Source organism: Polypterus senegalus, chromosome 18, assembly GCF_016835505.1.
Source record: "Polypterus senegalus isolate Bchr_013 chromosome 18, ASM1683550v1, whole genome shotgun sequence".
NCBI classification, from domain to species: Eukaryota; Metazoa; Chordata; class Cladistia; order Polypteriformes; family Polypteridae; genus Polypterus; species Polypterus senegalus.
Window position 1 is genome coordinate 34,564,692 of NC_053171.1, and position 144,179 is coordinate 34,708,870.

The following is a 144,179-nucleotide window of genomic DNA, read 5'->3' on the forward strand; positions in this document are numbered from 1 at the left end:
CTGGGTATGTGATTCCCATCAGTTGCTGCTGTGATGCCAGTGTTGTTACTCTTCCCTTTTGTACAATTCATTATGTTGGTCTCCTGGCTAGGTAAGGGAAGGTCATTCTTCTTGGCTGGGACACTGGCCCATCCATTACAATAAATAATATTGGAATCCAGGCTACTTTAAACCAGACAAAAGTAGGATCAGGAAACACAATCAGGCAGTCTCCTAACACTAGAGAAGTCAGCAGCCAATTTATATTTTAAGTTCTCATTTCTTGCTTCAATTCCCTTGGCCATTCTGGTTGGTATTTATTCCCTAAAGATCATCTGCCATTGAACAGGTGTGATCTGAAGGACGCTGCAGGGTGTAACATGAAACTAATTTTTCATTTGGATCCAAATGGATCAGCTGTAGGGTTTGAAACGGGAGCATACCTATAGATTGACTGATGACTTCCTTGAGCTGGATATTAATGAAAAATGAGAAAATGCTTTGAGAAAGACCCCAGGAATAAAACATGTGTTCTCAGTCACCAGCTCACAAGCAGTGGGTTAATATGGCAGGAACTTTTGTCTAAAAATGTGAATAAAATCCAGTTATCAGGACAAGTGCTAGACCTATCAGTTTCAATCAGATGCTTTAATCTTGTAATCATCTCTTCCCCACAAGCAGTGAAATGGGATAATTTCAGTCAGTGCCTCAATCACCAGATATGATGTGGTGGGAGTGCTGTACTTAGCACATACTTCCTTTAGAAGAAAAAAGAGAAAAAAAGGCCATGGGTCTCATCTAATTAATTGAGAGCTAAATCAATTCAAGCTCCTGATTTCCTTCTTCGGGGTTTATCTTGTCTGTAAATCTAAGCAGCATCCATTAAACGAAATCTGTCAGAGGGCTAGTCAAAAATACAATGATGGCAGATAAAGATCACTTACTGAGATGAAATGCTAATGGCAGCAGGTATGGTGGTTAAGAGCACTTGGAGTCATTGCCTTGACCTGTCTTTGCACTTTTGGCTGGGGGCTTATGTTCAAATGATGATCAGTGCTGATTATCTGACCCCACTCATATTGTATGAGGAAGTGAAAAGATGACAGCAGATCTTGGAGGACCAATTAATAACTTGCTTCACTAATCTTCTGACCCTTTGAGTAAGAAAAGCCTAATGGGCAACAAACATGCAGGCAAGAATGATTGTGGTGAGGTTGGGACACTGTCATGGTGTGGGGAAGAGTAATGCATCAGCATGATAGTCAGTTATCCATCTTGATTTTGTCAATGCCTGTAATTAATGAGACATTTTGAGAAGGTGCTCGCTCACTTTATCTTCCTTAGGTTTCATGGCCGTTAGACTTAACTCAAGGTAACTGAACCACACAAGTCTTAAGAAACTGAATACAATCTATTGATTCAAGCATGGATTACAGAAAGACGATATATTGACATGAACGTCAAAACGTGACACAGAAGAGACAGACAAATGCATAGTACAAAAGAGGTTATTTGTTCATTTAGTGTTTTTTTTTTTTTTAGAAATTCTTGCATTTACAAGAAGTTTTGTATGGCATTTTCCTTTTGGAATTTTAATGATAACCCCAGATGGATTCCAAAGTTTTCAGGGCCGATTTATACTTAAGGCTCAGAACGTGCATGCTCCATGCATTCCCCAGCGTTCATCAGAAATTAACAGTACCAGCAAAAATACGGGTGGTGTGTGCTCAAGGTTTGGAACGTGACGTCAACATTGTTGTTTACTATCAGCATGGGACGGCAAGCCGCATTGCAGCTCCTGCAGGATCCTTGTGTGTGCTTCAATGTTTGAAGAATGGTTTGATGCGGTGAAGCAAATCATCAAACTTAAATGCTGACATGCATCTTTATGGTGCTTTTCTTCTTCCATTTCTCTCATGAGCGATACAAATGTTGCATAGTGATACGATACATTTAAAGGTCTCATGTACCATCTTCTCTGTTGCTGTTGCCATCTTTTTTTTTGCACCTTTACAACAGCATCAGAATGCAAAGAATTTTTATTTTTTACATCTTTCGTGACTCAACTAACAACACAGTGAAACTGAACGTTGTTTTCTCATCATGATGATTTCTTGCACTGCCACCTGGTGGAATCCTCCACATTTACTCGAAGCACGCACACAAGTATAGCAGCAGCATCCTCTAGTGCATGCATTGTGTAGCATTAAGTATATCCCTGGCCTAAGGAGAGCAGAAAGACTTCAAGACTAAAGAGGTTTGGTGAGCTTTACTGGTCATCAAGAAGAGCGAAGAAGACAGCTTTCCGTCTCGAAGAAAACAAAGCAATTCATATAACTAGTTCATGCCACTGCTGATTGGATCAGAGTCTCCTTCCGGGTACTGATCACAAAAGGAATCAGAGATCTGTGGGTATATTGTATAACAGTCATCGAGACTAAAGCCTCCATGAGCCCCATCAGCACTAGGGAGAGAGGAGAAGGCAGTTAACTCAGTTGATCACAAATAAATTCAAATGTTGAGCATTGAATTGTGGAATAGATTAACACAGAAGTAAAAGCTTCAGAAAAAAATCATGCACAACGACCATGGCAGTGCAACAAATGAACTTAAAAATGACCACTAATTTATGGCAAGAAATGGTGGTTTCAGATCTGCCCTACAAATTAACTGCCTGCCTTATTTTTTTCTGATCCCACTCATATGCATCTCCTGTCGCTCCCTACCTTGGTCTGGAATGAGCTCCTTTAAGGCCATGGTCACATTACATGAATTATCCAGTGGTTTTCAGTTGTAGCCTTCATTTATGTACTCTTAGCAAGGCAATGGATGTCACGCTCCTGTGAAGCCGGTTGTCTAGTCGGACATGCCCAGCAACTTGTTTGAAACTCACTCGGATAGAATCAAATGGGTTTAATTTTGTCTTTAGTCCTCGGACCAGACCCTCAGAGCAGGAGAGCTGTCAACCAATGAATACTCATCCAGAAGTGCAATGCGTGGAATGCAGCGACAAGAAATATGAAACGCTGATGTTTTGTACCTGACAAACAGATGTGAAGCTCGTCTGTCCCATGTTTTACATATAACGGTAAAATGGAAAAAGGGAAAGAAAAGGCCAAGATTGTGGTTGAACTTGCCATATATACTAGCTCTGGTATATAATATAAACATACATTTATTTATCCATCCATCCATTATCCAACCCGCTATTTTCTGACTACAGGGTCACGGGGGTCTGCTGGAGCCAATCCCAGGGCACCAGGCAGAAATAAATCCCGGGCAGGGCGCCAGCCTGCCACAGGGCACACACACCAAGCACAATTTAGAATTGTCAATGTACCTAACCTGCACGTCTTTGGACTGTGGGAGGAAACCAGAGTACCCGGAGGAAACCCACGCAGACACGGGGACAACATGAAACTCCACGCAGGGAGGAGAACCCGGGTCTCCTAACTGTGAGGCAGCAGTGCTACCCACTGCACCACCGAGCCGGCCTACATTTATTTATGTATAATTAATTATATTTTAACATAATTCATTTGCCCTTGTCCAGTTTCCATACAGAAAGCATGATGGCACACTTAAGATGAGACTGGTTCTCGAGTAGTGCTTCGTTCGCAAAGCAAATTAACTTCAATCGTTTTCTGAATCTTGTGTAGCGACTCGTGCACGATTGAAATGAGTCAAGAGTTACAATTCAGGTGGTTCATGCACATGTGCTTTAAGCATTGTGACAGATTAGGGTTTTCTCGCACCCTTGTACCCTCAGACCACATGTCAGACACCAGATAAAAAGTCCAATTATTATTTATAGCAAAATACCCGCGCTTCGCAGCAGTGAAGTACTGCATTCAAATTTTTATTAAGAAGAAAATTAAACCTTTTTAAACTGTGGGACAATATGCCTATAATTATTTGTTAAGGATCTCTTTGTATACCATGTTGTCAGTTCGGCCCTCCGGTTGTAACATGACCAAGCTGTGCGCTGAGCTTACTCTTGAGCATGTAACTTACAGTTGGCCATGTGAACAGTAATCTTGTCTCAAATCTCACAGCTTGGATTGCTGCTGTCATAATCAGTTTGAGTTTCATGGTTTGTTTCAATTACGACAGTATTTGCAGGATTTGTTGTGTTGAAGTGACATTTGGCATCTGTCAAGCGTTGTAAGCACACAACCGGTTTCATCGATAAAATCACATCCAGCTTTTAAGAGTTTAAACATTCATAAACATCAAAGTGTCCACTACTGAAATCGTCACCTATGAATCTAAGATGTTTAAGAGGCATTGGCAGTTGTCGAAAGGTGTAAAATATTTGGCCATTTCGGTACACTTGAAAGCGACAACCGAACAATTCAGCGGCAGCCATCAACTCACATGCAGAACCATAGGTGAAGGGCTTAAGCATTTCACTCTTCTAGTGCTCCTGTGTAGTATAATTATCTCCTGTACCGTCATCAGTCCACACCTTGAACCTGTCCCAGTCATTCAATACATAAGACACAATGTTCCTCCAGATATCAAGAGTGAGCCTGATATTGCCGTGCAAGAGAATGGAAAAGGTAGGTGGTATCTCCGGGCATGGAAACCACTCGGTAAGTGACAGTTCTTTGATCGAAAGAATTTCTTGAAGATGGGCCCATAAGTAACAAAGACTGTTGAAAAGTTCAATATGGCGGCCGACAGTGGCATCATACTACCGAAATAAGTACATACATTGGTTTCAGTTAGTGGAGGGAAGCCGCCTACCAAATTTCGAGAAGATGGGGCCATAAATAAGAAAGTTCAACATGGCGGACGTTGTTGACCGTTATGACCATTAAGCGTAGAATTTCGAAATGAAACCTGCTTAACTTTTGTAAGTAAGCTGTAAGGAATGAGCCTTGCAAATTTCAGCCTTCTACCTATACGGGAAGTTGGAGAATTAGTGATGTTGGAAAATTCAATATGGCAGCTGACAGTGGCGTCATACCACGAAATAAGCACGCATACATTGGTTTGGTTAGCTAAGGGAAGCCACCTACCAAATTTCGTGAAGATGGGGCCGTAAATAAGAAAGTTCAACATGGCGGACGTTGTTGACTGTTATGACCGTTACGCGGACAATTTCGAAATGAAACCTGCTTAATTGTTGTAAGTAAGCGGTAAGGAATGAGCCTGCCAAATTTCAGCCTTCTACCTACACGGGAAGTTGGAGAATTAGTGACGTTAGAAAGTTCAATATGGCGGCCGACAGTGGCGTCATACCACCTAAATAAGTATGTACATTGGTTTCAGTTAGCGCAGGGAAGCCGCCTACCAAATTTCGTGAAGATAGGGCCATGAATAAGAAAGTTCAATATGGCGGACGTTGTCGACCGTTATGACCATTACGCGTAGAATTTCGAAATGAAACCTGCTTAACTTTTTAAGTAAGCTGTAAGGAATGGGCCTGCCAAATTTCAGCCTTCTACCTACACGGGCAGTTGGAGAATTAGTGACGTTTGGAAAATTCAATATGGCGGCCGACAATGGCGTCATACCACCGAAATAAGTACGTACATCAGTTTTGGTTAGCGCAGGGAAGCCGCCTATCAAATTTCGTGAAGATGGGGCCATGAATAAGAAAGTTCAATATGGCGGATGTTGTTGACCGTTATGACCGTTACGTGTAGAATTTCGAAATGAAACCTGCTTAATTGTTGTAAGTAAGCTGTAAGGAATGAGCCTGCCAAATTTCAGCCTTCTACCTACACGGGAAGTTGGAGAATTAGTGATGTTAAAAAGTTCAATATGGCGGCCGACAGTGGCGTCATACCACCGAAATAAGTATGTACATTGGTTTTGGTTAGCGCAGGGAAGCCGCCTACCAAATTTCGTGAAGATAGGGCCATGAATAAGAAAGTTCAATATGGCGGACGTTGTCGACCGTTATGACCGTTACGCATAGAATTTCGAAATGAAACCTGCTTAACTTTTGTAAGTAAGCTGTAAGGAATGGGCCTGCCAAATTTCAGCCTTCTACCTACACGGGCAGTTGGAGAATTAGTGACGTTTGGAAAATTCAATATGGCGGCCGACAATGGCGTCATACCACGAAATAAGTACGTACATCGGTTTTGGTTAGCGCAGGGAAGCCGCCTACCAAATTTCGTGAAGATGGGGCCATGAATAAGAAAGTTCAATATGGTGGACGTTGTTGACCGTTATGACCGTTACGCGTAGAATTTCGAAATGAAACCTGCTAAACTTTTGTAAGTAAGCTGTAAGGAATGGGCCTGCCATATTTCAGCCTTCTACCTACACGGGAAGTTGGAGAATTAGTGACGTGTGGAAAATTCAATATGGCGGCCGACAATGGCGTCATACCACCGAAATAAGTACCTACATCGGTTTTGGCTAGCGCCGGGAAGCCACCTACCAAAGTTCGTGAAGATGGGGTCAGCCTTCTACCTACACGGGAAGTTTGAAAATTGGTGACGTTGGAGAATTCAATATGGCGGCCGACAATGGCGTCATACCACCGAAATAAGTACGTACATCGGTTTGGTTAGAGCAGGGAAGCCACCTACCAAATTTCGTGAAGATGGGGCCATAAATAAGAAAGTTCAACATGGCGGACGTTGTCGACGGTTATCGTGTAGAATTTCGAAATGAAACCTGCTTAACTTTTGTAAGTAAGCTGTAAGGAATGAGCCTGCCAAATTTCAGCCTTCTAACTACACGGGAACTTGGAGAATTAGTGATAAGTGAGTCAGTGAGTGAGTGAGTCAGTCAGTCAGTGAGTCAGTGAGGGCTTTGCCTTTTATTAGTATAGATTATAATAATAATGTGCACAAAGCACGCTCCTCTCAACAATTCTCAAATAAACAAACAATACTCAAATAACCAATCCTCCACTCCCAGATGCTTAGCCACCCTGCCTCTCAACTCAGCTCATCCGTCTGGGATTTCCCACAGTCCTTGACCCGGAAGTGTTTGTCCCTCAGTCCATGTGACTTTCTATCACTTCCGGGTCAGGTAAAAACTTCTCTTTTCTTAAACTTGGAAGTACGTCATTCCTCCCGTTCACATGACCAGGACGCACTTCCCGGTTATAGGGCACATATGAGTCTACAAGCCTCGCTACAGCGACTCCTTGTGGTCCCCAAGGTATCCAGAAGGGCTGTGTATAAAAACTACAAAATCCATGAGGCCCTGCTGGAACTCGGGGCACGTCCATGCTGTCGGGAGAGCGCCTCCCGGTAAATAATGGTGATTCCTCAAAAATGCCAAAGTGCTAGTTGTCAGCATTTAAAGTTCCTATACTGTATTTATCATCTTGTTGGAGCCTCTGGCCGTTATTCTAAATGTTACTGTGAAGGTTTTTCTCATTCGCTTTCTCTTCTTTTTTCCTTGACTGGTACTTGGCATCACTGCTTTCATCAAGCCATTCTGCCTGATCTGGGAGTGGATGTCATCACCAATAATAAATCCATTATAACAACTTGTGTAGGGCTGACGTGTGATCACAGAGACTTTGACTTGACATTTTTTCGAGTAAAATCAGAAACTGGAGTTTTATTTCCTCTCTAGGCTGGATTTTTGTTTTACTCTTTGCTACTCACATGCCACCAAACCTCACACCATTCCACTCCATTTGAACTAGTGTGGTGCAGAGGTGTCACCAGTCGCAGTGTTCGGGTCCTAATTTGGGATCCTGAGGTGGTTCGTCGTGTGGTGGGTTAGTGCAGACTGCCAACCTCTCCTCTCCTTCTATTCCCATGTTATCTTAAGTAAATGCCAAATTTTAATAACTTACTAAAAAGTTATATTATTTTTGTGACTAAACTGAGTATTTAAAACTTTTAAAAAATAAAAAAACAGGTTGTGTTTAGGTTCTATAAAAGAAGGTAGTCTATATAGATATTGTATGTACAGCTTGTTTTTGGATACCCTATAGGAATTTGCCAGGCTAATACAGTGGAGCACTTCAAAAAACCACTGAAAACACATTATTTTAACATGGACTTCTCATAACCTCACTGTAATTTAATCCTGATACTCTGTATATCCAATTTGTTATAATAATTATTCATGGTGGCTCTAAAATCTGTACTAACCCCTACTCTCTCTTCTGTTTCTTTTTCTGGTGGTGGCGCATCTACTCAAAGCACCGTAATGTTCCAACAGTGATGGATTAAAAGCCAGAAGTCTGCATGACCATCATCATCAAGAGCGTCCGTGAGAACCCTAAATACAAAGAGGACTATTTTATTTATTTTAGGTAGAATGCCGAGAGGGGACTGGGTGGTCTCGGGGCCTGGAACCCCTGCAGATTTTATTTTTTTCTCCAGCCGTCTGGAGTTTTTTTTCTGTTTTTTCTGTCCTCCCTGGCCATCGGACCTTTTTCTATGTTAACTAATGTTGTCTTATTTTAATTTCCTATTTTGTCTTTTATTTTTCTTCATTATGTAAAGCACTTTGAGCTACTTTTTTGTATGAAAATGTGAGATATAAATAAATAATGTTGTTGTTGTTGTTGTTACCCATGCTTAGTGTTTTTGTATGCAGTGTGCTGTTTTTGTTTAAGTGCATATAAATTTTCTCTTTTAAAGAAAATGATTATTACAGATGCATAAAGAGGCCAGAATAAAAAACAAAATTGAAGTACACTATATAAAAATAAATTAAATAATATTGACTTGAACCCAATGTGACCCTATACTGGAATAAGTGGGTATGGCAAATGAATGAATTTCACAAGGTGGCCAAGGTGAAAACTGCATGAAAAATGGAATTGCGTTATGCATCAAAGTGTGATCAAATCTTTCAGTCTGTGCTTCACATAACAGAGCATGCGATAATCATAAGATGTTTTATAAAGCTGAAGTGCCTAGAATGCAAATCAGCCTACAAACAAAATAGGACCACTAGCAGTAGTGATAGACATTATAATGAAGTAAAACACATCAGTGGTAACAGTTGCATTTAGTGCCCCAATTAGAACATATGCACAGCCTGATTACTCACTAATTATCTTCCTAACTGCACTGTAACCAGGAATTATTACTCTGTGTAATAGAGTGAGTGTGCTGCTTGGGTAATGGTACACCTTAGTAGGCACACATACCTAAGTGAGCACTCGCCGTCATACGCTCAGTAATTATTCCTACTTTTACAATAGGTAGACCCTTCAGTGATTCATTATGGGTAATTCTGGTTGTTTTTCAAAGAATATTTTATTTGTGAGTATCCCTTTCAGATACTCATAATTTTGCTTCTGTCTTGGCTTTTGCCATTTTTGCATTTTTGATTAATTTAAAAGAAATCGCTTAAAAAAGATTCTTTGTGGACTGGTTTGAACTTTAACTCTTTCAGGGCGTAGGTCGACTTTTGTCGAAAGAAAGGATTGACGGTGATAATCAACTGGAGACGGTGACAAAAACCCACTGTTATGTTTTAGTCAGACTCTCTTTTTCTAGAACGAAAGTAAGCTTCATTGGTTTTGACCGAGATTCCCTGCGAGGAACAAACACCAGCAAAAATGGCATCGACATCTGGTGAGAGATCGAAGTGAATGCGTAAAGCGAAATACTCAATGGACGACGTTTTGCATATTGTCACTGAATGGGACTCTGAATTGTCGGACTCCAATTTTGTGATCAAAAACGAATGTGAAGTACCAGCATCAGCTAACTGGCCCCCAGATGATCATGCAGCCGACGTACCTACGGTAACAACAGCAAGAGGTACAAACCCGATTGCGATGCACTGTGACTGCGACCACCTTGCCTTGGGTGAACCCATAGCTTTGTGTGCTTTTCGGAAAACTGTTTTTTTTTTCTAAACAAAATATTCAGCTCTCAAAGAGTTAAAAAGCTTGTTTTCGCCTTCAGTCTGTCAGCAGAGTTTGAGGTCAGGCTGCCAGGGGTGAGGCCCATCTTAAGCAGGCCAATGAAGACTCTGTCCTGCTCTCCCTGGGTCTTTTGGAGGCCACACATTCTTTTGTTATCTTGATCCTATCAACGCTGTGAGTCTGGCCAGTGATTGGCTGGTGTCACATCCTGGGTTGACTCTTGCCTTGTTTGTACTGAAGATGGATGGATGTTGTTATCGTTAAACAGTATTGAAAGTATAAGACATCAGTCCTGTTGTTTTAGGATGTATGATGTTGCAATGTTTTTACACTAGAAGTTAATTGTTTACCCTGAAGTAATGTCGGCACAGGGTGCAAGGTAAGAAGCAGGCTTGCATGGTATACTTGTCTATTTCAGGCCCACTTATGCACACAGACCCACTGTTACACTCAACCACGAGGTACAACTTTCATCAATGCCAGCACTTAAATACAGATTTTTTGATCAATATTCATACTTTTTTTATAGAAATTTAAAAATATTGTCTTTATCGTAGGCAAGTTCCAGCAACTTGACATTCCTTTGAGGGCAAGAAGTCGTGGAATGGCCCTCAGTCTGCTTACCTTGATAAATAAATCGCAGCCTGAACTTGGTGGTTTCTCTCATGTGACTATTACTGGGTGATCCAAGCAATCAGATAAGCATCATGATTCAGACCCTGACCTTACCACGTGTTATTTTGCACTCCTTTTTGATGTTTTTCTCCTCGTTTTTTACCTCTTTGAATAGACTTTAAATTCTTTTGGGTGCCATTCACTCCTGTTTCTATGCTTTGCCTTGCCTGCCTTGTTTTTATTTGAAGGGTGTGGGCTGACACACTACAGAATACTGAAAAATGAGAAGATTACTTGCTGCTCATCTGAGACTCACTAGATACAATGTCAAAGAAATTATATGCATTTTTCTTCTAAGAACTTTGAGGTTACAGGAACTTTACAAATCCAAACCCTTTTCTTTCCTCCTCTATAGGGAATTAAAAGAGACACGACTCGCTGTGTTTAAATCCTATTACTAATGGTATGTACACAAATGAGCGACATAGCTGGACCTCTTCAGAACTCGGCATGCATAAGAAAATCAAATGTTCCAAAGCTACTTTTGCCTTTACATGTTTACAGTTTGGTAAACAAGTGATGAACAGGCTGGACAAAGCATTGGTTGTTTCAGTAAAGCCTTTGAAGGGTGAGAAACAGAGATCCAGCTGTCCCAAGCAGTAGGTAATAGGACTTTGGGGGCCACAAGTCCTGGCTCCGCAGAAACAGATGTATAATCTCACATCAATATATTGGTGGGGGAGCTGGAGTGGACCACTTGTAAAACCTGGAAGTGTAACGGCAGGTCTTTACAGCGAAAGCATACATTCCTAAAAATCTGGATTTTTCCTTTATCAGTTCAAACTCATCCTTTTAAGATACTGTACAGACAGTTATCACAAAATCCAAAAGTTTACAGAACAACAAAGCAAGATTCATGAAACAAATTGTCACAATAAGTAGAAACAAAAAAGTTAAAAAAAAGGTTTGGGGCAGCCACCCGTATGTTGTTCCCTGGCTGCAAAAGGGCATATGTTATGCCACTGATGTGCACAGGTTTGAGTTCAAAACCAAACAGATGGTATGGAGGTAAGGTCAGAACAGGAAATGAGGTCATCTTGGGCGGAACCGGTAGGGTCTTCCTCCATAGGGTTGGACCTGGACGTAATGTCACCAAAAGGGCCGGAGCTTAGGAAGGTTTCTGTCCATGGATTCGAGACCAGAAGTGACATCATCACAGGGGCTGTAACCAGAAGTGATGTCACCAGGCGGAATTCCCCGTGAACAGTCTGCAGAAAAGCGAGAAAAAGATTTAGTGCACTCTGCCACCCTCTGGTCTGGTGTGGAATTACTTTCGTTCAGGCCCTTCAGCTGCCTCCCAAGCGCATGTGTATGACAAAATGTATTTTGTGTAGTCTTTAACTCAATTAATTTCTCTTAATTCCTGGGCATAATTTATTCCCCATTTCACTTTCATATACAGTTTTGCAACGTGAATGTAAAAATTCTTTTTGCATTCAATTTTGAAATTCACCAATAAGATTTTTGTTAAAAGTTTTTTTTAGGGGTGGAAAACAAAATTATTGCTCCTTTAAAGCCTTGTTCAAACTTTTCTTTTTTTTTCCTGCAGTATATGAGTTACAACCCCTAGCGGGAGCAGCCGAAAGAAGAAGGAGATATGAGTTACATCAATTGTGTTTTCTAGCTCTCATTTGCATCACCACAGAGGAGCACAGCGTGCTTTTTTAAAAATGTGACATGCTGTATGCTTTCCACTTGGAGACAAAAGACATGCACGTTGGTGAGTTGACTGTGTTGGAGGAAGGCTCTGAGGCTAAGGATCTGCACTGGCAATTTGAAGGTTGCCGGTACGAATCCTGTAAATGCCAAAAGGGACTCTGCTTTGATGGGCCCTTGAGCAAGGCCCTTAACCTGCAATTCCTGAACGCTTTGAGTAGTGAGAAAAGCGCTATATAAATGCAAAGAATTGCTATTATTACCCCTTGACGTACCCTAACAACAACTCCTTCCTGACAGATGACGCTGAGCACATGCTTGTTCTTAGGAAACACCAAAGTGTGAACAATTGTGGTCTACTTGAATCCCCTTCTACTGTATATATTGTAAAAAGAAAAACAATTCTGAGAGTTAAACAGGTTGCACATCTATTTCTAGTAGGAAGAAATAAAAAACTTCAAAAAGATTTCAGTCACAAGCATGTGCAATAGTCATGCTAGCCCTAACCCCACCTTAACCACCCATTACCCACCACAGTGAGCCATTAATGATTAATCAGTGGCAGCCATCAGCTGGTCAACAGTAAGAAATGAGTGCCACTTACTGCACATTCCAGCTAATAACGCAGTTGTGTCAAGTGCCTTCCATATAATTATCTATAAATGGCATCTCTCTCCACAGTCAGTAGACGCTTTGCACTGTCTTGTAAAGGATGCACTTAACTAACTTTTAAGAAAGAATAGTGTGCATCAGCTGTGAAGTCAGTATATATAATACAGCATATGGACTTTCCAAGCAAACACAACACACAATTAGAATATATTTACAGATACATTCTGAAAAAAAACAGAGGAGCACTTAAGTGTCGGAGCCTGAGCTTGGCCAAACAAGTCACTGTTTCTAAAATGGAGAGTAGGTAGCAATCAGAACAAAGCAGAGGCAGAGGCATTTGCAGTACCAATCAAAGAAATGTATTCTTTGGGTAAAGAAATACATTTTGCCGTATTTTACAATATCAGCTGGTAGATTTGACTTTCAGATGAAATGAAGAAAATTACACAGCATTTAAAGGTCTGTGCCTGAAGACTCAGCAGTAGCAAAAAGTATTCATACAAAGAGGAATTTAGGACAAGGAGGGACTGAATGCCGCCACCTTGGTCAGTTAAATGTTGTGGACGTGGCCCGGACACAGACAGGCAGACATGTTATAATCCACCACCACACGTTTATTTTACAATATTTACAAAAGTCAGGTGCTCACACAAACCTCAAAAGTCCCCAAAGTCCTGGCCAGTAGCACACAATGCCTTCACTCTTCGGGCCGCCTCCACTCTCATCTCCTGCTTCGTCCTACTTCCACCCGACTCCAGCCTCGAATGAAGGGGCGGCCCCTTTTATCCGCACCCGGATGAGCTCCAGGTGCTCCCCGGCAATCTCCCGCTGACACGCCCCAGTGTGGCGGAAGTACCGGCTGTTCTCCCGGAAGCTCTCCGGGTGTCCCTGCTTCTCTTCCCCCCAGCACTTCCTGGTGTGACAGAAGTGCTGAGGTCCAGGGTTCCCAAGGCATTGGGGCGCCCCCTGGTGGTGACCACGGGCCCCTACAGGGTTGGGCTTCCAAGCCCTCTACCCGTGGCCCCCAAAGCAACCAGGGTGGTGGCCCCCACGTGATCCAGGGCGGGCATAGACCCTCTTCCGGTCCTTCAGGGCGTCCCAGCTGGGTTGTCACCCCTGGCATCCCTGACAATGTTTATTTTTTCTTATAAATTAAACCATGACCAATTGTCTTCCATAAATTCCTGCACACCAGCTGTAACATTTAGTAAACTGGGCAATGGAAAATATCTTGTGATTTGTATGTGTGTTACACAAGGCCTTCTGAACTTAAGTACTTTTGTGACAGAGAGTAAAATTTTATTGTCCAGGATGTTGACATAACTTATTATAAAATATTTTGTGTGGTGGAGTGACATCTAGCATATAAGTTGATAAATATTTTGCATGTCTTTATCTGTAAACTAGACAAAGCATGTGTACTATTAGATAGTGTTTCAGGAGATATGTTTTACTTTACTGATGAGAACAACAGTGCTTTGATGTTTACCTCACCAACCTCTGACCCTAAGTGTTTAGGACTGAATCAGGATGTGAAATTTATGGCAAGTGGGATGGAGCATCAGACAGGCATGGTAAGGATGAGTTTATTTAGGTTTATAAGCCATCACCTCCAGGAAGGCCATGAACTGACTAAACAGAGCAACTGGGGATGAGTTGTACCTGAGAGTTTTCATTGGTAACTGTCCTAGGATGGCACAAATAAACCAATTCTGTTGGTCTGAAGCAGTGGTTCTCAAACTGTGGGGCGGGCCTCCCTAGGGGGGCACGAAGTAACAAAAAGGGGGGTGCGAAGATGTGAAAAAAAGAAAACAAGAGTCAAAAATATGAAAAATACATCTTTTGAAACCAAAATAAATTAACTTAAACTACATTCTGATACTAGAAAAATAAATATAGAGTTAGATAAATGTTGATAAAGGTTAAGGAGGTATAATAAAATATCTATCTATGATATATCATTAATTAAAAAAGAACAAATTGGTATTAGTGGGCTCCTTTCAAAAAAACATTAGGGGGCCGCGATTAAAACTGCTATGAAAACTCGGGTCACAAATACTTAACACTGGTCTAAAGTATGACTGTTGTCACACACGTGCAAGTAGGAGTCAACTAAAGGGCCTGAATAATGGCAATTCCACGTCCGACCAGGGGGCGGTGGGGTGCGCTAAATATCTTTCGAGATCTCTTGCAGACCATTTTTGGGAAATCCCACAGCGTTCCGGCGCCTTTGATGACGCCACTTCCAGTTCCAGATAGGGAATCTATTCATGGACATTTTCATTCCCGCATTCCTGGGAATGGAACTGCTGTAATTCCTGGGAAACCGGGAACAGCCAAGCTTGCATATGTAGCATGTAAAAGTGTAAAAATTGATCAAGAAATAACAGTGTTATAACTGAAAATAATTAAGTGGCATGGTTTTTTGGCCCACGGTGTAGTGTGATTCAATCAACGAGCAGCAGTTGTCAGTCTCCCAGCTCCGACTAAGACCGAGTACAGTGGACTGGGAAGAGTCTGCACTCTGCAGCTCACGAATGCCGGGACAGGGCAGACTTCATTGACATCTGTCAGACAACAGCTTTGAACAGCAACTTGAAATTGCAATGCGTCAGTCTGTTGTTTCCGCATTATCTGTGCCAAAAAACTTGCCATCACAGAATGATGACAAGAAAATGGATGCATCAGTAAAAGCTGAAATGGCGGTGTTTCAGAGCAACGCAAGCACAGGCATTGTTTAGAACAAGTGTATCAGTATCTGATCAGGTAGATTGCGTTGCATTCAAAAAAAATTTTTTTAAACGTTAGTCTATCATATATCCTCCCAATGGCATTTGCCACTTGATTGACATAGAGGGCGGCCATTCTGAGATCTCTTTCCTTCTAACACACTGGTCATCCCACATGCACCCACACAATCAGATTGTGATTCAGACTACGAATGCCATGAATGTAATTACACCGATCTGCATGCTGTCAAATAAACGAACCACACGCCGTGGCTTCGCCTCTGATGCAGTGAGTTTGTACGACTGATGACCCAAGAATTAGGGTGAAACACGTGTCGCATACTCTTTGCATTATTTGACAGTAAAACTATGCAATATATATATATATATATGACAAGTGGTACCAGGAGTGGTTACACAGATGGATGCCACCGAAGACTTATTTCAGAGGTCTAAAACTTATGCACTTAAAGACTGGAAACTAAACATGGATGATCCAATCCGTGAGCAAATTCAAGATTTGATACATAAAGTGCACTGCTGGTTTGAAGGAGACGTGATGGAAACAGTTGTCGTGAATATATTATTGGCCGGCATACCTGAAGTTCTTCGAGATGAATTTCAACGTCATGATATTAAATCATTAACGATTATGTCCAGACGATTAGAGGGTTCACAGTCCGCTTGGAGAAAGAGCGGTGGATTTCGTGCTGCTTCGCAACCTGTGACCGAACGTCCAGGACATTCTCGTCGCTTCGAACGACAAGCTGCAGGACCTGAAAATCAAATGGGGTCAGGTAGGACCCCGGGAAATCCAGTCGTAGATGAGACGCCTGTTTCTGGGGAGACAGCGGCAACAGCGGGCCGAGGAAACCGTGGACACTACAGAGCACGTCGACATCTCAGAGGATATTTCGGAAGCGGAGCCGACCGTAGATGTTTCCGGTGTGATCAACTCGGCCATTTGGCAAGAGAATGTCGCTTGTCTCCAGCTCATTCAATGGAGATTGGACTGGCCAAGGTTTGTTGCTTAACTACTACACATCCTTCGGATGGAAAAGATGGCTTGTTGATCCCGGTGAAATTGGGGGGCAGAGAAATCTCAGCATTGTTGGACTCGGGAAGTGACCTTTGTATTGTGAGACGAGACTGTCTTAATGAACAATGCCTTAGAGACTGTGAGACTGTAAAATACGCTGTGTACATGGTGATGTTAAAGATTATCAGACTTTACTTCTTCCTTTAACTTATAGGGGTCACCACTTTAAGGTTTGGTCTGCCATTTCAGACTCGTGCCCTTGGCCATTACTCATAGGACGGAGAAATGCCCTTTTTCCGAAACTGATTAATAAATGTAAGGGACCAGTAGTCCAGTCCACTAATGAACTTAGTGGGGGGGGAGAAGAAGAAGAAACCAAGACGAAGAACTGGTAGCGGCCGGGGAAAATCTAGAGCCCAACTTAGATATTGAACCCGATCTCTCCAGCGAGACGGAGGAGGTCACCCCCGACAATCTTCCAGAATGGGCTGGTCCTTCTACATCTTCCCAGATTGCAAACGCCTCGAACACAAACCGAGCGTTAACGAACAATCAGATTTTGTGCGTTTGCAGCATACTGATAGCTCATTAGAATATGCATTTAAACAGGCTCGCCCTGCTAATGACTCTTATTACCAAGAGCGTAATTCCGGGGGTGTGAAAACCCCACACTTTATAGAAAAGGACGGTTGCCTTTTCAGAGTGATCTCAGATCATTTGGAGGGGAATTTATTGAACAACTGGTGGTACCTGAAGCACATAGGGAAACTGTTTTGCATCTGGCACATTCACACATCTTGGGGGGGCACCTCGGTGCCGACAAAACTAGAGACCGGTTATCAAAACGATTTTATTGGCTTAATATGGGAAAAGATGTTGAACGTTTTGTACTTCATGTCCAGACTGCCAGATCGTCTCTGCTTATAAGCCTCCTCGGGCTCCCCTTTGTCCTATGCCCATATTGGAAGTTCCCTTTCAGCGTGTGGGATTAGATATTGTGGGACCTTTACCTAAGACTAAGGATGGGTACCAATATTTGCTGGTGTTGGTTGATTATGCGACACGATATCCAGAAATGATTGCGCTGAAAAAGGCCAACTCTTCGACTGTAGCCAAAGCACTATGTGATACTTTTACTCGTATTGGTATCCCTAGATAAATCTTAACTGATCAAGGCACACCTTTCACTTCTCGCTTGATGAAACAATTGTGTGTCAGCTTTGCTATTAAGAAACTGAGTACTACTGTTTACCATCCTCAAACGAATGGTTTAACCGAGCGATTTAACAAAACATTGAAACAGATGATCAGGCGAGTTGCTCATAATGATCCCACAACATGGAACACTGTCCTACCTTTTGTTTTGTACGCAGTGCGAGAATCACCACAGGCGTCCACTGGCTTGAGTCCCTTCGAGTTGTTATTCGGCAGGCGGCCGCGAGGCATCCTGGATGTGGTACGTGAGGAATGGATAGGAAACGAGAGAGCAGCTCAAGGTCGAAGCTTTGCAGATCGACTAATTTCGAGAACAGGAAACTCAGAAGCGTCTTTACGATAGGCGCAGTAAGCTACGTGAATTCAAACCTGGCGAACGTGTTTTGGTACTGGTTCCCTCGGATCCACACAGATTCTTAGCTAAATGGCAGGGCCCCGCCATTATTGAGGAGCGTATGAGTCCGGTAAATTACAAGGTTAGAATACCAGGCCGGCGCAAACCATTCCAGATTTTACACATTAACCTCTTGAAGGAATGGCACAACCGACAAGAGGTTAACACTTCCTTGGCTGCTGTTTCTCAGACCGATGTTACCATTGGTAACGATCTTACTGACACGCAAAAGACAGAACTGTTATCTTTGATAGAACGGAACACTGATGTCTTTTCAGATTTACCAGGCAAGACTAACATTACAAAACATAAAATTACCACTGAACCTGATGTTCACAGACAGATGCGCCGTTCGGATACGGAAGCGAAATATTGTCGCAAGAGGTAAAAAGATGCTGACACTGGGTGTAATTCGTGAAAGTAAAGTGACTGGTGCAGCCCAGTCGTATTAGTCCCAAAGCAAGACAGTTCAGTTCGGTTCTGTATCGATTTCAGACGCTTGAATAAGGTCTCTAAATTCGATGCTTATCCCATGCCCCGTGTCGATGAACTGTTGAAAAAACTGGGTCAGGCGAGCTATATCTCTAAGCTAGATCTCACGAAAGGCTATTGGCAGGTGCCTTTAGAGGCTAGCAGTTGTGAGAAAATGGCATTTGCGACTCCTGACGGACTCTATGAATTTACAAGACTCCCGTTTGGTCTTCACGGGGCACCTCTAACTTTTCAGCGTATGATGGATCAGATCCTACGTCCTCATTCTGAATATTCCGGGGCATACCTTGACGATGTCGTGATTTTTAGCAATGATTGGAAAACACACTTAGAGCGGCTTCAAGCCGTTCTTGAAAGCTTGAGACAGGCTGGCCTTACTGCTAACCCTAAGAAATGTAAACTAGGCATGTCCGAGACTCATTACTTAGGCTATTCTATGGGCAAGGGTTTACTTAGGCCACAGTTAAGGAAAATAGAAGAAATGCTTGTTTACCGAGACCTGAGACACAGAAACAAGTACGCTTTCTGGGCTCGCTGGTTACTACAGAAAATTCATTCCAAATTTTGCACATAGAGCTGCTCCTCTTACAGAACTTACTAGAGGCAGAAAAAAACAACCTATCTTGTGGACAGAAAATTGCGAACGTTCTTTCAACGATTTAAAAAAAGCATTGTCTTCTTACCCGGTTCTAAGGAACCCGGATTTCACAAAAGATTTTATCTTGCAAACAGACGCAAGTGCATTTGGTGTGGGCGCAGTCCTGTCACAAATTTTTGATGGAGAAGAACATCCAATCACATATTTGAGTAGGAAATTACTTCCTAGGGAACATAATTATTCTACAATTGAGAAAGAATGCTTGGCAATTAGGTGGGCTGTGGAAGCGCTTCGCTATTACTTGTGGGGACGAAACTTCACTTTGGTAACTGATCATGCTCCACTTCAGTGGTTGTACCGACAGAAAGATACAAACTCTGTCTAATGAGATGGTTTCTGGGTTTACAACCTTATAGTTTCACAGTAAAGCACCGACCAGGTTCTGAACACGTCAACGCAGACGTATTATCCCGACTGCATGAACTTGGTACAGAGAGTCACTTGATTCACAGGAATGTGAATAAAGCTGAGGGGGAGGGTGTGAGCCGGAGGGCTGATCGCACCCCAAGTAGGACAGACGCCCCTGGGAAAACCACAAACCCTGAAACACTGACTACCCTCACATTGCTCCTTATCCTTGCACTATAACGCGTAATACAAGCCTCGCGCGGTACTCTGCCAACTTATAAGCCTTGCACAGCGCCTGTCAGTTTTGGAATTGATTGCTTTTATCTCTCTCTGCTCCTAGCGGAACTGTCATCTCTGACTTGTCATGGAGCACGTTTAAGCTCATGTGTTTGCAGTGTTTGAATAAAAATCCTTCTTGTTTCTACGACCTCCTGTGTCTCTCTGCAAATCTGTGACCCAATCGTGACAATATATATATATATGTATTGCATTTTTAATGTAGGTCTATCATTTCGACCTGGTCATTTTAAAACTATGTATTGTGAACCTCGCCCCGGACACAGACAGGCAGACACGTTAATGTCACCCACAAACACATCTTTATTCTTCATTTCACTTTTACAATGCGGCTCACCAACCCCAACTTCTTAGTCCAGGCCAATCCAATGCCTTCTCTTTTCTCCTTTTCTTTTCTTTCACTTTCTCTTTCTCTTTTCTTCCCACCGCCTCCTTCCTCCTCCAGACGTTGCCACTCTTCCACCCGACTCTTGTCAACTACTGGAGGGAGGCGGCCCCTTTTATAGGAACCCGGATGGGCTCCAGCTGCTTCCCGGCAATCTCCCGCGGACACACCCCCGTGTGGCGGAAATGCCGGCTGCGCACTGAAGCCGTCCGGTGTCCCCTGTCGCTTCCCCGGCCTTCCTGGTGTGGCGGAAGTGCCGGGCTCCCGGAATAAACAGGCACTGGGCGCCGCCTGGCGGTGGCCACGGGTCCCTACAGGGCTGGGCTTCCAAGCCCTGTACCCGAGGCCCCCTGCATAACCAGGACGGACGCCCACTCGGTCTGGAGGAGGCACTCGCCCTCCTCTGGTCCTCCAAAGCGTCCCGGCCAGGCTCCAGCCCCAGCCGAGGACCGTACGGGATAAACCGGCATTGGGGCTCCGCCTGGCGGTGACCACGGGCCCCTACAGGGTAGGGCTTCCATGCCCTCAACCCGTGGCTCCCAACAGAACCAGGACGGACGCCCTCACGGTCTGGAGGAGGCACAAGCCCTCCTCACATCCTCCTGGGCGTCCCGGCCGGGCTCCAGTCCCGGCCAGGGACCACAGTATATATATATATATATATATATATATAAACTGCTCAAAAAATTAAAGGAACACTTTGAAAACACATTAGATCTCATTGGGAAAAAGAAATCCTCCTGGATATCTATACTGATATAGACTGGGTAATGTGTTAGGAACAAAAGGATGCCACATCGTTTGATGGAAATGAAAATGATCAAGCTACAGAGCCCTGAATTCAAAGACGCCCCAAAAATCAGAGTGAAAAAATTATGTGGCAGGGTAGTCCATTTTGCTAAAATTTAATTGCAGCAACTCAAAATTGTATGCAGCACTTTGTATGGCCCCTGTGTTCTTGTATACATGCCTGACAACATCGGTGCATGCTTCTAATGAGATGACAGATGGTGTTGTGGGGATCTCCTCCCAGATCTGGACCAGGGCATCACTGAGCTCCTGGACAGTCTGAGGTGCAACCTGGTGGCATTGGATGGACCAAAACATAATGTCCCAGAGGTGTTCTATTGGATTTAGGTCAGGAAAGTGTGGTGGCCAGTCAATGGTATCAATTCCTTCATCCTCCAGGAACTGCCTGCATACTCCCACCACATGAGGCCAGGAATTGTCGTGCACCAGGAGCCACTGTCAGGGTCTGACAATGGGTCCAAGGATTTCATCCTGATACCTAATGGCAGCCAAGGTGCCTTTGTCAAGCCTGTAGCGGTCTGTGTGACCCTCCATGGATATGCCTCCGCAGACAATCATTAACCCACCACCAAACTGCTCATGCTGAATGATGTTACAGGCAGCATAATGTTCTCCATGGCTTCTCCAGATCCTTTCACTTCTGTCACGTGCTCAGGGTGAACCTGATCTCATCTGTAAAAAGCACAGGGCACCAGTGGTGCATCTGCCAATTCTGGTATTCTATGGCGAATGCCAATCGAGCTGCATGCTGCTGGGCAGTGAGCTCAGGGCCCATTAGAGGACATGGGGCCCTTGGGTCACCCTCATGAAGTCTTTCTGGTTGTTTGGTCAGAGACATTCACACCAGTGGCCTGCTGGAGGTCATTTTGTAGGGCTCTGGCAGTGCTCATCCTGTTCCTCCTTGCCCAACAGAGCAGATACTGGTCCTGCTGATGGGTTATGGACCTTCTATGGCCCTCTCCAGCTCTCCTAAAGTACTGCTTGTCTCCTAGAATATCCTCCATGCCCTTGAGACTGTGCAGGGAGACACAGCAAACCTTCTGGCAATGACACGTATTGATGTGCCATCCTGGAGAAGTTGGACTACCTGTGCAACCTCTGTAGGGTCCAGGTATCGCCTCATGCTACCAGTAGTGACACTGACTGTAGCCAAATGCAAAACTAGTGAAGAAACAGTCAGAAAAGATGAGGAGGGAAAATGTCAGTGGCCTCCACCTGTTAAACCATTCCTGTTTTGGGGGTCATCTCATTGTTGCCCCTCTAGTGCATCTGTTGTTAATTTCATTAACACCACAGCAGCTGAAACTGATTAACAACCCCCTCTGCTACTTAACTGACCAGATTAATATCCCATAAGTTTCATTGACTTTATGCTATACTCTGATTAAAAAGTGTTCCTTTAATTCTTTTGAGCAGTATATATATATATATATATATATATATATATATATATATATATATATCCTATTTAATAAAATATCTTCCTGTGCATTCCCTGGGCAGAGAGTGACAAAGACACACACACAGGCGCGCGCAAGACAGACACACACACAAAGACGCACACACAGGCGCGCGTGCGACAGACACACACACAGGCACGTGTGAGACAGACAGACAGACAGACACACAAAGGCTCGCGCAAGACAGACAGACAGACACACACACACAGGCGAGAGAGAGAGAGACACACACACACACACACACACAGGCACGCACGAGAGAGAGACAGACAGACACACACACAGAGACACAGAGACACAGAGGCGCGCGCTTAAGAGAGACACACACACGTGAGAGACAGACACACACGCAGGCCCGCGAGAGAGACACACACACACAGGCACGCGCGTGCATTGTTGCAATGTTACTGTTCTTGGTTGTTTATTAAATTACGGATTTTTCAAATGTTCATTTTTTTCCCTGTGGTTAAAACTCATTAAGAAAAAGTGTTTTTAGCCAGCAGTTTATAGCGCTGTAGCACGAATTATTGCAGTGTTAGTTTTCTCTGTTGTTCAAGGTTTTCTAAGTGTTATTCAGTGTTTTTACATTTAATTTACTATTACGCTGTGCATTCTATGGTTTAATTAACTATATTTGTGCATAATAATTTAAAATATATATATATTTACATACACTTCATACAGTCTGGAACAGATTAATTGTATTTACTTGCAATCCTATGGGGGAAATTACTTCGGTTCACGACCAAATCAGGTTGCAACCAGAGTTTTGGAATGAATTATGGTCGTGAATCGAGGTTCCACTGTATTACTGTCAGACAAAATTACAGGCATTTTATGGAGATGCAAACCAGTATTACTGAGAGAGAAAATTAAAGGCACACAATACAGTGACGAATATTACAGCCACATAGAAGGTCCCTTGCCATTTAATATACTGTAGACTGTTCCTACTAATGTTTATGCACTACTGTTCTAGCGCCCGTTATTGTAATTGTATATATATAGCATTTTTAGGTCGCTCTAAACAGTTCTAAAACTGTTCACATGTGAGATGCCCATGCACTGTGTCATCGCCATCGAATTCCCAGGATTGGATAAACCCCTTCGGGAATGGATTCCCTAGTTCCAGGACCTTTGATGACATCACAACCTCTGATGACGTCACTTCCTCCTCTGGCCCCAATGACATAATTTCCTACACTGGCCTTTAAAGCTGCCATCTTGACTATTTACACCAGTTCTGTTTTGGACCCAGTCTTGTGAACAACTCACTATGTTTAAAAATACCTTTTTGCAGCCAAGACACGTTATATGGGTGGCTGCCCCAAACCTTTATGATGTCTTATTGTCATTCTTGTGATGCTGTTTATGACTGGTTTGGAATCGGAGGTCATTCTGTGCTACGATGCCCCTTTGGTTTGTGCTTTGTGGTAAGAATGGTTTAAAGTTGGCCATGTTGACTTTACCTCTCTCTCTCTCTCTCTCACCATCTGGCCATGAAAAGAAGACCATGATGAAGACACCTCTGACACGGCAGCCATATTGATACAAACATGTGGCCTGTTTCAATACTCCATTCAAGGACCATGTGGCAGCAAAGCAAACTAGACTGAAGAGAATCCTAGAGATGCCTATGGATGCATGATGCACCGCTACTTAGGCTAGGTTGGCAATATTCACTTTGTATTCTGCTTCCTTAATATTTTTGTGCATTTTATCAATAATGCAAAATTAAATGTATAACATACAGTAACTCCTACCTGTTTCTTTACTTACTATACTGTTCTTTACTTCTATACTGTTTCTTTAATTACCTGAGCTTACAGACTTAGAAATGGAAGGGAGAGGGAGTCCTAAAGTACCTGACCATAGACTGATAAGTGTATGGGATTTTAGACATTTTATTAAGACCTACTACACACAATTAAGAGTATAAAAGGGGAAAATTGGGTCACCATAGAAAACAGACATAAATGAGCATCCATTCATGAGTTCAGTCAGCTGGTGTCTCTGTTGAGTTTATATCTCTGTGGGGTCTTCTGCTGCTACTTTGGATTTGCTTCCTTATCCCACAGCCATGCATGTTAGTCTGATGGTCCATTCCTGCAGTTGATGGGCAAACAAAGAGGCAACAACAGAGTTTGGTGCAAAGGAGTAAATGGTGCATATTTATTAAAAGGCAAAAAGAAACAATGTCAATTGTGCTGTGCTGTTGTATAAAACTCTTCAATAAAAATCATTCTATAAATAAATCCTTAAAATAGTGCAGTGGGGGGGAAAAATCAAATCCAACACACAATTGAAACTAGAATGATCCTTCTCACATATTCATTCTCCAGTGCCTCTCTTCCATCTCCTGTGCTTCATCTCCGAGTCTGTTCAGCAGGAATGAGACGTCCCTGAACCCGGTCTTCTCGACTCCCTGCACCCATTGAGAGTCCCTGGGATCCTGCTCTCGTTTACTCTCTCTGTCTCTCTCTGCCATCCCTAGTGATGTCTGCAGCGAGATCCTCAGAGCTCTTCATCACCTCTGCTCCTTCTCACTCAGCAGGGTTGCATCGCCTTGTCCCAGAATGGCACTCCTCACGTGTTTCCCAGAGATTCACCAGACTGTTCCACTTTCTCTGTCTGTCGATTCCACTCATCTCTGTCTTTCATTTCTTACCTTTAAATTTTGACTTCTCTCTTCTCTCTAATCTCAGAACTTTATACCCCGAGTGTCGGCGCTGCGCTAATCAACCTATGGAGCCACTAATGAGGGAAAGTTGCAATGACCTCTTGCCAGCCCCTGTTGAGTTAATTACCCCATAATTGCTCCGTGGCTGCACAGCTTTCCTAAGCACACACCTACACTCATGAACTTGCACGAGCTGCACTTTACAACTTCACCACACCATTTTGCCACAGCTCCTTGATACATTGTGTAAGAACTAAGTTGATCAGTAACTCTAAATTGTTATTTTGAATATGTCTTCCATATAATGGGGCTGGCACTCTGTATTCAGCATTTTCTTCACTGATGCTGGGAGAAGCTTTGATTTACACAGTTCTTATTAGAAAGATCTTACCATTCCCAGGCATACACTGTGGGATTTTTCGAAATCGTGGTCAAGCGACTACTGATGCTTCATATATAGGCTCAAACTATACGATGTGGATGCTCAGACTGTACATGGTCCTGTATTTAGCAGGTGGCACATGCACCCTGGGATTAGGTTCATTAGAGATTGTAGCCTTTACTGAACCAAAATTATATTTATATATAAATATATGAAATAAATATATCTTTCCCTAATGGTATGGCAGTGATTCTAAAAGGAACAATGAATTAGTAACATTACAGGAAGAATATACTTAACCTCTGTTTAATATCGGCTTAACACTCACAATATTATAATATTCGAAGGAGTGCTACTGGTGAAAGCATGATGCAGTCGGAGGTTCCTGCAGTCTGCGTTACCCAACTTCGAGAGGGAAAGAGTGCAGAAGGCATATTGTCCTAGGTACGGTCAGGAGTGATGTCTTCCATCTGTCCATATTTGACCCCTGAAGTTCAGTGCAGTTGTCCTTTTATATTGTATTGTACTCTTTATTGTGTAGACTTTATCAGAATGCCTCAAATCCAGTAGACTTACAACTGTTTTTAAGGAATTATACTTTATAACCTTTCCCCACCCTCCCTTCTACATTCATAAAGTCATGCAATTATTTAGAGTAAAAGGACATGCAAGAGTTACGTTACAACTTAATAATGTAATATTGATAATATTCATCAAATGAGAATAATAAGGAAGCAGAATACATGTGAATATAGACCACCATACAGCCTGATAATTGCTTGATATGTAGTTTCAGGCACACAGACTTGTAGTTACTTAAATGTCTCTGGTCAGGTCATCCTTTCTAGTCAGCTTTCTTCAGGAAAGGCCGCATGCCTGTCTCAATATAGCTACTAAGTTGTGCTCTTCATTGTGGTGTTCTCTTCATGGCCATTGTGTGTGAGAGAGAGAGAATTGGGGAGGGATAAAGCGACCAAATTTATACATTTTCTGAGTCAAATCCAATCCCAAATAGTCAACTTTACTCCAATTGAATTCTGGTACAATCCCCAGTTGCTGGCTTACAGGCTCTTGCCAGTCCAAACACTGTCACCCTTGCCAAGCTTGTCTGATGCTTCATCTCCCACGCTGCCTTCTCGCAGCTGCCCTCAAGTAATGGATATCATTTGTTTAGCTGAAGCTTGCCAGCTAGGTAGTTTATGGCCTTCCTGTGGTGAATGCCAAACCGATTTGATGCACCAATAAAATTCATATCCTGAAGACTCAAGCGGGTTGGTTATTTAGACACAAAACCATTGCTGTTCTCATCAATGAAATCCTGAACCACTAATATTATGTTTGCTTTGTCTAACTTACAAATAAAGACATACAAAATATTTATCAACCTTTATACAAAATATCACTGCACCACACCATGATAACTAACTTTATGCTCTATTTGGATGTGTCGCACATGGCTGGGGCGGCGACCCGGCTGGGATGCCTAGGAGGACCGGAAGAGGGCTTATGCCTCCCCCAGACCACGTGTGGGCGACCACCCTGGTGCATTTGGGGGCCATGGGTACAGAGCTTTGAAGCTCAACCCTTTTGGGGCCCGTGGTCACCATCAGTGGGTGCCCCAATGCCTTGGGAGGAGCCCTGGACCTCAGCACTTTCACCACACCCAGAAGTGCTGGGGGGAAGAGGAGCAGGGACACCCGGAGTGCTTCCGGGTATACAGCCGGCACTTCCGCTACATGGGGGGCCTGTCTATGGAAGAGAATTGGGGGGAACAGAACAGCCGGGAAGCACCTGGAGCATATCCAGGTGTGTATAAAAGGGGACGCCTCCCTTCATACAATGGCTGGAGTCGGGTGGAAGAGGACAAAGCTCGGGAGGAGAGGAAAGAGGTGGCCTGAAGAGAGGAAAAGGCATTGTGTAAGGGCCTGGTCTTTGGGGTGATTGGTGCTGCGGCACTGGGTTGTGTGTGTTTCCTACTTGTATATATTGTAAATAAACGTGTTGTGGTGCTTAACATCAAGTCTACCGGTCTGTGTCCGCGCTGTTCCCCACAGATGCTTCTTAGTAGAATGGACGGAGCAAATTGTCCGAGTTGAAAGAATAACAAATGGCCTACAGGTGGACCAGACATTAGTTCAAATTGAAGTTCAGAATTCTTGTCACGAGTTCATCTAAATAAAATGCATTACTATTACCATAGTACAATGAAATTCACACCTACACATCTCCTGCTTTCTCTTACATCCCCAAAGACGCATTGGCCTTGCTCAAGTGTGTGTGTGTGAGTGGACTTATGCCATGCCCAAGGCTGTTTTCTGTGTTATACCCGAGGCTGTCTGGCTAGGCTGTCATCCCCTGTAATTTCAATTGGATTAAGTAATCTGGAGAATGTTGTTCATGCTACGATTTCAGTGAACATCCTTTGTTATTCTCAAATTCTGACTAAGCTTATTCTTGAGGTGGAATTCATGAGTTCTGAAGGCAACGTCTTGACTAGAATGACTTAAATTATACTGCATTTTAAAGGGAGGACTATAGCATCCTCTGTTCAGCACATTTCATAGAATGTGTTTCACCTTGACATGTTTTACTCAGTGGATTTCCTTATCAGCATTCCCAACGTTGTCTGCCTTTAGCATTGTTCAGTGCAAGTTGGAAACCTTGACTAAACTATCATTTGACCAAGAAACTCCCTTTGTTATCATTGCTCAACATTCTTTTAGGGATAGCACTTTCTTCAAGTTTCATGGACTTCTGCAGGATAGTCCCAGCTTTAAACCAGGTCATTTATTGCACTCTAAAATCTTTGGTGTCATCATAAAGGTCAAGTGATGGCATTTTGTTATGTGATGAGCATGTGCAGTCAAACCCCCATATTGTCTTCTTCTCTTTTGGTTCAGTTACCTAAGACAGTTGATTTTAGGGACAGGAGCTTGAGTTTGCATTCTGGAAAAGTCTGAACAACTCTCAAGGAGGACACCAGCAGTGTGAGAAAAGAACTGGGTTATATCATTAAAAAGATTTAAGGCACGCACTTGATAATCGTCCATGCTGTCACCATATGAAACTTTTTTTTGTTTTGTTACTGTAAATTGTCTTTTAAAGATGTTCTGAAGATCATCTTATATCTTCACAATACCTTTTGAGATTCTGTGATCCCATTTAGGAGTGGTTACCATCCATTCATTGTTTTTTATGAACACCTTTTTACGTCTTTTCGCAAAAGCAGTGACCAGTCCTGTTATGATGTTGATTCAGAGCTAATAACACTCGGTTATTAGTCACTAGACAGCCTAACCAAGACATCTCAGACACATGAGGGGAACTTACAGACTTATCACCAATGGTGAAGAGGCACACTTAACTCTAACCAATGCACCAATATGCCAGCCATGGGTTTATCATCACTTCTTTAAGGTTGGAGAGGTTGATAATTGCAGAATTTCTATTAGATTCTAGGGGTACACATGTTTCTCTTCAAGCCCTCCTCCATTTTTTAACGTGTTTAGTCAAGTTCAGAGCTGCTATTGGTGCATACAGCATCTTGGCAGTATTGGTTATAAATCAGGACAAGGTGCAGTGACACATGGGCAAGAGAACATTTTAATCAGAATCTACAAGAAGACATGCATACAATACAGTGACTGTGTCTTCAATTTACTTTTAATTTTCAATAGCACTGAGAATCAACTTTAAGTTGCATATTTTAAAAGAAGAGACCACATTCCTGCAAAATTGCCAAAGCATCATTTTCTTATTAACTCCCAAAAAATAAAAAGTGAGACCTAATAGCATTACACATAGAACAATGAGCAGCCATGTACATATAGATCATTTTAAAATATTAATCATTCAAAATGCAGTTACAAAGTTACAAAATACAGAAGTCTCCACTGAAGCATACAGTACAGTACTTCTGTGAGTCACAATGGCGGTTCGATAGTAAACCACAAACATGCAGCCACTCATTTTAGACTTTGGCCTCCATTCCAGTCAGTACATCCACAATAAATGGTTTTGCAGTTCTTCAGCTCATTTTTATGGAGGCAACCGCATAATGGAACAGACGTAACATGAAGGACGAGACTGCAATGGGCCAACAGCAGTGCTGGTTCAAAGGTGACTTCAGATTTCTGAGGCAGGATGCTGGAGGGCTTTGGGAATTGGTGAGGCTAGTAAAGATCCCAAATCCAGCAGGGAACAGGGGCAGAGGCTGACACAACTGGGGAAAATACAGTTTAGAAAAAAAAGAGTCCTAAAATTGTATTAAGAAAAAAAAATCAGACTTTGAGAATAAGAAGGGGATCCCTCTTTCAGCACTGGAATTATTCTGGCTAAAAGCAGACCTCGGGCAATGTAAAGTAGGAAGGAAAACCTCAAAACCGGATCATTCTAGAAAAGACATCTTAGAAAAAATTAGGTTTACTAAATAGTGTCTGTTTTTTGTTTTAGTTTTATACATTATAAATATTATCTATTAACAAAACTCTTGTCTCAAAAATAAAGAAAATTAGCTGAACGCACTTTGAAATTTTGACCCACAAAAAATTTAGACTGTGGGACGCCCAGGAGGACCGGAGGAGAGCTTGTGCCTCCTCCAGACCGCGAGGGGGCGTCCTCCCTGGTTATGTTGGGGGCCTCGGGTAAAGGGCTTGGAAGCCCAGCCCTGTAGGGACCCGTGGCCACCGCCAGGCGGCGCCCCGGTGCCTGAATATCCCTGGAGCCCAGCACTTCCGCCACACCAGGAAGTGCTGGGGGGAAGACGACAGGGGACACCCGGACGGCTTCCGGGTGCGCAGCCGGCACTTCCGCCACACTGGGGCGTGGCTACGGAGGAGTGCCGGGAAGCAGCTGGAGCTATTTAAGGGGCCGCCTCCCTCCAGTCAGGGGCGAGAGTCGGGTGGAAGAGGACGGAGCTGGAGGGAGGACTAGAGGCAGCCAGGAGAGAGAGGCATTGTGAGGCCTGGACATTGGGGGAACTGTGCAAGAGGCACTGGGGTTTGTGGTGCACATAAATTGACTTGTAAATAGTTGTAAATAAAGGTTGTGTGGTGAACTTAAGATGTCCATCTGCCTGTGTCCGGGTTCAAGTCGACAACTGTCATGAAGTCTTGATGGCCGAGACCTGTAAGAGTTTAAGTCTTGTAACATGGCTACAGTCAAGACTAATGTCTTTGTGTGCATTATGGCTTGCTTATATATGTTTCCTGATTAATGGGATCCCCTGAATTAGTAGATAGATAGATAGATAGATAGATAGATAGATAGATAGATAGATAGATAGATAGATAGATAGATAGATAGATCATAACACTGTAAATTATTAATAGATTGTGACTGCACTGTATGATCACTGATGGAGGGCAATTCTGTGAGTCCTTCAGCCATTTTGTATGATGAAATCCTGCACTGCTCCAGAGCAGAACTGGGATGCTGGCTGTTAAACGAACCCAACAAACATCCTTTAATGTATATACTGAATCTCCATCCTGTGAGGTTTACTCCATACCATATGTAGTAGTATATCACAGTTTGTACACTTTTACAAGTGGAGCACAGCCGAGGTCACACAGTCGGGGACTGAAGCCCCAGCTTTCAGGTTAGAGTCCAGCAGTCTGTCCAGACTCTTGCCAGATGTAGGGCCGCTGCAGCACCCATCACTGCTGTGCCTCTTGCTCATGAACTTGCAGGAGGGTCACTGGAACTGTACGGCTGAGCCCCTGATTTCATGTGTGGTGTTTAAAGGAGCCCCACAGAAGTACACAGGTACTGCATACACAAGTCATTGTCATGTACAATACATCATTTTAATTTTCTTCAATAGTTATTTTCATTGCTGTTATTCAGATTAAGAATATCTCTCTCTATATAAAATCCAACGTCTGTCTGTCTGTCTCTCCACTTTTCATGAGAGATCGTTTTTTTTCTATTATTTGCTTGAACATTCCGGTTGATTTTGCGACTTTGCTCAACGTGCGAATAGTTCGCTTGCAGGAGCAATTTATTTGTGCGAATCCGAGAGAACGGCTGTAGGCCGGGGCTGGGCGGGGGGGAGCGTGATGTCAGGAGCGGGGAGCCAGGTGGGGTCCTCCTCACTCACGTGCCAGCTACCGTTTGAGCCGGAGTACCTCTCACCATGTTTTGGAGTGGACCTTGCCTCTGCTTAGCTAGTGATACCTGTTTGTTTATTAATTTTTAAAGTTTGTCCTTTATCATTACTACGTGGGCAGAGCCACGGGGGACAGCTAGTTAAATATTATCTGTTTCCCTGCTGTTTTCTTTTCAGTAGTGATAGACTTCACATTACAGGTTTATAACGCTGATGTCCTGACTCATCATGGCACTTGTGAGCTCTCACTTTGTGGCTTGTTATCAATTCTTTCATTAGCTTTTCTATTTGTATTTTCATTCTAATTTCAGCCATTTTTATTTATTTTTTGGGGGGGAGAGGTTAGGGTGCTAAATTTAAATACTTTTAAGTTTTCTTGAATAGTTTAATATTTTGAGTTAATTGCTTTAACATCTTTTCCCACCACTATATTTGTTTCCCAGTGCGCACTGCAATTTGTACCTTTTAGTTGTTTGTTTCAAACTCCATCGCTACAGAAGCTGCGACATGTGACATCCCACTGGCACCAGTATAAAGGTCAGCGTCTCGTGTCAGCTGAGTTTCCAGATATTCTAAAAGACTTTTGCAGTGTGAGATTTGTGTGTATCGTTCTTCTGGCAGTGACCTTTGGCTATCCAAGAGTAAGATTTCGGACTCTGGTCTTCCCAGTTTGACCTTTGTCTATAATTTTGATTCTGATTTTTGTCCTTAACCATCTCCTGGTCAGTTTGCCTCACTAGTTTTCCTTTTGTGCAATCAGCAGAACATAAATTCTGGTGGGTCTCAATGCAGCAACTGACTTAGCAACACACAATAAAAGCTACAAAATGGCAGCGTTCCTTGAGGTAACAAATATGGCAGTGCAAAAAACAAAAATTTGGATGTGAACGTCAGTAGGCTTTGCACCCTAGGAACCAAGTTACCTGAACTATTCCATAAAATTTCAGTAATTATTTACTGCTCTGATGCTGATATTTCTGATCTTAAAATAGGTCATTACGATAGCAATTGACGAAAAGAATGCATAATTAATTGCATAATTACCGTATTTGAGGGTTCCTCTAGAGTGCCTCTTTCTCTTGAATGATTTGGCTCAAAAACTAATCGTAATGCTTTATCATTTCATAACAAGCTTAAATTTCGAGTTTGGTATTTTTCCGTTTAGCCATTTTAGCTTTACACCGTCCTCAGTTACACACAGACATGCACACTTATCATCGAGATATCAGGGGGCCCTAAAATGGTGAGATCTGTTGAAAACCGGAGATCGAAATATTTGACGAATCTAAAACTTTCTCTCCTCTCACATAGATGATAAGTAATGGTGGGAGAGGGAGCGAAGCAAAAAAAAAACTTAAAACTATGTAAAAATACCAAAATATTAAAATTTAACATCGCAACAAAATGAAATTGGATAGAAAATCCATACAAAAAAGCTAATAAAAAATTAATGGTGAGCCAACTATAACAGGGCTTCACTTATGCTGGTTTCACATCCTGCATGGCTTTCCTCTGAAGACCAGTAGCATTCTGTTGAAAGATTGTGTAAAAGATAAAAAAATAAGTGTGTTATATATACAGTACATGGAGATGCCCTAAGTAACCCTCTAGACCCCCTAAAGCCTGGTGGGTTGTCTTGGTAAACACATTTTATAAAAATGTTGATTGGTTATAAATCAGTGACAAGGGTCTCTGGCTATGTGAGAAAGCAGACATGATTATATCTTCAGAAAATGTGAATTGTCGCTCTGTTTTGTTTTATTTTAGCCTGAGATGGCATGTTTCTGCCCTCCATTCCGCTAACTAACTAATGCTGGTTTATGGCAGAGTGGTGTTAATGACATTTTGTTTAGTCTAACTCACCAAACTCGTCTCTAAAAGAAAGAAAAAAAGATGTCCTCTACTCATAAACTTTGGTTTTACTTTTGAAAACTTTAAATAGAACTATAAAAATGTTCCAAATAAAGAAGTTTTAGCTAAAAAGTCTCTGCTGTTAAAGCGAGCATCACCATCGCCGGTCCTTCATGCAGAACATGTGTGTCACAGGAGAAGTGGCCATTCTGGGTGACACTGGCCACAAGTTGACGGTGTTTGCAGAAGGTGTATATGTGATGTCATTAGGCTGATGTGACAGCACTCTCTATAGCTCATGTATTGTGTATCTCACAGCACCAGTAAGATTTCAGTGTTCAGAGAACAATGGAGCACTAACTGGGTATTTTTCACAATAAGTAAAAGTTCTGAAGATTGCAAACCTGTGCATAATGCAGTTTATTTAATGAAGACTCATATATTCTAACTCAGGGGTGGGCAAAATTGGTCCTGAGGGGGCTGCAGTGGCTGCAGGTTTTTGTTCTTTGGTCACCTTTTCCACAGCTTGCAGTACAGATTACTGGATGTTGTGCAGTACTGGTAAATACCTGTCTGGGTTTTGTTAAATGAATCATTTTTTTGTAATTTTAAAAGAAAAGAAAATGAAAATATTGGCTACAAAGAATACATCATAGACACTGCTCTGGACTGTGCGTCCCCTTTTGATCCAGCCTGTCACTTTGAAGCCTGAATCTCTGCCTTGTTTGTATTGTGCCCTCTGTTTTAAGAAAATCCTTCATTTTGCCTTTCCTTGTGGATGTCCACTTTGCTGAAGACCTGGTGAGCCTACAATCATTGCACATAATGGAGTTGTCTTGCTTCCATACATTTAATTTCACTCACACTGCAGCTTAGCATCCATCTACACATCCATTTTGTACCCAACCTCAAGACCGTGTAGACCAGCAGCATTGGGCAGAAGGAAGGTAATGACCCTGGTTGGACTCCAGCTGCAGCAGGGCACACTCATACCCTACACCCATTCATTTATGGCTGCTATGACATCATAAACTCACCTAAGCTGCATGTCTTTGGAATAACAGAAAGACCCACACAGACATGGGGAGACCCTCAAATGCCTGCTCCGAAATACAGACTCATGAATTGTAAAAGCTCTTCCCTGAATGTGGTTTTATTTTGCTTGATGAAATAAAGTAATGCATTACCACATTAAGCAGGTGGTACTCAGGCACCTGAAACACCAAAATCACTTCTTAAAATTAAAAACTCTTGTCCAGCAGGGACACCTCTGTGGTGGTAGGACTAGGGGAGAGAATGTGAATGTTCAGGGCATTATCACCCCCAGAGCGATAGATGGCAGTCCCCCTGGGTTGCGGCAGTACCACGGTTGCCCACAGGGCTTCATGGTAATTGGAGTTCTGTAACTCAGTCCTGTCAGGCGCCGTTGGGTGCTACCGGGGAGTGCTGTGGGGACTGGGGCACCCTACTCACTGGGGCTCCAGCCTTACCCAGAAATGCTCCCGGGCCAAGCCAACAGGACACCAGAAGTACTTTGAGGGATCACTTAAAAGGAGCCATCTACCTTCATTCCCGGAGCCAGAGTCGGGAGGGAGAGGACGACGCTCAACGCTTGCTTGAGGAGAAGTGGAGGCGGAAGGTTAGAGATAAGAAGTGCTGTGTGCTTTGTTTATTGTGCTGTTCTTATTGTACTGTGCTGCTTGTGGGAACGGTTTGGGAAACGTTTCCCACCTGTAAATAAAACATGTGCTGCTGGACTTGTGCCTGTGTCTATTGTGTCGGGTGTTGGGGAACTGGCGCGCCCCCTGGTGGTCACAAATAAATGAGTGGTACGCATAGTGGACTGAAGAAAGAGCCATCTTCATCTTGACAGAAGACCTTAACTCTGAGTGAGAATGGCTGACCCCTTCATCTCCAAATACAGAACTTTCACTATATGAGCTTTTATTCTTTTATATTTATTTATATACAGTAATCATAATGCCTCCATTGCTACTACTCTACTGTATGTTCTTCTCATATTAAAAGCTGGCAGCAAAGAAAGCTTTAATGTGCTGCTAATGACACACAAGCATTCATACACCTGAAGCTAAATGGCTTATAACACAAAGTGCACCCTGACGTCCGTCTCCTTTCCCTGGGCATTAATAAAACATATCTCGTTATTTGCACATTTGCATCCCAGGCATACCTTTATGGAGAACTTCACATGTCTCAAAGCAAATCAGATGGCTGGCGGGGTCTCGTACGATGTAATAAAGTTGTCACATTTCTCGGCTAATTATTATTTGTCCACGTTCTGAGAAACCGCACAATGTCTGATGCTGAATGAAACTTTTGTTCCGCCAGCCACCCCTCCAGCCACCCTGCTTCTTATCCTATCAGTCACCATCTCCTCAACTCTCATTATCCCTTTAACTCTTTCACCTTCATCCATCAAACCTGACTCTTGCAAGATTGTCTGCATGTATTAGCGTTTGCTAAAACTGTGCATCATAATAAAAATTTCAGCAAATCAACCTTTGTTTTTATATAACACCTTTCGTCATGAACACCACCACAAAGCACATGCTCAGACTGCAAAATGCATGAAGAAGCTCGTTGACGGTCCATAAGAGAACCAGACAGAAAACTCAAATGTAAATACTTATTCCTCACAAGTAAGACTGCAGTAATGAAAGGCACTATATCAATGAAAGCTTCACTATTTTCAGCCTCTGATCAGGGAGCATTCATGCATAATAATTATGTGACAAAACGGATTCATCTCTAGCCATGCTGTGAAGTCCTCTATCATTCTGCTGAAGGAGAAGAGTTGTTGTCCTGGGACTCCTTTTTAAATTTTAGTGGCAAGAATAAGGTCTTTCCATCACCAACTGGTCAGTATTCACCATCGGGATGTCCACCAAAGTCGAGCAGGTGTGCAGCCGGGTCAGGCGGTGAGAGGTGATGGTGCTGCTGCTGCCAGTGTGCTGTTGGCGCCTTTGCAGGTGGCGTGGATAGAAGTACCTGCCCAGGTAAAAGCGAAACTTGTCATGAAGGGAAGCGTAGATGAAGGGGTTGTAGCAGGCAGAGCTCATGGCCACCAGATGGCAGGACACCTGCACCACATTGATGTAACTCTTGTCCAAGATGACAAAATCGACATCTAGATCCCGGATTAGGTTGACCACTTGCAGAGGTAGCCAGCAAAGGGCAAATGAGAGCACAGAGATCAGTAGTAGCCGGAAGGTCTTGCACTTTTTACGTGCCCATCTCTCACGGTTAGAGGATGCCGTGACAGCAGCGCCAGGCACGCTCCGTTTGCGTAGGTGGCGGGAAATGGCGCAGTAGGAGACAGAGACAGCCGACAGCGGAATGAGGTAAGAGAGAAGGAGGATACAGCAGGAGTAGATGAGTCGCTCCTGATCCTGCTCTGCCCAGAACTCCTCACATATGGTCATATTGTGGCCAGTGGGGCTGAGGTCAAGGTAACTTGTGTGGAGTGAGGTGGGAGATGAGAGCGCCAGTGAAGCCAGCCAAATGGCACATACCAGGTAAAGGCAACAGCGCCGACTGATTCTTCTGCGAATGGGATAGGCCACCACCACATAGCGGTCCACAGCAATAGCAGTGAGGGACAGGACGGCCACCAAAACAGTGGCGACCTGCATGAGCATGACAAAGTGGCACATGAAGCTGCCGAAAAGCCAACCACGTAGCTCAAAGGCATAGGAGGCAGTCAGGGGTACACAGAAGAGGCACATGATCAGGTCAGCTGCTGCCAGGTTACCAATCAGGAAGTTGGTGGTACTGTGCAGCTTCTTTGTCAGGGCAATGAGAAGAATCAGCAGCAGATTGCCAATGCAAGCCACGAGCACTAGGAGGGTGTACAGAGGGATAAAGAGAGGCTTGAGGAGGAAGAGGAGGTCCAGGCCAGCAAAGGAGGAGTAGGCGGTGGAGAAGGAGGCGTTCATCCAAGTCTCGTTGAGATCAGGACTCATGTCTGCCAATGAGCAAAGCACGTCGAGAGCTGCAAGAGAGGAGAACAGCCTTTAGCGCAAGGAAATCCACATTTTCACTTCATAATAACTGATGAAGGCAGCACAGTGACGCAGTAAGGAAACCGGAGTTTGTGTCCTGAGTCCTCCCTGCGTGGAGTGTTCATGTTCTCCCCGTGTCTGTGTGGGTTACCACCAGATACTCCTGGTTTCCTCCCATAGTCCAAAGACATGCAGGTTAGGTGGATTGGTGATATTAAATTGTGACCAACGTGTGTGTGTGTGTCCACCCTGAGATCTACTGGCATCCTATCCAGGATTTGTTCCTGCCTTGGGCCCTATGCTAGCTGGGGTAGGCACCAGCAGACCACTGTGACCCACTTCAGATCAAAGCAGGTCAGAATATAGAAAAATGAACTGATGATTCTTGGTTTGTTCTTTACTTCTACATCTCATCTTTATAGGAATATCTACTGCACTAGCTGACAGAAATGGATGCCAGGGTCTGTGTTTGTGTTGTGTTATATTTAACTTTACTAATGTTTTAAGCTAAAACATTTGTTGCAGTTTGAGTAATTGTTCACAAAAGTTTTGAACACTAGGAAATGTAACTATATTACTGTTTTCTTTGTTACTTTTTGGCTGAAACCTTTAGAATTGAAAGTATCATTATTTTTTTGAAATTTTCCATGCTGCCATTTAGTGTTTTGCAGGGCTGGTGCTACCACACCACAATTCACTGCTAGGGGACACGACCCCAGAAGAAGAGCCACGTGACGTCACCGGTGCATAAAACTATAAGCTGGGGCTGCGTGTTTCCTCATTGTCCAAGACTGTGGATAAACTTTAAAAGACATTTTTTGTGATTTACTTTGCTTAGAGATTTCAATTTGACAAAGACTTCATCCATGCATCCATCCATTAACCAACCCTCTATATCCTCACTACAGGGTCACAGGGGTCTTCTGGTGCCAATCCTAGCCAACACAGGGTGCAAGGCAGGAAACAAACCCCGGGCAGGGCGCCAGCCCACTGCAGGACAAAGACTTCTACGAGGGTAAATCAAAAAGTAAAGGCAATTTGAAAATGACCCTGTACGCACAATGGCTAGACGCTAATGCAACGAGACACGTTTTTTGGTGGCTTATGGGTAGTTCAACCACACACACAGTGCAGCGCTCTGCCATTAGTCCATTTGAAACCAAAGTTAAATGAACGGGGATGCTTTGCTGTGGGACTGCACCATTGATGAACAGCATGCAGTAGTGAGATTTCTTTGGGCAGATGGAAACCTGTTACTAAATGATGACTTGAACGGGGGGGAATACTTATGCAGTCAACTAATTTGTGTTTTATATTTGTGATTAATTTAGACCACTTTGCAGAGATCTGTTTTCACTTTGACATTAAAGAGCCTTTCTCTGTTTGATCAGCATCAAAAAAGCCAAATGAAACCCTCAGTGATTCGATGTTATATAACAATATAAATATGAAAGCTTCCGAGGGTATGTATACATTTTTAGGGCACTGTAGGTCTTGGCCATAATCAAAAAAGTCACAACAGTGTAGATAATGATCTTTGACTTTATGAAACCCAAAAGGAGCCAGCTTGATGTTTATTAGAGTCGCCATCATGAAGCCCAGGAGCGGTGTAACCTTTTCAGTTTTTCACGTTTAGAAGGGCTAGGGCTGTTGGTGAGTACTGTACTGACAGACTGACATTGCTGAATGTGTTTGCAGAAAACTGCTTACTGGCTACTATACTGGAAAATGAAAGGTAGCACACAACGAAGGGAACCGAGTATCTCATATGAGGCACATTCTGATTCTTATAAATGTCCTTCTGGTTTATATGAAACATATGCATTTCTCTCTCATGAGCTCCTGTAAAGTTTAAAGTATCTATCTATCTATCTATCTATCTATCTATCTATCTATCTATCTATCTATCTATCTATCTATCTATCTATCTATCTATCTATCTATCTATCTATCTATCTATCTATCTATCTATCTATCTATCTATCTATCAAACATATAAAACACAAAGTAATGGATCACAGAAGTGTTCACCTCCTTCAAGTCAGCATTTGGCAGCCATGACAGCCTTGAGTCTGGGTGCTCAGGTCCCTGCCAGCTTTGCACATTTTCACACGGGTGTTTTTCTTCATTCTTCTTTGCTAAACTGCTCAAACTCTTTCAGGTGTCATGCTGATTGTGAGTGAACAACCTTTTGCAAATTCAGTCACAAAATCTCATTTGGACTGAGATCTGGACTCTGACTCGGCCACGCCAGGCCATTCACATTGCTGTTTTGAAGCCACTCCTGTGAAGCTTTGGGTTTGTGCTCGGGGTTGTTATCTTGCTGGAAAACTAATCTTCTTGCAGTCTGCATCAGGTTTTCCTCCAAGATTTCCCTGGATTGTGCTGCATTCATTTTCCTTCACAAGTTTCATGGTCCTGCTGCTGAGAAGCATCCCCACATCCTGATGCTGTCACAACTCTGCTTCACAATGGAGATGGTATGATTTTAACAATGTGCGGTGTTCAAACATGGCATTTAGTATGACAGCCAAGAAGCTCGATTTTGGTCTCATCATACCATAGAACCTTTTTCAAGCTGACTTCATAGTCTACCAGGCACCCTTCTGCCATTTACCCCCTCATAAAACTTGCTTCTTTTTCTGGACGGCCTACTCTAGTTAGATTTCCTGCTGTGCCACACACACTCTTTCCATTTCTTAATGGCAGATTTAACTTGACTACAAGGGATATTCACTGAATTGGATATTTTCTGGTCTCCATTCGCTGACTTTGCTTGGAGTGTTTTTTTTTCTTCATTGTGTAGATTAGCCCACCATACTGATTGACCACAAGTTGGACCTTCCAGATAAGGTGCATTTATACTGCGATCAACTGAAATCCCACACAGATGATCTTCATTTCACTAATTCTGTGACTTCTAAAACCAACTGGCTGGAACCAATATTGATTTGCAGTTGTCTTATTAAATGGGGTGAATACTTATGTGATGAATTATTTTGTGTTTTATATTTGTAATTAATTTAGACTGCGGGCGGCATGGTGGCGCAGTGGGTAGCGCTGCTGCCTTGCAGTTAGGAGACCCGGGTTCGCTTCCCAGGTCCTCCCTGCGTGGAGTTTACATGTTCTCCCCGTGTCTGCATGATTCTTCGGTTTCCTCCCACAGTCCAAAGACATGCAGGTTAGGTGCATTGGCGATTCTAAATTGCCCTTGGTGTGTGGGTGTTTGTGTGCTGGCACCCATCCCAGGGTTTGTTTCCTGCCTTGTGCCCTGTGTTGGCTGGGATTGGCTCCAGCAGACCCCGGTGACCCTGTAGTTAGCATATAGCGGGTTGGATAATGGATGGATTGAGACTGCTTTGCAGAAATCTGTTTTAACTTGGAAATTAAAGTCTCTTTCTGTTGATCAGTGCCAAAAAGCAAAATTAAATCCATGACTCAATGTTTGTTAAAATTGAAATGTGGAAACTTCCAAGGTGTGAATACTTTTGTAGCTACTGTTTCTTGCATATTGTCCATAGTTGGTGATATAAGCTGCTATGGTTAATAGACCCCTCGCTGCCGAATGGTGTCTCATGGCATATTAAGCCAGAATTGTGTATCTGTTCCTCCAGGAGCAGCCATTCTAGAATTCTTCACCTTCTATTTTAGCCACAAGTCCATGAGTACAGCTGAGCAGTGATGAGACTTCACTTCACAAAGACTCACAAGCTATGGTCTTCAGTTTTGGAGTCAGTCCTTGACACGTTTCACTTCAAAATGCTGTCTATCATTATGTCCTGATTTCAGTTTTTGCAGCAGCAGCAGCCCATGAAAGGAGTCCCAGGGTAAGCCTGTCGACTTTTTCTATGGCAGCCACATGCATCTCTCTTCTTTTGAGGATTAGCATTTCAACAGGAGATGTTTTGGATGGGGTCCTCGGTTTCCATTTCTGTTCCTGATACTTAGGTCAAAACAGAATTGAAAGAAAGAAGGGTTTTGCAGATCAGTGACATCTGGCATTAGCAGCTGCAAGTTAAATCTGTTGAACCAGTCATGCAGGCCTAGTAAAGGTCACTGGCAAATTGCTTTCTTGGAGAAGAGTGCTTGTTTGTGCGACGAGAGCTGATGTCATACAAAATAAGGGAGTTGGCTGTACATTTAGGAAATAATAAATGTTTCAAACACCCAACTTCTAAGACTTCACTGAAAGTCACCTGATTCTCTCATCTTCAGGGATACTAGAAGACTAAACCTTGTGGGCTCCACGATTTTAGAACAATAAAAAAAATGAAAACCTGCAGCAAAACTATTCTGTTTCTGGTGGAAATCCATCCGTCTTTATTTGTTCAGGCAGTTTGACAAGCAGTCGAAGAAGAAAGCTGGCAGAGGCACACTGTCTGGGCCCATTGTACCTGTTGAGCTGATTATTACTACAAATTGTTTATATTTGCTATTTGCTCTCTCATGACCTGTCATTATCAGCTAAAGGCCACCAGTCATTTAGAAATGTTCTGACCAAAGGGCAGTGGATAAGCTAAGGCAGGAGCAAATGAGCCATGAATCACCCCTGGAAGACAGCTTATTTCCAATTAAGAAGTGGTGAGTCAGATGTCAGGAACCCTGGCGACTCCACTCAGACTCTAATTACTGAATGTGTTGAATCACTAGGTGTGATAATCTTTACACCATTCCCCCCTCGCCACTCAGTGAGTGTGTGTGTGTGTGTGGCCTACAGTGAAGATTCCCATCTGCGTTTGCGCGATTAGCCAAATCACAGCATTCTTGCAAAAAAAAAAGGAAAGTAAAACTGATCAAGAAGAGTGAAACACATGGCTATAACGGCTTAAAGAGGCTACAACGAGAATTTTAACAGAGCCATTTAATAGTAAAGTCACCAAGCAGTAAGCGAAGGTGTAACTCCTTGCATTGATATTAATTAAGAGTGGACTATCCTAGCCTCAGAGCCACCACTCCGCCATGTCCTACAACCTCATATAAGTGTGATGGTCAGGTGTCCACAAACTTTTAAAGGCCATTTAGTGTAGGTTTATATGTAGGTTACGCTGGTCGAAGCTAAAATATACATTATATGGTGTTTCAAAAATTTCATCAGGGTGGGGGGGTATAAGGGGGTTGGGGGGCAACCCAAAAACTGTGCATTATTCTGAAATGGCTGACTCAGTCTTTGTGAAACTTTGCATGTACAGTGTCACGTATGGGTGTCACAGGGTCACCCATCCTGGTACACAAGGGAAAGCTGTTGCTGCTGATGTTATCTGGTTTTCCACCCACAGCACAGAGAAAGAGTCCAGTGAGGGGCTGACTCCGCCCCTTCCGATCCAGTGACTATAAAGCCGAGACGCTCCTGACAGGGGTTGCTCATTGCAGGGCGAGTAGGATGACAGAAAGAGCTCCGGTTTGACCAGTGTGACCTACACTTTGCTTGATTTTTCAGCTGTACCATCTACATGGCATTTCCAAAATTTGAAAGCCTGATTGAAATAGTGGGCAACAAATGCATCACTCCAAAATGGCTGAGAACAAAGTTCTTGAAATTTTGTATGTGCATTACTGTAATCTAGAATTCAATGCCTTCTAAAAGTACCACCAAGACATGGGGTTGTAATATAAGAAGGAGGTGCAAAACCAATAGTGCACCATCACGCCAAGACGGTTCAGCCGATGGTGATGTATTCTTTAACTTCCAGCTGTTTTTCTCACATGGGCAACTGTATATGTCAGCAGCAGGAAGAATCTGTTTAAATGTGCCCCCAACAAAAATCAAAATGATTGTCTTTAAGGAAGCCTTAGTCATGTTCAAAATATCCCAACGTTAGGGGGAAAGTGTCATCCATACCACCATTCTAGCTCTCTCTTTGTATTTGTTATGAGGAAGCTTCATACAAGGATATAAGGAGGACAAGATGAAGTTATTATACCAGAATATATATATATTTTTTTTTAAAAAAGGGAGCAGGAAACATCTTAAGATGATAATGTGAGATAATGATGAGTAAGCAAGTAATTCTAGGAATGGTTACATGAAATCAGAGGCAATAGTCATCGTCAGAGACATGGTGCACATGTCGGACAGGACACTAGTGTTTCAGCCATCACTGACAACAGGGTCAACATCTATAAAAAACAGAAATATTTGCTTTCCTACCTTAACCCATTATACAAGTTTATCTGGGCAAGGCTGGGTGATTCAGTTAGTATGAAATGAAACATTTCAGGCGCCAGCACTCATTCAATGCACCACATGCTGTAGCTAACGATGTCAAACCCGCTTATCCAATTCAGCGGACGTCGGCTTCTTTTACAGCGTGTCTCTGATTTAGCACTTTCATTGTTCGAGAATAACACTTCAGAATACAGTAACATGGCCACATTCACAGAGAACTGGCTGCCAATAAACCTGAAATGGTTGTTGGAGAAAACCAGCTGAGCTGTAGGAAAGAGGCAGAGGGAGAATACACGATGGCGGCACAGGTGGTGACTGGGCTGAGATCTGGGAGGCAGCAGTAGTTCACTAAGCACTGCTTCACTATGCCACCCTGTGTGATTGGAAATGATATTACATTTTTTAAAGAAATTTGAATTATGAATGATGTTGCCACAGACCAAATAAGGAATTTTCACATTCGCTTAGAGATTAAAAGAAAATGAAAGTAAAGCGGGGAGCTCATGTTTACCTAATCAAAATTCATCTTCAATACTAGAAATGTCATCTTGCATTATTTCTTTTGTGAAAAGTGTATATTAATTTCAAAGAGATAGAAAAAAGTAATAGTTAAATATGTGCTATTGTGAATAAAGTGGTCTTTTAAAATCCTCTGATGTATATGAGGAGCAGCTGAAGTGAATGAAAACACTTTATCTGAGATCATATTTTACTAAAAATCCTCACCACTTAAGAGTGTGATCAAGGGTTCTCCAAAATCATCTACCTGCTTTTATGCTTCAATAACTAATCAATGAAATATTCATATTATTTTCGCAAATAATTATTAAAATCTATTCATGTTTTGAACAAACATCTTCTTCTACAGAGTCACAGAAAGGCAGAGCCTTCAGGAAAGAATCCAGGATAGATGTCACTCTTCAGCAGCCTCACACACAGCCGCTCACGCATGGCCAATAAGAATGTGAGAAAAATCGACAAACGAGAGAAGACCACTCAGTCCATTGAGCCCATTTGTTTAGCTGATAACTAAGCTGTCCCAATATCTCATCCAGAGGCTTCTTAAAGGTTGTCAGGGGTTCTGCTTCAGCTACATGGCTCAATATTTTGTTCCATTTCCTATAACTCTTTGAGTAAAGAAGTGCCTCCTGACACCATCAGTCCTCAATGCACTTCCCCTTAATTTACTCAAAGAGTCCTCAAATATGTGATTCACCATTGAGCTGAAATAATTGTATTGGATCTGCTTTACAAATGCTTTTGATTATTTACAAGACCTGGATTAGGTCCCCACACAGTCTCCTCCGCTTGAGTCTAAACAGTTTTAAATATCCGAGTCTGTCAGACTACGACATGTCCTGAAGTCATGGGACACACTTAGTTGCTCTCCTCTGCACAGCTTCAGGTTCTGCTATGTCTTTCAATACGCCACATGCCGTCTTACCAGAGCATTATATATTTTGAGCATAACATCCCTCAATTTATATTCGACAGATTTTACGATATAACCTCTAACATTTCATTTGCCTTTTTAATCGCTTCATAAGCCACAGAATCCTTTCCAGAGGTTGCTTTTTGTAGGACATGCTTTCCATTTTGTATTTGTAATTGATGTTCCTTGTGACCACATGTTGTAGTTTTCCTACGTTAAACTGCATTTTCCAAGTGTTCAACCAATCCAGTAGCTTGTCAAAGTCTTTCTGAATTGTTTTTGCTGCCTCCTCAGTGTCTGCCATTTCTCTGATTTTAGTACCATCTGTGAATTTGACAAGTTTACTAATGATCCCAGAATTAATGTAATTAATATAAATCAGAAAAAGTAATGGTCCAAGACCGGACCTCTGAGGGACTCCAGTGATGACCTTGCTGCACATGGAGCATTCTCCTCTTATCTGTACTCTTTGTGTGTCCTGCTAGGGACTTGTGTAGGTTACCTCTAATGCGTACGGCTTCAAGTTTAATAATTAATCTTTAGTGTGGGACTGTGTTGAAGGCTTTTTGAAAGTCTAAGTAAATGATGTTGTACGCTTCACGTTTTGTCAACTATTACAGTTGCCTGTTCAAAAAGTCTAAAAGTTTAGTTTGGCAAAATCCTCCTATTATAAAGCCATGCTGGCTGTTATTTTCATATAGGCACTTTTCTAATTGATATTTAGTATTATAGTTTTCATAATTTTGCTTGGACTGCAGTAAAATGTATTGATCTGTCATTACCAGGATCACATTTGCAACTTCCCAGTCCTCCAGTACGTGTCCATTCTAAAGTGACTCCTGAAATAAGAGTTTATAGACAACATCTGTCACTGCAATTGGTGAAATCCCACCAGGTCCAGGGGTCTGTAAGTCTTCAGCATTTTGAGGGCTTGAAGCACATCTGTCATTTCTGTTTTAAAATCTTGGAACTCAAAGTTTACTTTTACTTCTGTATGAGGCATTCTGTTGATATCTTCCTTTACAAATAATTGGGTGAAATATTTGTTAATTTTATTTACTATTTCCTTCTCAGTTACAACAATTTCTCCATTTGTATCCTGGGGGCACTTGTACTCAAAAAATTACTTGCTGCTTGTTTTGGCTTCACTATCAATTTTTTTTTGTTGCTTCTTTGGCCATCTCAATTGCTTTTTTAGACTTCTTGCTGTAGTATCCTATTGCTGCAAGTCAGAATTTTTTGTCTCTTTTTAAATTTTATTTTACAGTGAAAGTATCAGGTTTACTTTTTTTAATAATGTTCTTATTTATCCATTTGGGATGATTTTTTTGGTCTTTTTTCTTTATTACCTTTTAGAATATGTTTGTTTTCATGGTATTACATGTATTTATGTGTATTTTATATTTTACTGTCAATCTTAAATTATTATTTTTTGTATTTTTGTTTATTTTCCATTACGTTTGTAATTGTGTTCTATGGTTTGTACTTTATGGGTGGAGCCCTAGGAGGCGGGGCCACTGACTTCACTGCTGCCAAGTCCTCCGTCTGGCTTTATATTGTGGTAAGAAAGCTGCATTCTGCTTGTATTTAGAGTTAAGTGAGTATTTTTACTTCTTGATATTTCTGATATCTGGGATTTTTTTGTGCGTCTGGTTTTTGGATTGTGCTGATGGATTGTGTATTGGGATTTGTTGTCTTTTAGCCCTTTTGAATATTGTTTGTTATTTTCAATTTTGTTAACAAATGTTCTTCTTTAATATTGATACCTTGTTTGACTTGTCTTTACAAGCCATGACTCTCTCCCATTATGAGGCATTTTTGAGTTATACAGTATTTTGGGGCTTTCTTTGCATTTTGAACTTTTAAAACCAGCTCCCTATTTTCGGGGTCTGCACTGGATGAAGCCTTTAGGTAGCTGTTGAGACTTAGCTGGTTTAAAGTAAGCCTCATCTGGGCTGCTTTATGGTCATTTTGGAGTCCTGGGACCCCTTTTTGCTATATGTAGGCCTCCAACTTACAACATTTATTTTGAGCGTTGATCAGAAATTTTTTGAAGTGCTGCCATCTATCGTGGGGTAGTTGCTGAATTTTTACTTTTTAATTTTGTATTTTCTAGATACTTCATTAACCCCACTGATCTCTGCTTTCTGACAATTATCTTTGTTTTAGTAAGCAGTTTTGTGTTTTCAAAGATGATCTCAAATCTCACCATGTTCTAATCACATTAATTGTCATTAATGAATTTAACTTTCATTGCTTTGGATACATTCAGCAACTGGATAACGTGGAAAAAATATACATGGACACATGGAGAATGCATGTTCTCTGCAAAAGCAATGACTGGGCCAACAGTTGAAGCCACATCTTTGGAGCTTCAGATAGGCAGCACTGACCACATCAAACCACATGCATTATGAAAATGGCTGTGCTCAATGAGTCCCAGTTATTCACATGCTTTAAATATATTATCTTATAGTATGCTTCTTGTCAACTTTCCAATTAGGTTATCCACTCCAGCATAGCAGTAGATAGACAGACAGATAGAACTTTGTCGCAAGGAGGAGATTTACCTTTTTACAAAAATATTATGAAAAAACAACAACAAAAGCCCCCCTGAAATACACATAAGAATTATAAAAAAGTAGTAAAGGTAAGAAATTCTTGTTGTGTGCTTTCCTTTTAATCCATGCATGGTCTCTCACCATTAGATCTCCTCTGGCCTGTTCTTTCAAACGTATCCGACTATAAGACGAGGCAGTGCATCTTTGACTCTCATCACCTCTTGTGTGAACAGTGCTCCTGCTTTCTGTCTTGATTACACTTCCCTTTCATTTTCTTCTATTTCTTCGAGTTTCTGTCCCACTGCTTACATTTAGATTTATCTAGCTGGCTTGAATTTTACCCAAAACAACATTCTTAGTGAAACTACTACAATATTTCTGCAAATGGAGTACAGAGGAAGTGAGTCAGTGGCGGCTCCTTTGTGACTTATGTTCTCAACCCTTAGCCTTTAATCTGCTGTATTAATTTCACCATTCTGTGCCATGCAGAACTGACACATAACATCCACACAAAGTATGGAGTGAAAATGATGGCAAACAGTTGCCTGGTTTGAATGTCTACAAATGAGCTCTAAATGCCCCTGCTGTTGTTCTCATACTAAAATGTACATTAATTGCAATCAATTGCATAAAACTTTTATCTTTAGAAATAAAATGGCTCTCCTGAAGTGCTCTTGCATAAAAGGTGACTGAGAGCACGATGGAGCAATGGTTACACCTGCCGCCTTACAGCTTCCTAGTCCTAGGTTTGAATTCTGGGCCCATTTGTTGAGGGGTTTTCCTTCTGGCTTGTGTTTATTTTCTTCTTTATTGGGTTTTTGTTGTTTTTAAATGATTATTTTTCATATTTTATGTCATTTCTGTTTTTTGGCTTATTATTTAATATTTATAGCTGGGGTCTTTAAATGTGACTCCATTCCCTGTACTTTGTGGGTGGAGCCCCAGGAGGTGTGGCCACCCTGACATCACTGCTGCTGTGCCTTTATATTCGGTCAGACAGAGTAAGCCAGCAGTGGATCACTGAGTTTGTGTAGGAGTTCTTGTGTAGATTGCATTTCTTGTTATTTCCTTTCCTTCTGGTGTTCTGGGTATTTTGTCTCTGGTTTTGGATTGTTGTTGACTGCTTTTACCTATAGGGACTTGTTTGCCTTTGGATCACTTTTTTAGCCATATCTGATTTTTAGCCATAACTGATTTGTCTTTTCCTGTTTTTCCCCTTTCTTTTTGATTATTTAATAATTTGTTCATTTATGAAGATTCATCATTGCACTTATATTTCAGTAGTCAGATGTTTTATGGTCACCCTATACCTTTTAGGGACTTGTTGATATATTTGTGACTTTTATTGAATTTAGAACTTTACGTCATCAGGCCCAAACCTGTAGATAGTAGTTGGGGTCTGACAAACCTGAGGTAAGCATCTTCTGGACATGCTAATGAGAGTTTTGGCCTGCTTTTGGCACTTTTTGGAGGCCTCACCCCCCCTTTTGCCATGTCTGATGTTTTACAATACCATTCACTTTCTGTGTCAAGTTTGTGTGTTTTCCCTTTGCTGTGTGTTTTTTGGTTTGTGTGCTCTGATTTTCACTCTCATATTCTAAGGCTGTGCATGTTTGGTTATTTAGCGGATATAAAGGAGATTAAAAATGCTTAAAAATTAAGATATACAAAGGAAAAATTAATTGATTTAAGGGCTGCACAAAGTGCACTTGTGTTATTTTGATGTTGTGTAGCTGCAATGTCTAGCATAGTTATAATTGAATGTTTTATGTCTTTTAAGAATAGATTTGTAATAGTGACTTAAAGAAGGAATGAGATTCCTTTAATTAAGTCATTGTAAGTTCTTTCCCCTATCGTTTTAGAGAAGCCATTGTCTTTAGGAGCTGGCTCAGGATGTGAAATCTATGGTAGGGGAAGCAAGTGTGCATCACTCAGGTTTGGCACCATGTTAAGACAGACACGAGCATGTAAGCCAACCCTTAGCTGGCAGGGGCATGCTGCAAGTGAACAAAGCAACTGGGGGATAGGATGTAACGGAGCGCTTTCATTGGTAAATGGCCCAAGAAGGGACAGGTAAGTTAATTCTATTGGTCATTGGAGTTGGATTGTGGCTGAAATAGGATTGAATGGATCAAGGAAGCTGCCTGCACCCATTGGTCTAGGACTTGGATTGGAATGCTATAAAGAAGGTCACCTCACCTTTACCTCACTCTCTTACCATTTTGCTATCAAGAGAAGACCACATCTCTCTCTCTGACCATTCCCCCATGAAGAAAAGACATCTCAGCAGACAGATTTTACCTGCATTGTTATCTCTCTTTAATTTAATATTGTTTATTTTATCAGTATTCTGCTGCTGGAGTATGTGATCTTCCCCTTGGGATTAATAAAGTATCTATCTATCTATCTATCTATCTATCTATCTATCTATCTATCTATCTATCTATCTATCTATCTATCTATCTATCTATCTATCTATCTATCTCATATTGAGACAGGCAATGTGTCCTGTTTCAATACTCCATTTAAAGGCCACGTGGTAGCAAAAATCAAGCTAGACTGCAGATAAGCTGAGAGACGCCTCGTTTACTTTGTTAATTTGAGCATATTATCTGTAGTGTATGATTATTAAAGGTGTAGCTCTTACTACTGCTTGCTTCTTTCACTTTATCTAATTGATTAAGGTTTAGATGAAGTAGGGAAAGGGAAGGAAGTGCTGAACTGAAATAGTTTACCTGACCACAGAATGGTAAGTGAATGGGATTTCAGGTATTTTGGTAAAGTCTACACAGTAAAGAATATAAATGGCAAAATAGGGTCACATAGGACACAATATGACAAAACAGTGACTCTAAATTGGACTTCTGTAATGCATGCACGAGTGTCCTGTGAGACCGACTGGCACACTCATGCAGCACAGGGAAAACAAGCAAACATGTCTGATTGTTCACTCCCACACCTAACTGATTTGTCATCCTAAACCTTATCATTATAAAATCGATTGTGGCAAAGTCGTGTTCATTTAATCCATCCATTTTTGCCTTTATCTTACATCAAGTTTTAATTACGAAATACAATTTTGATCTGAAACTTAATTAAAAAAAAAACTTCCAATGTTCTGGATTTTTATTCTTCTTCTCAAAATATAACCAGCCATGATAAAATGACCCATCAAGCAGCTAATAATCAATGACGTTGACTAACTGTGCCCAGCTATAGGATACAGCAAACACGCGTCTGTTTCACCATCCCAGTGATTCACTTGTAAACAGACATTAATGGCTGCTCAGTCATTACTGGGAGGCTCTCAGTTGTTCTCGAACTCCATATAAAAAGCCAATGACTCTTCTTATGCTTGTGAGATCCTGCCCACCCTGAGTATTTTTGACTACAGAGGTCAAAGACGACTTGACAGCCTTCTAAACAGCACTGTCTGGACAACGACTCGTTCCAATGCTTTCCCAGGCCTGGATTCATGAAGACATTACTTTGTCTATTAACTGCTAAAAGTACCATTTAGCGTCATGCCAGAATGGAGATTAGCAGAGACCGCCCACATCTATGCAAGTCTTGTTTAATTTTTTCCATGCAGACGACGAAATTTTGTTGATATAGAACTTTATGTTTACTTGTGATGTTTACCCCGAGGTATTTAAACTGTTCTGCAATGATAAAAGGTAGGGTGTCTAATCTAATATTATATGCTTGAGAATTCACCGGAAAGAGTACACTTTTATTCAGATTAATTCTGAGACCAGAGAGCTTTTGAAATTCTGTGAGTGCTGCTAAGACTGCAGGCACAGAATTTTCTGGGTCCGATATATACAGTACCATGTCATCTGCATATAATGAGATTTTCTGTTCCAGTCCTTCTCTGCTAATCCCCTTTATCTGATCAGTATTTCGACAATGTATTGCCAGTGGTTCAATGGCAATTGCAAATAGCAGTGGTGACAAAGGGCATCCTTGTCTAGTGCCACGTTCTAGTTTAAAGTAGTCTGAGCAAATGTTATTGATGCAAACTGAAGCTTCTGGGTTAGTATACAGTAATTTAATCCATGCACAAATGTTCGGGCCAAACCCAAACTTCTCCAAAATAGTAAAAAGGTATTTCCATTTAATCATGTCGAATGCTTTTTCTGCATCCAATGATAATAATATTTCTGGGGTGTTTGATTTAGTTGGTGAGTATATTACATTAAACAGGCGTCGAAGACCTGATGACCTGATACTTACTGAAATTCCTCCTCCTTCCAAGAAGCAGAACACGTAATGTCAGAGTCTCTACTGAAACAAAATGAATGTGCACTGTGACACATTTTACACACTTTCATATTAGAATTGAGTGCCATGTCCTGGTTGTAGAAGAAGAAAACAAAGACATTGAGAATAATGTGGTGGTGCAGCTTTGACTGGACATTCCAGTTGGTGCGTATTCTAAAAATTGAAGCAATCCAGATGATTAGAGCATGACTGAAAATTCCAGATGTTCTGTGCTCCTACATTCCAACTTCTCTGACATTTGTGTCCAGACCATTATGATCCTTCAGATTCCAGGTGGTGTGAAATCTGAGATCAGAGCCTTCTGAGCCTTTACACCACTAGACGTTTTGAACTTTAATTATGTAGGAATCTTAGAGAAAGCACGATAAAGACTTTGAGATCAAAGTGTAGCACATTCATAGAAAGAACATGGTTGATGTGCAAAACTGGTTCCATTGCTCTCTGAGATGACATGTTTGAAAATTTTGTCTTCTAGTCATATACTTATGGTTTACCCAAGAGACTCTAACTGCAAACATTTACTAGAAAGTTGGGTTCAGAAAATAGATAGATGGGCAGTATGGGTGTTTTCCTCCAAGAACTTTAATTTTCTGAAGCTCTGAACACAAGTAATTGTACAATGGACCCACTAATTCCTGAATACCTGATAATGACTTTCTTCTGTGTTCTGACAAAGAAGCATTCTAAGTCTACAGCATATTAGAGACTTTAACGTGCCAAATGTTTCAAACAGAGTGCTGCATCTTATAAACTCAGTACATCAAACTGGGAGAGGTGAATACATAAGCCATTCTTGTTCTCCTGTTGCAATATCAGGTTTTTCAGATTCATTTCATTATTAATTTTCATTTTGGTAATGTTAATTTATTTTAACATTGTTTTGATTATTACATTTCACTGTCATTTTGTAGATCGTTTCTGGCCACAAACACCATCATTTTGGTACTGGCAGTGACACCCTAGTTGATACCATATTGTTTCTTAAAGTATGACATGTGACATCATCACACAATAATATAAAAAAAGACATAGCAGCACTCAAAGCCATGCAGAGGAGAGCAACCAGATGTATCGTGAACTTAAGGACATGTGCTACTCTGACAGACTCAGAAAATTAAACCTGTTAAGTCTCAAGCAGAGGAGACTGCATGGTGGCCTAATCTAGGTATTTAAAATCCTCAAAGGCATTTATAATGTCGATCCAGCAACATTAGTCTTAAGGGTGAATCACATACTCAAGGACATCAGTGGAAATTAAGGGGAAATGTGTGTAAGACTGTAGCCAGGAAACACATCTTTACGTATAGAGTTGCTGGAACAAATTACAGAGTCATGGATTGAAGCAGAAACCTTGAGAACCATTAATAAGAATCCAAATGAGGTATTGGGACAGCTTAGCTAATGTATTAGCGTAACAAATGGACTTGAAGGACTGAATGTTCTCCTCTCATTTGTCAAATTTCTTATGTTCTTATAAAAGATGCCAATGTCCCCTCTGTCCCATGTCCAGGTTTTTGGATATATTCTAACAGACTCGTATGCTGGTGACTTTTCCTTTGGTTCTGGGTTTTGACCTTTGACTGTGCTATTTAGTCAGTGTGTTGGGCTTTGTTAATGGATCATTTGATTTTTAGTTTTGGCGTTGGTCCATTATAACATTCTGATTTTTCTTGCATCATTCAGTCCTGTGATTTCGTGATCTGCCGGGCAGAACAACCTCCATTACAATATGCCCAAGAGAAAGACATGGCTCAGATGTGTTTATTTAATTAGGCCTTCAAATCATTTCATCTCTATGGCATTATCATTCGAGTCTGAATGTGTGGGTTGCACTGGCTCTCACCTAATTAAAATCTGCTCTTCTTCAGCCCTTAAGCACTACAGCAACAAAAGCAGGAAGGAGAAGAAGAAGAAGAAGCTCCATTATGATGCTTGGGGCTTAGAGTGAGATGCACCCCCGATTAAGGACGCTGATTTCCACCTTTATGAAGGGTACTTCTTTAAATTACCTGTATTAACAATTCACCTGTTCATTAGGAAAAGTCATCAGGAGTAAAAGCATTTTAAATTGTATGATAGAAAGCATGAATGGTTTTTGCCACCTAGGATGTTTACATGAGAAAAGTGTAGCTGCGATTCATTAATTAAATGGGAGATTTTAATCTGTGACTCACCTGGGAAAGGCAACAGCAGGACTGAGAGTGAAGCCGAAAGTTAAGCTCTGTGATATTACATTTAGAAAGATCATATGCAGCGCATACCTGGCCAGTTTTGTAGTCACTGCCCTCCACGTGCTTGAGCATTCAGCACTGACTGCACATCGCAGCTTCGCGGCCTGCTACACTTTTAGAACTTTGGCAATAGATAAATGCAGATGGGATTCTGATAATTACACTTCACCATGATTCCTTAAAAAGGACTTCTCACATTCTACAATGATGGCATTACAACCAGGAGACAGATAAAGAGACATAAATGAATGATTTGGGCTGAACAGAATATTCTCAATAGCCGCAGCCTTAGTTTACGTGTCTGTTAGGGAATTTATCAACAGGTCGTCAGTAAGCAGAACTGTAGAATTCGCACATGTAGCCAAATTTAGAGCCTATGTTCTGGAAATCAATTGGGTGGTGGGCCATGACTCCCCCAAGTGCAATTCCACTACTTCCACGTGAGTTGTATTTTGAATAAAATCCATACTGTAGTCATCGCACACAAAATGCTTTGCAAATGACAAATGACCTGCTTGAAAAAAATGAAACCTGCCCTGCATTACTTTATAAACAGTGACGCTTTTTGACTCGAGGGTTTGGTTTATGTGCTTGGCTTTTTAATTGCAGCTAGGTAATATTCTGAGAAAAAAAAATCGTTAATTTTCCACTCACTGAGTAATGAATCAGCCTTATACTGTATATGAAAACCATTGCAATCTGGGAGGCATCAGACTTCACTTAGGACTCTGGCCCTCTTCTCTCCATGTATGTGTTACCTGCTACAAGCTGTCAGGTCCAACACACTGTTGAGTGTCCTTTTTGTATCTGCACGTTTGTGAAATATTTGCATTTTTTTTTTTTGGATGGTCTTGGCATCATCATGTCACTAACACAGTGAAAGAGCCCAGCTGTTATGGTCATTGTGTCTTTGTACGAAAACCAGGCCTGTAAATTGGTGTCAGTCTTACTGAACAGGTAGAAAATTCACTATACTGTATATATATATATATATTCAGGTTTGAAAATCCAAACACAATAACACAATTCTGTCACTCTTATGATACTATTTTCAAGCATCAGATATTCAAAACATATTGAAAAAATGGAGCAAGAAAACGTGCAAAGGACCATCAAAACCCGCTAGTATTAAAAAGTTAAAAAGACAAGGATGTCTGACATCTTGAGAAGGTCTCACTGGTTTAAGATTCAAATGAAAGTATTTGAGCTGTTAATACTTTATGACCAAAATAAAGTGCACCTGATAGAGAAGCAAAATGCACTCCCTGCTAGTGTTAAGCAAGAAAAAACAGCAAATTACACCAAAGTTGTGTGTGAACTCATTTGTCCTTATGACTTTGTGCCTGCTAATGGATTGACAAAGCTGTGAAATATTGCAGATTTAACATCCACATATGACTAATGCTTCAAAATGCAATGCACATCAAATAAAAGTAGGCACATTTTGTTGTTTTATAATCGTGAGCAGCCCTGAAGTGTGTGTATCCAATTCTGTTTGTAATTTGTAGTTGTAATGATGGGCATTAAGCAAACTCCTGTCAATCATGAAGAATCCACAGCATCCACTGAACAGTGTCATCTCCAGGCAGAGGAGTAGCTTCAGTGACACACTTTTGTCACCGTCCTGCTCCACTGACAGATTGAGGAGATCGTTCCTCCCCCACACTATGCGACTCTTCAATTCCACCCGGGGGAGTAAATGCGAACATTAATTTTATTTTAATTCTTTTCATTTTTATTACTATTTAATTTAATATTGTTTCTTTGTATCAGAATACTGCTGCTGAATTATGTGAATTTCCCCTTGGGATTAATAAAGTATCTATCTATCTATCTATCTATCTATCTATCTATCTATCTATCTATCTATCTATCTATCTATCTATCTATCTATCTATCTATCTAATTTGTCAACAAATCATTTCTACTTGCTAGAAAAACCAAAGAAGAACCAGGTACACTCCACTTCTATAGGAACATTGGACAAGGCCATTAGGTCGATTCACGTGTCGGAGTGTCAAAGGGTGGATTGTAGTAATAGGTTTGACATGCACATGCACTGTGATGTGTGAGGTTTATTTCAAATACATTATTTTATAGCTCAAACCACAAAAATACGCTAACAGAGAGAAGCTGACAGGGAGATGAGACTAGTTGTCCTATTTGGTCCATGGCCAGGAATCCCCTGTCTGCTTTTTCCAGCTTTCTCTGAGAACGTCTTCCATGGGCAGGGATTTTGGTTAATTGAAAGCAGGCCTGACCCATTACTATCAGGCACAGGCCATGAGTGTGATTAGAGTTCGTGTAAAAAGGTGCTATATTGGTCTGGGAAGAGCACAGCCAAAGATGGCAGTTGCCCATATCTGGCAGACTCATAAAAACTTGAGTATATAAAATGAGGAGAAATCACTGAGAAGCCAGAAGTTGTCTCCTTGCCACTGAACCCCCTGCCAGACTGGGCTCGTATAGCTGTCAGCATTCACCATTGAAGAAAGTGAACAATGACTGTCTGTTCTATTGGCTTCTCTCCAGCCTGGATACGCATGTATAAATAACTATGCATTGTTTTTTGGGGGGTAGAAATTACATCTTGAAGCATGTATCTCTTTTTGTACCATATTACTTTCGTCTGATTATTTCCATGACATAGTTACTAAAGAGCGGCACGGTGGCGCAGTGGTAGTGCTGCTGCCTCGCAGTTAGGAGACCCAGGTTCGCTGCCCGGGTCCTCCCTGCATAGAGTTTGCATGCTCTCCCCATGTCTGCGTGGGTTTCCTCCGGGCGCTCCGGTTTCCTCCCACTGTTCAAAGACATGCAGGTTAGGTGGATTGGCGATTCTAAATTGGCCTTGGTGCGTTTGTGTGTGTCCTACGGTGGGGTGGCACCCTGCCCGGCATTGGTTCCTGCCTTGTGCCCTGTGTTGGCTGGGATTGGCTCCAGCAGACCCCCATGACCCTGTGTTCGGATTCAGCAGGTTGGAAGATAAATGGATGGTTACTAAAGGGATGTGTATGGCTCAAGTCCGTTCTCCATCAATAAAGAACACAATCCTTGGGAGCAAGCACCCCCTGCTGGATACAAGATGTTACCGTAGAAGGGACGCATTGAGTGTATTTACATGCACAATAAGGTGAGTAACCCGGTAAAGGTAGAAACCTGGATTCATAAACCCCCTGTTTACATGTGTGAGTCCACCTGTGGAGTTCTCCCTTGACAAAATGCTCTGATGTCAAAAAAGTGTGAGAAAGAACAACTAAACATCAATGGCTGCCGTGAATTCAAAAACAAGCATGGAGTCTGTGTGTCCTGAGCACCGTGTACTCATTACTTTCAAAAGTAACTTTGGTTCCATTACTTACTACTTACAAAAAAGGTAACTTAACATGTTGTATAGTTATGTATAAAAAAATGTAATGTGTTACAAACTGTGCATCACTTTTATGTTATTTTTTTTCTTCTTCTGTATGAACTTTTGAGTGGCCAGCATTTGTTATTAATACCAAAGCTTATATATGAACCTTCATGAAACTGACCAGAAATATGGCTAAACATGATCACTTTCTTGTGTTGTGTTATATAAATATGTTTAGTTCTTCTAAACAGGGCCATGTCTGCCAGCGGGGCATTTTGGGTATGTGCTCAGGGACGTGTGATAGCAAGGGGCCTTTTCACCAATCCAAGCTTGATGCAACGATGCTGTGCTCCTGCTCCAAAAGGAGGACTGTCCTCCTGCTCATTAAAGATTAAGAGACTTTGCGAGTTGAAACCATCAAAGGGGGTCACCCCTGCTAAATGAAACGATCGAGAGTCAGCTCGATATGAAGCTCAATGAAGAGCCTGGGTATCACAGTGAGATCAAGTGTGGGTGCAATGCGCTCTTTGTTAGGGAAATAAAGTTACCCAGGGGCTTATGGGGTTAGAGTTGCATGGGCTCTCAGGTTCACAACATCACTTTCTTTACACGTCTTGCTTGTGCTGTGTAGTTTAAATCACATACCATCCCATGTGCAAGCATTGAAGCTCTGCTTTATGCAGGTGTCAAAAGTCTTGGATTACGTTTGAACCAAATTATATTTGAATTTGGCAAATCACTTTGTCTTTATTAGTATGCGAGCCATTAAAAACAGATAAATGTCACAGCTGGAGTTTTATTTTTACAGCAGAACATCTAATTATTAAAGCACTTATTATTCAAGTCCCGGAGTTGGTGTCAAATTAACATGAGATTCCAACACCATGACTCCGACCCCAACTCCAGCTTCACGGCCCTGCTACAAACAAACAATTGTTGGACTCTCTGGCATTACTTCAAGAACAAAGCACCTCTTCCTGTTAAAAACAGCTGGTAGACAAGTCGTAATACTCATAAAGAGGACAAGGCCGAACCGCTTTATGCTGGGTCATCATAATGAAGGAGCAATGGGAGGCGGCTTATGCCAATAAAGTAAGAAGGTGCACACAGTCTTTGTGATTCTGTGCTATGAGGGAATACAAGTTTTGCATCATCACGATGAACCCAGATTCGGTACCCAGGGAAGGTGAAGATGGTAGCCATGACAAGTATAGAGGCCTGGAGTCAGGCAGGCAGAAGTGGCACGACTTTCAAGAATATTTCACTTTCTTGTCCATGTAATCTTGAGGAGCAGGATGCAGGATTTGAGGGGCAAATACAGCAGTGAGAACAAATGGGAGACGTTATCAAAGTGCAACTGTGCTTAAGGATGCCATATCAGGGTTACGATATTTCCTGAGCCAAAAAACAGGACACTAAAATAAACGTGCAGTTTTTCTCCATGTTGGAGTGGGGTGGGTGGTTGGTGTCCTACTTTAAGAGTAGCAAGCAGGGGTTGGTGTCCCCTCCCAGTTGAAATGTAAGTGTGGTTGGGGGTCCCATGTAGTTTTCCTCCGTATAAGCCCCTATAGCAGGGTGTTTGTAAATACTTCCATATGTGTGGCTCATCTTTTGAGAACCACTCATTTACTGCATCGCTGTTGTTGGTTCATCTGATGTTTGCTAAGAATTATACAGTAGGTTATTGCTGCAGCAGAACATCTCATTATTAAAGAATGTGAGTTAAAGAAAAGGAGATACCGCAGAGAACGCACAGAATGATGGGCTGCAGTGTGAAGAACCTGGACAAACTGACAGTGTTGAAATCTACCCAGATAGACGTCTAATAAGAGGACTTTTCTGGATATTTATAGTAACCCTACATCATATGTTTCATTCATCTATTTATTTATTTATTTATTTATTACTAGCAGGAGTACCCGGCGTCGCTCAGGAATCTATAACCGGTGAATTTCCTAAATGAAAGAAACAGAACATAGAAATACAACAAACAGTTTTCTGATTCACATTTTATTATAAGTTCCTCCACTTTGGATTGTGTCTGGTGTGGCGTTTGAGACGCCCTTGAAATAGACTTTTCTCTGGTATCTGAAGTGGACCGTGGAATTGTACGCCTTTTTTTTTGGTGGCATGGGTATATTCGCGTAAAGCAAAAGAATTATAATGTGTTACATGGTATTACGTACGGAATACGCTCCACAGTGAGATGAATTTACCTTATTTACACTACGTCGGAAAGTGAACAAATCATAGACATATATAGGTAGACGCCGCATTCACTGTGTTGCCCAATCGACACGATACGTCAGTGTGTCCGCCCTATTGCGCGTGGCAAAATATGCCACTAACTAATACAGGTAGACGTGGAATCCGGGTTTTCTGATGAAAAAACAATAACGTTTAAAACAGTATCGTTTATATACAACAGATTTTGGCGTATTGTTTAAATGTAATTATTTATATCCATTTATACACTAATAATGGCAATTATTAAATAATACTACTACTACTACTAATTATTATTACTAGCCAACCCTCCGCCGCATAATCAGGCCAGTTTTTTAATGATTTTTAAGCACAGGGAGAAAATGAACATTTGAAAAATCGGTAATTTAATAAATCAGCAAGAAAAGCAACGTTAAAACAATGCACGGAACGAACCAACACACAATCGTCTGTGACTGAAAACTGGCGGACCGCCATCGCGCCTTCTCCTGCCAGATGGAGGGATGGGGTGCACGGCACTCAGTTGCAGAGTGTGGAACGGGAGGAGAGAAGGACGTTCATTCAGCTTCCTCTGTCATGCTAGTCTGCTGATTTCTCGTTCAGTATGCACTGCCCGCTCATGTGCCCACCTCCAACTCGTCTTTGCACAGTCCAGAAGCACCTGTGACTCACGTAGACGTTTCATTGCTCTGTGCGGTTTTGGCTACTTTTTTATATATAATCCACCAAGACACCCGACAACGGTAGTAGCGATTTGGGAGGGGGGTGTGCACAAAGGGTAGGGACGCAACCAGTGGGAGCGTATGAGTTGCACTTAGTGGGAATTCCACGGTTTTCAGCCTAAATGGGGTTCAACGGCTTACCCACGCCTCTCTGCGCCGGGTAGACACATGGTCAATCTCATGCATAATTATTTATTGAATGCTAAACACTTCTGGAAAGACACGGTTGTCTAAAACAGGTTGGTGTGAGAATAAAACAGTAAGTGAATGAAAAGATGGAACTCTGGAGAGAGCAAAATACAACACAATAGTGAACCCGCGGCATAACAAACGCTGCACAATTATTTATTGATGGTTGAACACTTCTGGAAAGACACAGTTGTCTAAAAAGGGAGGGTTTGAGGATACAACAGAAAGTGAATGAAAAGATGGAACTCTGGAGAGAGCAACATATAATTGTCTGTGAGTGAAGAAGACGCATGTTTGTCGCGGATTTGAATTGCTGTATGTAGCGTGTAAAACAGTTTGCTATGGTGCACGAGGTCGTGCGTCGTAACCGAAAAGTCGGTTTTTAAAGACTGCTTACTTCATTGTGTTTTAGCCTCAGTTGTAAAGGATTGTTTTAAGGATTCCATGGGATACCCCTCGCAAACCGTTTCACACGCTGCATATGGCGACTCACCTCCACGAGAAATATGCCTCTATGAACAGTCAAGGTGGCTCGGAAGTACATGAGGCCTCCGAATATAAATGACGCTGTTCTTTCTGTGTCGTCGCGTCCGAATTCATGGGCATGGCTCTGCGAGTTGTCGTCGTATCCAATGGTCTTGGAGTTGGTGGGCGTGGCTCCTCCCTGTGTGCGCCATAGGTGTCTTACTTGTTGGCAGCTTAGTGAATCCACGTCTCTTCCGGCGTGTTTTCCATGGGTTTCTTGCCTTAGTGAATTATATATATAGACTATTATTAAATAATTCCTCCCATATAAGTAACATTTCTCGGACTGCTTTCTTCCATCTCTGAAACATTTCTAGACTTCGTCCTGTTCTTACGCAACACAGAACTAAAGTATTGGTTAATGCCCGAGTCACCTCACGTATAGATAATTTTACTAATGTTGTTTAATTTTATTGCAAGATGACCTTGAGTGCTAAGATTATAAAATGGGATTTTCTAATGGCGAAATATAACCAAAACAATTGTTCAGCCTCACCTATGAAATGTAATCCCCCGAGATCTGGTTTGGAGCATACAGCAGTTTGTACAATCCCAAGCAGCACATGCGTGAGTCATCTTTATCTATTATGTCACTCCACAGCAGTGCCACTCGCAATGTGGCGGCGATGTTGACGTACGATGGTGCTGGTCATGCGCCGTCTATTAATTCTATGTCTATGGTCGGCCTTCTCATACTTGGACACTTCCGCCATCTCTTAGCAATTTGAAGAAACAGGGGTAAAGAGTGATGCACAGAGACCAAAGCTGGTGCTAGATGGCGCCGCGATAAACTTCCGTTGCAACGTGCGTCCATCTTAAGTTCGGAGACGTGTGCCGAACGTTGTGTCCATGACAAGGTGCCCTGCGGTTCACCACGAACATTTTTCCGAACAAAATATACCCCATGACCTTCTCCTGGCCACAAAGGAGCCCCATGCCCAGTTTGGTGGCGATCAGATGCCCAGTGCAGATTTGTATGGGGGACAAACAAACATACTGTATATACACACATACATCGACTCTGCTTTATATATTAGATTTAGTTTAATTTTTGAAAGTGAGGTGGACAAAAAATGAAAAGTCTGAAAGTACGGCAGAATGTCCCCAACATTTTCAGCAGACTTCAGGCTCCGGTAACGGCTGTAAATGTCATGGTGGTTATTTCCGTGAAGAGCGGTCCAAGAAAAGCCAAGCCACCGTACAGGTAAAAGCAGGTAGTAAAGCAAGCTTGGTGTATGTTTGTGCTAAGCTGAGGGTCTTAGACCACCTTATATTTGATTACAGTTTTAATGTGATCCCTACAGCAATGTTACAGGTTTCATTGCTCTGAACATCCATTGAGAAAGGCACTATATAAAGTCAAATTGAATTCACAAATTGATGGCACTGACCCGTGAATAGCTGTGTTTGCTGCAGCTTCTTTTTTTGTTGTTTTTGTGCTAATCGCTTTATTCAATTAAAACAGATTAGTTTTTTTTTTCTATCCTGGTAGTGAGCTCTGATGGCACCAACAGCTATGATCAGGTTTGTCCTCAAGTGACTGGCATCCCAACAACACGCTGCAAGGGTGTACTGAGGTATGTGGGATGCTGACACAGTCCACCTGCCTAATTGGGATGAATCAGGCGGTAAGGATGCATCTTTTGGCATCCAGTGTTTTGAGTAAATTATTTGTTTACCTCTAGGGGTGATATATTTACTGCCCTTTTTTTTAAAGAAAACTGTGCTTACATGCGTCCATCCGCCCTTCTTCTTATCTAGCGGACGCATCATTATAGTGGCAGCATCAGGTCACAGGAAGGGGAAGCCTCCCCGGATGGGATGCCAGTCGTTCACAGTGCATGCCTGCTTATTCATGCCAGGCTGATTTTGTAATGCTTTTGTAATTATAAAGTTCCTTTTAAATGGTCTGAGCAAAAAAAAAAAGAGGTAAATGTATCAATAAGATATAAATGGACAACGATCTAAGTAATGAACTTGATCAAATAAATCTGTCTTTTTGAGGGAATCACACTTTATATATTTATTTCCTTTGGAGGATGAAAGGGATCAAATATGAATTATGGAAGTGCAGCCTTGATGGCCCCCTTCACTTTGTTCTCAAGTCGCCACTGCCATTCGAGGTGGATGTGCCTGCAAATTGCACGGCGGCAGCCTTTGTGCTTTCCTCTTGCTTTCTAATGTTTGGCCAATAGTAATAACAGCGATGCTATCTGAGTCGCTTTTGTTCTTGTTAAAAGCAGCCTTTCAAACAGCTAGTCCACTGCTCAGGGGCTTCCTGCCGCAAACCGACACGTTGGATCTCTCTTTTTGGGCTTGCATGCCAGTCGGGGCTGTGTAACCGGCCTGGCATGTCGATGGCAGGCAGGCTGCCATGCAGCTGTTCCATAATGGATCGATGATTGCACGCTGCGGAGCCCCCTTCAGCTCCGTACCTGCCGCCTTCACTTTTAGACTGCTTTCAAGTCTATGATTACATCCTAATGGATTTGGAACAGGCCACTTGTTCATTGTGGAGAAGAACAGTATGGCTTATTATATTATTGACAGAGCAATGGGTGGCTCCTCCATTGCACAGTGGGGTCCTGCCACTCAGTGTATAAAATGAAAATGGGTGTTTTACGCCCTTTCTGTTTATTTACAATGGTTTCTGCCTTAATTAAGAGACCCAAGGCTTGAAGGAAGAGCAGGCAGGATTAGGGACTATGTGAACATGCCTGGGACATTATAGCATTTTATCTTCACTATTAAAAGATTCTGTTTAATTTAAGTAAACCTATGAGACTATCTGGCAGGACAGCTGAGGTGTTGCTTGGTAGCATGACTACCTGATCATAAATCATCCATATGGCCTGGTTGCTCACATCCCTGTGTAGCTAAGGGGTTCAAATGCACGTGTCTTTCAGTTTGTTATCCCGCGTCCCCACACTACAGAAACCCAACCGTGCTGACTGTTTACTTTAATCTCCTTCTTAGTGATCTATAGCCTTCAAAAGGGCTGCAGGGGCACGGCCCTTTGTCTCAGTGCCCTTCTCATACTCTTGGTGTGGTGTTCATTAATTGTATTTTTCCAGAGGCTAACTCATTTCCTTTAATCCTTAGTCCTTCATTTATTTCATTGTCATTGAAAGCTTGCTCCTTATTGAAAAGGTACGCAGTCCATTACTTCACAATAGGTGATAATTTTGACTCGAGCTGCCCCGTACAATTAGGGCAATTAGCCAGTATTTTCCTCCTTGGCCCAGATGATTAAAGAACTAAATGGGGGAAAAAAAACAAGGTGAGCTGCTCTTTGTCAAGTCATTCTGGATAAACTGAACTCACGTGTTTTAAAATGATGAACTTCTTTATTAGGAAAGTCCAAAACATCGCTCTCATTCTTATGTTAAAAAGATGCCCGTAGTAGTTCTGCTTACTGTGCTCTGCATACTTACCGCCTGTTCTGTCCCAATCACTCTTTCATGATCAACAAAATGCATGAAAGGCTCCTCTTAATGTGACCAGTTAAAGGCGTTTGGAGTGTCACCTGAATCAAAGACCGGTGCCCATATTTATCAAGCGTCTCACAAATATAGACCTTCTATTAGGAGATCAAGTTAAAGCATTTTATCAGTTTTTCTAATTTAGGAGAATTCTCCTAAATTCACCAAGATTAGGAGAGTTTATGAGGCATCCTAACTCGCCAGAAGGTGGCATTCAGATTAGAGATCGGCACGCATCTTCCCAGGAAAGGCTCAGTGTTTTAAGAAATGCTGGGCAACGATGAACTTGTAAAACAGATACTGCATTAATCTGGCAGAGATTTAATAGTACTTGTAACATCGTTTATGCCCATCTATGCAAAGAAGCCACATGCTGTCAGACAAAATAAAGCGTTGGTAATGTTCCATTTTTTTGACCAAAGGGGAAAATGCAGTTTTGCAATGTCACAACCCACCATTTCTCAAATTTTGCACCAAACTTTAAATGCCAATCTGGTCTGGATTAAGTGGGTTAGAAGATGACAAGAGATGACTTTAAACACCTTTATAACACCTATACTGCTCACCACCATTCCATGTATGGTCATGTTAAAGCAGCGCTACATTCATGCAAATCCCTGGTTTACCTGGAGTTGTTGGCGTGACTGATGACGCGTACATAAAGATTATTGCCCTGAGTGTGGATGAGCACATATAAGTGAATGAGGTATCCCAGTGTTAACATACAGGTGGTCATGCAAACTGTAACTGTAGGAGCCAGAATACTACCCTGAAGATAGGCAGAGCTGGATGGGTGATTGACAGCAAACTCTCACACAGGTATGCTGACCTCTGCAGTCCACCAGGAACATTCATGTTACACTTTACAAGCCTAGGAAGGTTCAAGAAACCAGGCAGAAGATAAGGGGGGTGGTCCATGGGGAGAAGCACAGCATATGAGTCTGGAAGATGATTAGGAACAGTGCAAGAGTGACTTTAGGAACAATGCTGGAATAGCCATGGATAGTTTCAGTATAACTCTTATTTTATGAGGCGATAGCAACAGAAAGGTGGTTCTTCTGGAACTATGGCCGCGGATCATCCATTGTTAAATAAACATGCCTGTTATCTGGCTTTACTATCATTTGGTGTGCATGGCATGGTTTTTTCATCTTGGTACTCATTACAGTTTTATTCCTGAGGTTGTTTCAAAATGGCAACAATTATGTGCAGTCTTGTGCAATATCTCACTCTTCTTCTTCTTCTTCTTCTTCATCATCATCATCATTATCATGGGGGGCAGAGTGGTGGCTCTGAGGATTGGGATCTGTGCTGGCAATCAGAAGGTTGCCGGTTCAAATCCCATAAATGCCAGAAATTATTCCACTTAACCTGTCGTTGCTCCATTCTGGGTATGATGTCAATCTGCATCCAGCTGTGAAGCAGTTCCTCCAACTTACAGGGAAAACTTGGGAGTTGGTGGCAGGATTTACAATTCAGCCACTGTAAGAAAACCTCTCACTGTTCCACTCCATCTGATCGAGTGTGGTGCGGAGGTGTCACCCGTTGCACAGATGCCCTTGGGTCCTTATTTGGGATCCTGAGGTGGTTCATCATGATGTGATTATGGCAGCACACTGTTTCAGTATATGCTCCCAATCTCTCTCTCCTCCTATCTTTGTGGTGAAGCCTTAACATTAGAGTCATTATGATTTCCCAATAAACTGCAAAATGTCATCATGAGTGCTATTTTGTGGTCCTGGCTGGGAGTAGGAGTAAGATGCTTCAAAAGTTCTTCTCGTGTTGTACTCTGGGTTAGGACATAGTCATACCTTCTAATAATAATAATAATAAATAAAAATGATGTAGTGCTTTTCTCATTACATAGTCAGTGGGGAGCCACTTCAACCACTTGGATGATGGAATGGCAGCCATTTTGTGCCAGGACGCTCACCACACATTAGCTGTTAGGTGGTGAAGTGGTGAGATAGTTAGCCAGTTACACAGAGGGGATTATTAGGGGCCATAATGACCAGGCTGTGGTTGGGCAATTTAGCTTGGATATCAGGATACACTCAGGACCTCAGTTTTACATGTCATCCAAAGGACTGCGCCATTTTTACAGCATTGTGTCCCCATCACTGCACTGGGACCTTAGGATCCACATTTAGACCACAGGGTAAGCACCCCCTTTTGGCCTCACCAACACCTCTTCTAGCAGTAACCCAAATGTTTCCTGGTTGGTACTGGCCGAGTCCGAACATTTTTAGCTCCAGGTGGATTGCCTGTTCTGAAGGGCATGTGGTGTGGCTGCTGGTACAATTCCTAGGAGTAATTTTGAGGTGCTTGATAAATACGGGCAATGGTCTAGTGATGAAGGTCTTTTGATCTTCTGCATTATTGTTTGTTCTTGTGACATCTTTGCAAATGAGGAGATGGCTAAAATGTGTGAATTGTAGGGCTTCGGAATCAGGGCATGGATTCAACAAACTGCAGATTCATTATTATTTCCAAATGAGCAAAAAACTTCAAAGATCTTCTACAACCTGCCATCTGTCTTCTAACAAAAGTAAGCCAAGAATCAATCCTGGCTTACACAGAAGGTGGGTATGGGGTTAGCTTGCTATAGTGCCAGCATGACTGGGCACAAGTCACAGCGCTGAACCAAATGATATCCTGGTGCAAAAAGAAAATGTGATCCTTAAGTAGGAATAAGTCAGTCTGGAATTAACAAAAAGTGTTCAGGGGAGCCCAAACGTTCTCCTTGATTTAATCCCATTAGCTGCCATATTCACCCCAATGATTGTTGGTCGAGGGTCTAACATTTGATACTGTTCACAGTGTATTTGACTAGAACGTTCAGAACTATGAGCTCAGAAGCTGTGGTTCTGTGTGATTTGTATTGTACATTATTATGTTTTTGTATTATTTTTTAAATAAGTGGAAAACCTTATTAAAAGTATATTTCATTAGGCAAATTGAGATGTGAGAGAAAAAAGAAAATGAATAGGCTAGGCTTTGTCATTAGGTTAGAAATGAAGTAGGCAAGTGTGTTTTAATAAATGAAAGTCAGAACGAGCTTATAAATAAACGACCTGTGCTACAATGCAGCAGTTAAAACAGAATATTGGAAATTCCCAAATCGTATATGGACGCCTGTAGGCAACAAGGTAGAGTTAAGTGAGGAAGAAGAATTGGTGAGAATGTCGCTATTGGCCTGCACAGTAAATATGAGAAGAAGTAAGATGAAATCCTCCCACCTGTCATTAGTGCCTGTCAGCCAGTATGGATGTCAGATGTCAAAAATGACAAACTATATCTCCATATCCACAATGAACAGCTACATCACTGTCTGTCTAATAGGTGCATGTATTAATGGCTGCTGGGATTGAAAAATATGGAGAACAACAGCAGATAACAATAAGAGGGGTTTGATACATGGGACGGTCAAAGGCATAAGCTATTAAGTGGCATTTGATGGATCAGATGAGGTCATTCAGCCTTTATGTTTCAGTCTGACTTATGACTGAGGATGCAGGACTAGTTGACAAAATAAGACAGATAGTATGAACCATCACCAGACAAAATGGAGATACCTCCAGAAATCGACCAGAGGACAAACATCAAAACAAGGAGGAGAAAGTGACTGGGAAATGAGAAAAAATTAAGGATTTAGGCAGCAAAAGAGTCAAAAGATGAGCAGAGGCCACCCTTTACAAGAGAGCTAGACTGGATCAATCTCCAAAATCAAAGTCACTAACCGGAAACAAAGTCAGACAATAAAGCCAAAAGTAATGACGATTTTTTTCATTTTAAGTTTAATATGCCAATGCTAGGATGTCAAGTGTAAGGCATTTTTCTAGTAAATAAGGTTTGCGCTATTATGTAATGCATCATGGCGCTCTCTTAGCAGTGGGCTTCATTGTCGTAAATAATGCCACCACAGCCATGAGAAACAATCGTGTAACAATAAAGAAAAAAAAGATTACGCAAAATATACACAAAAATAAGGTTAAAAGGGTACAGCAAAGGTGCACTCAGAATTGCATAAATGAAGGTTTAAATTCATTAAAGAGCTCTGATTGACACCAAGTAATGACTTCAAGGGATTGCAGTTGTCACAAGAACGAGACATGGACAGATAAAGGTTTGGGGCAGCCACCCGTATAATGTGGCATCCTGGCTGCAAAAGTCGTTTTAACAAATAATCAGCACTGAAGTGCATTCAACTGAGTCCAAAACAAGACTGAGGAAACAAAGGAAAAGGGGCAGGTTTTAAAGGGGGAGACAGGAAGTGAGGTCATATGGATCCGGCACATGGTCTTCCACCATTGGTTCATAGCCGGACGTGACATCAGAGGGACTGGAGCTGGTGTGACCGACTTCCATTGGCTCAGTCCTGGAAGTGATGTCAAGAGAGCCAGGTGAAATCCCCTGGGAATGGTCTACAGGCAAGGGAGAAAAAGAGTCGGTGCACTCTGCCACACCCCGGCATGCCTCTGAACTGCCTTCACTCAAGCCCTTTAGCTGCCTCCCATGCGCACGTGTGTGACACAGTGTAATTGAAGCTGCCTGGCAACAGCAAAGAGGAGGCGTGGCCAGTGAGTTACCACACCTTCTGGGTGTGATGATGTAACCATTGTCATTACAGTCTAACATCAAACCTCCTTCCTAAACACAAGGAGTGCCAGACAGAGAGAATCTCTATATATAAAGTCTGTCCATCTGTCATGTGAAACCTCATGAACTACTAGGACTAGAACCTTAACCTTGGTCTTGATGGAAAGTTCAGGACCTGATACATTCTGGTAATTCAAAAACTTTAAAGTAGCAGCAACCTTGGCAAACTGATCTGATTTTGAGGGTTTTTCATTGTGGGTAGAAAAAGAAGACCAGCAGCATCTGCTGAACAGGAAGCAAATCACACTGATGACTGGGTGATGACGAGACAAAGAACACCATAATTAGAAGAAGAAGAAGAAGAACAGTGCCATCCACTGAGCGTCAAGTGTGGGATACATAAGGGAAGAATAACAAAGATGGAGAAATACATATGGCCAGGGGTCCACTTGCAACTACTCAGGCTAGACCAGGGGTGGGCAAAGTCAGTCCTGGAGAGCTGTAGTGGCCTCAGGTTTTTGTTCCAACCCAGTTGCTTAATCAGAAAACAATTCTTGCCAATAATTACATTTCATGGCTTGTCAGTGCTTTAACTCTGCTATGTCAGGTCATTCTCATATCCGAGATTTTTTTCTCCTTTCTAAGGATATCATCCAAAAATTTGAAGTGTAAAACAGATGGGTAATTCTCAATCCTTCACTTTTTTTTTAACTTTCCTTCCAAGTATTTAATTAAACCAAATAGTGCATGATAAATACACACAGGTGTAAATGGAAACAAGCTAAATTTATAACTGCTTGTTTCTTTTGTCATTTGCATATTAGTGCTATTAAGAAGCAATTAAAAACAGAGGAAACAGCTGTTTAAGACTAAAATAAGCAATAAGGGTTCAAAATCTTAATGAGCGAGACAATTAAAATGAAGCAGAAGTGTTACTTGAGCAATAAGTGCATCTTATTAAGCAATTGGGTTGGAACAAAAACCTGCAGCCACTGCGGCCCTCCAGGAATGACTTTGCCCACCCCTGGGCTAGACTGATGGGTGTCAGGAGGCGCATACAGAATGCAAGAACAACAAAGATGGGGAAATGCAAGCAGCCAAAGAGCTGCATATTTTACAAGTTTACATGTACTAGTAGTGTGTTATAGCGTGTTAGACATTATAGATGCAATGAGAAATCAAGCAAAATGACACCTTTGATTGGCCACAATATGCAAGCTTTCCAGGCAGTTAAGGCCCCTTTTTTAGGCAAGATCAAGTGGTTTGAACTGCCTCAGAAGCTTGAATATTGTAATCTGTTCAGTTAGCTAATAAAAGCTGTCATTTTGCTTCACTTCCCACTAGTTTAAATAAAATCATTGATAAAAAATATTCACAACCAGTAACGGCGCACTGCTTCAAGTTTTCCTCCTCTTTCTCTGTACGTTTAGCATTTGTTTGCTCAGAGGTTGATGCGCTTGCTGCTTCCTGAGCAGCTCTTGTTTTCTCCACCCAAGCAGCCCACTTCTTCTCTTATTTCGTCGGCATCTTTTCACATTAAAACTGATTAAGTCAGTGTTTGTGTTGCAGTTACTTAGTACGTTTTCCTTAATTTTTCACTTAACCTGGCACTTACTGTAAGTCTTCAATCTGCCTCAAGAATGATTTAAGATATGAAGAGGTAGGGGAAGTGATGGCGAAGGTGGTAGGGATGAGAATGGCGCCCGTACGCATGCACCGCATGGCCGCCCCTGAGAGTTGATTCTACAATAAAATAAAATAGAAATAAAAAGCGGAATAACCTTGGAGGTCAATCATCACCCCAAAAGCCGATAGTAGATGTCATGTAGTATATGTGTACCAAATTTCAGGTCAAACAGTTTGCAAAGCTACAGGTGATTTAAAATCCTGGTTAGAAAAATGGACAGCCATGGTAGCGTATTATATATAAAGATAAAGTTATAATTAAAAAGAAAATATTATTGTAATACATAAAACAGAATACTAGTAATAAAAAGCATTCAAAAGCAAAATTAACCAAACACCAAAGTTTCTAAGTATCTTGTCCTTATAGACCAAATACTGTATTCTAAAATACAAAAAAAAGAAAAAAAATAATAAATCAACAAAGGCAATGAGAGTGCTAGCAGCAGTGGCCAAGAGAGCTTCTTAATTTATCACTGTGTCTGAGAGTAATTTAGAAAAATTAAGCCCAATTGTTAAACACAAAAGACAGACATGAAGGTTAAGGATCAGAAACAAAGCACAAGCAAGGGAGAAAAACTAAATTACAAAAACATTAAATACTGAAAATGAGGAAACAAGGTCATGACAGTGGCCAACAAACACGTCAGGAATGTGTTTACAAATTTAATCTCCACATTTATTTGTCGGTTCACCATCTGCAAAGTGTATGAAGAGGCTCTCCTTATCTACGGCAGACCTAAAGCGCGGCCCATTACATCTCACTTGGGTGCACAGGCTACAGCAACTGCTGCAACAAATGAAGTCAACAAGTGCGGCTGCGTTAAAGAGTAGCCGGGCAAACAGCACTGACATTGGCTTTCCACTCAGCTCAGCACCACCCATCAACTGCTGCTCACCTTCTTGAAGTCTTCTCAGAGCAACACTCACTCTGGAGCTGAAGATCTCCATGCTGCTAGGCAACACATACAAGGTATTTATTATATTTGACATTTACTATTATATTGTGACATTTACTCATGACCAGTTTACAACTGAGTCCCTACACCCATGCTGATGCATTTAGTTTAAATTAACAGCAGGCTCAATTGTTGTCATTAGAACGTGTAGTTCTGTCACCTGTCATTGTCTTCTCTTTTTATGGCTGTAGTTACAAATAATAAACACACGGTGGTTGAAGTGGGCACTACTGTCGAGACCAACTCTGATTCTGGAGGGCTGCAGTGGCTGCAGGCTTTCATTCTAACCATGTTATTAATTAGTGATGAGTTTCTGCTGCTAATTAACTTCTTTTGCCTTATTTGTAATTGAGTTCCTATTTAAGATGCAGACCCCATAATTGTTTTTTTTTTTCTAATTAGCAATCAAACAACAATGAAATACAAAATGAGCCAACACATGCCCAGCTAACCTGTGTCCATCATACAATATCTAGAAATAAAGAAAGGTGAAGGTCTTGGTAAAGTCCATCTGCTCAGATCCATAAAACATTTTGATGGTTCTCTTAGAAAAAAGAAAATCAACTGTTCTGGAAATGTCTGCTGTGGCAGCACCACAGAAGTAAATAACAGGTTTATTTAACAACAGGAATCGTCTTCTAATTAAGACACTGGTTGGAGAGAAATAGGTTGGAGTTAGCTGGTCATCTGCTGGCTGACTTCACATTCCGGTTATGTTTGGCTGCCATTTAAGGAAAAAAAAAAATCAATGTAGAGGATGGAATCTTTAAAAACGTGGCAATTAAAACAAATGGGATAGAAGCAATTAACAGCAGGAACTGGTCCCTGATGAAGAAAGTGGCAGGAAGGAAAACCAGCAGCCACTGTGACCCTCCAGGATTGGAGCCGGACACCCCAGATCTAGATCATCCAAATGTGATGGATTACATGTAATACTTTTTCCCACAATTACATGCAGTATTAACGTGAGGTCGACAAGAGCGTATCATTCAGACAGTGATAGACTCCACGAAGGTATAAAGCAGGTACTCAGCATCTGGCAGGAAGAGTATGAAGCAGAACTGTGTGGTGACATCTCTTCAGAGGGCCACATTACCATAGCTTAGCATTACTTGTTGGATCAGCTCTCGCAGACAATTAACGGGTTGTTTAAGGACTGAAGCAAGATTATGGAGCCTTGAGCAGAGAATAAAGAACTGGAGCATCTAGCACCTTTTTGAAATGCAATGCCAATCAGTGGAAACAATCAGCATCATTGAGAGGATGCACTGAAAAGCAGCCATATTTCTAAATGTCTTTTTTCTGTTTAAGTCCCTAGATGAAGCATGTCAGCAAGAGGAAAAATTAAATAGAGCAGGCTGTTGGCTTTGAAAACCAATCATGACCGAAAAAAGATCCAGCATCCCAGTGGAAGCCAGAATAAAATAGCCTTCCAGTCAGCGGCAACACGCTTTTCTCCCCCTTTAGGCCCTGGGGAATGCATGTCCCTGACTCGGTGTGACTGAGACTTAATAACTCTGATTTGGTTTTAGTGGACTTGGAGGTAACGCTCCTAATTCTGATAACAGCTGACCCAGCAAGTGGCAGTGTTTATCTGCATCACACCAAGAGCAAACGGCAAAATAATTACTGTTGTGATTAGCATGCAAAGTGAGCGAGACAACAAAAGCAGTCATGAGTCAGCAAAGCACCCACTCACTGTCCTGTCTGGAAGACGATTGCATTCATCTTGTATTGTGGAGCCTCACCTGATGCTAAGCAGTGGACGACACTACTAGAATCTGAATGTCATTCACATTTCAAGCAGTGTTGATGTCTGGCTCACTAATACCTCAGGGGCACAGTATGGCACCCTGGAACCAGCTCTCAAAGCAGGCAAGTGTGGGCCAGAGGAACCCCCGAGCGCGGAGACATTCCATGCAGCACAGCTAATCAGGTGAACCCTAACCCTAACCCTAAGTCGAATTGCAGATCTCAGCAAGCATATTGATTAAAGAAGCGTTATTTACTGTATTTACCTACAGTACTTTTGTAATCCAAAAGAACATCCATAAAAAACACAGGAAAGGGAAAGAAGTAATGAAGAAGTCGAATATGGCTAAATAAAAAAAATAATCCAAAAACAGGCAAAAAGATTATTAGCAGGATTCAAGACCAGAACAAAACCAGTAAGCAAAAACTTAAAAAATATCTAAAGATAAATCAAAGGTCCAAAACATCAGAAGCATTCCTGAAACCAAAAAGGGGCTCAAAGACAAGTGACGTTGCATAGGTGATATGGCACCAGACTGTGCGCAAGTGTTTGGTGTGCTGTTTTATATTTTCATGTGTGTTTATAGTGACTGAAGCATGTGTTTGAAAAACATGCTGATACTCTAAACTTTCATTGTTATTAGGTAATTGTGACGGTCCTGGCTGGCTCCACGTTCTTTGGTAGCTTGGACCCGGAAACCGTCAATAGTAATAACCGAAGATGAGCCGGGCACACATAGTACCCCAAGTGTGCTCAAGTGCTTTTATTATGACAAAACAAACAGTCAGGGGTTCAAAAAAAAGCCAAGGTGCAAACGTGCAATGCTTAATAGTTGTAGATGCATATTTCATAAATTCATAGTGTCGGTGGACTGTGGTGGACTGGCGCCCTGCACGGGATTTATTTCCTGCCTTGTGCCCTATGTTGGCTGGGATTGGCTCCAGCAGACCCCCGTGACCCTGTAGTTAGGATATTAGCGGGGTGGATAATGGATGGATAGTGTGGGTGGAAGCTGGAGTCAATAAATAAACAATCTTTTTCTTTTTCTTCTTCTTCTTCTTTCGGCTGCTCCTGTTAAGGGATGCCACTGCGGATCATCTTTTTCCATATCTTCCTGTCCTCTACATCTTGTTTGTTACACCCATCACCTGCATGTCCTCTCTCACCACATCCATAAACCTTCTCTTAGGCCTTCCTCTTTTTCTCTTACCTGGCAGTTCTATCCTTAGCATCCTTCTCCCAGTATACCCAGCATCTCTCCTCTGCACATGTCCAAACCAATGCAATCTTGCCTCTCTGACTTTGTCTCCCAACCATCCAACTTGAGCTGACCCTCTAATGTCCTCATTACTGATCCTATCTATCCTCGTCACACCCAATGCAAACCTTAACATCTTCAACTCTGCCACCTTCAGCTCTGTCACCTAATCTATTAAAATAAGTTTAAAATCATGTCCTATGAAAGCTCATGAGCTCTGAAGCTTCCTTCTAAAAATGATCATCTCCTCTGCTTTCCTGCAGCCTGTGGAGACATCATCCTAATGGGTACAGCCAACCTTTAAAATCCAGTGTCAGGTGCCCCGCTGTTATTGTAAGCCCCCCGGCAGGGCAACATGCTGAACGTCACTCCGACTTCCACTGCCACTCCTCGGCCCTACTCAGGAGCCCTCTTGTGCAGCTGGAGTGACCCACTTTAGTGCCTTTGGAGTTTCAACCATACACTTCTCCTCGGTGCCCTTTACCTTGCTTCCTGCCACCACTCTACCACACGCTGGCTCCATCATTCTTCCTTTCACTTTAACCTCCATCTCTCTTTCTGTCTTTTTCACTGTTTCTCAATCTCTTTCTTTCTTTCTGCTCAAGTTTGTCTTCTTCTTGGGATGCAGGAGTGCTGGCGCTAATTAAAGAGAGCAAGTCTCAGTACCCCACAATCCCCACAGGACACCCCAAGGGATGCAGTTATATACTGATACACATTTTCCAAGTCCATAAAGCACATGTAGACAGGACATTCTAGACATACTCCCATGAGCCCCCCCAAGCTGGTCCAATGGTTCACACCCGGGACGAAATCCGCAACACATGTATGTATTCATTTCATTTATGATATTTCTGAATTCCACCATTCCAATAAGGACAAACACAGGAGCTAACTCTGCAAGGAGTTGTAGCCAACATTTGCAGTATGTTACTACAATCTGTAAAGTTTATTTCATCCATCCATTATCCAACCCTCTATATCCTAACTACTGGGTCACGGGGGTCTGCTGGAGCCAATTCCAGCCAACACAGGGTGCAGGCAGGAAACAAACCCTGGGCAGGGCGCACACACACACACCAAGCACACACTAGGGACAATTTAGAATCGCCAATGCACCTAACCTGCATGTCTACGGACTATGGGAGGAAACCAGAGCACCCGGAGGAAACCCATGCAGATACGGAAAGAACATGCAAACTCCACGCAGGGAGGACCTGGGATGCAAACCCGGGTCTCCTAACTGCGAGGCAGCAGCGCTACGCACTGCGCCACCGTGCCACCCTGTTTATTTCATTGTATCTGATTTTACTTATATGAGCAAAAACCATAGAGTGCAGAAACCAGACACATTTAGGAAAGCCAGCTGACAGAAAAGACGTGAGAGACAAGCTGATCGATGGTGGGAGATTCATGACACAAACAACTGGAAGACAGCATGGCAGGATAGCTGCCCTATTTGGAGTGTCGGTAATTCCATGGGGCAGGGATTTGTATTGATTAAAGCAGGCCTGACTCATTGTCTTGGAGTTTATTTCAGAGCCATGCAATTCAGTTGAGAGAGAGAAAGTGAATGTGCCGGAGAGGTGGACAAGTGACAACTGGAAGGCTGGTTGGACAGATGGACAGAAAACATGTGAAGAACACTCAAGCTAGCTGGCTATTTTAAAAGTGCTGATATCTGCTTAACCAATATGGTTAAAACCACAGTCAGTCAAACATGATGAGAACAGGTGAAGGTGTTGTTTGGGTTCAGCCTAGAAGCAGCCCATATCTGACCAGAATTCCATGAATATGAAAATATGTGAGTGGTTATAATGGCGAGGATCCAACACGAAGTCAAAAGTGCCTCCATGCCATGGATATTCCGCCAGGTGGGACACATGGTCATCAGCATTTTCCCTGCTTGAAGAACTGGCTGTGTGTCCCTTTGCTTCTCTCTGGCCTGAATGTGTATGTATACATAATTATGTATTATTGGGAATGGAAGTTATATTTTAAAGCAAGTTAAATATGTATGTATCTTTTAGTACCATATTTCTCTCGTTAAATTATTTCCACCATGTTTATAAAAGGGATGGGATTATCTCTAGTATGTTCTGCATCAAGAAACACATGCCAGGGGAGAAAGAGCACCCACTGGTGGATACAGGGGTGCCAGCCCATCTCTGGGCACATTTGCTAACACTGGGTTGGGATAAAGTTACCCGTTTATAGGGGATATGGAAAGAAAACTGGACAGCACGGCAAAAACTCAGACTTGCATTGAATGGGAAAGCATCAAACAAGCAGTTGTGAGTCAATCAACCTGCCTGTGCTCCAAGTGTAAAAAATAAATAAAAAAACAATTGCAATTCATCCTGATCTTTTAAAATGCCTTGGGTAAAGCTGTCTGCATAATGTGCAATAATAATAATAATTATAATAGCTTAGTACTAATGACCTTTAAGAGACTACGAAGAATTATTTGTTCCGATATTGGACAAGGGGCAAAAACCAATTTCCTCGCCTAGCCTGTTGTGACCTCTATATTTTTATGGGATCGATCCGTCTGCATGACGTCACTCTAGCACTGGGAAACAAACGGATTTTCTAAAGGGAAGAATCGTACTGCTGAGATGCCTTTATTTCCGTGAACCTTCTGCATGGCTGACAGATTCAAAAGAACTCATATTTGTTACGTTTCCTCAAAGATCCCATGCTGCATTTTCAGCTTTATGAATGTGAACAGGAAGACAGTTGTTTATTATTTGGTCTCAATCTCGCTTGCACACCTACTGTTATTAGATTTGACTTACGGCCTGAAGCTCTCACGCTCCTCAATGCAGCACTATTCGAGCAGAACCACCACCTGTTTTAATAATTTATTTTAAAGCCCTATTATGCATCTCTGCTCCTGAGCACACATTCTTAATTCTGATAAACTTTGCTTCAAGCCAGCCATTAGTAAAACTGGCAGATTTTGGTAGCTCAAGTGTGTGGGCGAATAGAAATCACTTTCACTCATTTATTTTCTAACCTGCTTAGTCCTGAACAGGGTCACAGGGGTCTGCTGGATCCTATCCCAGCTATAAATGGACACAAGGCAGGAACAAACTCTGGACAGGGTGCCAGTCCATCGCAGGGCAAATACACACATATACCAAGCATCCACACACATGGGCCAATTTCGGATCACCAGTTCACCTAACCTGCATGTCTGTGGACTGTAGGAGCAAACCCAAGCAGACTTGGGGAGAACATGAAAACTCAATGCAGGGAAGACCCGGGATGTGAACCCTGGTCTCCTTACTGTGAGTCAGCAGTGCTACCACTGTGCCACCATGTCGCCCGAAATAGGAACTGTTTATTTTTTATTGTTCAAATGAATAAAAAGTAGGACTCCGATATTAGTATATTTTTAATTTGACTTTGGGAAATTGCAATCTTACTATAGTGGACAACTTTTTAGCCTCAGTAATGCGGAAGCCTTGTGTTCCTTATAATGGGCCCTCAAAGCAAATTCAGCTCAGGAAAAAAGGCCTGGCATAGCAAGATTTAAAACATGAGTCCCATGATAGATCTCAGAAGATCAAATCAGACCTCACTTAGAGCAGATCACAATCCTGGAGCCAGGACTTTGGGTCATAACAAGTCTATAAGAAGACCCCACTACTCTTCATCATTAGGTCTACAACCTCAAAGGTTGTTAATATCTGATCCTGGATTTTCCCCAAAATAGAAAGCATGTCAGTACCCACAAGTGTAAAGCTGCAGCTGTACTTGTGGAGCTCATACAGCACAAGTGGGTCACCTCACTATGACCATGAGCTGCAGGGAGGAAATCATTGACTGTTGCTTGTATTTAAGCCCCCATCAAGTATTCATAGTATTCAGCCTTATTTCAGATGTTAGGTTTGATACTTGAAAGAGTCCCACTTAGTGATTCTGAAGTCAGCAGCGAACGACAGAGATAACTGACTTATACGGACGTGCTTTATCATTATATTTTAATGCGAGTTGTGAATTGTAAAGTAATCTCATTGCTAATCATTGACTGTCTTTAACACACATCACGTTCAAACAGAAGATCGTTCATAAATGTACCTGGTACTACAATACCTCAATTCAAATGACATCAATTAACTATTAAAAGTACCACCTGATCTGAAGCTGTATAATCTGGACATTTTGGAAAGACAGGAGCTGACCTGGGAACTGTTCACCACTTGGTGGTTAGCTGACTCAAAGAGAGGATCTTGGAAGAATCAAATAAGTATTGAGAGTGTGAACAGAATGTATGATAAGTTCAACTCTGACACCTGTAAGACTTATTCATGCATCATTAGGAAAGATGGAAATGTTGAACTCGTTGAGGACCTTCGTAATGGAGGACACTACTATGAGATATGATCTAAAGGTGGTCAATTCCTGTCACAGCACAAATCCTCAGAGCTATTGGTGGATGTCAGACTGGCAAAAACAAGGCTATTGCACACAAACTGTTTTGGTTAAAGGTACAGAGAGATATTTCAGAATGAATTGGGGCCAGATTATGAAACATAGTAGAAATAACAGGCCAAAGTTTTTAACCATAATGAAGAAATAACTAATAATGACGCCAAAACACCTAATCAGAATCAAAGTAGAGTAAATGAAGCAAAAAAGTCTTTAACCTGGAAAGTGTCTGAGTATAAACACGAGTGCAACGTCTTTGAATATCCGTAACTTTGGGCAAGTAAGAAGTGCATAGTGCCGAAATTTATACTTGTTATGGACTCACTGGATTGACTAAGGATTATTGTGCGCTCAATAAAACCAGGAAATGATTAAGAAGAAAAAGGAAATAGTCACTCAAGCAAAGGGTCAAAAACTGGGAGGGAAAACCATCCCAAAAAGCCTGACCGTAAAGGACAAGATGAAATTCAATATCAAAGACAAAATGAAATAATTTCCAAATACAGAACACTACGACTTGCTTGAATATAAAGTGAATTATTGCTAAAGTATTATATAGGTTGCTGAATCCACTGAGGGATGAAGTAGTGTGTGATCACTGCCATATTTATATGATCAGATGATCATTACCAGAACAATGATCAGGGTCATGTGGTGGGATTCAAAATGCATTTGTGTAAATGAAGAAAATTTGATGGTAAGGAAAATCAGCTTTGTAATATCAATCCAAACGAGATGCTAATATCAGACATGAAATCCTCTCATATAAAACAGACAAAATTATATTAATAAAACTGGTTACTACTACAAGAATGTTGTGATGGTGATGTCTGTTCAATTTTCCATACCAATGTTATGGCAGCCACATCACAAAATAGTGATGCCCGTAGAAAATAAAATGGCAAAATCTTTTCAGCTGTTGTAAAAGAAACTAAAAGTAAAACTAATGTCAGACATGAATGCAGTGCTCCCTGAAACCCTTATAAACATCAAAACATCATGAAAACCAGTTGCTCAAAGTAAACCAAAAAAAAAAGGAAAATGTTGTCCATTCATAACCAGAATGAGACTCAGTCAGGCAACTGCTCCTTGGGTGTCTAATTAATGTCACCAGTGAGGGATCACTAAGAGCTCTGCTTCTTTCTATTTCACATACTCTTGTGGAGAGGCTGGCCATAAATCCAGGACCTCCATGCCAGAAGGCGTCAGTTAAGCTAAAGGGACATTCCCTCTCTCTAGGTAATCAGAGGGCATCAAACTTCCATGACATCAGACTTTCTGTCCCTCTATGTGTGCCTTGATGCCAGCTCCCAAAGCAATGCCAGATAAGCCCCAGATGTCATCAGCAGGTTCCATTCAATCTGACTGGATAACCTCTGGTTTACTGTCTTGGAGTTCTAGGAATTGCAGCCATCTTATCTGTGTGTGGATGTAAAATGGGAGACAAGTGGAATCCTGAGTGATTCCTTGCTGTTGACAATTGGTCAGTCACATTGACAAGCAGGGACAGGCAGCTGCTGACCAGTTGGAACTTGGCTACATATTTACTAAGTGACAATCAGCTATCATTTAAGCAGACATACAGCATATTTAAAGAAAAATGAAACAAATTCAAACTAGTCGCCACCTTGTTGGATTAAACACCAAATAGAGATGAGAAAAACAGCCACCACCCTACTAAGCTAAAGGATTACAATCAACCAAAATCAACCTGAACATGGCGTGAGGCAGCTGGCTTAACAGGGCCAAGCAGCTGCTGTTCTGCAGGAATACATGCAACAACCAAAAGAATGCTACACTTGATTTTTGATGAAGTCCCCATTCAGTCCAGAGCCCGTGGTCCCTAATACTAGAAATTAAACACATCACTTTGAAACACAGAAAATCTAAAATAAACAGTCTGTTTCCCTCTAAAACAAAGTGTTCTCTCCCTTTTAGTTAATACTGTATTTTCTCTCTCTTCTACTTTGCTCCTCTCCTTTGACAAAACAAATAAACTTAGAATCCAAAAAGTTAAGCCTTGAGTCCATTGAATCGAGCCACTTGGGTGGCTTGGGAATTCATTGAGATTTTTATTAAAAATATAATATTGTTAGACATTAAAAAGACCATTATGAACCTATATGCTCTGTTTTCTTTCTTTTTTTCTTGTGCTCAAGAAATATTCTGTGAGGTTTTCTTATTTTTTGATTTTTTGACTTTATGATGGTGGCTAGGGTGCGTGGTCCCAGAAGTTGTGTCAGTATTATAGACAGACAGACAGACAGACAGACAGATAGATAGATAGATAGATAGATAGATAGATAGATAGATAGATAGATAGATAGATAGATAGATAGATAGATAGATGTTAGGTGCATTGGTGATTCTAAATTGTTGTGTGTGTGTGTGCCCTGCGGTGGGCTGGCCCCCTGCCCGGGGGTTTGTTTCCTGCCAGCTGGCTAGGATTGGCTCCAGCAGACCCCTGTAACCGTGTAGTTAGGATATAGTGGGATGGATAATGGATGGATAGATAGATAGATAGATAGATAGATAGATAGATAGATAGATAGATAGATAGATAGATAGATAGATAGATAGATAGATAGATAGATAGATAGATAGATAGATAGATAGATACTTTATTAATCCCAAGGGGAAATTCACAATATAATTGGGAGCCATGGGCAAATCATTGTTTAGGATGTGTGGATATTCTCAGATCCCTTTAACCAAGTGCTTAGTAGGATTTCCTAACAATAAAAATAAAAATTTTATTTCTGAGTTTTGTTTCAAGCATTAGCTTAAGTGTTAGATTGGTCTGATATTTGGTTTTGATAATTTCACTTGTTACTGGTTATGTTTCATCTCCTGTTAATCGTGCTCTTCAGCAGACTGACTGACTTGGACTTCTACCTGGAATTGAAGGGCTTCGACATTCTCACCTAGTCAAGTCAAGTTAAGTCAAGGGTCTTTATTGTCATACCAACCATACACCACAGTGCAGCAGACGCTGGCATGAAATAACATTCTCTAGAACTGTGGTGCAGCATACAGTATACAGAAATGCAGTGCCGTACAGTGTCTGTCTGGCCTAGAAGTGAAAGGTGAAGTTGGGGTTAAGGGCTTAGCCTCTGAGGAAACAGAAAACTAAACGTCTACGCGTGGAAGTGTGTGTGTCTGTTTGTCTGGGCCAGAAGTGCAAGGCTACTACAGCATGACGCTCAGAGAGCCGGCAAGGTGGCCCCAAGTTAACGAGTCGGAAGAAGAAAGCAACTCTGTTGCCAAAGTAAAACCGCTGAAAAAGGAGAAAATCACTTACGTAAGCGAGACAAGCACATCGGCAAAATGGTATCCCTTTTACTTATCCTCCTGCCATTAATACACAAGCAAGGTGAGCACGTCAGCATAACGAATCCTCCTAGGAGAGAGATGGCCAGAGTAGTTCCTTTCAATTACCTGATATCTCTACATTTCAATTTTTTTTTGATGATTTCAAAAGTTTCTAGAACGCCAGGCTTTATACAGCACGGGCTTACACAGCTAGTAATATATAATAGGCTACGAAATAGATAGTCATCATTTGAAATAGATAGTAATAAATAAATAACATCAACTAAAAATAAAAAACAACAGTAGTGTAACAAATGTACTGCACATAAATCCATCCATCCATCCATCCATCCATTTTCCAACCCGCTGAATCCGAATACAGGGTCACGGGGGTCTGCTGGAGCCAATCCCAGCCAACACAGGGCACAAGGCAGGAACCAATCCTGGGCAGGGTGCCAACCCACCGCAGGACACACACAAACACACCCACACACCAAGCACACACTAGGGACAATGTAGAATGGCCAATCCACCTAACCTGCATGTCTTTGGATTGTGGGAGGAAACCGGAGCGCCCGGAGGAAACCCACGCAGACACGGGGAGAACATGCAAACTCCACGCAGGGAGGACCCGGGAAGCGAACCCGTGTCCCCTAACTGCGAGGCAGCAGTGCTACCACTGCGCCACCGCTGCACATAAATGACCTGCATAAATATATACTGTATTTATATATTTATACTAGGGGTGTGTGAGTCCTGGCTGCCTACTGCGACCCAACCTGATAGTTAGTTCCATGGCAGAATTTTTTTGTTAAATGAGAGAAACAAAAATGGCCCTTTTTACAATATTTCAAACATGGAGGACCCAGGATGCAAACTCATGATCACCTTACAGAGAAACAGCCACACTACCATTACACCACATGCGTGGCTTGTCAACTCTTAACACACAACTCAACCACTACTGTTCTTATCGAAGCAGATGTATATTATGCATTTATTTTGACGTATTCATGTTAAATTAGTTGTATTGACATGAGAGTATCATTGTTGTATACTCTTAATGAAGATAAAAAATGATATATAGCTGTATACTATATGACGTACGGTTTTGAAGAAAAATAAGCACAGCTAATCTTTTTTACATAAAGAGTAGATTCTTTATATATCAGATGTCTTCATGTCGGGTCCCAGACATGGATTGTTGCTTTCCTCCCAGCATCTCAAAGATAAGCACATTTGATTAACTGGTGACTATAAATCTGTCCTGAATGAGCGAGTGTGAGTGTGTGTGTGGGAGTGTGGGAGTGTGACTTGCTATCATCACATCTGTGGCTGGCTTCTATATGACATCTGAGATTCAGCTTCAACTCCTGTGATGCTGACTTGGTTAGAAAATGGGAGAAATTCTGCGTTATTATTACTGAAAAGCAAAACGATCCCTGCCAAGCTGAATTTGCAGTGCAACTTGGTGTTTTGCTTCACAAAAAAAAAAATTGGCAAAATAAATTGCACTTCGTTTTTAGCAAAATGTGTGCCATTCACGCAAGAAGAAAGGCATTTAGTCCTGTCTGAAAGGATTTACTTGCATTAACTCTGTATATTTATGCTTGTCATTTAGTATTTAAGTAAAGTTCTTTAGTGAAAATAAACAAATAAATAAATAGATAAATAAATAAATAATCAATAAATCAAGTCACCAGAAGTATGCCTATCCTGAACTAGTATATGACTCTTGCTCGATAATGGTGAAGGGTTGGCAGCGGTGACTGAGATTTCCTGTGGAGACAGCAGAGTCATGTGCACAGTGATGGGGATTGATGTATCTTCATGTGGAAAATATGCAGCATGTCACATTTAATAATAAAAAAAAAAATCCTGCACCCCTCTATGTTAATGTGAATGAGTGGCGTGAACTGAATTGATTGTACTGGGGTGGTACAGACAACATGCGTTACGTAGCTGCAGGAAAGAGCACAGGTGAACATGTGAATGAGTCTTTAGGAAGCAGAAGTCCTTGTATTCCACACCACAAAACATTTAAATCCCAAAAAAATGTTTATTGAGTTTCACATCTGGATACTGCAGTTCTCTCCGACTATCCATAGATACTCTGGTTTGGTGGAGTGGTGATGCTAACTTGCCCTCGTGTGTGTAGTGTGTGTGTTTGGTCGGCGATGTACTGGTGCCCTGTCCAGTGGGTTGCTCCTGCCTTGCACCCTATGCTTGCTAAGATAGGTTTCAGCCCCCCGTGACCCTCCTCAGGATTAAGTGGGCTTAGAAAATGGTATGGTACGGTACTATTGCAAAATTACCTTCTGAAAAATGTTAGTGTCAGTTTCACATAAGTGAATGTGAATGGAAGTTTAGCTGTTTTGCTTATCACTAATTATTATTATTATTATTATTATTATCATATAACAATGTTCTCAAAACACTTCACTCCCATTAACTATGCCAGGCCATTGCAGGGCTGACTTGGGCACACATGTTCATTCAACATTAATTTAGTGCCCCCTACAGTACGCACATACATTTAACAATTAACCCATCCATTCTTAATGGAATTCAAGTCTTTTCAGAGCACCTTGGGCACAGCCATACCCACAAATAGACTGGGAAACTGAGAGGCTGCTGTTATGATGAAAATATGTGTTTGGGCTAATATGGAAGTAAAAAATGTAAAACATCTGCACAGAATGCCCCCCAGACAGACCACACTGGAGTCCAAACTCTGAGGAATGACAGCTATGCCATTTTTTCATTCTTAAACCTAATTCATCCTATTCTGGATCAAAGGGAACGAAAGCCCATACCATTAGCACTGGGTGGAAGGCAGGAACTGGTGATGGTAAACTGGCCCCACAAGGTTGTTTGCTTTTCTTTAGGGCTGACGTCTGCACACACTCCTCCGAGGCCAGTGTCGAATCACCGATTGACCCAGCACACACCTCCTTGGGGATGCGAGAAGAAAACCCATACAGACACGGAGAGAATCTGCAGACTTGACACAGGCGACAAACAGGCAGAGAAATCAGACAGGGCCCATGAGACAGTAGCATTGACCAGTGTGCCATCAGGATGACTCTACTGTGTAGTAATACAAGATAATAAATACCCATCCATTTTTAAAATTTGCATTTCAACTTACAGAACTTACAGGGATACAGAGCCTAGCAGTGGAATAAAACTCAGATTTGTCCATGGGTAGGCTGCCAGTCCATCGAGGGACACTCTAACACAAGCTCAGTCAATTAACACTGGTGACTTTACAACTGAGCATCAGCCTAACAGTCAGAAGTTTAGACGAATGGAGGAAATGGGGGTGCCCCCAGAAAAGCCTTGGAGATAAGTGAAGAATGTATGTGTCAAGGCCTGTATTCGACATCATGTCACTCTGAATGTGACACGAGCTCTTACTGCTTTCATTACTTTGCATTTTGTCTTGCGTGTAGATGTCTGAACCACTTTAGTGTGAATGGCACTATGTAAGAATTTGAACCTGTAGTTAGGGAACTATCTGATCTGCTAAGCTTCTAACAACAACCGTATCTATTATGATGAATGACAAATGAAATATCGTGGGCAAAATATGAAGGATATAAACAAAAGTGAGTTTTTTTTTCACAAAAATTAAAAGCCATGCAGTCATGTGAAAAAGTAAGTACCGCCATGAAATGTATCTTTCTTTTTTAGCATATGTGGACATATCAAGACTAGATCTTTATTTCAACAGTCTCTATAGATAAAGGTGATATAGCAAACTTCATGTCATTTACATTTTGTAGTTTACTGTATAATTTAAATAAATATAAGCAAATTCTGCATTTGGAAAAACTAACTGCCCTTCGGCATTTATGACTACCTCAAATTCCTAAAATTATAATCAGGTACGGATGATCAGAACACCATTGAAGAGGATCTCATTGTGAACCTGTCACAGTTCAACCTCTGACATTGAGTTTGGTTTGCTCTTTGTTGTTGAAGTGTGTGTGTTATCACCATGCCAAGATCAAAAGAGCTCTCTAAGGTCTTCAGAAAGAAGGTTAAAGATGCCTGTGCTTCTGGGAAGAGATTTTAAAAGATCTCCAAACAATTGGAAATCAATCATTCTACTGTCCAGAAGACCATCTATAAAATGGAGAAGATTTCAGACAACTGCCAACTTGTCCAGGTCAGGCTGCACCAGCAGGTTCAGCTCAAGAGCAGAGCACAAGGTGCTGAAAAAAGTCTCTAAGAGATCCAGAATTTCATCACAGGGCCTATCGATATCTCTTTCTACTACTGATGTCAAAGTGTGTTAGTCTACCATTAGAAAAGGCTGCACAAATGAGGTCTACTCTGCACGGGAGGCATGTCCAAAGGAAACCTTTGTTGTCCGTAAAGAACATCAGGACAAGACTTACAGTCTATTTGCCTGTGATAAATACCACAACTTCTGGAATAATGTACTCTGGACAAACAAGAAAGTTATTTGGCCACTGTACCAGCAGACATGTTTGTTGAGTAACAACAACAGCATTTGACCAGAAGAACCTGCTACTTACTGGAAATGTTGTGGTTTGGGGTTTCTTTGGTGCATTAGGCCCTGTGCAGTTCCCTATCATAGATGCCACTATGAATTCTTCATTGTACCAGAGCGTGCTTTAGGATAATGTGTGACCATCTATCAAAAGATTGAAGATTAGCTGGAAGTGGACCTTGAAACACAATAATGATCTTAGACATACCAGTAAATCCACCAAGGAATAGCTAAAAAGAAAGAAATGGAGGGTTCCAGAATGGCCAAATCAAAGCCTGGCTCTAAATCCCATCAAGATGCTGTGGGTGGGAGTTGAAATAGGCTGTGCACACAAGACACAACTCAAACATCTCACAACTGAAAGAATTCTGCATAGAGTAGTGGGAAAATACATTGTCCCAGTAGGAAATGCCTATATGAGGGGGCGATAACAGCTATTAGAGCCAAGGGGGCAATGACTATTTCCATAGATGTTTGGGTTTTGAAAAGGTTCCTAATATGTGGACCAAACAGAAATCTTTAATGTATAGAAGGCGACCTAACAGGATGCTCTCATGTCAAGAGAACCTGAGCTCAGCCTGTTGTATTGTGTGTTTTAAGAAGACTTTTATAATCAGGAAGCTGTTGGCATTCCATAATCTGTTACCATCTGTGCATTGGTTGTTTATACAATTTGTTATGGTTTTGGATAAATAAAAGTTGTTTCTGGAACCTTCATTTGGATGGGTCTTTAGGAAACCAAAAATGATTCCTCTATGACATTGCTCTGAGGAAACACTCCGTCACCTTTATTTTTAAGAGTTGAAGTTGAAGGTTGAAGGTTGGGAGCATGCGCTGATAGTGCGTTGCTGCACCCACAACACAACTAACCACCTGAATTGGGACCCAAGTGCAGTGGGTGACACCTCAGCACCACGCTGGAACAATGTGAGGTTTTTTACATTGGCTGGAGTGCCAGTCCTGCCACCAACTCCCAACTTCTCCCTGTAGGTTAGATGACCTGCTTGCAGGGTTGCAGGTAGATTAACATTATACCCAGGACGGAGCAATTGCAGGTTAAGAGTGACATATCTTAAAAAAGAAAGTAAAGACATTTCTTGGGGTGTACTTACTTTTTCACATGACTGTATCCTTTTTAAGTTTTTGATTTAGCAAGGTGACGTTGATAATAAAGGCCTGAAAACAAAAGTGATTTCCAGAATCAAAGTGTCAACTGATGCCTAAATCAGAGATGATGCACATAACCAAAGGGGTGGCTTACCGTGTTACAAAGATTTTGGAAGAAACAAAAGTATTCAATCATTGAAATTAAGCCCTGATGGGCCATTAATTAATGGAGAACACGCAGTCCCCACACGTCACTCCCTGTGCTAGACGTGCTCACTAGGATGATGTCATGTCCATAGAAAAAAGGAATTCCCCAAGACAAACTAAAATACAGAAGAAATCCTGAAACCTGACCTAGAGTTCAGTCTGACTTTAAAGGTTAGGCGACAGAATCACTAACGGATGTTGTTTTTGTGGAAAAAAAGCAAATGGCTCAAAGCTGTGGTCTTTTGCTGGCTTCTTGTGCACCTGATATTTTTGCTGTCTGTAGTACAATGGCTGCTTTTATGATAAGTGCTCACTGCAGGACTGCTTACTGTTTTTCGGGGGGGATTTTTCTTTAAGATTTGAAAATATTGACATCCTTATTCTACTATTTCAGTTTTTTTAGTGGCAGTGGTGCATTATTAATCCCGCTCCATCACTATGCCACACAGTCGAGTTTACGTGTTCTTCTGAAATTTTTTCTGGGCACTCCTGGTTTTAACTGAGCACTGAGTTGAATGTTGACACTAAACTGACTTAAAATGAATGAGCGACTGAGCTGTGACATTAACTAGAGTCCCATCAAGGGTGGGCTCCTACCAGCTGATCCAACTATAGACTCTGACTCCTTGTGGCAATATAAAGGAGAAGGCAGGTTAAGAAACAGAAGACAAATGGTTGCTGACTTACACTGGACTTTCATTAGAAGATCTGGGAAGTTAGAAGTACACAGTAGCTTGATAACATCACAAGTCTGGATGCCGTTGAAAATGCTGAAAATATTCCATGTGATTGTAGCTTATAACAGGGATTCCCAACTGGGGGAAAATTTCACCTACTCTGGGTGTAGATTTGCTAAAACATATGCTGTTGAGAAGAAAATTTGAAGGAAAGACGGCTTGAGACTTGCACTTTCCAAAACTCCACCAAGAATATCCAAAACCGTAGGTGAGAAGCAAGAACAAGCATCTCCCTGACTAATGTGTCCTCATTGACTCTGAGTGTTTTGTTCTGGGGTACCGGCATCTGCTGCTCATTAGTTGTTTCATTTCTTCAATACACCATCCAACACAAGCACAGGCCACAGTCCTTCTGCCACCAGTCCTTCCGCCTCCACTTCTCTTCAAGGGCTTTGTCCAATTCCTCCCAGCCAGGCCATTGAGTGGTGGTGACTGGCTCCTTTTATAGAGCACCTGGAAGGAGTCCTGGAAGTACTCTCTCTCTCCCGATCCTTCCATAATCAGTATATATATATATATATATATTGGGTGAGTCAAAATGATGTTAACATTTGAATGGCGGAAACAATTTATTTACAAAACATACTTCATATGTGCAAGATGATTTCTCAACCTGTTCGCCATCATGTTCAACACATGTACCATATGTGGCCCATAAATTGTCCACAAAAATTGTATATAAGTATATACATATCAGTACCATTAGTGTTAATAATTTTGACTCACCCTATATATATATATATATATATATATATATATATATATATATATATATATATATATATATATATATATATATATATATATATATATATATATATATATATATATATATATATATATATATAGCGGCAGTAGAGGTTCTGATCCAACTCTTGAACCCTCAGGTACCACTGAAAAAACTAGGTATAAAGTCCACAATTATTATTTATTATAATAATAATGTGCACCAAGCACCTTGCACTCTACACTACTCCAATAAACCAATCACAATAACAAACCTCCTCTCCCAGACACTTAGCCACCCTTCCTCCCAGCTCAGCTCCGTTTCTGGGCTTTCCCAGTGTCCCTTTATACCCCCTGACCTGGAGGTGTTCTTGCCCAACAGTCCACAAGTCCTTGTTCCTTCCAGGTCAGGGTAAATAGTCCATATCTTTACCCCAGAAGCACGTCGTCTCTTCCTGTCCCGGGATTATGACATACGTCTGGGTTATAGGGCATATACGAGTCCACGGACCCTCTGACAGCGACTCCCAGTGGCCCCCAAGGTATCTAGCAGGGCTGTGCATAAAAACAACATAGCCCATAAGGCCCTGCTGGAATTCAGGGCCCATCCATGCTGTCGGGAGAGCTCCTCCTGGCGTCCTGGGGTGAGGAGCCGGCCATCCACCACTATATATATATATATATATATATATATATATATATATATATATATATATATATATATATATCCAGTATATTCAGAAACAATTGTAACAAGGCAAACCTTCCACATAAACCACATCTAGATCTACACAGCTCAACATTTTTAGATACACACAGGTCCGACCAGTGTGTATTTCCTGACCAGACAGATGAAATGATGACATACCCATCCCTAGAATAACTTTCTCATAATATATCGAACCAGCAACAGACACCCACAGGCAAGCAGCAAGTGAAGATGGGATTTTGGTCCATCTCAGGGCACATGGACTTACACCAGTCAACTGTTCAGCATGGCGAGCAAAGGGGAGCGCCAGGAGGAAGCCCTTCACAGGCATGGGTAAGAGATATGGGAAGTTAGGGAATCACACAACGTTGAAACTCCGCATAAACAAAAAACAAACAAATAAATAAATAGACATTTATATCTTAAAGCAATTTAAACAATGATTGGTAGCATAAAGGTCTTGGGCATATAGCGCCATGACAAACGGTTGTAAAGCCTCGGCAGCACTGCACCCTTATCAGGCACACTCGTGGGTGTCTACACTTCTGTCTGAATGCCTTCTTCCTCCAGCCAGCCCTCTTTACGTGTCGCTCAATGACCACCGCACGTAAATTGCCCGCAATGGCAGTTGTGCCAGTCCTTTTCCGGGCACCACCCACTCACACAGATGAGAGTTTTCCGTGTGTAATAATGAGAAGAAGAAAAGTAGTCAGCGCTTTGATAACTTCGGTCCATGATTAGCCATATTATGATAATGTAGTAAACGGGCAAAAGCTGAACTCCCTCCATTTATTTTAAACATGAATGCAAACTTGACATTCTTCATATGAAAAAATGTGAAAGCTGATGCAAAACTAAATTGCCATATAAATGTTAGCTTCTACACGACTTGTTGATGAAAATGAAGGAAATGTGAATGCCTGTCAAATTCTGTAAGAAATGAGAGGTGGATGTTTGCTTTAAAGACAGATATGGGGCTCTCCGCGTGTTCTTCATAATCATCTCCACCTGACAGGCAGGCAGGTATACATCTTTATATAGGAATATTTCTTACTGAGTACATCTTTTTGTAAGAATATTTGTTACCGAGAAACAAAACCACAGCTAAATTTCGCATTTTAATTTTTATAACTGTTAATCAGTCCAACTTACCGTTGACGACCTTACTAATTCAATTCAGCGTTGTCAAATTACTTTAAAGCCAACATTTCAACAGCGTGTGTCTATCGAGCATAAGAGGCTCACTAACAGGCAGTACTGATGTAGCGCATCTGCTAAGAAACGCAAACCCTACGTCCAGAAACACGTCCATGCTGCTAACGGATAACATTTAAAACCAGTTTCCGTCTGACTCGCGCAACTTCAGCTCCATCCATCCACCCATCTCCCGAAATCCGCTTGTCTCAAGCTCAAGGTAGCGGTCCGCCTCAGACATCCCTCCACATGTACCCAGACTGCACAGTGTATTTCTGAATTGTAACGTTTGCTTGTGGGTACATTGCCACCACGGTGTTACACTTCTGATTTAAGCTCGTCAGACGCTTAGTTTTGTCGAGAAAGGCGAGCATTTTATTAATTTAACATCCATGGCACGAAGCTGGCGAGAACTGCATATCTCTTCTCCTTTAATTATGCGACTGTCCGGATATGTATGACTCCCATTTTACAGTTATGTCTAATTATTAGTTACTAATTCTATCCATCCATTTTCTAACCCGCTGAATCCGAATACAGGGTCACGGGGGAGTTACTAATTCTGCCTCTATCCAAATTAAACACACAATAACCGAAATGTCTCCATTAAGGAAAACTTCAGTTTGTTTGTTTTTTATTTGCACCATTTGTAAGACTTTTAGATCAGACAAATAAGGAACAGCACGAGTATAATTTGCGAAGAAAAAGAGTGCATTTGCTTCTTGATGTCTATAAAGTCGAATGAATAGAGCACACGGGGTCAGCAGTAATCGATAATAACTACATACTTAATAGAACGATCGATAATAAAAAATATATAACTCTAATTAGTCCGAAATACTTGCTTTCAATTTGAATACGGAATATTTTCATCCCAAAGAATTTGCCTTAAGAAATCCCATTAGATAAACAGCAATAAGGACCACTTACCTTCTCTCCAGGGATACGATCACAGCTGAGGGACTGTGGCTTATTAAATTCATGAAGTGTTCATAACTGCGTATTTCTCAATCTGAAATTGTCACTCAGTAGATTCGAGAACGCCTTCGAAAAAGAAAAAGAAGTTTGCACAGTAGCTACAACTCCGCTGCTTCGAGGCAGCCTGAGCGCCACACGTTCTCGTCATTTAACTCTAATCACATGCACGCTACCGGCTGCAGTGCGCCTCTTTGAATAAAGCCCAAGAAGACGGACACGCACGGCGTCTTTCTCATTCCCTTTTCTAAGTCGAAGCTGCTTTAACTTCACAGCGCTAAGCCGCTCGCCACAATGAGCTGTCCCTGACCATGGTGCTGATCTTCATTTCGCCACGCTAGGTGGGATGTACAAAGGCTGGAGTCCACACACGTGCATCAGCCAGTCAGGGCATATGAAATTCTCTCTAATATTTTCTCAGTTATGAGAACTGAAAGCGAAGATCACAAATGCTTTTAATTTATTAGAAGGATATTGCCTATCAGCACGTATTCTCGCCCCAGCTTAGACTCATTGCATATCCTGCCCAGAAACAGATATGCGTAAGAATTAAAAGAAAAGAATAAATGCTCACAAAGATTACATTTCAATCATCTATCCTTTTTATGAGGCCATTTATTCCATTAAATGCTTATGGGAGCCGACAGATATTAATCAAGAAATGGAAAAGAAGCAGGTAGGCAGAAGATGTTCAAAATCTGCTTGCTCTCTAAAGTCATTTTCCACAGTCAAAGGGAGCTTTTATCTTGTCTGTTTTCCAGAGGTCACACTTACACTCGCTAACACCTGGGTATTTAACCTCAAAGGCACATCCATAAGGTATAATGATGACAAAAGTAACAGGAGAATTGCAAATTTACGCTGTGAGGAACCGACAATGGGTACTGGCTGGGGGTCCCAGGAGCACATGGGTCCACGATGTCTCTGATGCCTGTGTGTGTTTCTGTTTTGCTGTCAAAACAAGAGCCCTAGCGAACTACTTTGTCTAGGAGCCTATGATGCTGTTAAGACGGCCCTGTGACCAAGTATTCAAATTCAGATCCCCAAAGCTTGGAGACAACTGAACTCTCCGGCCTCTTGAATGGCATTTTATGGTTCTTTACTGGGTTCCTTGTAGAATCATTGCTTGACAGAGCACCACATCATTCTGGGAAAAGTTATTTGCATATAAAATTGGTTCTTTGTGCTTTGAAAAAGTACTAATATGTAGAAAAAAGATTAAATCTTTAATATATGGCAGGCAACCTAGCAGGACATTAACAGATTAAGAAGGCCTGGACTTAGTGTGTATGATTGTATGCAGCAAAAGTCCTTTTAAAATCACGAGCCACTGGTATTTCACAAATCTGTTACCATTGATTCATGGTTATTTATTATAGGAACCTGTTATGGATCTAAATAAGTAAATGGTTCTTTATGAATCCTTAATGTGGATGGGTCTTTTGGAACCAAAAAGGGTTCCCCAATGCCATTGCTTTGAAGAACCACTCTGCTGAGCACTCTGCCATTGTGTCAACTAAAAAGATCAGACTGAGAAGACTTGCGACCAATCATCCATCCATTATGCAACCTGCTATATCCTAACTACAGGGTCACGGGGTCTACTAGAGCCAATCCCAGCCAACACTGGGCGCAAGGCAGTTAACAAACCCCGGGCAGGGCACCAGCCCACTGCAGTGCACACACACACGGGACAATTTAGAATTGCCAATTGGACTGTGGGAGGAAACTGGAGTACCCAGAAGAAACCCACGCAGATAGTGGGAGAACATGCAAACTCCATGCAGGGTGGACCCGGGAAACGAACCGGGGTCTCCTAACTGTGAGGCAGCAGAGCTACCCACTGCGCCACCCTGCAACCAATCTGATAAGTTAAAATAAAAATATTACGTAATGATCTTGAGCAACTTTTTTTAATTATCTGTTTTCAGAAGACATTTTGCATTACACTGTATACTATCGTTCCCCATTATCTACTTATGAAAGCGAAATAGGACTAACAAATGATCAAATGGTAGCATTTTCTTTCTTTGTGTGAAAAGAACTTCTAGAAAGAGTAAGCACACAAACATTTACCGTTAGCATCATTTTGACTAGTTAGATATTTATAACCTGCGAGGTTTATTCTTCTGTCTATGAGACGCGCACATTTTCCCTAGACAGTTACAATGAGCCAGTCTATGATGGCAGCAGAAGGAGGTCCAGATCAACACACACACACGCCGACAAACATATTCACTCGTGCTGGGCACACGCAGAGTTCTGAATTAATATAACAAGCAGATCTCTTGGATTTAGAAGGAGACCCACATTTGCACCAGGAGAACATTCACACACCACACACACACACAGAAACACATCAAAAAGAGCAAAACTCCGAAACCAATTTTGGTAGAAATCGCGAAAGTAGAAATGTATAACTAGTCTCAAGGAGCTACGTGGAAACCGAACTAACTAGTGCGCCACTCTGCACTCTTTTAAAATCCTATCATCTCTAATAGTTTAAAACACATTTAATTTGTATATAATTATGTTCGTTTTCATACCATTATCAGCTGTTTGGTTTGAAACGAAACTACAAAGAAATCAAACTAACAGACCTGACTCAGAAAAAAAATCTGTAATGAAAGATCATGTCGCACACCACTCAATGGGAACAAGAGTATAGGCATTTCAATGAAACACCCCTCTGCTTCTCCATCAGAGTACATATTTGGTCTTTGGATCCAAGGGTGAAATTGCTTCTCGGATCAGCCCGTAAGAGGTACCGCAGACCGCAATCAATGCGGACTCAAGAGCGTCACGTGAACTACAGCGGCCATAAGTGAGATAGATGATCAACATTTCAAAGCCCCTCCTGCCATGAGCAGTGAGGGTAACCGGAGAACCCAAAATAGATGCTGCACAGTGTTTGTCATGGAGACTGCAGTCTACTTTCCTTGTACGCAAACCTTAATTACGGCTCACAGTTTATGGCGGTGATTTCTTTCACGTCATTAACAGTAAATCCAAGCGCTTTGTACACCATTTACATCCACTGCAAACCCCGTTTGATCCACTTCAAAGAGAAAGAAACCAAAGTCCGTTCGTGCAAGACAGAGGCAACAGACCGCCTCCGCTGCACACTTTCAATTTAAATCAGACTTAGCCAGTTTCGAGTTGTAAGAAAAATTGACAAGTAGGTCTGTGGGATGAAACGAAGCGCAACGGGAGAAAAACTCGCGCAAACTCGGAAAGAACGAGCAAACATTCGCAGGAGCTTCGATGTGCCATCCAGGGGCTCCTCTAGAAGATATTTAGTGCAGTGGTCGGATAGGGCTAGTAAATATCATGCGGGGTGGTCCACTTAAACTCTACAGCATAGGCAAGGACAAGGTAAAACACTTATTATACATAATAGCAATATGATACTACAGAATGCAGAGATCAGATCAGTCTGTCAAATACCAACTTGGCAAATTCCACTATGAAGGAAAAAGCTACTGCTGATGAATATTGTACTTAATAATTATAATCAAGCACAGACAGAGCTAGGTATTCTATATATACTTTATAATTAAGAATCGATTATGAAATGCAAAATGTTAATGCTCTGGTGTAACTAATTTCAAATACATTTTCAGTTTAACTCACAGTAACCTAATCACAGTAAAAACATATCAAATATTTACACAGGAGTATAATAATATACTTTTCTTTATCTTCTTCTTTTGGCTGCTCCAGTTAGGGGTTGCCACAGCAGAATATCTTCTTCCATATCTTTCTGTCCTCTCCATGTTGTTCTGTTGTTCTCATCACCTGCATGTCCTCTCTCACCACATCTATAACCCTTCTCTTAGGCCTTCCTCTTCTCCTCTTGCCTGGCATCTCTATCTTTGACATCCTTTTCCCAATATACTCAGCATCTCTCCTCTGTACATGTCCAAACCAACACAATCTCGCCTCTCTGACTTTGTCTCCCAACCGTCCAACTTGAGCTGACCCTCTAATGTCCTCATTTCTAATCTTATCCATCCTCGTCACACCCAGTGCAAATCTTAGCATCTTTAACTCTGCCACCTCCAGCTCCGTCTCCTGCTTTCTGGTCAGTGCCTCCATCTCCAACCCATATAATATAGCTGGTCTCACTATCGTCCTGTGGACCTTCCCTTTCACTCTTGCTGATACCCGTCTGTAACAAATTACTCCTGATACTCTTCTCCACCCATTCCACCCTGCCTGCACTCTCTTCCACAATCCCCATTACTCTGTACTGTTGATCCCAAGTATTTGAACTCATCCACCTTTGCCAACTCTGCCCACTGCATCCTTGCCATTCCACTGACCTCCCTTTCATTTACATACATGTATTCTGTCTTCTTCCTACTGACCTTCATTCCACTCCTGTCTAGAGCAGATCTCCACCTCTCCAGGGTCTCCTCAACCTGCTCCCTATTATTGCTAATGTCATCAGCAAACATCATAGTCCATGGGGACTCTTGTCTAATCTTGTCTGTCAACCTGTCCATCACCTTTGCAAATAAGAAAGGGCTCAGAGCCGATCCCTGATGTAATCCCACCTCTATCTTAAAGGCATCTGTCACTCCTACTGCAGACTTCTCCACTGTCACACTTCCCTCGTACATATCCTGTACAACTCTTATGTACTTCTCTGCCACTCCCCACTTCCTCATACAATACCACAGCTCTTCTCGAGACACCCTGTCATATGCCTTCTCCAGGTCCTCAAAGATGCAATGCAACTCCTTCTGGTCTTCTCTATGCTTCTCCATCAACACCCTCAGAGCAAACATCGCATCTGTGGTGCTCTTTCTTGGCATGTAACCATACTGCTACTCACTAATCATAACTGCCCTTCTTAATCTAACTTCCACTACTCTTTCCCATAACTTCATGCTGGGGCTCATCAATTTTATCCCCGTGTAGTTACTACAGTCCTGTATATTAGTATATTAATATACTACCATACTTTAATACACACATATTAATGTCAGTCAAAACTAAGAGAAAAAATCCACTTGATATAATATCTATCCTTATTAATTTTAAAGAACATATCATCATTCTATCGTTGGGGCAGAGGGATTCATAAGTAGACCCGATGTGTTTTCACTGTTTCTGGATGCTATCCTTCCGACTTCTTAGCGACAATAGAGCCTTTATCTGTAAAAACGGGAGTTTACTTAAAGCCATGCTTTAATATACACAAATGTATGTTCTTAGTGCATCAGCCTTTCAATCGAGTAGTCACTCATTCACAAACTCTCACTCTCACTCACACACGCACTCCATGCAGGCAGCTCGTTATTTAACTAAACTCAGCTTGTCAGTGACACAAATAGCTGGCTAAATTAGCGATCCGTTACTTACTGTATCTCTTCCGTAGCTGTAGTAGGTGTCGTAACTTGCCAAAATTCAAATCCAATCACTTCAGCACGACCAACTTGACAGAATAGCCGTTTGCCGATTTAGGCAGAAGCCCTCGCAGCCAGTGTTGCCCGGTCCTTCAAAACTTCCCAGCACAATTAAATCTCCAAACCAGCCTAAGGCGCTAGATGAAAAGCCCAATGATGTATTTCCCCTTTTGACCATAATACACGTTATTAAATCGAAGAGCTGGGATAAGGGAAAGGGGTGATCCCCCTTGGGGTTTTGTATTGCTTTGCACATTGAAATGCTTTAATATGGTTTTTCTAGAGCAATGTTACACGTATGAAGGAACAAAGAACGGGACGATGAACCCCTTTCTGTTTCAAGCAAGCCGAAAACGTGAGGTGTCGGTATATAGAGTTTAACGATACGTTTGCAAGTTAGCCTAACCCCCAAAAACCACCCCGACAAATTGATATGTTTCCCCACGGATCGGTTTTAAAACTACTGCATAGCCCAATATGGCGCAAAAATTGGCAGACGATTCCCATCTGTGTAAAACGAGAGGTGACGGAGAACGCGAAAACAAAGGACATGTGCGTTCTTGAAATGTAACCGGCAAATTCAGCCTCAGTCAGTCTATCAGCCATTTAAAGGATGCAAACTGCAGCAGGATAGCCAGTAAATTGCGTACGGTGGCCGCGGCCACCAATTGGTACATCCCCTTGGAGTCGCATTTAGTGCCATAAACAGCTGAGTCACAAACAGTAAATTGCTGAATTATTGAATGGGTTATAATTTTCCAAAATCGGATTAGCAGAGAACGAATTAATTGCCAGTTATGTTTGAGAGGCAGAGATACTGATAGATAGATAGATAGATAGATAGATAGATAGATAGATAGATAGATAGATAGATAGATAGATAGATAGATAGATAGGCAAAATATTATAGATATGTAATGTCTATATAATGTCGCAGGCTGTTATGAGGGACTGTGCGCAAACTCCACACGGGTGGGGACACAAACTCACGACGTTGGATCGCTAAGGCGGCAGCACTATACTGCGCCACCATGCAGCTCTAGTCATAACGCACCCTGAATTAAAATGGAAAATTATCTTATAAGTAAAAGTAGCTTTGTTTTGTGTATCTTATGCGTTTGGCGTACCACACGCGCCAGCGTTTAACCCTACAAAAATGACTGTCACACCGTCAGCTTGCGCGACGACTGCACACGTCTGAGTTTGTTCATTGATGTGCAATCAAAACTTCGCTCTCGTGTTTTCGGCTCTCAGTTTACTCCCAACGGGTTACCAGTGAATGAATCATACGTTGTTTAATACAACACAGACTTGTAATTACCCACTTATGGATTAATCTCGTGCTAATCAGTGCGCATCTCTTGAGCGAGCCTGGTAAGTGGAGTGCTGTGCCGGATAGCACGACACTGTCGTTTAAACGCAACCCGAAGCCACCTTCCTCGACTGCTCCACCTGTTAGATGGTTTAAGCCAGCAAATGCCCCACAGTAATTCACTGTATGTCACGAAAGTTCTCTAAGACAATCTACTTAATGATGATAAAATTAAAATCTGTAAAGTGAACATAGTTTTCCAATGGAACGAATGTTTTCTAGATTGGGAACGTTCTGCCTTTTGCTATGCGGATAACTTTCAGAACTCCTAGACTCCCACTTTGGGACTAAGCATGCGTGAAAACCGACCGATGGAGATATTTGCACTTCCTTGTGTTTTTGTTTATATTACATACTTGGCGAAGCTTCATTGTATGCACTTCTAATATTACTTTTAACTGGTAAACCCCAGGAGAATCCATGCACACCTTAGGCTGCTTGTGGCATTTCACCGGACTGGTACTTAAGTCCAGTACATTTTTTACTTATTATTCATATGCTAGATAAACGTTTATTTTCATTGTAAATAAATGTGGCACAGTATACAATGACAAAATACCGACTGACATCATGTGAAAAAGGCATTGCCCCCTTCCATGTTATAATGAGTATACATGCCCTGTATCTGTAATCAGACGTCTCATAATTCACTTTTGGTTTTTCACGTCACTGTAGAGAACCTTTAGCTCTCTCTTTCTTGCAGAAAGACTTTGATTCAGTTACATTGGTACGTTTTTGAACATGAACTATGTGTTTCTAGTACTGATGCTGCATTTCTGAACAGGCCTGAATAGGCCAGTTCAGGACTTCAATTCTGCCTCTTTGCAGCCATTCTATTGTGGCTTTGAGTCTCCATTTTGGATTATTGTTGTTCTGAATGACACAACTAAGCTGCTGCAGCTTCAGCTTCCAGACAGTTGTCAAGGCATTCTCAGTAATATGTTTCTGAAACAGATCAGAATTCACAATAGCTTCAGCTATAGCAATTCATATAAGTCCTAAAGCATCACACTACAACTACAAGGTATGTCTGCTGGTACAATGTTTGTTCTTACTGTATAAATTTGTGCTCGATTAGTGCCATACATAATTCGAGCCATATCATCCAAAATGTTCGACTTTAGTCTCATCTGTTAAGAAAATATTTTCATAAAAAATCTGTGCATCTAATGTCAAATGAGAGATGCATATTTTTGTTCTTGGTCAGCTGTGGCAGCCACCTTGCTACTTTCCAATGAGGCTCGTTTGTGTCCAGTGTCTTTCTGACTGTCATGGACACTGATGTTTGGTGAGACAAGAGAGGTTTACAGATCTTTGGAAGCTTTATAGGATCCTTTGAGCTTTCCTCGATGTTCTTCACCACACCATTTGAGTAAATTGTGGTCAACTGGATACTCCTGAGAACGTTTCCTGTTTAAAAATATGTCATTCTCTGTGGTTCAGTGGGATCCTAGATTTTTAGAAATGTCATTGTAGCCCTTTCCAAAATGATAGTTATTAATTAGTTTTTTCTTACCTCTTTAGGAATTTTCTTGTGCTGGTGGCTTGACTGAAGAGGTAAGACTCAAAATAACTGAGGCTTAACCGAGCTGGACTGACTGTGGTCAAGCCAAGCTGTGTTCATTCAGCTGACTCTATCTCTTTAATTGTGCTTATTTAACTTTGTCCACTGGAGACTGTGATGGACGGCCAGGATGCCCAAAGATTGGAAGGACTTTAGGACACTGCCTCCCCCAAAACACTAGACGGCAGCTCCCCTGGAGTATAGCGGTGCCCCAGAATACCACATGGCATCCTGGGACTTTTAGTTCGGTTTTTCAACCCATTTGGGTGCCACCAGGGGGCTGTGAGAGATTCTGGGGACTCATGCATCTCTTATTGCCTGGAAGTACTTTGAAGTCATGAGGACAGAAGCCCCGAAGTACTTCTGGGCTGATCAAAGACAATGGAATTGTCCAACTGACCCAAGTCACATGGGAGGAAGAACAGAAGTACTCCCGGGTCAAAGATTATTTAAAGGTCTGCTGTGAACCCAGCAAATGAGCCAGAGTCACATGGAGGTGGACAAAGCTTGCTGGGAGGTGTGGCGGAGAAAGAGAAAGGAAAAAAGAATAGTATATGTGTTGTGTAATTATTTATTACATGTGGCTGTAGTGGTGGAGAGCACTGTGAAGAAAAGAAAAAGGAATAAAAAGCGTTCTTGGTGCTTTTACCTCATGTCGTCAGTGTCTGTCTAGTGTTACAAAATACTGAATAAGTTTAAAAAGTAATTAATACAGTTTGTTTGCTCAAGTGCCCTTTATCTAATAGAAAGTTTTATGTTGAAGGCCTGTAAGCATTCCGTGTCAAAAACATTCCATAATAGAGGAAATTAGGAAAATACTTTGTCGTAGCAACACAGCAAGTTTGAATAAGTTCATATTTATAGCAGATACATGAGCAGAAATTAGTCTTCCAGGTACGTGTGGCGTCTTATGCAAGGCGGTTTCCAGCTGCTTCTAGAAAAGGCTCCTGCTTCTTGAGGGCTGATGTGAAAGAAGTTCATTCAGAAAGAGGATTCTGCGCACGAACTCTCCATTCAACTGTTAGCATTCTGCTAAGGAGAAGACCCCTTGTACGTTATCTTCCTTATTTTGAGGAGAATAAATAGTCATTCTGTCTCTACATTTCATTTGCTTTAAGTTGTTCCAACAATTTATTTGGCTTTCTGTGCTCAACAACACTGCATTCATTTTCTCTCAATTGTGAACGTGATAAAATACGTCCCTCCGGTTAGCGCAGCATTACTGCCAGTTACATGAAATTTTATGGGCACTGCTGCTATCCGCCAGGGCACAGTCTGCTGTTCTGCTCTGCTGCCTTTTGTTTTACTCTGCCATGAACATTTCTGCCTTCTTGTGAGGTTTTTTGATCACTGCTTGAGAGAGGCTTTTTTCATGGCTGACATTGTACTTCGGTTCAAGGCATCCATCATATTGAACTAACAAAATGTTATAATCGTCTTTGTTTATGATTGGGATTAAAATGAATGAGGCTTCAAAATGGTAAATGGTTTATTGCTATAGCCATTGTAGTGTGCTTGCTCACTTGAAGATATCCATAGCCACCTGCTGGGGCTTTTTATATATTCATTTTTGAGCAGCATCAAATGCTATATTCTTTCTTTCTTTCTTTCTTTCTTTATTTATTTATTTCTTTCTCTTTATCAGAATGGTTCTTTTCCTAAAGTCTTTCTGTCTATTTGCCAAGCTCTCCTCCATTATTTATTACTGACACCACATGAGCACAGCTTGGTAGAGTTTAGTGATGTAACTTTATTTACAGCAGAACAAACACTTTTGTCATAGCAGTGATAAGATGTCAGGACCAGTGATGAAGAGCAGCATATCCAGATACGACTAAAACATGACTAAAAGAGCCCCTTATTCAGCTTGCATAAAGATGAGATAACTAGGCAGGGTTGCCTTAAAATGCTCGTACTACTCCTACAGCACACTAAGAATTCCTCAACCATTTCTTTGAGGGAGTCGAATCGTAGGATGGGTGGTGTGATAGAATCACAAACACAAAGATAAAGGTTTAGGGTAGCTACCCTGTATACTTGAAAATTAGCAATCAAAAATGAAAGAATAAATGAGCTCAATGCAGAACTGAATTACAATGAAACAAGGTGGTGGTTATATACAGCCAGGATATGAGGTAAGGCCAGGAAGAGCCTTGGACAGGAAGTGAGGTCAGGTAAGCCGGGACAGGAAGTGAGGTCATCAGGCGGGATTTCCATCTGTAGATCTGCAGAGGAGGAAAGAGAGAAAATGTTAGCTAATAGTGCGGACCCCTGGTGTGCTGGACAATCACACTTATCCAGGTCTCTGAAGAGCATGTGTGTGACAGTGGTTAATCCAAACTATTGCTGGTGTAACTGTAGGCCCATGGTGATGTTTGCAGGATGGCTTTTGCCATATAAGAACATAACAAATGAGTGTTAATCAGAACAGGTCATTGAAGCAAACATAGCTCATTACAGTAATCTTTCTTCACTTAACTCTTTCTAAATCCTGTCAACACAATATGTCTACTGTGCTCATTGTGATGAAAAACATTCTAATATTGGTATGAAATTTATCCATAACCATATTCCATCTTTTCCCCAGTTTTCTAGCTGAAGAACTCGTATCCACCCTACTAGTTCCCTTCAAATGTTTTCAACAATTCTTCTATATCATCTCTTAGGTGTCAACTCCATACCCTGCAGTCCTGTAACCAGCCTAGGTGGTCCTTTCCATAGCATTGCTGTTTTTTTGTAGTATGGAGATGAGAACCTACACACACGATTCAGAATGAGACCACACTGGTGTGCATGCACTCAACCCACCATGTTACATAACCTACTGGACTTCGATTAGCACCTCTTAATATCAGCTGTACCCTACCTGGGCATAGAGAATGATGGTTTGCTTCAACTCCCAAGTCCTTCTTCTTGAATGAACATCCAGGTTTACATCCCTCAAGTAAGCAATCATACTTAATATGTTTACTTCCTATGCTTAAAAAATGTTTATTTATTTTTCTAAAATTTTATCTGCCAAATGTCTACATGTCTACATTCTTTCCAGTTGCATGTGGAATGATTTAGCTGACTTTAGAGTAGCCACCATTCCCCCTATTTATTTTGATGTACTTTTTAAATCCCTGAGGGGAAACTGCCTTTTCGCATGACCTCTGGCAGTCAGAGCAGGGGGTCAGCCATTGTACAGTGACTCTGGAGTAATTCAAGGGACCAACAGAGCAGGATCCCTTCTGTCAGTAACAGGATTTGAACCTGTAACCTTTCAGACACCAGCACAGATCCTTAGCCTCAGAGCCTCCACTCCACCCACTCCACTTATGTATACAGTACTCAATAAAAGACAATAAAAAATAATATATAGAGAGGAAAGCCAACACATAATCAATAAAAGTATTTCAAAGACAACAAAAAGAACAGATAAAAAGAAAACACCCTTGAGCCAGGGAGCTTGTGCACAGCTAGCACTTTTGCTTATAAAGTTTATCTACATACAAAGTGATCTTCATGTGTACACTGTGGCCTTCCTCTGACACAGGGCACTACATGCCACCCACCCTCTTTTCCCATTCCATAGTCACAGGTGGCCAGCGCCTTGCCCAGCAGCATTTTGGCACAAAGCAGGATGGGAGTCTAACCCACTAAAGAAAGGGCACAGTCAGATCAGATCAATTTAGAGCCACATATTAACCTATAAGGCATATCCTTGGGATGTGGGAGGAAGCTTAAAACCCGAGTGAAAACCCACTGGGATATGGGAAGAATGTGCCGACCACCCAGGTGCTGTAATACAGCTGCATAAGCCTCTGTGCTGCCAGCTAAGCACTACACTCAAAAAGGGAAAATGGAGAGGAAGTGGAATTAGCAGATATTCAGTAATCCTCTGCTTGTACTCCCAATGGGCATTCATGTCTGAAATTACTGTTATTAAAGACAATCAAAAGTACATTGAAATATTTTTTAACAATCAACTTTTTTGTAGGGTGGCACAGTGGCTCAGTGGTAACACTGCTGCTTTGCAGTAAGGAGGCCAGGGTTGATGTCCTGGGTCCTCCCTATGTGGAGTTGGCATGTTCTCCCCATGTCTGTGTGGGTTTCTCCCCGCTGTCCAGTGACGTTAAGGTCAGATGAATTGGCATCACTAAATTGGCACTAGTGTGTGTTTTGCCCTATGGTGGTGGTCTGGTACCCTGTCTAGGGTTTGTCCTTGCCTTGCATCTTATACTAGCAGGAATAGGCTCTAGCAACCCTTGTGACCCTGGTCTGGATTAAATGGGTCAGAAAATGACATACATTACTTTTTTTGTAGAAGTCTGATATTCTGCAATGTTTTTTGCTAGTAGATTCAGTAAAGCAGTGTGGTTGCTTCTTTTTACTGCAGCTGATTGTTTTATTTAAGTCAAGCTACTTTATTGACACATCACCCAACACGAATGTACAGGAGTGTGAAAAACTTGTGTGAAAGGTCCCCAGCAATAACAGAGCATACGCATAATAAATATATTTAAATATTAATTCACCAATCATATACTGTCCAAAAATGAACTCATAGCATAAATAAACACTTGGACATATTGACCATTCATACACCATACAGTGCACACTATTAACACAAAAAGTTGTGGTTCAGTGGAATGAAGAGATGAAGGAACAGCAACATGAAGGTGGTGGGGTGTGGCAGGGGTAGGGGGTGATAAGCATTAGTACCAGTCACAGTGCAGAATTCAGCGTCCTAGCAGCTTGATGAAGAAGCTGTGTCGGACCCGATGATATGGTATTGCCTACCTGTGAATAGTTCAAAACTCAGGTGACTTGGGGTCATAGATGATTTTCCTGGCTTTCCCGAAGCATTGCCTAACATCTATGTCTTGTAGGGTAGGAACGTCACCCCCAATAATTTGCTGGGCAGAATGCTTTCCCCTTTGCATGGCTTTGTAACTGAGGGCAGTGTAGGTCTCATACCACACAATTAAGCAATTTAGGATTCGTTTAATGGTGTAGATGTAAAATGATGCCAAACCTTTTTGGGTGCCTGAGGTAAAAAAAGTTCATTATTACACCTTGATTAGCATGGTCCACATGAGGTCCTTACTGTTATGCACACTGGAAACTTAAAACTGCTCACCCTCTCCACCATCGTCTCATTGATGGTGATAGTAGAGCGTACTCCTCCTTGATTCCTGAAGTCCACTATTATCTCTTTGTCTTTGGCCATTTTGAGGGAGAGGCTGTTTTCCTGGCGCCAGTGTGTCAGGGCTCTGATTTCTTCTCTGTATGCAGTCTCATCACCACTGGATATAAGACCCATCCATTGTGTTATCCGCAAATTTCACAATGATGTAAGAGCTGTCCCTAACCATGCAGTCTTGGGTGTAGAGGAAATATACTGTAGTAGAGGACTTAGTACACGTCATTGAGGGGCTCCTATGTTGAGAGTCATTGAAATGGAAGTGATGCCACCCAGTTTAACCTTCTGGTGCTGATCTAAAAAGACATTCAGGATATTCCCAGGATCTACACAGAGTCATTCAGACTCAAAGCACTGAGCTTGCTGTTAAGCTTACTAGGAGTTATAGTGTTAAACGCTGAGCTGTAATCTACGAACAGCATTCTCACATATGTATCTTTCTTGTCCAGGTGGGAGAGAGTAGTGTGTAATGTTAGTGTAATATTCTCAGCTGAGGTCCAAGCTTTACTAAAATTGTCGATGTCCCAGAGATAACCCTAATCCTTCCATCGGCCCTTAATGTGACACTGGATGAGTCACTTCAGCTACCAGCCCTGCCGTTTTCAAAGTATGGGACCAATTGTACTACACTGTACCTGTAGGTATCGGCCCTCTTTTTCAGGGTCGGTTTCTGTGATGTACACAATGATTTCAAGTTAAGCTACAGCTGTGAAATATCCTAAATTACAGAATATATGAGTTTGGTATGGATGATAACTACAAGGACAAAAACAATGGTCAAAAACGGGTCAAGCTATAATAATCTCTCGGGCAGGTGCCCTGCCAATGCAAAGACACCACCAATAGTGGGAGTTATGATTCAGTATTATGAATGCAGCCCCTAAAAACAACTGCTGCTGGGGCATAAATACAATCCAGGCCATTAATTAGGTGGAGGTAGGGAGAGCCGGCACATTTATATTGTCCCCATTCCATTTCAGGTGACTTGGGTTAGGCCTGTCTCTTTAAATTATACAAGGAAGACAAGGATTACAAGGACACTCCTGAGGGTGCTAATGGAGTTCTAAGAGAATGGACCCATGAGTTACCAACATGATTCCTGACCCTGGAGTTGATCTCAGGACCTGTCCTGGAAGTGGTTCCTAGTGTGAAAGTCCCCTTAGCCAGAAGTGCAGTGTACTTGGAATTGGGAGGAATAGACCTAACAAAAGTATAATTAGCTAGAAGAAGAGAGACCAGAGAAAAAGGAGGCAGGGGGATCCATTGAAGTACTGCCTTGTGGGCTATCTCAGTATGCACCCGTGTGATAGACGGGTTTGAGTCCTCTATAGTTAACAATGGAGAGGCTGGAGGAGTGCTGTTTTCACTAATTATTTTTGGTTATATCTATGTCAGTGATTCTTAACCTTTTTTGAGTCATGGACCACTTTAAAAATCTGATTAAAGCTATGGGCCCCCTTCCCCAGAAATATTCACATAAACACAACTTTGCATGCAATGAAAATAATGTACTTTATTTATCGAGAGTTGATTGTCTCATACATATATGACATTAAACTTTAAAGTAAACAATCTAAAAAAACACTCCTTTTTTATGTAAAAAGTAATGGCCACTCATTATAATTATAAAATATAATCATCTTGTGCAAATTAAAACAGATCTGCTACTGCTATGTTTTCTACTAACATTACTACTACTACTACATCTACTGTAAATCAACAGTACCAGGCTGTATAGTGAATATAAATGTTAATTTTTATCTGACCCTTACGGGCTCCCTGAAACCCATCCATGGACCCCCTAGGGGTCCACGGACCTCAGGTAAAGAACCCCTGATCTAAACTAACATACACCTTCTACAACAACAACAACAACAACATTTATTTCTATAGCACATTTTCATACAAATAATGTAGCTCAAAGTGCTTTACATGATGAAGAAAAGAGAAATAAAAGACAAAGTAAGAATTAGAATATAAAAAACACTAATTAACATAGAATAAGAGTAAGGTCCGATGGCCAGGGAGGACAGAAAAAACAAAAAAACTCCAGACAGCTGGAGAGAAAAAATAAAATCTGCAGGGGTTTCAGGCCACAGGACCACCCAGTCCCCTCTGGGCATTCTACTTGTTCTTTATTTTATAATTTTCCTTTCTTTTTATGTTTTAACTTCCTTATCTATTTTTTTGTTTTTTGGGTTCGTAGCATGGCCATATCTAGAAAAGAGCAGGGTTGGGCAATGCCTATCCAAATTTAAGCTTTGCCCACCCAATTCATCAACTATATTGCCAATCACATTTATTTCCCGTGCTCTTGTCACAAATTCCTGCTTTCTTTTTTGCTAACTAAGCAGAGTAAATAACGGTGCTGCCTTGACCCTCCAACATCAAGTTGAGGAGCATTTGTGGGCACTTGTTATTTGGAGGAGAATATTTGAGCATTCTTAATAAAGCTTTTGATATTTGTTAAAATGTCTGTTATTGTTGCTGTAGTTCGTTTTAGTGTTGGGTTGAATAAGAATATTTAAGTTTTAACATTACTGTTAGCTTGCTGGCTCACTAGGACACTATTTAACATTTAAGTATTTAGAATTCCACATTTACAAAAGCTGATATGAGTGCTCAGTTTAAACAAAATTACCTGGTTAGAGTCCATGCTGGGTGTCCCTTAAAGAAGCCATAAACACTATGCAGAGAATTTTGGCTCCCAAATTAAAGTGTGTTACCAGTAATCCAGGCACTGCTGCTGACAGCTCTTAACATTCCAGCTTCAGGACTGATGCCCTCAGATCAAGCGGGCAGAATGTTACACCTTCCCTACCCATTTCACACCAACACAGTGCAGGCAGCAGTGTAGTTCTTGCAGATGAAAATGATCCAATCACGGTTGTCCAAGTCTGATCCCGCAGTGCTGCAGTGGCTACAGGTTTTCTTTCTAACCCTTCTCCTAATCAGTGACCAGTTTTCACTGCTAATTAGCTTCTTTTCCCTTCATTTTAATAGCCCTGTTTTAAGGATTTTAAGTCCTCTGAATTGATTCTTTTCTTCATTAAATGACGACCTAACAGAAATGAGACGTGAAGTGAGTCAACAGATGACCAGTTAAGTCGGGGCTTCAAACTCCAACGAATTTCTTAATTAGAAGACGATTCTTGCTGTTAATTAAACCCGTTATTTAATTCCTTGGCTTATTGCTGCTCTCATTCTGCCACAGTAGTCATTTCCAAACCTGTTGATTTTGTTCTTTTCTAAGAACACCGTCAAGATGTTTTGGTGAGCTGAGCAGTTCAGCTTCACCTTTCTTTATTTTCAGATATTGTGTGGTGGGCACAGGTTAGCTAGTCACTTGTCAGCTCGTTTTTGTGCCTCATTATTGTTTGGCTGCTAATTAAGGAAAAAAGGAACAATTCAGGGGTCTGAGTCAAGTCAAGTAAAGAGAAGGCAAGAGAAGTTAATTAGCAGCAACTGGTCACTACTTAAGAAGATGGTTAGAATAAAAACCTGCAGCTGCTGCGGCCCTCCAGGACTGGAGTTGGACACCCCTGAGCTTAGTGATCTGAATTATTGTGAACCATCTAAACCAATACTGAAAGTCTTTCCTAAATGAGCGTTTCATGCTTTTAATCCAAGCTGGTACCAGTCATGGCAGTGGTTGGAATACTCAGTCAAACTAGATGCATGCTTTTGTTTTCCCTGTCGGAACTTGTGTGCTGTTCACCAAGACATCTAGTCAATGCCATTTAAATGCAGAAAAGAAATGGAGCCACTCTCTGGTCACAAGGCGCTGCTGTGTTGTCAATTGTGTGAAAATTTCTTATTGCCAAACCCGGGCCTGGTTCATGATCTGCTCACAAGCGCACTCTACAGGTCACAGTGAATGGATGACTTGTTATATCTGTAAGCCAGCACGTGGCAGTGCTCACAACAGACAACTTACATAAAACAAACTTTGTGTGGCTCACAGTCAGGAGACTGAAATCTCCAATTTGACACTTTCTGTTTCTGACAAACGCATTAGCAAGAGCATTTTAATCACAGCTTTTAGTACAATAGCTCTGAATCATTCTCATGACTTGCTTCTCTTTTTTCAAAGTTATTTTCCTTTTAGATTTTTGCTCACTAAGTGCTGTGAACCGACAGTGCCGCACACGGCAGCTCGCCGTCAGCCTGTATGTGGTTTTTATGTAATTCCTTCAAGTAGCCAATTACTGACAAGAAGGCCGAGGTGTTAATGTAGACTATGCAATAAGGAGTCTGCTAATTCAATGCAGCTTGTGTCTGTGGGGGGTTTAACGCTACGCTCTAACTTTAAGGCTGCCCTGCACCGCAGGCTTTGACCCACCCATCTGGACAATGGCTGTTTGGACGTTGTATGGTTTTCTTTGGGTTGTTCTGGCTGACAAAAGACATGTGTGTTAGACAAAATGGTGACTCTAAATTGGTGTGCCCAGTGTTGAACTGAGTTGACTTCTGCTTTGCACACATCTCTATTGCAGTAGGCACCAGCTCCTCATGATCCTGTAATTAACAAAAAGCAAGATCAAAATTGGATTGATGGAAGGATGCAATTACAAAGAAATATGAGACATGTAAGAGTTCAGAAAAACTACTTGGAGTTCAATCTGTAAAAAAAAACTCACAACTATAGTGAACGTGGAAAAAAAGTAAGTCACCATTAGGGTACAGTTTGCACTGCCTATCTCATGAAACCAAGCTTGGAGAAGAGGAGTGAGAAGTCCAGATGAGCTGGAACCTGCTCTGCTGTCTTTTCAGGGAAATGGGGAGATCTGGAAATGCATTGGAAAAGACATGCCAAGGAGGACACCAGGCACCTACCTTACCCAAGATGGGCAAAAAGGAGGACAGGAGGACCGCTCTTCTGGTCAAGTAACCAATAGGGTGATTTAGAAAGATGGGGCAGACAGAAGGGCAGTACACCAGGGACAGAACTCCCTCCAAATGTTAATCCTGAGACCCACATCAGTCAAGACATCCTAGCCAAGTTTAACAGAGAGAACAGAATCGCCACTTTGATAAACTGGGAGGCTGATGTATTTCGACTTGCCTGAATTTTCTTAACTATTTCCTAAGACTGTTGACAGGAGATAATGCCTTGGTTACCCTGTAGAAGCAGCAGCGAGTAGTTCTTTGAACAATAACGAAAACTAACATGTTTGAAATTCAATGTGCACTGCATGACGTTGAGTCTGTTGTGCTGAGTGCACCTTGTCAGTCACAACAGTCTTGAAAACAAGAAGAAATTTAAGCAGAAATTAGTGACATGATAGCTAGAAGACAAGTATTTACTGTGCATCATGGCCATACTAGGACCAGAGCTTGAGAAGTGTCATCTCTGATAGCTCATGTGCACCAATGTCTCCACCAGAAGTCTATTGATGCTTTTAGGATACACAGATCTTCAAATTATCTGGACACAATTATTTCCAACATTAACTGGCTTAGAGTCATCTTCAATAACTTACACCAAAGTTCTTTATCAGAATAACAGAATATAAAAGACCCCCAGAAGCTCATACCTACCATAACTTGTTGGAATGAGCTGGTGACAGTTCATGGGCAACATTAGACAAAGTGACTTTTGATTTTCTTTGTTCTTTGCCTCCAGAAAGTCCAATATACTGTGAGCCTTCCTGATCAATTTATTCACCTGAGCTGATGTTACTTCCCCAGGAGACCAGAGCATAGAAGGTATGGATCCATTCCATCGGTAGGGTTCAGTTTCAGGCGGTCATTGCCTTTCTACACTCACCATTGTCACTGTGCAATCAAGTATAGCTGAGTGTGAAAGTCTCCTGCTAATGAACATTACTGGTGACACAATACACGTAGATCAATTTTGAAATCAACACACACAGTAAATATTATAGCCAGAGTTTGCACTGTTGGACCCATATTTAGCACAGAACATAAAAATCTGGCAAATGAGTGGACACCATTCAGTCCATCAAGCCCATTAGTTCAGCTAATAGCTAAGCTGTCCCAATATCTCATCCAGATTCTTCTTAAACGTTGTCAAGGTTTCTTCTTCAAGTCCATGACTCAATAATTTGTCCCAGAGTCCCACAACTCCTTGCGTAAAGAAGTACTTTCTGGTTTCAGTTCTAAATGCATTTTCTCCTAATTTCTGCTGGTGTCCTTGATGATGTGATTCATCCTTAAGTTGTAAGAATTTGACTGGATCTGCCTTATCAATGCCTTTGTGAGTTTTGAAGACCTGGATTAGGTCACTCTGCAGTCTCCTCTGCTCGAGACTAAGCAGGTTTAATTCTCTGAGTCTGTCAGAGCAGGATGTGTCCTTAAGAACTGGGATGCACCTGGTTGTTCTCCTCTGCATAATGTCAAGTGTCTTTCTTATAGCTTGGTGAACACAACTGCACAAAATACTCAACATGTGGTCTCACTAGTGTGTTATGTTGTCTAAGCATTACATCCTTCAATTTATATTGATATATCCTTACATTTTATTTGCCTTTTTAATTGCTTCTGGGCATTGCTTAGATGATGAACATGTTGTGTCAACATAAGCCTGTAAATCCTTCTCAGAGGCTGCTTCCAGCAAGACAGTGCTTCCCGTCTTGTATTTATAATTGATGTTCTTTTTGCCTAAATGTGGCACTTTGCACTTTTCTACACTAAACTGCATTTTCCAAGTGTTTGCCCAGTTCTTAAATTGTCCAAGTCTTCCTAAATTGTTTTTGCTGCCTCCTCGGTGTCTGCTGTTCCTCCAATTTTAGTGTCATCTGTGAATTTCACAGGTTTACTAACTACACTGGAATCAATGTCATTAATATAAATTAGAAAAAGTAACGATACAAGAAGAGAACCCCGAGGGACTCCACTGACGACGTCACTCCACATGGAGCATTCTCCTCTTACCTGTACTCTTTGTGTGTTGTCGGTTAACCAACTCGAGATCCAGTTTTGTAGGTTACCCCTGATGTGTCGACAGTGGCATAGCAAGGGGCGTGCGGAGGAGGCGGTATGCCCCAGGCATCTCATTTTTGGGGGTGGCATCGTTGTTCAAAATGCTCAGTACAATTCATGTGTAAGCAGTAGGGTTTGGAAAAATATCACCCATGAATGAAAAAAGTAAAATTCTCTGATTTTTATCCACAAATGCTTCAAAAATAATTTTCAGACTGTCCTTCTGTGACGGCATCAGACACAGCAGTTGAAATTTATGAGGCAGTAACAAAAATAAACATAAACATTACACCGATAATAATTTCTAGGAAGATAAACCACTAATTTACAGTTTATAATTTCATTTCATTATCAATCCGAATGCATTCTTGCTTTACGCAGAGAATATCCCCACCTATCACTTGTACACTACACTGGTTCTGGTTTTTGCAGCATAAGTATATTAAACTAATAATTAGAACACAGCTTTTCAGTGCGTCAATACTGTATTCTTGTCTAGAAGATGTTTATAAATAATTATATGTGAAAAATTATTGCTATTTCTCTATAAATGAATAAATCTATGCAAAATTTATCTTAATTTTTCTTTATACATCATTTTAATTTACTATTTAAATAGTTTAATATATTCAGATTTGTTGGAGGGCGGAAAATTGAAGCTCCGCCCCATCTTGAGCAGCACGAACTCAAGCTACGCCACTGTGTGTCGAAGGCTTTTTTGAAAGTCTATGTACATTTTGCTGTATGCTTTACTTTTGTTAACTATTCCAGTTGTCTGTTCAAAAAATCTAAAAGATTGGTTTGGCAAGATCTTTCTCTTATAAAGCCATGCTGTCTGTAGGATGTTATTTTCATGTAGGCACTTTTCTAATTGATCTCTTATTACAGCATCTCTAGACTGTTAAACCTTGTCAGCATTACCTTATTTGTTGGTTCCATGTGGTATTTGCTGCATTTGCACACCAACTCGCATGACGTGAAAGATGAAACACAGCAGTAATTTGAAATCGTAATTTGACAAATAGTAATATATATATATTATACAGTAGATTATAATAGTATAAATAGCTCTGAGGCTAAGGATCTGTGCTGGTATCCAGAAGGTTGCCGGTTCAAATCCCTGTCACTGCAAAAAGAGATCCTACTCGGCTGGACCCTTGAGCAAGACCCGTAACCTGTAATTGCTCCAGGGGAGCTGTGCAATGGCTTACCCTGTGCTCTGACCCCAAGGGGTATGCGAAAACTAACAAATTCCTAATACAAGAAACTGTATAAGGCAGTGTTTCTCAACCTTTAAGTATCTGCGACCCAAGTTTTCATAACAGTTTTAATTGCGCCCCCCTAATGTTTTTAATAAAATGTATTCCTATAATTTTTGCTGCCGATACACCGCTACAAGTTTTATTTTACCTACTTAACTTTTATTGACTTTTATCTAACTCTATATTTATTGTTCTAGTATCAGAATGTAGATTAAGTTAATTTGTCTTGGTTTCAATAGATGTATTTTTCATATTTTCGATTCTTGTTTTCTTTTTTTCACATCTTCGCACCCTCATTTTTGTTACTTCAGGGGCCGCGCCCCACAGGTTGAGAACCGCCGGTATAAGACGAAATAAAGAACAAAAAAAAAAAAAGAGCTGCTAAAGAGGCATTTTTTAAAGTATTTTGAGTTGTCTGTGGCAAACTTCTGCTCCATTCTGTGACATTTCACAATGTGGTGATGTTGCATTATTTTCCTGAATTTGATGCTCATCCTGGTTCAAATCCTGTCTGGTTTGCATTGTGATGAAATAAGACAGCTTCCACAAAGGAAAAGAGCTGGGGACCATCTCCGTATAATGTCCAATGGACGAAGAATGCAAAAAGGCAAAAATAGTTGATCAAAATAGTTTTTACAGCAGTTGGAAAATGGAAATGACAGGGGTGGCGTTTATATACAGTAACAAAATGGTGGGCAGAAATGATATGGTAGGAGATGACATCGGGACTGGCAGACCGAAGTGATATCATCAGAGAGTGCTGGAAGTGATGTAATAATGGAAGTGCCGTCAACTTCCAGAGACTGAATGTGACATCATTGAGATGGAGCCAGATGACGAAGTGACATTTGGTGGCCATCTTGGGAACCTGGAAGTATAGAAAGTGGGTTATTTTTCTTATTTTTGTCTGATGAAAAGGAGAGAGAGGCATTAGTACCGCAAATCAACCCCTCATCTCGTGATATTTCACTCACCTCAGGTCTTGTTGACTACTTCCTAAGTGCATGTGTGTGACAGCGTGTAGTTTGTACATTCTCTCCGTGTTTGTGCGGCTTTGTGTTCCACAATCCAAAGATGTGTAACCTATGTTAGCAGGCACCTCTAAATTGGCATGAGAGTATGATTATACCCTGCAGTGAGCTGTCACTTTGTTCAGAGCCTGACCCTGTTGTGCACCCAAAGCTATAAGTTTTGACTACTTTGATCCTGAACTCAATAAACCAAGGTACAAAAATGGATGCATGAATACTATGTAATAATACATCCATGTCTGAAGATGTTTAATTACAGTTTGAATTGCTAAGTGATGAGCAGTGAAATTAAATGTATGAATGCATGGTATGGAGTGCATTGAAAGTGAGCTTACTTTGAATGTAATTGCAAATGTAATCATAGGACAGTGATATAACCCAAATCCAGAAGTAATTGTTCAATAATAGTACAGTATAATGAAGATAAACGACATTGTAGCTCTATGAATGTTCATTGGTGATTTCCTAGTGACTCGTTATAGCACTGTTTATTCTACTCATATATACATATATATATATATACTAGCAGAATACCCGCTTCGCAGCGGAGAAGTAGTGTGTTAAAGAAGGTACGAAAAGAAAAGGAAAAATTTTAAAAATAACGTAACATGATTGTTAATGTAATTGTTTTGTCATTGATATGAGTGTTGTTCTCATATCTATCTATCTATCTATCTATCTATCTATCTATCTATCTATCTATCTATCTATCTATCTATCTATCTATCTATATATATATATACGTATATATCTCTATCTATCTATATCTATCTATCTATCTATCTATCTATCTATCTATCTATCTATATATATATATATATATATATATATATATATACCAGCTTGGAGAAGTAGTGTGTTAAAGAAGTTATGAAAAGAAAAGGAAACATTTTAAAAATAATGTAACATGATTGTCAAAGTAATTGTTTTGTGTATTTGGCGGCAGCGTCACAAAGTTTTTTTCGGTAGCTGCATCAGAAAATGTACCACGACGTCTGACACGCCTCCTTTTTAGTGTTTTCTCACAGCTTGGATTGCTGCTGTCATATATATATACACACACACACACACACACACATACATACATACATACATACATACATACATATATATATATACATACATATCTTCATATCTACATACTGTATCTATATATACATATCTACATATACACATATATATATATACATACCTATCTACATCATATATACACACACATACATACATACACACACACAAATTATATATATGTGTGTATGTATGTATGTATGTATGTATGTATGTATGTACGTACGTATATGTATGTGTGTGTGTGTGTATATATATATATATATATATATATAATGTAGATAGGGGTGTGTGTGTATATATATATATATATATATATATATACACATACATACATATATATACACATACATATACTTGTGTGTATAGCTTTTATATATGTGTGTGTATAGCTTTGGTCACTGAGTGCAAGGGAGAAATAATAAAATATAGTCTATAAGTTATTAAACAGTAAAACATTAACGTTTTAAGAAGTACAGGTACATTGAGCACTACTGGAGTGGTTATGGTAAACTACATTTTAAAGACGGTGTAACACAACAGGTAAGTAACTAACAGCAGCTAAAATATATATGGATCATCTCTCGGTAGTTGATCCCTTTTGAAAGGCGCTACACGACGGCTGTGGTATAGAAATTACATTTTCTATGTGAACGTTCAAATTTGTGCCTCTGGTAATGTGCCTTACCGGCATTTAAAGAAAATTAGTTTTGTGTCCTCTGTAGTGTTAAGCGAGAAAGGCTTTGGTTTGGGATAAAAGGAAAAAAGGTGTAAAATAAGGAAAGTTGCCTTTTTCTTTTATATAGTGTAGAGAGATGTCTTCGCTGACGATATGAGCGCTTTTGGGAGAGTCGCGTGGGTCTTGTGTAGACTGGTGAGACGTCCCGCCATTAATCGGCTGTGATGGCACTGTTGGTCCTCCACTCCCGTGCGTGTCTTCATAATCCGAGCTGACGACCTCATAATCGTATACGTGCAAAAGAAAGTGAGAAGCTCCTTAATATTACTTTGCCGCGGTGTAGAAAAGGGGTCCCGTGTTTGCACTTGTCTGGGCTATAGCGCAGGGGGAGGATGAAAAAAATTAAAAGTGCTCACTTTGACTTAAGGCAGAAGCGCAGTCAGCGTCTCAAAGGCCGGCACAGCTATGCACGCGCTGGCTGCTCGACTTTTGCTGGGCAGGAGACCACAGTTTTTGCAGACACGTTCATGATATCAAAAGTCTCAGCGCTCTTTGGAGGTCATTCATATATATATATATATATATATATATATATATATATATATATATATATATATATCTCAAAATACCCGCGCCTCGCAGTGGAGAAGTAGTGTGTTAAAGAAGTAATGAAAAAGAAAAGGAAACATTTTAATAATAACGTAACATGATTGACATTGTCATGAGTGTTGCTGTCATATATATGCCTGCCTAAATAAGTCACCCTCGCTTTGCTCTTACTTTATTTACCGTTCATTTAATCACGGCTAGTGGCGGAAAAATTATAAAATGGAAGGAGGATGGCTTTACCAAAACAATTATTGATGGCGAATCGATTATTCATAAAGCTTGAATTGGTGATCTGTTTTTCTGTGTTAACCTCATATTTTTCATACTTCTTCTCAAACTAAGGTGGTGCGAGGGTAAAATGAATCGGGATGCGCTGATCAAAGTAATCGGTGTACCAGGAAATCATGCATTGACAAAAGCTCCCTTTGCTTGTAATGCAAAGTGTGATTAAATGCATTATTTTTAACGTTATGGAGCACATGCATCGAAGCTTCTCAGCTGTGCTTGTGCTAAGAAAAGGAAAGATTTTAAAAATAACGTAACACGATTGTCAATGTGACCTTTTGTAAGTAGTGCCTGGAGGATTCAGTGTGGAGAAACTCTATAGAGACAGCGTGTGTATTAACTTGTGGATTTTTCTGTGAGTATTTGGTGGCAGTCTGACGAAGTTGCTTCGGAAGACGGCGTTAGCTGCAGAGCTCAGCTCAGAGCCAAATGAGATGAATGGGAGGGGAGATGATGACGTGACTCCCCCATCCGCCTTAACTGTCAATCCCCCACAAACACAGTCTCTCAGAATTTGCATAAGCACACCCCTTCACCTACAATTTTAACTTAGTTATAAAGTGATCAAAACTCTCGTTTATATCCTGCGTCCTCTCATTAAACTTGTATCCCGCATTACCTGTGGGCATGTGAAACGCCAGCGTAGCCTGTCTATGAACTTAATTTAAAGTTTAGGTTTACACCATGCTTTCTTTCCGAGGTAGCAGCAGTCATGAATATGGTAGTATATGTCACTCGCTCGCTTCTTATTGTTTTGCTGCCTTCTCAATTATATAATGCATGTTTTCTTAAGCGCTTTTTGGAGGTCTTCCTGGTTTTCTACGCACTGCGTTGACAGTCAGTTCACGTGATTACGTCAGAGGCGTGATGATGTCACACGAAACTCCGCCCCCCCAGTCATTCCAGCTCAACTCCATTACAGTTAATGGAGAAAAATACCTTCCAGTTATGACCATTAGGCATAGAATTTCGAAATGAAACCTGCCCAACTTTTGTAAGTAAGCTGTAAGGAATGAGCCTGCCAAATTTCAGCCTTCTACCTACACGGGAAGTTGGAGAATTAGTGATGAGTGAGTGAGTGAGTGAGTGAGTGAGTGAGTGAGTGAATGAGTGAGTGAGTGAGTGAATGAGTGAGTGAGTGAGTGAGTGAATGAGTGAGTGAGTGAGGGCTTTGCCTTTTATTAGTATATATATATATATATATATATATATATATATATATATATATATATACATACAGTATATATATATTTTACTGTGATTCCTATTTTGTGTTTTGGGATTTGACAAACTATTCTCTGAATGTTTTTCCTATATTGACCATGGCCTGTTGTTTTGACTGTAACCCAGTCTAATTTTTTGTCATTTAATTTTCTGGTTGACACTGATCATTCATTGTATCAAAATCTTGACAATTGTTTGATCATGGACAACAATTTCTTGTGATTTTCGTATGGACATTGTTTATAGTTGCCATGCTTGTTGTCAGCCATGTGATCATTGAATTTTGATTGCTACATTTAAATTATGACAATTACTTTTCTTATTTCCTTACTTCTGACTTCTCTTTTGTCTTGACCTCAAAGAAAACTTTTTATCTTTCTACGTTCAAAAAAAAAAAAAAAACTGCCAGTGGCTTACTGTTATTTAGCCAATCAGACATAACAATTGTATCTTACCTGGTATATGGCTCGTTTGACATTTTCCTGCTAAGGGACGTTACAGTTCCGTGTCAGCACTGCTCCTACTCCTGTCTCAGATGCATGTTTTGTGGTGCTACATTATAGTCAGGTTTTCATCACTGGCCCTAGCGTCTTTTATTTTTTAACTTATTAATTGTATTGTGTTTCTTATATTCTTTTGTAATTTATGTTTTAAAAATGTTTCTATTGCCTCCCTTTCTGTATTTTATTGTTCTTTAGTGAGTATTTTGTATGCTGATTTTTATGTATTTTTTAAGTTTTGTAAGTTTGTTTGGTCTGTTCATCTTCCAAATCCATTTTATATTTATCCTGAGGGAGCAGGACCCCCTAATACTTTGGGCTGCTGTTGGACGATTCCCAGGTCTATACAAGTCAGAGGAAACCTCAGTACCAGTGCTGCAGCATTTGTTTGGAATCTTTTGGATTCCTATTGTTGGAAGTGTTTGATTTGTTTATTCAGTGATTAAAGGACTTTATTGGATTACTAAATGGTTTTTGGATGCTTAGGTTTATCTTTTAGGCATTTCCTTTTTTTCCTTCTTTTTGATTTGTTCTTGTTCTATTCTTAAAATGCTTTAAAATAAACTCTTTACATATCAGATGATATTGTATTGTTATTGTGTGCTAGGTATTATCACAGTTCCCTTCTCCCTCTCTGAGATAATGAATATTGAAAACTTCACTTCTTTTTGTTGGGCATGTACATGTCAAAAGCCTGCTTCCTGAGTTTGGGATAGTCCTAACTGGAGCCTTAAAGCCTACTTTTGAAGTAAAACCCGATTTATGTTTCATGAGCTGACAACACATGACATCTTCCAGAAGAATAAATGGGAGAGGGAAATAACATGTGACTCCAATGGAAGCAGAACATGTAACTTATTTTTTTAGTTGTGAGATTCTGCACCAGTGGGATTTCTTACATGCCTGCCAGGGCCAGCGCCACCATTAAGGTGAATTAAGCATTTGCTTAGGGCACAGATCATAAAGGTGGATCCCAGCTGCACGGGTTAGCTACCAAACAATCAATTATTGCACTAATTAGCGTGGCCTAGGGCGCAAAATAACCTAGCACTGGCACTGGTGCCAGCTCAAAAGAGGTCTAAACTTTCTCATAAACCTACAATAGTGTGACATGAACCCATGAAAGGTATACACTTTCTCTCATGCCATCAGCAAAATATGTACAAAATTAAAAATGTTTAGAATTGAACTAAAAAAAATACAGATTATTAAATTCCCCCAGTCGATCTTTCTTCTTCTGTCTTAATTCTATCATCCCTCATCCTGCAAATGAGCCTTTACTCAACTCCTAAATAAGTTCACAGAAGAAGTTGGAACTCCAGAATAGTTTCCCAAGCTCTGATCTAAATCTCGTATCTGATCTTATGGTAGTTTCTGGAATGACCGCTCTTAGCATTGGTGTGTTCAGATCTGCTCGGTGGAGTAGCTCTACTGCAAATCATAAGCCTGGAGAAATGGTGTTGGCCTATTGTGGCTGGTCATTGTCTGTTTCTGCCCAACTCTCACTCTGCAGTTCTCTTGGAAAGGGCATCTGAAGTTCTCTTGTATGCACACAGGGCACTCCAGACACCTTGCTGTTTCTTTTTTTTTTTTTGTATTGGGGGTTCTGTTAATATGCGAATGTGGACTTCTTTTTATTTCTTTTCCTTTATACGTAACCCCCTGTCCTGTGCCATCATGGTGACACCTTTTCTACCTCAGTCTCCATTCATGGAGGTAACTCTTCATAATACACGTAGTACACCTTTTGTTACGGTCATCACATGTTCAGTGCAGTTGACTAATAAACTAAAGGTCATGATGTGCATAATCACTTTAATACTTTTCTCTCACCTGCCCTTGACATGTTTTGCCAAACTCTTATCATGAACGTCAACGGAACCCATAAGCTGGTCCACAGCGGCCCCTTCACAAGGAGTTCATCAGCCCACCGGAGACAAGCATTCCATTAAAAACTCCACTGCAGCAGCTCCACTTTCTGTGTGTCTAATAAAACACTCCTGAGGTGCATTTGTTAGATTAGGAAGAGCACAACAAGCCAGGAAACAAGGGCCATCATGTGAGCAGTTTTTCATAAGCTTCAGAGAGATTATTAAAGATATCCAAGCAGGGTTTAGATCACAAAAGATATTCACCTCTCCAGAGTTAAATAAAATTGAAGCATAAATGTTCAGCATTCACTCACTGGAAAACGGGCATTAAAGGGAAAAGGAATTATCTTTTATTTGATGAGAACATGAAAGAAATTTCATCCTGTGCACAAATAGGAGCTGAACAGATAAACCGTAGTGCGAATTTTGAAGGGAGCAGAATCAGAAAGCCTCTTTTCCACGTTACAATTTTGTAGAATGCAGTGCAGCAAAGCATAGCTGACCATTAAATTTAAAAATAGTGCCACCAGCATGATTTTAAGAATTTGGCATAAAGCTGAATTAAAGTGCACCAGCTATGGAGCAATTTGAGGGAAGTGACTAAGTGGAGGAGGTAAACTAAAGTAAATAGGTCACTTGGAACACTGAAAGGTGGACAGTGAAAGGAGAATGAAAGGGGCTGGGAAAGAATGGCAATTTCTTAGATTACCAGATGGCTGTTAAAGAAGACAAATGTGAAGAAGAATAAGATATAAAAAATCACAAAGCCTCAACACTACTCAGCCCTCAGTAATGTCATGTTGGTTACATTAGTCCCCCAAAAAGAATCTTCATTCTAATGGCCATTTCTGATGTGTCCCAGTGAGATCTTTAATCAGCATGCCAATGTGATTTAGTTCAGGCCTGTAAAGTATTTCAACACTGAATTAGTTCAGGATTCATATAAAACCAGCATCTGTTATCCATCCAGTATTTGTGGGTTACATTTTGGGAGCACAGTGGCGCAGTGGTAGTGCTGCTGCCTCGCAGTTAGGAGACCTGGGTTCGCTTCCCGGGTCCTCCCTGTGTGGAGTTTGCATGTTTCCTCTGGGTGCTCTGGTTTCGTCCCACAGTCCAAAGACATGGTGGATTGGTGATTCTAAATTGGCCCTAGTGTGTGTCCTGCCCTGTGTTGGCTGGGATTGGATCCAGCAAACCCTGTGTTCAGATTCAGCGGGTTGGAAAATGGATTGATGGAAGCACTGTTGAAATTCCTGCAAGAGGCCTGATGGCGCAGTCATTAACACAGTGGCATTTTGGATGTGACCACCATGCCTTATTTCCATCTGTGTGAAGTCTGCTTGTTCCCCTGTGTCTTTGTAGGGTTTTCTTGAGGTACTTTGGTATACCTCTGATACCATCAAAATAATATGGCCAGGCACACATGAGTATTCAATAGGATGGAATGATGGCCACAGGTGCAAGAAGAAGATTTCGCAGACATCCTGACAATTTATTTTTCTTACATTCTAGGGGAGGATGAGGACATTTAGTATATTGAACCCTACACTGGCTCCCAGTTAAGTTCAGAGCCGATTTCAAAATCCTCCTTTTAACATATAAAGCCTTAAAAGACCAAGGTCTGGCTTACTTATCTGAACTTATCATGACTTACAAACCAGAGCGCACATTAAGATCTCAAGATGCTGGTCTGCTTATGATTTCAAGAATTAATAAAATAACAGTGGGAGGTCGAGCTTTTAGTTACAGGGCCCCTAAACTGTGGAATGGTCTGCCTGCTACTATAAGAGATGCCCCTTCAGTCTCATCCTGGCTGAAGACTCACTACTTCAGTTTAGCATATCCTGACTAGAGCTGCTGATTAACTGTACAGACTGCATCTCTGTTGTTAGTCATTAGCACTAAAACATAAGTAATATGATAGTTATAATTTGCTACTAACCCTCACCTATTCTGTTTCTCTTCTCGGTACTCAAATGTGGCACTTGGTGCCACGGCCCACCTGCCAAGTTGTTTTGCCTGCCTAAGGTAAAGTCATCCCTGATAGAGAATCACAGGAATCATCGGGTAGAGGAGTCCTTTCATCGGATTGGCTGGCCCAGCGCTATCTCAGCTGTGGAATGGCCAAATGGGGGAGGCAGCTTGATGGCCGAGGTCTTCAGGATTCTGAACAAATCCAGATTGTATTATGTGATATCATCTACTGTTGGATTCTGCTATGTACTTATAATATTTTTATTTTTCTATTATATTATATTGAGGATTACCTTTGTTCTGTTCTGTGTATTGTATTGTATTGACCCCCTTCTTTTTGACACGCACTGCATGCCCAACCTACCTGGAAAGGGGTCACTTTTTGAACTGCCTTTTCCAAGGTTTCTTCCATTTTTTCCCTACATGGGTTTTTTGGGAGTTTTTCCTTGTCTTCTTAGATAGTCAAGGCTGGGGGGCTGTCAAGAGGCAGGGCCAGTTAAACCCCATTGCGGCACTTCCTGTGTGATTTTGGGCTATACAAAAATAAATTGTATTGTATTGTATTGTATGTTGGCTATGTTTCATGCTTCCATTGCTGAGGAGGCTGTGCAGTGCTGCACCTGTGGGTTGTCGATGCTTGTCACTGAGGCAAATGTTAAATTCAGTAGTGAATGCCAGATCTGTCAGGCAGAAGAAGGAGGTCTTCCATGCCCAGTTAGCTTATGGAACACTGGACACAGCTTACAGGTACTGACAGGCCAAGACGAGTGTGACAACAGGGAAGCAAAAAAACTCTAAAACTTTGGAGTGGGAGAAGCTCAGTCAGGCCATGGAAAAGACTTTTAGTTGGCATTGAAGTGATTCTAGCAAACTGTCAGATGACTCAGAAGGGGAAAGCAGTGCGTTGCCTATGCTATTTAGAGGTGGGATAGGGTGCCGCTGATCTCACCTGGGGACTTAGTCGGGCAGGGGAAGGGGCACTCTGAGGAACTCCTACATTTCACTGACACTCCTTTAATTGATAAGGATTCACCCAACACTGGAGCTGAGCTCACTGAGATAGTTTAAAAAAACTTCCTTGGTGGCAGGTCCCCAGGGTTGGATGATATTCCCTGAATTCCTGAAGGTTCTGGATGTTGTTGAGGTGGTGGTTTACACACCTCTTCAACATTGTGTGAAGGATGGGGACAGTGTCCGTGAGTTGTCAAACTGTGCTGGTGGTCCTGCTCTTTAATATGGGGATTGGAGGGTGTGTTCCAACTTTACGGGAAATCACACTCCTCGGCACCCCCGTTGGATGGCCTATGCCATGGATCTGTAAAGGAGGGTCTGACTGTTGGTTGAATCTCGGATCCAGGAGGAAATTATGTGTATTTTGTCCCGGTTGTAGACAAAACCCTCACAAGGATTCTGGAGGGTTCATGGGAGTATGCCCAGCCAGTCTTACATGTGTTTTGTGAACTTGGAAAGGGTAAATGACTGCATCCCTCATTACATCCTGTTGTGGGGGCTTCAGAAGAGTAGAGTACCAGGCCTGCTGTTGCGGGCTATTGAGTCCCGGTACAACTGGAGTGAAAGCTTGGTTTGCATTGCAAGCACCTGGTGGGTGTGAGACTCTGTGAAGGCTCTTTCATTGATTCTGTTCATAATTATTGTGGACACATGTTTAATTATCTTATTGAAATGCTTCCAGACAGGGATAAAGGCCTTTCTTCTTGTATTAAAGGCAAGAATTTCACTGGAAGCAAAACTGAATTTGTTTGACAATTTTTTTTTTTTTGAGAAATGGAACACTGAGTTTTCAATTTTACACAAATTGCTTTGTTCTTCACCAACTACAGGCAGAAAATGTCACACCTAGTAATGATACTGTATGTCTCACAATTGGCTTTAGATAGTCCTGCAGCATTATATGTCGCACGCCAGCTTAAGTTTAGGCTTTGAGATGCTAGTGAACATCATTTTCATTTTTTAAACAAGAATTGAAGGCATGTGTTACTACACATTAATCCACACATCAGAAAGTGCACTGGTTCAGGACAGAATCGCAGGCAGAATGGAACATTTCGTACCAGCTTTGGAATCAGGATGGGAACCAACCCTGGATGGCATAGCAGTCCAATGCAGGGCGCAGTCTCACATATATCCAGTCTTATTCAGTTCCAGCCAATTTAGAGTTTCCAGCTATGGACTTCACACACACACACACACACACACATACCCACACACCCACACTGTCACACACTGGACAAACATATTTGAGATGTGGACAGAAGGTTGGAGGGCCCAGTGACAAATCTTTGCAGATTTGCTTCATCTTGTCATTTTAATGACAGCCTATCTTTCAGAGTTTTTGTTATCACCCATTTTTTATTCCCTCAGCCAGACACTGTCTGCTTCTACACAGGTGTTCTCTTTCTTTTTATTACTTTTTCATCAGCCAGAACTCTAAAACTGAATCCCTTTGTCTCATAATATTGTTACCACCATCATGACCATCTTACCACCATGACCATTATTATCAAATTCTTCAATGCGAAGCCTATAAACCATGAGGACTGATTTAGACCATCTGTGTTAGGTAGAATGCCCAATAGGGGCTGGGTGGTCTTTTGGCCTTAGAACCCCTGCAGATTTTGTTTTTTTCTCCAGCCTAACTCAGGTCTTTTTTGTTTTTTCTGTCCACCTACCCTTTCAACATTACCTCTTTGTTACTTACTGTTTAATATTATAGCCTAATATTGCTTGTATATGTTTTATATTAACTTCCTTTTTTCATCTTGTAAAGCACTTTGAGCTACATTATTTGTATGAAAAAGTGCTATATAAATGAATTTAGCTGTTGTTTTTAGAACTATTTCATCTACCTGAGAACTTCACATTTAATATTCTGGTAGTAATCTGAAGGAAATTCCATTATTACCCGGCCATTTGGAAATCTTTGTGTTATGGTTAGGGTTATTTTGTTAGGGTGAGGGTTCCCCTTGCTAGCTCCTGGCCCACAGCAAATTAAAGATCAGTCATCCCATACAAAGACAGCAGAGGTGCACCTCTTTGAATTCTGTCCTAGTGCCTTAAATAATTACCTGCCATTCTCTCCAGTAAAGGCTCTCATTGAATCTCTGGTCTTTCATTTGCCTCTGACATAAAACAAATAACGATCATTGAAGTATTCAGCACAGCTTAATCAGACAGCCTGCATGTTCTCTTACGAATGATTCTAATGCAGCACAAACAAGGTGGGCCGCCAGCCCATACATTATGTGCAGTGGCCAGCAAACTTCCACTAACATAAACTGAAAAGGCCTGTTGACATATTTGGCCACTGACACTTTGTTTGGGAGCAATTCCAGACGCTGCCTTTTAAAATTGTACTGCTGTAGAGTAGATGGAAAAAGCAAGTAGAAGCTTCTTTTGTGGATTTTTTTTTTCTGAATCCCACATGTGGTTTTGTAATTACAGTTTTGGAAAATTCACATTTGCTGCATTTTCCCGTGACTACTGTACTGTCATTTGCAGAACTAATCACAAAGTATTCATTTTTCTGTGCATTTTAATGTTTTTATGTAAATGTAATATAATTTTATGCCTTCATTGTCTTGGTAGTGAAGATGCTTTTCGATGGCACACATATTAAGATTCATATTTTAAAATGAGAGTAGAAAAGCAAAGGTGACTCGTCCAGGAAGTGCTGTCCTGTTTAATCTACTAATATGAATGACTCAGTTCATTGCCCTTCAAAGATGATTATAAGCTCATCTCAGAAACACTAGACAGCGCGTGCTCAGAGCCAGCCGCTTGATCCATGCAACACTGGCCATACTAGCGTATAAGTGTGGGGGTGCATGTTAGCTAGGAGTGGGCAGTAAACCGGATGATCCAGTGTGCCGAATGTAAATGCAAAACATGTTCTTAGTTATGTTTTTGCCAGGGCAGTGTTATAATGAGTCATTTTCTTTTATTTTTCCCTTCCACTCTATGGTTGTTGTGAGGTTTTGAACCCCCAGGAATATGTATTTCATATTGATTTAATAAAATTATTTGAAGGGTTATAACATCATATCAGGACACCATTTTGTTTGTTATTTTAACCCCAGCATTTTGATGAGTTTGTGTCAGTCATCAGTTTGCCTCTGATTGCTGTGGAAAAATTTTCCTTCATCTTCATAGAATGTGGTCACGGAGCCCAGATGAGAATACAGAACGTAAAGTGTCTACTAAACAATTCATCTGCTTTTATACTTTTTTTCTAATCACATCACCTCACTAATAAATTACGCCATCTGACTCTTAATATGCAGAACTTTATCACCTTATCCAATCAACTAAAGCCATCAGTAATTTCTGACTCTTGTCGATTCTCCCATAAATCTGATCCCTGCTTCTTTAAAAGGGTGTTTTGCGGATTGTCCTATTGGTCTTAGCACCGCCTCATAGGAGGGGTGTTGGGGCCTTCCCATTAGTTTATCGCTGTTTTCTGGAGGGGTCTTTGTTACTCATTTACATCATTCTAACCTTGAAAAATATGCTGCTATCTTCTTTAAAATGGGGTAGAGACCTCTTACGCTTTCAGGTTTCAATTATGTTTACTTAACCCTTGAGTTACACTCAATTCTTTTTCTTATGTTTAATAATTAATTTTGTCATAGCATTATATATCCTTGTAATAAATTCTAAAAGATTATTAAATATTAACTAAAAATGCTATATGATCCATCCCAACACTCCAGCATGAGCTGCAGTATGTGACATCATTCAGGGCGCCAGCGTAAAGGTTGGTTCAAAGGTTTCTTGAGCATCCAATATTAGGATAATCTATTTGATTTCACCTCTATTTTCTCCGACCGACTTGCTGTTTTTTGAACAAATAGACCATTTCTGGCTTTAGACTTTGTATTTTTGGGTTAGGATTCTTATTTCTTGACAATCGGTCAGCAGTACTTTTGGTATTGATGTCTGCCTGTTTTTTGACCTCATCTTTTCTCCCAATTCCATTTTCAAATTTTCACTGTCTCGCCTTGAGTCAGCACAGGTTGTTGCCCTGGTTTTATTTTATTTTTTGTTTATGTAAACTTTCTTGGGTTCTTCATAAATAATTTTACAAATTGTGTTAATATTTCAGCATTTGGCTATCTTATTTATTCATTTTGTGATGTTTACTTTAATAATTTGTAATACAGTTTAATAATTTTCTTTGTTATTTTGTTTCTATGTAGTGGTGTTTGTGTTTTACCCTGCATCCTGTATGTAGGACCTAAGAAGGTGGGGCCACCTAATTATGCAGCTGACCCCAGCAGTAGTTAAGCCAAAGTTTTAGGATGATTCAACAAATTGGGCACAGTAGTGGTTATTGTGGTTTGTTTCTGATTTATTCTTTATTGAATTCTCTGGCTGTTAACTATTGCTTTTGAGTATTAAGGTACTGTTTCTGTTTGGTGTTCATTGGATTTGTGTTATGTATCTATTGTTGTTTTTGATAATTTTGGCTAATTTTTTATATCTAAATGTTATTTTTTTGGTGATTTCCTATATGATTTTGCAATACTGTACTGCCTCTTTAAATATAGTTATGTTCCTTGTTCTTTGTGGGTGGAGCACCAGGAGGCGGGACCACCCTGATTTCACCACTCCTGACCCTCCCTCAAGCTTTCAAAATTGCCTGGGGTCTTTGGTAAGGTGTACCTTGGGTAATTTAGCAATTTAAAAAGTTGAGGGTGTGGTTGTCAGAGGTAATGACAGTCTTAAAAAAATAAATGTTGGGGGAACAACCAAGCCGTTGTCATTTACTGTAAGACAAACAAAAGAAAAACACACAATGGCATCAAAAGTATAACAAATGATAGCCTTCCATTAACTTGGGGAAGGTTACAAAGGAACTCTGTCTCTCTGGTTGCTTAGTTGTAAAGTGAGTCAATTGCTGTCACTGGACAATTCCTCTGTACGGTGGAAGAAAAGACAGTAAGTGACAACTCCGTCTCTCAGCCTAGAGTGAAACTACATACCTGAGAGAAACTCAGAGGGTGACCTTCTAACACACATGTGTGACAAGAAATTACTCATAATTTAATTGGAGTTCCTTACTGCCCTACTCTACTTAAAGTAGTTTCATCTACAGGTATCAGGTATTTACACTGTCAGTCCTAAATAGTTGATACCTGTAATATATTATATTATATTATATTATATTATATTATATTATATTATATTATATTATATTATATTATATTATATTATATTATTGAAGTTGCTTTAGCAGTGAAAGTGAGTGATCCCATCTCAAAATTTTACCATTATAACGTGTTCTTTTCTAGATAGCTTACGTCAGAGTAGATCATTGCTTCTCAATTTTTTTCTGTCATGCCCCCCCCTAGGAAGAAGAAAACATCTCGCGCCCCCCGCGTGACTATAAATAGTATCATTTGTCTATAAAATTGTTATAAGTACACCTCTGCATAACACTGTATCCTTATTAACGTATAAGAGAATAAAAAAAGAAAGAAATATGGACCAATTTACAACAAAGAATAGCTTTATTAAGTGTAACAGAATAGATTTAAAGTGCATTCTAAATTCAAAAAAAATTTAAAAGAAAAATAAAAAAGCATGTTCCCCGAGGTCAAACACGCCCCCCTTGACGGAGCCACTATTTGAGAAACACTGGAGTAGATGAACCTAACGCAACCATATATATGGACAGGTGATGACTCCTCTATGGGCTGTTAAAAAAGGATCTTGCATTGGTGACTAAAAAACCTGTCCAAGTGCCAATGTGGGTAGACAGGTAGGAGGACAGTAACCCTGTAAATATAGAAAGTTTCTCAGCAAGAAGGCAAATTCATTTCTCCAGACTGGTGAATGGTAGCATGTCAAAGAACTGTCTGCATTAGAGGACAGGCAACCTAGGCCTCACCTTATACCATTTTGAACTCAGAAAGCCAGGGTTACCAGGCCCACGAGAAGATACTATGATTTAACAGTGGAGCCCCCCCGACCACTGACTGCATGGATAGACCCAAATCGATGACCAGGATTAACTTTAAAGGCAGCTCCTTGCCAAAACCGACTTGAGTAAAAGGAGGAACAGTGATCTTAGGTAAGATAAGGAAATGGGAGAAGGCAGGGATGGCTGTTTTGGTGATGGAACGATGAGAAAGGCAGCCCTTACAAAGCAACTGGCAAAGCCTCTGCATACCAGGCTCAATGGGAGTTCATGGTTTGTTTTGTTGATTATTTTGAGAAATTGTGTGTTGTGTTGTTGCTCAGCTATGGTGCACATGCCAGATTTTGGATGTGAGGTAATTTGCTACAAATTTTAGTCGAAGGAATATTCAGAAAGTTCCTGTCATGGTCTGATTAAAAAGTGGGCTCCATTGCCTGCTAAAAACTGACTGCCTTATAACTTTTTGTATTCCTTCCCATATTTGCGGAAGGCATATTAGCAGCAGTCAGTGCTTAGACTTTAGCTCTTTTCTCAACAACTCAGTCTTGCTGTGTTTCATTGCTCGACAGAAGTCTTTAAATACAAACTGTGGTTTTCTCAAACATTCTCATTTAGCACTAAGAAATGTCCTGCTTACCACTCAGTCAGCCTCAAATATAATCTTGCACTTCATGTCCAGCACACCTACAGGTGTTAATAAACTTCGCTCAGATTTTGAAGCCCTCTTGTGCAATTCAATGTCTCGGTCATTATCTCAATTCTTTATAATTCCAGTGCACCCACTCCAAGGTTAATTGCTTTCTCTGTCTAAATTACAGATTTGACTACCAATTCAAAGTTTACCTCACACAGAGCAAACTTTGTCTGAACCTGAAGTTTTCTTTACTTTCCTGAAAAGCAGTATCTTATAGAAGATCCAAGTGAGATCAAGTTCTACAGTACTTGCCAAGCCTAGTGAGGTCAAGACCCTGAAAGTGAGCACAGGAAGGACATCGCTATCAGCTGCCAAATGGAATGGAACTCTGCCCTGTACTCTCCAGAGGCATAGGAACTCTGCCCTACAGTGTCGAGGGGGGCCTGATTCAGCAAAAAGTAGGCCTTGATTTGTCAAACTCTGATTTACTCATTACTGAGTTCTATTACTTTGTGTTTACCTGCCTCTGAATGACCATGGAAGCCTTTTTATATATTTGGCATAAAGGTCTCGCTCAAACACTTTGTGTTAAGGTTGGCTGGGCATTCGCCTGTTCAGGTCATAGCACAAACAATAGGGTGATCCAGATCTAATTATGCAATTTTCATTATTCTATAACGTATTACGTTTATTACACAGAAAACCACCTGAAAAATCCCGGACCATCGAAAAGTGTGCAAACTGACGACACGAAGAATAGTCTTGGCTCCGAACTGGAATCGTCCCCGCATAAATCAAAGTCATCCAGACAATCTGGATCTGCATAATTAGATCTGGAAACCGCGTATTGCTTCCGGTTGTCCACACAGATACAGGACAAAAAGAGCTTCAGTACTCTACATGGTACTGTCCTGTTACATAAATTTGGATGTGAAAAACATATGTAGCTGTTTCATCGTGGGGCTCATTAGATTTGTTATTGGTTGGCCTACTCCTGCACATCCTCAAATGGATACACACACACACACACACACACACACACACTAACACTCTGGCTATGGTTAGTATCAGTCCTTTATTTCTTCAGCTAGGGACTCACAAACATAGCCTAGAACAGACCAAATGGGTGTTTGTAAAACTATGAAGGCCAGGGGGTCTATTACTGTCACTTAGCAATAGCATGATACTACTTCCTGCTGCTTACTACTGGAGACATCTGTCCTCAGCCGTCTACCCCTGTGGGAGAGAAATCACAGTCTACCCACACCAAATTCCTTTTATTTAATTTATTCCCTCAGTCACTCAAGATGTGAAGGGCAAAGTATAGGAGTTAAACACAAAGCAGAATTAGCAAATAAAATAAGTCATAGCAGAATAGCAAAAATGAATGATAGCAAAGCCTGTAAATACCTGAAAAACATACACCCTAGTCTCAAAGACAAAAAACTTAATGCTGACCAAATTAAAAATGATACTTTCAATAAGGACAAGACAGCTGGTGAGTAGTACCCACCAAAGATTCCATTAGCAAGAAGAGTCATGTTGCTTGTCTTGATTCAGAGGTAAGGTAGCTGCATTGACGGTATGGCAGACATTCAGAAGGATGAGCTTTTTCAGGTGATGTGACCTTTATGCCATGTTTCCACATTGGATTCTAGACCTCATGTAAGTATGTGCAAATCCCCTAATCTTATCAGAAGTGTCTGTCCATTAAATTATAAACTGACTCGTCATTCTAACCTGGTATTATATTGTAAGTGTAATTAAGATGCAGCATAAAAAGGAAAAATGAGTGAATAGGCCTCCAAATGCTTCTATCCAGACCAAGAAGTCACTGAGTCTAAGCCTAAAATAGGCCTCACCCCAGGCAGCATGGCCCGAAACTCAAAAGGAGGCTTCAAAGCATGCACAGTCCCAAAATTCAGCTCAGGCAGATTTAAATGCTCAAAATACACAAATGTACTCTTCAAGGAAGAGGATTTTCATAAATCTCTGGCTTAAAGTAACATGGGCACTTAACTATTGTTATAAATGAAGAATTTATTTAAACAATCAAAAAAGAAAGGAAAACAGGCAACGAGTGTTTACCTAAAAGGTAACCAAAGGCTAACAAGTGCAAATTCATAATTCAGTATTCAGTAACTAAAGACATAGCAAAAATGCACAAGAAAATCCAAGAAAATATTTACAATAATAAAACACACTCCATGACAATTAATGATCCGCAGAGGAACTCACACTTCAACCAGAAATATGAACACTGTGGGTACATCTTAGGGGTCCACTCACAGAAAACAATGAACTTAAGTAAATAGTATACATCTACAATACATAAGTGCCAAACAATAAATAAAAAGAACAATATTTAAAAAAAAAACTACATCAAAAGAGAATAAATAATAATTCAAAAATAACAGAAGTAACCAAAAAGTAAAAACAAACGTAAGGCAGGTAACAAATCCTAACTGAAACATAACTGAGTTTATAGACTCAGACAAAAATCGGTATAAACATAGATAAAAGACATCTCATGTATCAAACTATAATGCAGAGTCCAGTGGCCATTGCTTCAAGTATGAAACATCTGTGAGTAGACTCACAAGTTACAACTAAAAGCAGGTCTCAGTAGCTTCATCAAACATTTTGGCATCACAAAATGGCGATGAGTCCCTTAGCACAGTAGCAGAGGACTCTAAAGTAGGCTGATAAAAGAGCAACAACCTGTTGAGATGAAGGAGATGTTGACTGTAAGGGCAGTTTCTTCAAGAATGCCAGCTCAAAGTACTCTAAAATCACAACCCTAAGTATCTTTTGTGAAGTTATTAATGTAAAAGAGTCAACCCTGTGGGCTGACACAGATGGCCTCCAATTACTAAGCCTCAGAAAATGTCTAATACCCATGGAATTTACCCTCTTATTAAATGTCTTGGTCTCACTCTATATTTGTTCTGATCAAATCAAGAAATAGTCCAATAGTGGTACACTAATTTCGCAAGTAAAACTTGGGCAAATCATAATATTACTTTCCTATGAGTGCAAACTGAGTTACACTGGACACATGCTATTGGGTCCTTAGAGCTCACCCAGGCATTTCATGAAGTACGGTAAATCCTTTGTGAATTTTCATGTCAAGCTGACACAGTCTTGACACGAAAACTGACAAATGTGTAAAATGTTCTCAGTGACAACAATAGAAATACCTGCCAACAGCAGCCTTTCATCATTTACTGTATGTGAGTGACCGACATGTAATGTCCTGGGAAAAGGCTTTGACAGGAGAAAGAAGCAGACAAAGACAGCTTTCTTTTTTTTAATTGACAAATTCAGAATCGAAGTCAGATACACAATGCCAGTTGCACTAAGAGAGAAACGAACAACAGTATAGGGCAAAGCAAGATGTGAGACATACATAGACAGAGACTGGAAGACATTAAACATTAAACCAAGCAAGATTTGACACAGTCAAAAGAGGAAACAATTGGGAGAGATTGTGCTATCTTTGATAAAACAATGAGCAGACACTAAACAAGCTGTAAGTGTCATGAATTACAGTCTTTAAAATATTGTATGGGTGTTTGTATTGTCCAAACTGTAGCGTGAAGTCGCATGCCAGAAGGGAATAGCAGGGTAGTAACCTCTCTCTCTTTATTCCTGCAGAAAGAAAGACGCACCGCCGCCATGAATCTGCCACTACTCACTGACCACGCATTACCACTTCCGTCTTCCCTCTGTCGATCTCTGATGAAATCAGCACTCCCAGCATCCATCTCGGTTCCTTCCCAGCACTCCTCCCTCTATCTACTTCTGGTCCCTCTCCATAAATGCTCCCCACTCCGCCATTTTGACTGTCTGTTGTACATCGAAACTGCTACACTAACTAATTGTTTGCATATTTCTTACAGTATATGGGGCCAGAAAACCCCAAACCTTGACGACTTGTGTGTCTTTCTTTTACAGTATATTTAAAGGTACACTCCTACACACATTTTGGGGTTTAATGCTGAAGTTAGTTTATTGAATCATTGCTTATTTATTTTGTGTTGTAAAAGACTTTGTACTGTTGTCATCACCATTTTGGCTGTTTACAGACAGCGCCATTTATTTATCCCATCGTTAGATCAGCACATGTATTTTTGGGGGTGATTCATTGAAGGTCGTGACCTCTGGATTACAGCCTGATGGGTTAGAAGGTCATCTTTTTAAGCACTTCCTCGTCTGAGAGTGTTTGTTGAATGTATTTATTTCTCTAAACTGATTACTCAATAGTATTTTGGGGTGCTGACCCTTTACCTGCTCTTTTTGCTTTGCATCCTCCCCACCACAACCTATTGTCTATGGGGGATGAGTGAAATCTTTAGATTTGTCAAATAACGTTCTCTGGTGTCAACATTTTCTTGATGATCTGTGTGTGTCTGTCTGCATATGTATTTATGTGTTTGTGTGTCACAGTTTCTTGATTACAGTCTAGGGCTAAAATGGCAGGATGTAAAAATGCCAACCTCGAAACGTAAACCTATTATGAGATGACGAAGTGCTGAATGGATTTTGAGCCAAATCATGCAAGAGAAGGAGGCACTACAGAGGAACCCTCAAATACTGCAATTCTGCAATTAATTATGAATTCTTCTAGTCAGTTGCTATCGTAATGACCTATTTATGATCAGAAAGATCAGCATCAAAGCAGTGAATAATTGCTGAAATGTTATAGAATAGTTCGGGTAACTTGGTTCCTAGAGTGCAAAGCTTAGATGTCACGCTCATTGCAATTGCACTAGTTTTCATTAACTGTCTTCTCTGCTCCCTTTTTTGTTCCTTTTGTACATTTAGCAGCATTTTAACCATTTATTTTGGCCTTTGTTGTTTAAGGTTTTTCACTGTGTTGCTCTTGGGTTAGGTATGGTGGCGCAGTGGTAGCACTGCTGCCTCGCAGTTATGAGACCTGGGTTTGCTTCCCGGGTCCTCCCTGTGTGGAGTTTGCATGTTCTCCCCGTGTTTGCGTGGGTTTCCTCCCACAGTCCAAAGACATGCAGGTTAGGTGGACTGGCGATTCTAAATTGGCCCTAGTGTGTGTGTGTGTGTGTGTGTCCTGCGGTGGGTTGGCACCCTGCCCGGGATTGGTTCCTGCCTTGTGCCCTGGGATTGGCTCCAGCAAACCCCCGTGTTCGAATTCAGCGGGTTGGAAAATGGATGGATGCTCTTAGGTTATGATTTTGGTTTTAGAATTTTTGGCTTTAAAGATGAAGATTAAATATTGTAATACAGGGATGTAATCTTTGTTTTCTACAAATGGGCAAGGGTGTATTGGATACTGAGGCACTCTTAGGTGACAAATGGAACAAGTACTACTATTCAATGGAATTTACAGTGCTCTATACATCACTAAAAGGTGACGGCTGAAATTACTTCCATCCATGATTAGCAGATTAGGGAACTCTTTCTTCATATAGGCAATAGTGTCTCAGTTTGGAGCAGTGTCTGTCAAACTGACTTTCTACCGCTCTCACTCCCTTTTATACTCACCAAGGAACATGTAACCAGAAGGGGCAGCCTCCTTCTTAACCTTCTTGGGCTAGTCTGTTTCACTTGATCCTCCTTGGCATGTCCATTCTAAATGACTTCAATCTCCTTCATGAAAGAAAAGAAGAGCAGGTTGTGAGGCAAGTAGGGCTCTCATGCCCTCCTTGTATTTGTTTGCTTCTGTGTTCCTGTCTCATTCACAGTAGGAGTTGTAGTGGATTGTGACTCCAGTTGGGTCTGTGTTGGACTGTCTGCTTTTCTTAATGTTACGACGTGATTGAAAGCCCCACCCTAAGGAGGGGACTGTGTGCTTTAGCTTGTAAAGTGCCCTTGGCCACTCCCATGAGTGTCTGTTGCCATGAAACATCAATCAGGTGACAGTCATGTGATGTATGGTACAAAAGGAATAAAAGAGGGAGTCAATCAGAAGAATTACACTCCAGCATTGTGCTGCCCATGTTTATAAAAGTGTCTAACCTGCCAATCTTGTGTTTTTTAAAAGAATATGTTGGCATTATTGCTTTTTGACTCCTTGCCTGTGCTATTGCAGTAGGCTTATACAGTGTTATGGATACATTTACCTCTGCTGTGCTTTGTGGGTTTCTGCCTTTTGACTTCTATTTTATTCAACCATTCTTTGGATTACTGATTAAAATAATAATAACAACATTTGCTTAATCTCTTTGTCATGCCTGTTCTAATGTTGACTTGTTCAGATCAGCACTCCATTTTGGGTTTGACCAGTCAGCTATACTTTTAGGAACAGTGCAGGAGTCCTGTGGCTTGGCTTTTCTTGTACTGTAGTAAAGCTGACACTAAATGGCTAAATGTGTACTCCTTGCACAAGTGCAACTGACAAAGGACAGAATGAAGAATACAGAAGTTACTGAACTATTAAGAGGACGAAAGAGAATCCTATTATATTTAATTTGGCACTGGTGAATAAGTTGGGAATAAAGTTCTATTTGTGGAACCTGCCGCGGAGTGATAGGGCAGGTTTTCAAAGAGCACATCACATAATGCAGGATACATTCATGGTAAAAATTACGGGCAATAGCAAACCTAACAGATCTCCTCAGTGGACAAGAAAGGAAATATGAAAAAATGAACAGAATATAATCATAAGGAAATATGATGACAGTTCCAAACATAGGACATGTTAAATCCTCTTTAATAAAACCCCTGTGTGCGTCCAGGTGTACGTGTGTGTGTCTTCTGGTGAAGTGCGCATGCGGGTGGCCACACGGCACGTGTTCAGTCTCTTCCAGGGCAGAGAGAGAGAGACACACACAGGTGCGTGCGCGCGAGAGACAGACACACACAGGTGCGCGCGAGACAGACACACACACACGGGCGCGCGCGAGACAGACACATACATACAGGCGCACGCGAGACAGACACACACACACACACACACAGGCGCGCACGTAACAGACACACATACACATAAGTGCGCGTGAGACAGACACACACACACACTGGCGCGTGTGAGACAGACAGACAGACACACACACAGGCGCGTGCGAGACAGACAGACAGACACACACACAGGTAGATAGATAGATAGATAGATAGATAGATAGATAGATAGATAGATAGATAGATAGATAAGGCACTATATGATAGATAGATAGATAGATAGATAGATAGATAGATAGATAGATAGATAGATAGATAGATAGATAGATAGATAGATAGATAGATAGATACTTTATTAATCCCAAGGGGAAATTCACATAATCCAGCAGCAGTATACTGATACAAAGGTGCGCACAAGACAGACAGACAGACACACACACACAGGCGCGCGCGAGACAGACACACACGCAGGCGTGCACGAGGCAGACACATACACAGACGCGTGTGAGACAGACAGACTGACAGACAGACACACACAAAGGTGCGCACGAGACAGACACACAGAAAGGCACGTGCGAGACAGACACACACACACAGGCGCAAGAGACAGACAGACAGACACAAACCGGCACGCGCGCAACAGACACACACACAAAGGCATACGCGAGACACACACACAAGTGCCAGAGAGAGAGACAGACAGACACTCACACACACGCGAGAGACAGACAGACACACACACAATCATAATTCAAGACAGCACTAGGCTCAAGGCAGGAAAGAGCTCTAGATGGGATGCCAGTCTCTGATGTTGCCCACCCATTCACACTTCAACGCTCACACAAGAGCCAATTTGGAATAACCAATTATCCTAGTCCACATGTTTTTGAGGATGTGTTTCAAAACTGGAATACCCATAGGAAACTGTGAGGATAATATGCAGACTTGCATAAACATGAACAACACCTAAAACGTTGGACCCGTTGTGACCGCAGCATAATCCACTGCACCATCTTGCTTCTTCTTTTTATTTATGGTCTGACATTTTTAAATGGACCTACAAGAATACTAAGGCCATACTAAATCATCTGGAATGCTACTTAAATTAAAAAAGGTTAGAGAGAACATTGTTTGCACTGAACAACATTTATCAAATGGAGCTAAGAAAAGCTAGGAATTCTTAAATGAACTTCAAGTGTGTATTTTTTTTAAGCCACTATATTTTTGGTAAAATGCCCAGGAAGAGGGTAACAAATATTTCTCTCTTTTTTTAAGAGCAGATGGAATTCAAAGAATTGAAAGATTTTTTAAATGGTCTGTAAAGCTGCATGTGTCTCTCACAATAAGTAAAGTCCATTTAATAATCCCAGCGTTTTGTTGATAAGTGATGATTCAAATGGCTTTCATACATCTGATATTTATCATCATTGAAAAAAATATTTTAAAAAGTATTTCATCTTACTGTTTGCTTGACCTTTGTGAGTTTCATCTCAACCATTCATATATTTTCTCATGTTTATTATACCTCCAATGTTTACTGTGGACACATTTTTGTGGACTTTATTTTGTACTCATTTCTTACAACTACGTCTTCTCTTTTCCATGTTGTTAATCTCTTAGTTCATTTGATGACACCATAACAGAATTAGCTGTAGCTATCATGTTTTCTCTAAAAAGTGAAGACAATTGAAACATCTTGTGGTATTAAAACACACACATATAGTTCACCACCATTACACTTGCCTGTTAGCCTGACATCCAGATGTTCTCTTTTATAATTGGTACGCAGCTTTATCCAGGGTGACATACAAAATTAGTATACATTTCAACAGCTTACAGAGATATTTTACAGTTGAAGCAAAGACAGGTTAAGTAACTTGGTGAGAGTCCCACAGCAGGATCTGCAGCAGCGGCCTTGTGGTTTTAGGTGCAGGGCCTTAGCCACTACACTAGTCTGCCCACCTGTTAGAGTGAAAAACACAAAGCCCATAACTCTTTCAATAGAAAATATTGTAGAACAAAATACAGGGGGTCCTTGGGTTACGACACAGTTCCGTTCCTAAAACAGTGATGTAATCCGAATTTTGGTGTACGTCAAAACATAGCCTAGCCTAAGTCACTTACCTATCCTAACACATTTGCAAAATCATAATCTAGAACATAAAAACACAACTAAGCCACAGAAAAAGGAAAAAGGCATAAATATACTGTACTTGTACACTGTACCGTAGTAACAGAAAAAAAATGACAAAACATTCCTTACCTTTATTCCTTCTGATCTCTTTCCAATGTCTGATTTCACTTCCATCGTGATGGCTTTTCTCCTCTTCGAAGCACTACCATGTGAAGACTCTGACTTTCATTTAGGAGTCATGATAAGGGCCAAGAAATTCACCAAACAAAGCAACACAAACGGAACACTTGTGCCGCGCGCAACCAAAGTAGTTCGACCACGTAGTCTGTAAGTACGGCGCTAACGGCGTAAGCTGAAACAGTCGCCTCTCAGTTTTTTAAGTTTTTATGTGAGTAAGTGCTGTAAATTCGAAATGTTGTATGTTGAGATGAGGACCCCATGTAAAGGATTGTCAAACACAGAAAATCCAATTTACGTGAGGCTGAAGACTTGGATATCAGGCAGCACAGGGCACCAATCTTGTGGGTGTTACATGCCAATATAAATTACAGACAAAAGAGAAAAATACTAAAATAACTGAAGCTGGAGTCATCAAAGTTAGAGGAAAGTGCGGAGGGAGGCAGCCAGTGCGGCAGGAAGCTCACTGTGCAGAAGGACTTGCTAGAGGCTAATTAGCCTTTGGGGGCGGATCACTAGAACATTGCTCCACTGAGCTGAGGGTCCAATTATTTTTAATTTTATCTAATCTTCCTGAAAGGGGAATCACATTTAAATATCAATAGGATGCAGTGTGAAATGTGTCAGTACATTAGGAAGAAGGAAGCCTACTCACTCTTTTTAAGGGATGTCAAAGCTGGGGGGCTTCACCTACCCTGCACGCTATTTTACCTCTGTTTACCACCTCAAGAAATTTATTCTTGGGATGCCTAACCTCTTTTTATTTTTGTAGCTTTATTATTTCTTTAAATTGGTTCAGTTAAAAAAAGCAGACTGCAGTGAAGCATTTTCCCATTTTGTAAGTGTAATTCACCGTATGAGAAGTTTCTCAGCTGAGTCTTGTGTCTTTGACTTTAATGACTTTTGAAAAGGACAGTAGGTCACAATAATTGAGTTTCTAAACAGGTGTCAGATTTACCAGAGTGACGCCTCTGCTCAAGGAGATGACCTGATGTGACAGTGATGATAGCTGTGGCGCGCATTAAAGAGCGCAAAGGGTTGAGAGGCATTCTGAAGTGAGGTTGATTGCAGCCAGAATTTGTGATGTACAGTATATACCGTGGTGGGCTGATGCAGTCAAAAGTTAAGGAGGCTAACATAGATTCACCGTACTGTACAAAACAAGAAAAAGCAAAAAAAATTTTAAAAGCAATAGATTACAATAAGCAATGTAAGCAATGGTGACAAAAGGGTCTTAAAGTGGTTCACATCAGCAGACACTGGGCATCTTATTAGGGATGAAAAAAATGAAGTACAGTGGCAGAAAATATTGCAGGAGATGTGTTTTCAATTTAGGGGAACAGCCACCTTTCAGTGAACATTCATCCCAAGCACAATGTAGTGAAAGGGTGACTGACCTTGAGTGTCCCAGTCAAAGTCCTAACATAATAACAATTTAAATTCTATACATAGACTTTAATATGCAGTCAAAACCCTCCTTTGCTGCTATAACAGCTTCCAGTTTACTTGGAAGGCTTTCCACAAGATTTTCGAGTGTTTCTATGGGAATTTGTGCCCATTCATTCTGTAGAACATTTTTGAAGTCAGACGCTGATATTGGACCAGAAGGTCTGGCTCATAATCTCCATTCCAGTTCATCCCAAATGTGTTTGATGGGGTTGAGGTCAGGGTTCGGTGTGGGCCAGTCAAGTTCTTCCACACCAAACTCAACCAACAGTGTCTTTATGCACTGGGGCACAGTTATGCTGGAATAGAAAAGGGCCTTCCCTAAACTGTTTCCACAAAGTTGGAAGCATAGCATTGTCCAAATTGTCTTGGTATGCTGAAGCATTAAGATTGTCCTTCACTGGAAGTATTGGGCTTAGTCCAAACCCTGTTATGAAATGCTGCCCATATTTCTCCTATTCTGAATTCATTAGTTAGAGATTCTCCATGGAACATTGGCTGTAGTGATTCTCTACGTCAGAAATCAACGTTCTGAGAACTCAGCATGCGTAGACCTTCCTCTTGTTCGTGAAGAGTGACCATCTAAGCTTTCTCACACATCATCACTCTTTGATTCTCCATTATAGTTTACACTCCGGTGTCAATATTTTCTTCACACATTGATGTCCAATACTGGCCAAGATACAAGAACATAAAACAATATCCAAGTATTTGGAATTCCTAATGGGCACTGTTGGCTTAATTATCAAGAAGTGGAATGAAGATCAGATCATTCAGACTCAGCCTAGAAAAGGTTCTCCACTTAAACCATCGATACAAACAAAAAGGAGACTTGAGAGAAAAGCATCAGTGAGGCCATCAATCACTTGGAAGAGCTTCGGAGCAGAGCAGATGAGACTGGAGTAAAAGTGTACCAGTTGACCGCATGAAGAGCACCATCTAACTCTGGCTTTTAAGGAAGGTGGCACATCTGGAATTTGCCAAAAAACACGAGAGAGACTAGCTACAATGTGGGAAGTGGTTTTGTGATCAGATGAGAAAAATGTATTGCTTTTTTGCCAAAATTCAGAGACATGTGTGCCCACACCTCATAAAACACCGTGCCTACAAGAAAGTATGGTGGTGGCAGCATAATGTTATACGTGTGCATGTGTATGTGTGTGTGTGTGTTTATGTATACTGCTCAAACACTCGCACACACGCAGTATGTACTAGTCTGTTGGTGGGGATACCTCGGCATCACTGCATGTGTCCACAATCTGGTTCCATTGGGGTGAATTTGCCAGTTGATCCATTAGCTGAGTGCAGCACTGATGCAATAAATTCATTAATGTAGCTCAGCTCCGAGCTAAATGTCATGCATCTTGATGCAGAACTACAGAGGCGTTTGTCACTAAGTACACCTAACAATTCAATAATTAAAGACAAGAAGCAGTGTTTCCAGTGAGATTCAGCAAGAAGGATAAGAGGGCACTGATTCGTTAAATTGGCCGGTACACACTGTGCCAGCTAATTGCAATGGATCTTATCTACCTCTGCAGAACTCTTCCCCAACAGATCATGCTGCCGAGCTCCTGTTGTTCTGCAGCTTGTAATTATTCTGCTTCAATGAATTTACTCCTGATAAACAACAACAAAACATCACCGGCTGAGCTTATTTTAAATAGAGTGAATGGTTTGCAAATAGGTGCTCCCCCTTGTGGCTACAGACTATACACACTCATTCCAATAGCTTTTAATCCTAGGTTTATTTTTTTGGTTTCATTCAATTCATTTCATTGTATATAACATGACATTCTCATACCTGCTTAATCCAATCTCGGATCGCAGGGCAATTGGCCCATCCTGACAGCACTTGGTGCAGAGCAGGAAATGGGAGCCTCCATTGCAGGAGCCAGTCATGAACAAACTCACTTGGTTTGGAATTATCAGTTATTCTAAACAGACCATTTTTGGGCACATGGGTGGAAAACTGGAGTACCTGGAGTAAAATCTACAAATACATGAAAAGAACATAAAAACTTCAGG

The 144,179-nt window shown here is 41.2% G+C and overlaps 1 protein-coding gene across 2 annotated transcripts; it reads right to left on the reverse strand.

Moving 5' to 3' along the window:
• Window positions 1-32,802: 32,802 nt before the first annotated feature.
• Window positions 32,803-93,088, reverse strand: prlh2r (prolactin releasing hormone 2 receptor). 2 transcript variants are annotated; one of them, XM_039742137.1, is made up of 2 exons: window positions 92,914-93,088; window positions 32,803-37,600 (listed from the first exon to the last, which is right to left on the reverse strand). In XM_039742137.1, exon 2 carries the CDS (start codon window positions 37,569-37,571, stop codon window positions 36,432-36,434), a length of 1,140 nt encoding a protein of 379 aa, XP_039598071.1. In that variant the 5' UTR covers window positions 37,572-37,600; window positions 92,914-93,088; the 3' UTR covers window positions 32,803-36,431. The 2 variants fall into 2 exon arrangements, with proteins under 2 accessions (XP_039598071.1, XP_039598072.1); XM_039742138.1 differs by lacking the exon at window positions 92,914-93,088 and adding an exon at window positions 91,942-91,995.
• Window positions 93,089-144,179: the final 51,091 nt, after the last annotated feature.

What these genes read in the sequence shown, in the direction of transcription:
- prlh2r (XM_039742137.1), bottom strand. Translation starts at nt 37,571, where the DNA reads ATGAGTCCTGATCTCAACGAGACTTGGATGAACGCCTCCTTCTCCACC.